The 144,179-nt window shown below is 38.0% G+C and overlaps 5 protein-coding genes across 12 annotated transcripts; 2 read left to right on the top strand and 3 right to left on the bottom strand.

The window, feature by feature from the left end:
- Positions 1-4,624: 4,624 nt before the first annotated feature.
- Positions 4,625-31,487, bottom strand: LOC134813570 (tax1-binding protein 1 homolog A-like). Its single transcript, XM_063821405.1, has 4 exons — positions 31,478-31,487; positions 6,110-6,258; positions 5,269-5,379; positions 4,625-5,130 (listed from the first exon to the last, which is right to left on the bottom strand). The coding sequence occupies exons 2-4, from the start codon at positions 6,221-6,223 to the stop codon at positions 4,975-4,977; spliced, it is 381 nt and encodes a 126-aa protein (XP_063677475.1). The 5' UTR covers positions 6,224-6,258; positions 31,478-31,487; the 3' UTR covers positions 4,625-4,974.
- LOC134813569 (uncharacterized) lies at positions 9,155-18,634 on the bottom strand. Its single transcript, XM_063821404.1, has 15 exons — positions 18,465-18,634; positions 18,173-18,338; positions 17,920-18,007; positions 17,570-17,681; positions 17,131-17,251; positions 16,503-16,642; positions 14,654-14,802; positions 14,358-14,445; positions 12,786-12,876; positions 11,882-12,038; positions 11,616-11,670; positions 11,359-11,496; positions 10,399-10,592; positions 10,134-10,206; positions 9,155-9,942 (listed from the first exon to the last, which is right to left on the bottom strand). Exons 1-15 carry the CDS (start codon positions 18,570-18,572, stop codon positions 9,748-9,750), a joined length of 1,875 nt encoding a protein of 624 aa, XP_063677474.1. The 5' UTR covers positions 18,573-18,634; the 3' UTR covers positions 9,155-9,747.
- A 1,855-nt stretch (positions 31,488-33,342) lies between the features above and the next one.
- LOC134813037 (mitogen-activated protein kinase kinase kinase 15-like) lies at positions 33,343-117,847 on the top strand. 8 transcript variants are annotated; one of them, XM_063820705.1, is made up of 32 exons: positions 33,349-33,514; positions 33,844-33,985; positions 34,138-34,214; positions 34,337-34,485; positions 34,733-34,817; positions 35,436-35,534; positions 35,766-35,863; positions 36,020-36,153; positions 37,912-37,992; positions 39,137-39,208; positions 54,143-54,302; positions 59,267-59,423; positions 64,238-64,381; positions 64,532-64,768; positions 64,914-65,050; positions 65,217-65,347; positions 65,525-65,651; positions 65,854-65,969; positions 66,331-66,458; positions 67,717-67,814; positions 68,159-68,233; positions 69,018-69,088; positions 69,586-69,627; positions 71,484-71,520; positions 71,686-71,763; positions 102,765-102,876; positions 103,387-103,488; positions 103,597-103,710; positions 106,230-106,344; positions 115,868-116,000; positions 116,159-116,449; positions 116,609-117,847. In XM_063820705.1, the coding sequence occupies exons 1-32, from the start codon at positions 33,398-33,400 to the stop codon at positions 116,691-116,693; spliced, it is 3,744 nt and encodes a 1,247-aa protein (XP_063676775.1). In that variant the 5' UTR covers positions 33,349-33,397; the 3' UTR covers positions 116,694-117,847. The 8 variants fall into 8 exon arrangements, with proteins under 8 accessions (XP_063676777.1, XP_063676775.1, XP_063676776.1 ...); XM_063820706.1 differs by having other exon boundaries at positions 106,230-106,335; XM_063820708.1 differs by having other exon boundaries at positions 69,063-69,088.
- LOC134813039 (tripartite motif-containing protein 2-like) lies at positions 73,534-101,056 on the bottom strand. Its single transcript, XM_063820714.1, has 18 exons — positions 100,940-101,056; positions 100,475-100,579; positions 99,805-100,028; positions 99,433-99,562; positions 99,193-99,261; positions 98,026-98,196; positions 95,094-95,195; positions 94,236-94,632; positions 93,907-94,128; positions 93,640-93,784; positions 92,767-92,875; positions 90,386-90,485; positions 77,351-77,446; positions 77,106-77,180; positions 76,480-76,646; positions 75,893-76,033; positions 74,768-74,905; positions 73,534-73,607 (listed from the first exon to the last, which is right to left on the bottom strand). The coding sequence occupies exons 1-18, from the start codon at positions 101,018-101,020 to the stop codon at positions 73,584-73,586; spliced, it is 2,496 nt and encodes an 831-aa protein (XP_063676784.1). The 5' UTR covers positions 101,021-101,056; the 3' UTR covers positions 73,534-73,583.
- A 20,847-nt stretch (positions 117,848-138,694) lies between the features above and the next one.
- Positions 138,695-142,879, top strand: LOC134813125 (putative transporter svop-1). The gene is made up of 12 exons (XM_063820812.1): positions 138,695-138,721; positions 139,172-139,282; positions 139,518-139,684; positions 139,858-139,959; positions 140,063-140,216; positions 140,449-140,564; positions 141,087-141,183; positions 141,347-141,498; positions 141,666-141,759; positions 141,976-142,096; positions 142,320-142,489; positions 142,751-142,879. The coding sequence occupies exons 1-12, from the start codon at positions 138,695-138,697 to the stop codon at positions 142,877-142,879; spliced, it is 1,440 nt and encodes a 479-aa protein (XP_063676882.1).
- The last annotated feature ends 1,300 nt before the right edge of the window (positions 142,880-144,179 follow it).

Consider the following 144,179-nt stretch of genomic DNA (forward strand, 5'->3'; position numbering starts at 1 on the left):
GTACCTATAAAAGATACAGCCATTTCCGACCACAGGTCTTGCAAATAATTGTTTACACTTTAGTTTACATTGTATAAAAAATTATTTGACGTCATAAACACCCCTTGATGCCGTCATCAAGTTAACCGTTTTTAAAACTTGATTTTTGACAAAGTAATAACTTTTAAAATTAATTTTAAACCATTAAGATGTAATTTTATTCAAAATCTGAGGAAATTTTCACCTTAGATAATTGTTCAAGCATTCTGAAAATCTACCGGAAAGTTTTTCTAGCTTGCTCCTTCATAAAGATATTCGTTATTGAAGTTTGTGCTTTTTTGAAGAATTATTTTATAAAAACGTCAATTTTGCGATTTAGTATTCTCTGGTGTTGGGCCATGCCTTGGGTTGTGGAGCTTATTTCTGCTTCTTATAGGTATAAATTGTGCATTAGGCTAGTTTTAAAGTTGAAAATCGAAAAGTTGCACACGTGGGGACACGCCCAAATTGAAAGAAAATTGCTAAAATCACTGAAAATTGCTGTTTTCGTCATTTTCTGTCAACTTTAGAGTGCCGTTGTGATTACAGTTCTTCTTGAAATACTTTGAAACTTTGCATGCTTATCAAGCTATATATAAAACAATTACATGCAAAAATTTACGGCGATTCAATATTGGATGCGCACGCAACGTCCGCTCAAAGTTTGCACGTGCGAAAGGTGAGAATTTTGCTCATTCGTGATTTCCAACAAATTCTGCTTTGCCACGACAGTTTAATGTCATTATATATGAATTTAATGCCAACTTGAATAAGTATTAAGTGGCATATTCAGTCAGTGATCGACCGATATGCTTCCCTAAACACAAGGATATGTTTTTAAAGGAAAAATTTCGAAATTGTTGAAACTTCCTCCTTATTAATGAAGATATCAGTTTATATTTCGACTTTATAAAGTACCCTGACATTATAATCAAAAAGAGATGATATTTTACCAAAACCCATAATCATGGGTAGAGTGGACCGCTGCCAGTGTCTCTCTTTCCCAAACAAAAGGAAATGATATTAATTTGATTGACCGTTCTCAAATGCAAAATGATACCGAGAATGAAATCGGTCGCTCGCTTTTCCCATTCATTTACAATTGTAATAGATTAAGAAGAACTACCCAAAGGCAGCTGTACTCGGCAATGAAGATTCAATAAACTCCAGCTTGTTCAATAAGTAATAACTACCACCCTTGTCCCTTACCCCGAAATACTAGGTATCGACCCGAACGCAACCCAAAGAGATTTTTACAGCATCTGATTGATGTAATCAATCGAAACTTATTTATACAATTCGTAAGCCGTGAATGAATGGGAAAAGCGAGCGACCGATTTCATTCTCGGTATCATTTTGCATTTGAGAACGGTCAATCAAATTAATATCATTTCCTTTTGTTTGGGAAAGAGAGACACTGGCAGCGGTCCACTCTACCCATGATTATGGGTTTTGGTAAAATTGTTTTATCAGCAATCATGTATTTTTTTTGGCCATTGCATGGTTCATATACATGGAGCAATACTGTTTAATATTTTACCAAAACCCAAAAATAGGCATAGTTAATGTGTAATGGTTACTCAAATTATAAGATACAAATACAATGTAATATCAACTAAATATGCTAGGTAAAAGGTAAGGTTAACTTTAATTGTAAGATACAAGGTAATATTAACTAAATATGTTAGAGGTAAAAGGTAAGATTAACTTTAATTGTAAGATACAATACAAGGTAATATGAGCTACATGAGTACATACATGCTAAGGTAAGGTTAACTTTAAATTTGAGGCAGAATGTAACGAGAAGTGTACAACGGAAGGCTAGGGGACCATTTTTATAACATGAGGGTCAACCTATCCGTAAGTAGCCCTAACACAATCCTAAAATACCGTTAGTTCATCCTAAAACAGCTATGAAGACTTGAAATACCGATATAGAAATCCTGATACAATCCTTGGTAGTCCTTTTCGATATTCGCTGAAATCCGTATTCGTTAATTTTATGCAAATATTTGGATAAATTTCTTTCGTCTTCTGAACTTGAGATCTTTCCTTCTTAAGCCCGATTATTAGCTGAGAACTAGTGGCGTCGTTGTTTACAGTTACTGAGATTCGGCCGCAGAGCTAAACCATGGTGCCACCCGATAAGCCGCTCAGGCGCTTAGCTTATAATAACATCCATGACATTCTTAACGGGTGATACTGATTGTAAAATATTTGTTCCATGTCAAATATCCAAGACCGTTGAAGAGTCCAACTCGGCGCGCGTCCTGCCCCTGGCCGGTAGGTTATAAACCTACAAATAACATTCAAGTGCATTTTAAAGCAATTTGCCCTTGAGTATGATAATTATAACCAGTTTTATTGTGTTTGCCGTCCTCAAAAACATATAGTTCGGTTACATGATTTTCGCTTCGCGTCGATATTCATTATGATTAACAAAAAATCCTTCTATTTTCAAATCTCTGGCCCAGCTGCCTGCTGGGTTTCAATTGTATCACGTCATGATCCCCACAGTCGTTTCACCCCTGTAGAGTTTCTACGATACAGGGGGAGCTGCGCACTCGTGCGCAGCGGGTCATACAACGTATGCATATGACAACTACATGCAAGGTTTCAAAAGGTTATACTTATATTTATAGTTATACCTGATCAATATGCATAGCAGCAATAGAATTAGATGCGCAGCTCCTATAATTTTATCCAATTATACACGATACACTATATAATATTATTCCATATAAGGCCTGATCGAGTAGCTCAAGTTCGGAAAGCTAGAAAGCATGCTTTGGTACGTGACGTCACAGCCACGTGATCTCAGGTTCATAATCACGTCACTTTTATAGGCACCTAATCAATTGGGTTCTGGCTTACCTGGGGACCCCAGGCAGCCAGGCTATTATGTTCATAAACATTATATAAAGATTTGGCGGAATAATGACAGGCTGAGCGCGGCCCAGTAACCTGTCACCAAATATTTTAAAGTGACGTACGAGTACTCGACACCTGCGTTGACCCAATCAATGTCTGAAAGGCATTGAAGGCTTTCGTTAATGGCCCGTGATTAGGAGGTGCACCATAAAAATAAACTTGCTCGGATTTTTAAAATTTTTGTACCATTGTTTTCTAGAGACGGTGAGAATTTTCACAATACCAAATTTGTTATACCTTTTTGGAAAGATCAGTGAGTTTCGCCTAGGTGCCATATTTGATAGTGCGCGGCTTTTGGAGCAAATTTAGCTGTAAAAGTCGCGTAATTTGACCAAATTGACCAAATTCGTTGATTTTTGTCGTATTATTTGGATATATCTTCAGTTCCTTGAATGAGATCATTCTGAAAATTGGCAACGACCTTCCAATAGGGTTTTTACAACTGTCCTAAAAATTTGGTGGATATCGGAGTTGATATAGTGATCAAAATGAGGCAAAATACGCTGCTTTTAGCTGTAACATAATGTCTGATGGTTGGGTATGCTTTAAACTTTTCGGACACTTTCCTTGTAAGTACTCTATAAGTAAGCTCACCAATTTTTGTTGCAATCGGAGGTCGGGAAGGATACTTAATATCTATTTGTTTGAAGAAAATTGTGCTGGCCGAAATTAGCGCTAAAAAACCATCCTACAGTCGGCACGCGCGGCTCACCGTCGATGGCGCACTAACTACCGTGATACAAATGTTGTCATACGTTGTACTTGTATGACCCGCCGCGCACGAGTGCGCGGCTCCCCTGTATCGTATAAACTCTACAGGTTGAGGTACACCACTGGCACTATATATAGTGAAACGACCGCGCGTGGAGGTCACGACGTGAAGAACTCTTGTGGCCGGTAGTCGGTTACTGGGCCGCGCTCAGCCTGTCATTCCGCCGAATCTCTATTCGTTTATGAACATGATAGCCTGAGGTCCTCGGGTGCCGCGCTTACTTCTCGCTTTTGGTGTTATAATAAATCATATAATTTAATTTCCGAGGAATGTATCTTGGGACGATTATATTTTCCTGGAACTCATGTTAATCACTCAAATGCACCATAAGTCCACAATACAAGTACAACACGGCAACAAAAGTCAAAAATCCACTCCGGTCATATCGGGACATTTACAAAAAACAGCGGCCGGCCAGTGGCTGTGGAGTGGCCACAATAGGCATCATAGCTGGTCTCAAACTCAGAGCAGTTTATACGTTGGCACGTGACCTGCATTTGCCAAGATGATTCGATCTTGTGACTACTTCGTGACTCTTTAAGAACACTATGTTTATATTATTAAGCTATATTGTAAACTTATGTTAGCGTTGTGTGAGCAGCAAATTAAGCGGAACACGATATTAGGACTTTCAGATTAGTTTTGTAATCGCCCCAACTATGTTTTTGTTTGTTCTGAAAATCAGTGCGATTACTCGATTATTTTATTATACAATTGCGCTCCTTGTATTGTCCAGTCACAAGTTTTATTTAGTGCGCCCAGAGGAAGAAAAACCTAAAAAATCCGGTGCGATTATCAATTATGAAAAATATAAGTGGTAGTCAAATAGGCCAAAAAATGGAGTCACACTTATAATTCAATAGTATCACTTCATGTATTTGTAAAAAGGTTAAACTTAAGCTGTCGTTGTAAAATATATTATAAAATTGCGACAAATTAATGAATTATAATGAATAATAAGTATAAACGTATTATTTCAACATATCACACTAAATGACATCGTAAAATCCAGATGTGATTTTCTGCATATGGCCAGTCTTTTCAAACCACCTGCATCGAAGTTGAGGTGAATTTGTAAAACATTACAAGCTAAGTTTCATTAAGACTAAGAGATAATAGCCGTGTTCAAAAATGGTGCGTAACAGTATCTGAATCTCACGTTGAGTCTGTATGACATAATCCAGCACGTGCAAAGACAAAGAGTGTCGATGTTTTCATTTTGGTTATATTGGTTACTCCTTAATTGAGTTTGATTACTCCGCCGACATTTCCATACATTCTTCAATAAACGATTTCAGTTTGGCTTCCAACTCCGTATGTTTCTCTTCCTTGTGAATCTTTTCTTGTTCTAGGTTGTGTAACTCGTTCTTGTTGGAGTCTATTACTCGGATATTATTCTCCATCTCCAGCTGCAGAAAAAGGGTGTCAACTTCAGCTATTTGTGGACAGCGAAATTACGCAAAATTGACTCTAAGTAAACGAGGAAATCCAAACGATAGTAGGACTCAAACTGAAACTCAAACAGAAGTAATATTAATATTACAAACCTCTAGTTCGGCGATCCTTTTGAGTTCCTCCACGTTCTCAGCAGTGATAGCCTCCACTTCTTCCTCTTTCTCTTCACATGTTGTCAGCAAAGTTGTCTTTTCGTTCTCCACCTGGTGACAAGTATACATATTACTGTAGTCAAAATAGGTGGAATCACTATAACAGTCAAGGTAACTTAACTTAACTTATTAACTGTGGGGATTCCCAGGAGACGTATTTTGACAGGGCAATTAGTTTTTGATTGAAAACTACTGCAACCTAATTGGTTCATTGCTCTAACGGTTACGGTCGTACTTATAGTTATAATGTTATATAATAATACTATCATCAATAATCAGATCGCATCCGAGTGGCCCCCAGTAGCGAACGCTACATTCACCAGACAGATTCGGTCAAACTTCAACATTTGTTTTAATATTTATACTGGCGCGGTTAATAATGATTTAACATTTAATCATTTAGTGAGTGGATACATCAACGTGCGAACAGCCGAGGGCAGCCTTACAGAAAAATTGACTAATATGGTCATAAATTATAAAACATCGTTTTGGATGAGCATATTCAAAGGTTTCATTTTTTGGTCACACGAATAATGAATATGTAGCAACAACCTGTCATGACGTCACTAAAAGTAAGGATTTTCAAGAATCACTGGTTATCATTACATACTTATAAGCTATAAATATTATATTTATAATTATAGCCAGGAGAAATAACGTAATATTATAAATGTGGACATACTAGCGTCGAACCACCCACCAGTCTCAGATTTCATGATTTAACACTTCAACGTAATAAAATGTTTTAAACATGATTTAAACACCCATTTTCACACAGTACCTCTTCCAGTTTGAGCTTCATGGCCTCGATATCTTGCTCCAGCTCCGATATCCTGCTATCAGCCTTCTGTTTCTCCTCCATAAGCTTTTTCGTCATATTCTTTACTCTCTCCATATTTGGGTTTTACTGTTGCTATCAGACGGGCTCCTTTTCATGTGAGAATTATTATTTGAGGGATATTTTAAAAGGTGGACCTCCAGGAAGATAATCACTAGTGATCTTATTTTCCTAAAACTTAGTGGATCTCACCGGTTCTGGGTTTTAAGTTGACAAAGAGCAATGATCTCAGTATAATTAATCTCTCTCGCAGAATGTAAACTTTAACCGTGAGTGTGATTTTTCCACATTGCGGTAAGTGTAACAGATCTTTGTAATAAAAATAAGCCGTTCTCGGATTAAATGACTGGATATTTTGGGCTAATTTTCTAACAAGCATCGTCAAAAACTGCATATTCACTAACACTAGATACATTCAAAATCACCGCACAAAACACAAGCTATAAAAACCGGAAGGAAGAGAAAAGAGGTCAACAAGATAACACGGTAACTGACTCAGTAACCGTGTTACTCGTTACAATATTACAATATTACAAGTGACAAGTGACATCAGTGCAGTCAGTGCAGCATGTTAAATAACAGATGAGAACTCTAGAGATAAAGCTGTCAGAATGCAGGGAGAAGACATGCAGGATATTAAACAGTAGCAAACGGCACACTTCAATGGTAAAGGTGTCAGAATGCAGGGAGAAGACATGCAGGATATTAAACAGTAGCAAACGGCACACTTCAATGGTAAAGGTATTACAAGCTTATCTAACGTAAATGCAAAACTTTAAGTTAAACTCAACAAGCCTAACATTCCATTCAATCCTTATGCAATGTCGAGCGAGCTGAGTCACCAACGTAGGAGGCCTCCTAAAGTCCTAAAATAACGATAAATTGTAACTGATAATTTCCCACCAAGTATGGGCATGAGAGAATTATTGAGATGCTATAAATAGGACGGATTACACAACAAGTTCATGGGAAGATAACTTAAAGCACGCCACTTAACTCTAAAATATCCTGAGAATTTCGGATTTTATAACACAAATTTCGATTAACACAACCGAGAGGACTGGTAAAGTGAGCGTTTATGTAAAAAGGGAGGGCCGCAAGGACCGAAGCCGTGCGAAAGAGCCGATAATTATCAGTAATAGAGTTACTCTTACAAGCTTACAGCCCAGTGACACTCAGTGTACATAGCTGCAGGAGCTCAGAATCACCGGCTGTAACCAGTATCTCCCGCCCACTGCTGGTTCATTACCGGCTGTAACCAGTATCTCCCACCCACTGCTGGTTCATTACCGGCTGTAACCAGTATCTCCCACCCACTGCTGGTTCATTACCGGCTGTAACCAGTATCTCCCACCCACTGCTGGTTCATTACCGGCTGTAACCAGTATCTCCCACCCACTGCTGGTTCATTACCGGCTGTAACCAGTATCTCCCACCCACTGCTGGTTCATTACCGGCTGTAACCAGTATCTCCCACCCACTGCTGGTTCATTACCGGCTGTAACCAGTATCTCCCACCCACTGCTGGTTCATTACCGGCTGTAACCAGTATCTCCCACCCACTGCTGGTTCATTACCGGCTGTAACCAGTATCTCCCACCCACTGCTGGTTCATTACCGGCTGTAACCAGTATCTCCCACCCACTGCCGGTTCATGACCCTCGTTAGAACTATAATATTCGACAGTATGAAACTTTCACCGACTGATTACTAATGTTATTTGCTGTTACTATAAACAAAATTGCACGAATAAGTTTAGCGACCACTGCAGGAAACTTAATAAGCGGGAAAATGAGCACAGAACGATATCACAGAAAACTTGAAAGTGTAGAAAGTAACGTAAAAAAGCTACGTAAAGGGTAGGGCAATGAGGAATAAGTGAGTTGAGACGCCGAGAGAGCGGTATTACAGTGTGGTATTACTCCCCGTATTACGTCAAATTATAAGATTTAGGAATATCTAAGGATTGATGCAATGTGTAGCGAAATTAAACATTGGAATGATGTCCACTGTCCAGGTCTTCGTTAAAACTGCGGCAAGGACAGATTGCCAGGTTTTAATTAAGCGGATAGACGTAGGAGATAATTAAAATGGTAAGCTGCCAGTGGCCGGACGGGTAGGGGAATACCTGTGTGAACATTATGAGATAATTAAATAGTTTATTACATCCGATTTTCTTTGCAAGAATGCTCTGTCAAGAGGTCACGCTTTAGTTCACAACATTCCAACATTTCTTGGATTCTGGGGGGGGGGCCAACCATATTAAAGTATATTAAAATGTAGGATTTTTCCCGATTTTGACCCGGGGATATACTTTAATATACTTTAATATACTTTAATATACTTTAATATATCCCTATCTCCTTGGAGGCCTACATCAAAAATTGTTGCCCAAAATAAGCTTGAAATGCAATCCTTAATCGATTCCAAAAAGTTCTTGAAAAATTATTGAAAACTGATGGAGTTATTTCAATTTTAATGAAGTTATTTTGGCTAGTATTCTGAACCGAGATATTATGTGCAATTTTCCCAATTTTGTTCATGGAGGTCTTTTTACTTAGTATCCACTATATCCAACAAACACTGAGTTATATCTTTCACATAGAGTTAGTCTCATTAAAAAATATTGAAATTTTATCGAATTTGGGCAAAAGCGAATTTGGACAAAAGCGTATGCCCAAATATGGGCATATTTTTTAAAGCTCATAGCTCAGCCAATTTTTGACCAATCTGGATGGAAATTCATGTACTAGTCCTAAAACAGGCTTATCTTGCGAATCTGAGTGAAAAATATAGTTCATCATGTAAATCTTAACGAAGAATATAAATCTTCTAATTGTAGGTATATTAAAGTATATTAAAATGTAGGATTTTTTCCGATTTTGACCCGGGGATATACTTTAATATACTTTAATATGGTTGGCCCCCCCCCCGATTCTTTATTCCGTGAGACACGGGTTTGTTACAGTTACGCAGTGAATATATTGATTAAGGGCTTGTAACAAAATTTATTGAAATAAATACACTTATATCTTGGCAGATCCTCTCAATATTGTCTGTTAAATCTAAAAATAAAGGATAAACTTCAAAATTATCTGAAAACCTACTTTATCCTTTGTGCACTGTGAACAGTGAACTGAACTATCGCCTCTACAAACAGGCTTAAAAACGACAAAAATCAGAAAAATATACACTGTAAATCAAAAAATGATGTAAATCAATGATGTAACTTAAATCGGTAAATTAATTGGTTCAGCTCGCCAACCGCGAACAATGATCTGAAAATAAAAGAGAACGTGCAGACCTCATTAAAGTTTAAACTTGTGTAAACATTGTGACTTCTAAGTTCTAACATCAACTAAGAAATAGCTTTGTTACACGAAAACTAGTTGGAATGTTCGGTGTAACTATGTAACAATTCTAACTATTTTTATGCAAGATGTGTAATAGCTGAATAAACACAATAGCCCTTTTTAAATCATCCTAAACTAACTGCACGTGAATAGTCTAATCTACGGCGCAACCAGCAGTGGAAACTCTATTTACATTACAATGTCCCATAATCGAACTTTGAGCTCTTTTTAAGTCCTTCTCATTTCACCCGAAAGTGAAAGAGAAACATTGCTGATCTGAACGCCAGGGATCTGACTGGAAAGTGCTCGAGTCCGGTCCAACAGGCCCCGGACTCTGTTGGTGTACTTGGACATCATTTCCCCAGTGACGAGCAGCAGAGCAACGTAATACAGGACGTCTGGTAACCAGCCCCACGGTAAGAACTGGGAAATAGGAGATGTTTATAATTCACTCTGGTTTTGAAACTTATCTGCACCTATTTTATATTTACTAAAGAGAACTGAAGATTGTTATAAAAACTGTAATTTGATAAATCGAACTTGAAGTGGCAAAGACCGGAGATAACATAGATAAGACAAAGGAGAAATGGGTGAAAGTAAAGGTATGCACTAACCGATATAGCTCTTGCGAATAAAAGCCTCATCAACGAAACACCGCTCTCGCGTTTCATCGCTGACATAACATACCTGAAATAACTTTATACAGACGTGGAGACAATTTCATGGGAATAAAATATAAACATTCGTTTAATATAGACGTGAAACCTTACTCGATATAGTATTGAATTTCAGTGCCGCTAGAGCGACCTGGTCTATTTGTATTTGTATAATTATCAGGAATACTTATAATTACAAAAGTGACAACTGAATGTGACTCACTGTTCACGGTCATGTTGCAGATGGAAGATTTGTCTGACGAAGAAAAACAGCTCCCAACACTCTATCCCGGAAATGACGATACTGATTATCGCAAGCACGTATTGCTGCTCGTGAACAAAAAGGGGTATGAGCCATATGTGCGGCACAACTGCGCCCCATATCATCACTTTAAGCTGTAGTCCGAACCCTAATGTCTGAAAATAGCGAGATTTAATTTAAAGCAGCCCGGTGTTAACGAGGTAAAGTAAATATGAAGTACGAATAGAACAATAAGTATTCAATTAACAGCTAGTAATCTGTAATATTCGCTAATTATATGCGTTTGCTAAGACACTGAAAGCGTTTCTGAGAATTTGTAAGTATAATCAAATGTTGGTATTTGGCGAGTCATTGACATTTCACCATCGACTTTAGCGCTGCAAATTTATCGAGGGATCGGATCTCAATAGACACTTTATTCATGATATCGGTAAGCAGAGTTTCAAGTTAGCATCCAAGGACAATAGACACAACGGCACAAGATAACCCGAGACCTTGTGAAAAACGCATGTGATCCAACATTCGGACAGCAGTCACCGATTAGGTGTTAGGACTCTTGTCCGACAGCGCTGATGTCGGATAACCTCATTTCGGATTTGAATGTGGGACAATTTTGAAAAGTATTATCAGTGGGTCGTAGGATATTTATATGTAATATCGATCGAATAAATCACATGCTACTTGAAATTCAAACGCGCGCTGTATAATCTAACGAGGCGCGCGCGCGACACAACATGATCGCGCGCGCGACATGCGCGCAAATTTTGCGCTATCGGTACAGTGAATATAATTGTCGCGCGTTCCAGATGATCTTTTTCCAAACTCTCTATTTTTAGACCCATTATGTGTTACGGCTCATTATAAAATTGGCCAACGATAACTTTAACGGAATAATATTAGCTACTACGGACGGAGTTTTACCTGATTAAACATCACTGATACTATTTTGAGAGAAGGGAAGAAAAGACTGCTGTACCAAAACAGAACGACATATGCCCCGAGAAATCGTGGACACTGTATCGCTCCGACCAACAGAAATATAAGCGTTCTTCGTGAGTTCTGAAATGGTCAGGCATCTTTAAAAGTGATGAGAACACCAATGTTTACTTTATAACTGTTTAGCTCAACAATAAACAATTTAAGTGATCACTTATAGAAGTGTTAATAAAAGCACTTACCAAGCTAATGAAAGCCGTTACATTGTCAGGGCTGTCTTCTTGGTCGCCGGTTGGTCTAGGTAAAATGTAAACAGATAGCGAGATGAAACCTGGTTTGAAATTGGAAACTATGTACAACAAATGTAACCAGCTAGCATACCACGGGACACAATTTCACAAACCCTGATCGACCGGGATAATTTCCTTTCCCCGATAAATTGGGGTTTGACTGCACGTATCAACAGATTTTAAAACGGAAAAATCTATTTTTAGGAGAATATACTAACTGGTTGACGGAGTCAGAGGAAGCGACATCAATGACAGGCATGAAGGGAGATATTACCTTGCTTCCCACCCACAAGATAAAGATAAGACACATTCCTCGTTTTAAGAACTCATACTCTAAGTTTGTGTGATTGTATGCCCGTCCGGACGCATCTCCCCCTGCAAGTTTAATAATTGTTATGTAATAAGAACTCTTATTGGATAGTTTATAAAAAGTTTTGGTATTCTGTAAAAGGCAGATAAAGAGTAAAGACGTATGTATAATGTTACTACCCAGTACCCGTTTATTTAGACCTCATTTAGAGGTTGGATTAGACCAGATTCCCATCTTACTTAGCAAAGTAGTTATTAGTGGACATGTAAAGTAAGTGAGTAATAACGTGGTCTCGTACAGTAATTGCGGCCAATCTAGGAGACCAGTACAGACTCACTAACAATTGTAAAGCTAAGCCAGTATCTAACCACATACTAACTATCAAATACTCTATATATAATATATATCATTCATTAATCTATCAAATACTCTGTATTTTTAAACATCATCCATTAGAAGCTATGAATATGCTTGGTTCTATACCCCCTTCCACTATTATGCAGCATGTAGCAATGCAACTGGATAGTAATTACTACATAAGTTGCTCGGTTTCCGACTCAGCTAATCCATTATCTTAGAAACCCACATTATTACAGCTAATCCATCATATTAGAAACGCCCATTTCTCCACAGAATAGCTGGCTAGAATCTAGCTAGCTTCAAGATTTACACGACTCTTAAGTCTCAATTTAATCTAATCCAGCTTTAAATCATCTCCCAGAACTAATTAACCCACCACGATTAGCTCATTACATAAATAAGATAACAAATATTAGCATACAGATTATTACACAGTGAGCCTATCAAGTTACCTTGCGTGCTGGAGGGAGAGGCGTTGTGAGGATTTGAGAAGAAGTTATCAAAAGCTTCTCTGTTTCCACTGGTCGTCCTCTCAATCACTTCCTGGAGAGATAACAGGTCAGAGAGATGAGAGGTTACATTATACTGCACGTGCGGTATGTACGCAGTACGCAGTGTACGCGGTGTATGCTGCTTACTAGTGATGTGGAGTAATACAGCTCTAATTAAGCTAGTGAGTTGGGTATTTAAGACTGTAGACGCAAACCATCAGAACTCTCATTACAGAGTGTGGTTTAAGAGGCGACTATTAGACGACTATTAGGCGACTATTAGGCGACTATTACGGGGGGGGGGGGGGGGGGGGGGGGGATCATACACTCAGTATCGTACGTGACGTTGGGGGGTGGGTCATATTTTCTTCCAAAACACAGTTAGTACATGCTGCTTATTAATATGGGAGTTTCAGGGATCGCTTTGAAATTGATCACGGAAATAGTGAATCAAACTTCTAAGACTAGCCAGTAGCCAACTTCAGATATAAAAACAATAGACTGGTCTAAACTTGATCCTGAGTATTTTCCTCGTGTGCGTGACTAAACAACATGATGCTGAACTTTTACTGCATTGAAATAGAACTGCACGTAAAATTGGAAGCGACCGTCTTTAACTCAACCATCAAGATACATAAATCGAAATATTAGAGGTCTAAATTACAAAAAAATTGTTTGAATCCACCGAATTATGTGCCGAATATTGTGCAGGGCACTATCATGTGCAGGATATGCTAACCCCGCCCTAACCCTGGTAAGTAAGCTAACCCCGCCCTAACCTTGCTAAGTAATGCTAACCTCGCCCCTGGTAAGTAAGCTAACCTCGCCCCTGGTAAGTAAGCTAACCCCGCCCTAACCCTGCTAAGTAAGCTAACCCTGCCCTAACCCTGCTAAGTAAGCTAACCCCGCCCTAACCCTGCTAAGTAAGCTAACCCCGCCCTAACCCTGCTAAGTAAGCTAACCTCGCCCTTACCCTGCTAAGTAATGCTAACCCCGCCCTAACCCTGCTAAGTAAGCTAACCCCGCCCTAACCCTGGTAAGTAATGCTAACCCCGCCCCTGCTAAGTAAGCTAACCCGCCCTAACCCTGCTGAGTAAGCTAACCCCGCCCTAACCCTGCTAAGTAAGCTAACCCCGCCCTAACCCTGCTAAGTAAGCTAACCCCGCCCTAGCCCCTAACCTGCTAGTAAGCTAACCCCGCCCTAACCCTGCTAAGTAAGCTAACCTCGCCCTAACCCTGCTAAGTAAGCTAACCCCGCCCTAACCCTGCTAAGTAAGCTAACCTCGCCCCTGCTAACCCTGCTAAGTAATGCTAACCCCGCCCTAACCCTGCTAAGTAAGCTAACCCCGCCCTAACCCTGCTAAGTAAGCTAACCCCGCCCTAGCCCCTAACCCTGCTAAGTAAGCTAACCCCGCCCTAACCCTGCTAAGTAAGCTAACCCCGCCCTAACCCTGCTAAGTAAGCTAACCCCGCCCTAACCCTGCTAAGTAAGCTAACCCCGCCCTAACGGCTAACCCTGCTTAGTAAGCTAACCTCGTTGTCGTACAGGACAGGTATCAGGTTCTGTAGAGCGATGTTCACTGCAGGTACAGTATTTATACTGTGTCTACAGGCTGGACACCTGAATAGAGAGAGATAATGTACTACAATGTACATTGTAAATGTACTGGAGATTTATTGTATCAGATACATTGTAGATACACCCTAGCAACTTCCAATTTGGGTGTCCCTGAGATGCTAAAGTTTGTCAAAGCTTTGATCGCAGCTTTCGGATAAAAATATTATATTTTTGGCTCAAAATTTAAAAAAAGAGGTATAAAGTATCTCACGAGAATCTGGATCTGTCAGCAGCCCAGAGATTAGAGAGGCAATCTCTACAGAAACTGTGCCCACAGGTTAGGGTGGTGGGCTCGTGTAACAACTCCAGACATATCGTACATTCTAGATCCTTCCTGTAGCTCGATTCCTGGTCACTGTCCTGGGGTGATAAGGGTCAGGGTCAGTTGGGTAATCCACATAATACTGAATAAAGCACAACATACCGAATAGTGCACATAATACTGAATAAAGCACAACATACTGAATAGTGCATATAATACTGAATAAAGCACAACATACTGAATAGTGCACATAAAACTGAATAGTGCACAACATACTGAATAGTGCACATAAAACTGAATAGTGCACATAAAACTGAATAGTGCACAACATACTGAATAGTGCACATAAAACTGAATAGTGCACATAAAACTGAATAGTGCACAACATACTGAATAGTGCACATAAAACTGAATAGTGCACAACATACTGAATAGTGCACATAAAACTGAATAGTGCACAACATACTGAATAGTGCACAACATACTGAATAGTGCACAACATACTGAATAGTGGCTCATGTAACAGCACTGTGGTGATGCGTCAGTAACTACTTACCCAGTTACCCTGCACACTGCACTTTATACACAGTGTTGTCATGGTAACAGGATATGGAAGCACGGTAATGCCTACAATTAGATTGGAAAGTAAACATGAGTTATGAGCATTATGTTATGAATGTTAATTAATATGTTAATATGTCCCACTACCCTGGCTACTCCTCTAGTATGTTTATAATACTGCACTGTCTCCTATGAAGCTGGCAAATAGCCAAACTATACCACTGTCAGTACAATAACACTGTGTACACATTAAACTATTACACAAGGATTGGGAGAGGTAATATTTACCAATGTATTGACTATAAACAGTCAACACATCTTTAGCATTACATGACACTTTTCCCTTCTGCTTTATTATAACAAACACAATATATTTCTCAATAAAATAGCCTCTCCGTTAATACAAAACCTTCCACAACTACTATGATTCCTTGTACTAAAATGGCTACCGTTACACCTGTGCTCTTCTTGCGCTGTCTTTTTACACTTTTACAGTAATCATTTGCTGGTATTATAGTATGAAAATCAAGAGGTCAAAACAAAATCTGGGAAATTTCAAACAGCAATGAAAGACCGATGCTTCACACTACCTTTAAGATAAACAAAATAACAAAAGCTTCTGGAATTTGCTTAATACTCTGAGGTGATTGGTTAAAGGTTCTCACGTAATAGCTTTGAAATTACAGCTGATCCGGGATCCCTCTATAGGTAAACAATTAGATTGCATAACTATTGCCTATTAGCGATATCACCATAAACCACATTTGCTGTCATTCTTTAATAACCAAACCCAATTATCAGATAACCTTTCTAAAAGCTAAATTTTATTAGCTTTTCTTGCAAAATATACTAATGCAATGCCAGATCTGCACACGGCAACATTATTTGAACACTTTTTATTGAAGTGAGAATAATACAGCATTATGTGTCTTGTAAACATACAGTATACAACTATAAACTGTACTACCAAACTCCCACCTTATGTCCTAATCTACTGGATGATGTCCACGACCACGTGTATAATGTATACATAATGTATACATACTGTGTACGAGTCTAATGTATATCATTTAACGGACTCATTAAGCTATAAACTGGAGTTATGATCATAATGTCTGATTAACTCTGTTGCAATTAAAATACCAGATGTGCACACTTTTAAGTTAAACGACCAACATGAGTATATCAATTAAAACGAGCCAATATATAACATGACAATCAAGATATAAAATCTCACCTCCTCGATAACACTTGAGTGTCTAGATTTAGGAAGAGGAGGAGCGGAGGGGAGCGCACGGCCATCAGAGTCCACCTCCATATCTTGTTTACTGGCTGTGCTGTTTAGTGACCAACTAGAGACGGCTCTGCAGTTCAAACCTTGACATTAGGGTTACTGGTGTTACAAACGTGTTGCAAAGGTGTTGCAAAGGTGTTATCAAAGTGTTACAAAATTGTTGCAAAGGTGTTACAAAGGTGTCACAAAAGTGTTGCCAAATAGTGGGACGTGTCACACAATAAAAAGAGAATGTAACAGTACACACTACACAATTGACAGGCTCACAACAAGGGAGCTGTTTCCAAATCTGTCGATTAGTAGCAGATGTTGTGTGACAGATGGGCAGGTATCGTGTGTGAGATGGGGGCCGGGGCCAGGGTCGGGGCCAGGGGGGGAGGTCGGGGGCCGGGAGGGGGTACAAATGGCTGTGTTGCAATATTTCACAGCTTGTACATTTCACGACACAACTACTGTAACTTTCTATTGTGTGCTGAGTAATTAATTATCTCTACAAAATGCTGTGCTCTAATTCCGGATAATATCTCTCTAATTTCTGAGGAATATTTTGAATTATATTATGATCCTGTACCTGATTCGTCTCCAAGCGCTATGTTCAGAAGCTTCCTGTTATATATTTTAGAGGTCCAGGTCAGTAATTCGTCCTCTGATGTGGCCTTCAGGTACCATGTTGTGTTGGTGTCAGATGATATCTGGTGAGATATCTGTTAACGGTAGCAAGTGAAACTAACGGTATTTCTGTAAGGGTACCCGGTACAGCCCCCAAAATACAGTAGATCTCCAATTTAAGAGACTTTTGAGAGACCTTCCCTTGGTTTTGAACAGATAGCACGGGTTCTCAACGTCTCATTTCATGTTTCTTAAAAGCCTAAGGCCTGTGCCACTATACTTATATATGACGAGTCGAAGAAACGCAAAATTTAAGTGCGTTTATTAATTAATAATACATAAAATATGAGATAAAGAATATTTAAAAATGAATATTTCTTAACGATATTTTTAGAACGTACCACATCAAAACCAAACTTAGTGCCACTGCGAGTAACAGAAACCTTCCTGTTCATAAGATAAATAGTACCTCGTCTCATACCAACACTTTCCTCATTCAGATAATAGCACAACCTGTAAGAACAGAGAGGATGAGGGGTCATGACTCATGATGCAGCTTATATTAATAGCACAACAGAGAGTTTTACTAAATAAGGTATTATCAAACATAGAAAAAATGTAATCAATCTAGACTTGGAGGGATTCTCCAAACATAATATAAATGATCATACATATTACATAAGGTTTTATTAGCAGGAGCTTTAAAAAACCATGTGTATACAGTATATATCATCTTCAGCTAGGGACTGACCTGTCTTTGTACAAGATAACATATCTTTGTTGCCATCCCTTGATCACATTTGTCCACTTTTTCAAGGAACCAGAGTACAGTATATTAGCTGAAATGGTTATACAATATAAACTAAATATATTTCGATCGGGTAAAATAAATAAGTCTCAAGAATAAAGACAATTTCAAGAATTAAGATGTCTATGGCTTATTTAAAAAGCATATGATTAGAACGAACATTTTAAATATCCAATGATTTGCTTGAAAAACCTACCAATTTGTTGATTGATAGCATTAATCCACTCAGTCTTTTCTTCTAAAGATGGAGCTTTTAAGTACATAGTGATACTAGATGCTCTGTTGACAATGTTGAATGAATTGCCACCATCATTGTGAACTACAATGTTTTTCAGATGACAGTATCCTTCACTTCTTGATGCCTGAACATATTCGCGATCAAGATCACATTGCCATGTGAGCTTAAAATAACTCATAATTAGTAACACAACGATAACTCATTTAGGTAAAATAAAACATGACGTATCAACTAAAATAATGCTACTAACAGAGCTGTATGTTAAAGCTTCGGAAGTCAAGACAAAGTTCTTTGAGGACCATCTCATCCATGATTTGTATTTGAGGAGTGATCCAGTGTAAACAATGTTGTCTGCCATGAGCGTGAAGCCAAACTGTGGTACATCTCCTTCGCTCAACAACTCACTTCATCAGCTGGGCTATTTTAAAAAGTTATGTTAAGAAAGTTTATTACGTAAGGTTTTGTTCTTGAAGAAAACCAAACCAAGAGACCTTCACCCTGCTTTGATCTTATCACCTATCGCCAAAAAGTGTGAATTTAGCAACTTTTTGAAATGGTTAACCTTACAAGGCCAGGCCTTCACCTGACAAACACTCCCCGACAATTTGTGATCAGTGTTTATCAGATCTCTATAAACATGATCACCTAGAAGGCCTGCATATTCCTTGCTCCGTTAGTTGCCTATCTGTTTACAACCCAATTAGCAGTTAAGGACAGAAAGTCATACACCAAATGAGCATTATATTTTCATTGTTACATATTTGTTGACTCTGTAAAATGTGCTAAAATTGAATTTCTTGTTTCATTGAAATTTCTTGTTTCATAGAAATTTTCCAACCATAATCATCGTATTTGTCAGACCGAACCCAAGGGTAAATACAAAATAAGGAAAAAGGTCAATTTATAATATAATATAAAGTTTGTCATAGTTTAAATTAAAGAATAAGCTGCATTAGAAATTAAAAATTGCATGTCCAACGTCTGCATTGGACTCTTTTGATGTGTTTCACATAAAACGTTTATTTTTAAATGTGCTTATGTGCTGAAATTTTTGTTTAACTGAAATTTTTGTTTAAAGGACCAGTTAACTGTAAAAAAAGTTATCCTCATATTTTGACAGATTGTGACAAATAGCAAACTAAGCAACGAGTCGAAATTCCTAAATCTCTAACTGCTCTCTAACGCGTGTAAATAGCGTTTGTATTATTTTGGCGATGACGTCATAAAGTCCCTTGCGCGCGCAGAAGAGCTCGTGAGACTGTATTTTACAGGTAGAAAATGGACATAATACAATGTTTTTCCCCGAATAACTCGAAAAGTAAGTAATTTAGGGTACATGTCGCTTCATAAGTTGTATATAAACATGGCCATTCTGCACAATTTGCACACATTCAAAAACCTTTACCTTCATAGCCCAATTTACCAGATACCCATAGTTTTGCATGATTTCTGGAACCGAAAATCAGTTTTTCGCCAATAACTGAAAAAGTAAGCACTTTAAGGCATATGTTTGTTCGTAAGTCATATATCAATATGCTAATTGCGGTTCTTTTGCACCCTGTCTAAAGACTCTATCACGATCCTATCGAAAATGGGCTCAGCACCACGCCCAAAATGGTTTTTGGCGAATTTCTCGAAAAGTAAGGATTTTAGGCCATGTGTTGCTCAATAACTCCTATATAAACATACATATGCGGCTTCGTTTAAGCCTATTTTGAAGTCTCTACGATTGTCAGAAGCAAGGGGTCGGTTACGTTATTGGGTCAATATGGTCGTGGCCCTCCTGGGTTTTCTCCACGGTCAAAAAAATGTCTCCAAACGAAAATCGTTTATTCATACCTTCAGGAAGGTCTGTGCAAAGTTTCGTGAGTATTTGAACATTTGCAAGTTCATTTCCATAAATGTCCATAAATGACTGGACTACACAACTTTAGAGTTAACTTTAGAGAAACTCATAAGTCATTTATCTCAAATCAAGCTGTTAGTGTCCATGATCAACCTGTGGCGACAATGTTTTACGTGAAATGTAAAAATCAGGAGTAATATAAAAAGTGTATTTTTAGATTAAAGTGCTAGCTCATAGTTTTAGAATTGTATAGATTAACGTTGGTCGTTTAGCCATCTAACAATCGATCATGCCGTAATATATGGCCAGAGAATAATAGAGTCTTGGAAATTCTATATTTGTTCAGTGGGTCGATTGACTGAACACGTTTGCACTTGGTATTTAAACTTACCAGTAGTTTATTTATGTTATGTACCGATGATAATGCAATTAGGATAACAACTAGGTAAGCCGTAAGTCTAATTCAAAACACACCGCACACCGTACACTCCAATCAGTATTACTATTTGGTAGACCCGAGACCGGGTATTTTGGCGGGAATTCTGTTCCCGCTGCACTGTTCTGATAGAAGCTACTTCTACTAATGGTCCCAGAGGAACGGCCGTAAAGTAGCCAGACTTCTTGTCTCCTGTACTGGCTGACACATGCGGATTAAAGATATAAATTTCGCTATGCTATAAATATAATTGCTCTCGGAATTGAACAAACTCCTACTTATCTAGATCCTTTCTAAATTCGTTAGAGTTTCATGGACTGGGGAAAAATAATCGGTACAGTCTCCCTAGCTGCTTGTGTAATTAAGCAATGAAAACAATCCAAAATTATCACATATGACATAAGTTGTAATAGCAGAAACTTTCTAACCGTACATTCACCCGCCACTGTTCAAGAACCTATATCACTGTTTAAAATCATGACGTGAGCACTGTACATCCAATCAGCTATTCCTTTAGTTAGAATGATAGCCAAAACTATATAAGGATTTTGGAGAACTAGGGTAATAGTCATAATTCTAAAATTTGAGTGAGTTACACGTGTTTTATTGACGATGATAAACATTTGTAATGTAAATTACGCTATGCAAGCGCGCACTGAGGGACTTTATGACGTCACGAGGCCACAGCTTATTATTGCAATAACACGCGTTACACGTACGCTAGAGAGTTGGTTCTTTCGGCGATACGATTCTTTACCAGTTTGTCACAGCTGATTTAAATCTTAGCCAAATTGGAGACTACAAATTTTTCAGTTAACTGGTCCTTTAACTGACTTCTCAGTTCAAGAAAAAAACAACAATTTCAAGAAAACAACAATTTTATTTAGTATCAATTAAAGCAGACAAAAATATATTTCATATATATATAACTAGCACGAACTTTAGATCAGATATCTTAGGGGACTTGGAGTAGCAAGAGATTGACTAGATTGTATATAACTTTTACAAGGATACGTCGAGAAGAATCCAGGGTGATACAGGATCGGAGAGTGCAGACCAAAAGTTTACGCACCCACCTTTGCCTCCTGAGTTCTTGGTTGGATAGAAATTTATGCAAACTTGGTTGTTTATACTCCAAGTCCCTTTCTTAAAAGAAGTAGTATTAACTATGTCTAGAGTTAGCTTCGTTCAATAATAACAATATCAATATAATCAAGATTATCAATACCAGATAAGCCTACCGAATAAATTATTAAATATCAATTAATTCATTCCTATAAAAAATTTTATAAATTTAGATATTTAACTTATCTAAAAACATTACAACAAATGCTTAAAAAGCGCCCAAAATCGATTTGAAAGATTTTCTGTCTATAGTACAATCATGATAGTAATAGTAAGTGTGTGCCGCTGCAATTAGATTTGATTACTGCAATTTAAAATTGTTTGGAGTCCAAGTATCTTTTAAGTCCGCTGCCTGTGCTTGTATTAATAGTGCTTTGGTTCTCAGTTTTATCAAGCTAATGGACGTTTCTAAGCAATTGCTTGAAGTTAAAATTTTTTTATGAACAGCGTTCCAAAGCTTGGCTGCATTAAACAAAAAGGTATTTGATTTATTTAGGAGAATAACCATTAGACTCGTTGCACGGTTTGAAATGTTGATAGCCTCATAAAGGGAGTATGGGCAGTGGTACTTGATAATCTTAGAGAATTCTAAAATACAGTGATATTTGTACAAGTTTTGAGCCGTAAGAATTTTTAATCTATTAAAAATGGGTTTTGTATGCTCCTTTTCAAAGTGTTTATGGTCTAGTTTTTGCATACCGTATGGTCTAGTACGTGCACATGTTCATTGTTTATCTAAATATGAGTCAAGGTCGCCAAAAAGGATCCTTATACAGTGCTTCTGTGTGATGAAAAGACTATCATTGGACCGTTCTTTGAGGACAACACCCCAAACACTTATACCATAACTGAGATGTGATTCAAAAAGAGCATTATATATTTTCAAATATAGTTCAGAAGGTATCGAGTGCCGAATTCTGCAGATTGCACCAGTCATAGATCGCAGTTTGTTAAAAACAAAAATTCAATTTTATGCTATTTATTACAGAGTAAACAAGTTTACAATAAATCAATTTGATATTTAAAGGAATCCTAATTCAATGTGTAGTATGGTTGTCACTCTTTAAGGAAAACAACAATTTCAGGAAAACAACAATTTTATTTAGTATCAGTTACAGCAAACAAAAAATATATTTTATATAATATAATATAACTAGGACGAACTTTAGTTTAGAAATCTTGGGGGACTTGGAGTAGCAAGAGATTGACTAGAAGGTATATACCTTTTACCAAAAACGTCGAAAAGAATCCTGGGTGATACAGGATCGGAGAGTACAGACCATAAAGTTTACGCACCCACCTTTGCCTCCAGAATTCTTGGTTGGTTGAAAATGTATGCTAACTTGGTCGTTTATACTCCAAGTCCCTTTGTTAAAAGAAGTAATATTATGTACGTCTGGAGTTAACTTCATTCAATAATAACAATATCAATATAGTCAATATCAATATCAGACTAAACTATCAAATAAATTGTCAAATATTATTTGTTAATTCGATCTGAATAAAAATTTAGTTAAGTTAAGATATTAAATAATTAAAAACATTACAACAAGTGGTTAAAAACGCCCAAAATTGATCTGAGAGCTTTTCAGTCTATAATACAATCATGATAGTAATATTAAGTGTGTTAAGTGTGTGCTGCTGCGATAAGAATAGATTACTGCAATTTAAAATTGTTTGGATTCCAAGTATCTTTTAAATCAGCAGCCTGTACTTGTAATAATAGTGCCTTGGTTCTCAATTTTATCAAGTTAATGGAAGTTTCTAGGCAATTGCTTGAGGTTAGAATTTTTTTATGAACAGTGTTCCAAAGCTTGGCTGCAGTGAACAAAAAAGTATTTGATTTATTAAGAAGAATAACCGTTAAACTCGTTGTACGGTTTGAAATGTTGATGGCCTCATAAAGGGAGTATGGGCAGTGGTACTTGATAATCTTAGAGAATTCTGAAATGCAATGGTACTTGAACAAGTTTTGAACTGTAAGAATTTTAAGTCTATTAAAAATGGGTTTTGTATGCTCCTTTTCAAAATGTTTATGGCCTAATCTTTGCATACCATATGGTCTAGTTCTTGCACATGTTGATTGTTTATCTAGATATGAGTCGAGATCACCAAAAAGGATCCTTATACAGTGCTTCTGAGTGATAAAAAGACTGTCATTGGACCGTTCCTTGATGACAACACCCCAAACACTTATACCATAACTGAGATGTGATTCAAAAAGAGCATTATATATTTTCAAGTATAGTTCAGCAGGTATAAAGTGCCGGATTCTACAGATTGCACCAGTCATGGTCCGCAGCTTTTTACGGATGTAGTGCATGTGGGCAGACCAGTTTAGCTTACTATCTATAACAACACCTAAGAATTTGGTATCCTTGACTTTAGTGATAACCTTACCATCGATGAATATTGATCTAGATTCATCTAGCAGGTTAGCAAATGGTCTAGTCCGCGCACAGGTGTCATCATATTCAGAGGCAGGTTTAAAATGTATGTAGCAGCATTTGGACATGTTGATATGAAGTAGATTACATTTCATGTAAATCGAGACATGTTTAAGGGGGGGGGGCCAATGGATATTTTTTTGTGAAACTTGATTTCGAGATAGTAGTTGACCAACAAACTAAGACCAGTGACCGAACTTTTGAGGGGGTCCCGGACCCCAACCGCCAAACGGTGCGCGCAGGGCAGCCACGCCCATATTTGGTCCAAATTAGGCCCAATTTAGCTAAATACCCTGAACATGCCCAAAACCAAGGTTTATGGTGCTCTACTTGTAGCTAGTGGTCTCCTGAACTCGTATATGAAATTTCATCAAGATTGGACGAAAAATGACTGAGTTATGAGCCAAAAACCATATGCCCATATTTGGGCATACGCACCAAATTTGGTAGATTTCGGCCCATAAATTGGTCAAATATCAATATTTTTGAATGAAACTTACTTTATATGAAAGGTAAGCCTAAACTACATATTATCTGTAAGTTATAGCTTTATATCTGTTTAAATGTGGATACTAAGGCGAAAAAGCCACAAAAAATGAACTAAATTGCCCATATCTCGGTTCGCGATATTTGCGGAATTGATCTCATTAAAATTGTAACAACTCAATCAGTTTTCAAAATTTTTGCATGAAATTTTCGGAATCGACTCGAAATTGCATTTCCACCTTATTTTAAATACGGATTTTTGATTTAGGCCTCCAAAAAAATTTGGCGGCCAAATTCCAAAATTATCTCACAAAAATTCAGAATTTGGCCGCCAAATTTTTTTGGAGGCCTAAATCAAAAATCCGTATTTAAAATAAGGTGGAAATGCGATTTCGAGTCGATTCCGAAAATTTCATGCACAAATTTTGAAAACTGATTGAGTTGTTACAATTTTAATGAGATCAATTCCGCAAATATCGCGAACCGAGATATGGGCAATTTAGTTCATTTTTTGTGGCTTTTTCGCCTTAGTATCCACATTTAAACAGATATAAAGCTATAACTTACAGATAATATGTAGTTTAGGCTTACCTTTCATATAAAGTAATTTTCATTCAAAAATATTGATATTTGACCAATTTATGGGCCGAAATCTACCAAATTTGGTGCGTATGCCCAAATATGGGCATATGGTTTTTGGCTCATAACTCAGTCATTTTTTGTCCAATCTTGATGAAATTTCATATACGAGTTCAGGAGACCACTAGCTACAAGTAGAGCACCATAAACCTTGGTTTTGGGCATGTTCAGGGTATTTGGCTAAATTGGGCCTAATTTGGACCAATTATGGGCGTGGCTGCCATGCGCGCTCCGTTTGGCGGTTGGGGTCCGGGACCCCCTCAAAAGTTCGGTCACTGGTCTTAGTTTGTTGGTCAATTGCTATCTCGAAATCAAGTTTCACAAAAAAATACCCATTGGCCCCCCCCCTTAAGTACTAAGTTGGCTTTTTTATATGTTGCTTCTCTAGATGGTCCTGATATGAAGATATTAGTGTCATCAGCATAAAGTACAAATTTCACCTCACTGTCTGAAAAACAGTTTACTATATCGTTCATATACAGTAGGAAGAGTAGTGGCCCAAGAATTGACCCTTGTGGTACTCCAAATTTCACGTCCATTGTTACTGATGGTACATCGTTATACATAACATACTGCTTTCTGTTAGTCAAATAGCTTTTAAGTAAGGTAAGTGCTGAACCCCTAATACCGTAGGAATTTAACTTGCTTAGAAGAATATTGTGATCAAGGGTGTCAAAGGCTTTGCTCAAGTCAATGAATATGCCCAATACATGTTTATTGCTAGCCAGAGACTTTGTAACGGAGTCTATAGATTTGTGTAGAGCATGAGTGGTAGAATGGCCTTTTCTAAATCCAAACTGTGAGTCTGTTAGTACACCTTTAGATGTGAAGAAATTATAAAGGCGTTTGTAAATGATCTTCTCAAAGATTTTTCCAAATAAAGGTAATATTGATACAGGCCGATAATTTTCAATGCATTCCTTATTGTCTTTCTTGTAAATAGGAATAACTTTACCAGTTTTAAATATACTTGGGAATGTACCACTTTGTATACATGTGTTGTAAAGCCTGGCCAAGGTACCAGCAATGAGCTTTGTCGATTTTTTTACAACGATTATAGGTATGTCACTCGCCTTGCCATTTTGAAAATCTCTGATGACCTCGACAATCTCGTCTTCATTAGTTTCTTCTAGGTATATGGAGTCAGATACTGAATTAGACATGAACTGAGCAAATGATTCTACTGGTTCCAGAGAAATACTATTGTTTGACAATACATTTTTATTGAGATTACTTGCAAGAGATGTAAAATATTCACAAAATTTGTTAGCAATTATTCGTCTGCAAGTAACTCTCTGGCCATCTATGACGAAATCGTCCTTACATCTAGACAAATTTTTACCACGGAGTTCATTTATAACTTCCCAAGTCTTTTTCGAATTCATGCTGTACTTCTCGAATTTTTGAGTATAGCACATAGCCTTTGCCATATTTATTGACCTTTTGAGAAACTTGTCGAATTCCTTGTAGTAGATGTGCTTGTTTGGGTCCCCGTCAGGTAGTTTTAATGTACAAGTCTTCTTCCATTCGAAATACAACCTAGCTTTCTTATCGATGGAATTAATTAGGCCCTGGGTAATCCAAGGGTTGGTTATGCTGTTACGTTTAGTGGTTCTAGGAGTTAGAAGTTTGCAAGACAAATCTATCTTTTCTTGAAATAACTGCATGAAAGAATCAAATGTGTTACAGCTGTGGTGGAACCTATCTACATCGTTTTCTATTTCAAGACAGAGCTTTTCTAAGTTAGCATTACTATAGTCGTAGTGTATAGTAATTTTGTCTGATGAATCAGGTGTTGGCACAGAGTCAGGGGAAAGTTCAATAAGAGTGAATATAGGGTGATGGTGGGAGATCTTGTCAGATATCACACCAGAAATAAGGGTTTGATCTACTACATTGGTATGGATATTGTCAATACAGGTCCTGGAACAGCCAGGCATTTGGTGAGTTGGTACTGATATGGTTGGTATGAAGCCGTTGTTGAATATTATTTCTTGGAATTTGTCCTCTGATGGAGATGGGTCCTTCAACATGTTTATATTGAAATCACCAAGAATATATACTTTTTTGCCATTCAGTTTTGAGAGAATACATTCATATGCTTCGTTGAACAGTTCAAGTGATGCGTTTGGGGGACGGTATATAACCCCTACAACAGTTGGGTCTTGCAAGCTAGTGATGGATACGAACAGTGATTCTATGTGTTCATTACAGAGAGATAAGCCAGGGATTTTGTTAAAGTTAAAGGAGTTGTGCAGGTAAAGACACACTCCTGATCCTTTGCCCTTGAACTGGTTTTTCTTTTGACAAAAATAACGTGATTGGTAACAGGAGGAGTATCCGTTAAGCTGATACAGAGTTCCATTTTCGGGATTAGTATTTGTTTCTGCAAGACCGATAACAGAGAATTTGTGGTCGATACAAGACAGCTCAACTGCAAAGTTGTCAAAGTTTGATGCATTTCCATCAATATTTAGGAATAATTTGGACAAATATTTAGCTGAATTTTTAGGTAGGACGGTAGCATTCAACTCAGTTATGGAGAATGTTTTGCAATTTTCAAGAATCTTTGAGCTATTGTAGATAGATTCAATATAATTAACTGGCTCATCATCAATGAGGCCATTGTTTGCAAAGTGTGGAGCTTGGTAGAAAGGGTTGTACCGTACAATATCATTGGCATCAGTGCATATTTTGCAGTATGTTGCATCTCGAAATTTGGTTATGTTATCATCAGTTTTACATTTTTTGTGCATTATTTTGTCACACATCTGACAAATCAAAAATGGATGTCCAGCACGCACAGGTCTATCGCAACAGCAGCAGATTTCGCATATCAGTTTGACTACCATGACTGGATTACAGATCTACGAGAACGTGGGGAAAATCTATTTTGGGCCTTGGTAACATCACTGAACAACCTCCCATCAACGGGGCTACCTAGAATCTTATGGGCAATTGCCCGGGAGAGTTTGAAGATACCGCTTGACCCCAGGTGGATTGGGTCATCCGGCTTCTTGTACCTACAAAACTGTTTGTTCAGTAGACCCTCCTCATCGACAAAACTATCAAAATCTAAATTTCCTATTCTAGCGTTGGTATTACAGTACCCAAACAATATACTATTAAACTCCATGGCTCTCTCATTTAGCCAGGAGGACCTAGTTGGTAGGATTGGTGAAACTATAACTTTAGAGTAAGGACAAATTTCACAAATATTCGTGAGCTTCTTCGTCAGCTCATTAGCCCAGTGTTTAACATCACCCCCTCCCCTCTTAATATTATTTACACCACAGTGTACTACAACATTCTTATATCCTACACAAAGGGCAGGGTCTAACTGATCTATTGTGAAGCATTCAAGTCTTTTTCCAGGCAGTTTGTGACCGAATGTCCCTTTTCCAGCACCAAATCGGAGGAACCGGGTATTTGAGTCACCAATAATCAATGTTGCATTGCTACTGCTGCTCACGTAGCGGAACGTTATACTGAATCTCACGTCCCTCCTTTCACTGCTCTTATCTATTCTGTGGTCCCAGAGGAACTGAGACTGCTTGCTCATGATATATAGACTGCGTCCCTCTATTGTCTCAATGACTTCCCCACTTTCTGATCCTTTCATTGAGAACTTAACTGAACACTGGCTTCCTAACGATACAGTGAAAATCGAACTATCATGCACAAGCGAGTTCTCGTTATCCGAGTGTTTAGGGAGAAAACTGCTCTCATCATTGTACCGGTTGATCAGGCATTGATTAATAACTGTTTCAGGGCAAAGCTTCTTTATCCTTGAGGCAAGTTCAGCAAGAACTTCAGGCAGGTCTTCTGATATGGGCTTAGCAGCTTTTGCCCCGGGGTAATCATATCGTTCACCAAAGCTTATAACTCCATGCCCGTTTTCTGTGTTCTTGACAAAATCATCGTTCTGTTGAGCAAGGAAATCTAATAGCTGAGAGTTCAAGGTTGTATCAATGAATTCTGGTAAATAAGACATGATGTGCTTAGACTTAGGGTCGTCTGCACTTGAAGGCTTCTGTGCATCTAGCAGGAGCTGTTCATGGTCTGTTTCACAGGCTGCTGGTGGCCCTATGATAAAAGGAGGCATGGGCAGGTCAGGAGTGGATACGTTTGAGGATCTGCTGTTTTTGAAACAGTTAATATCAACTTTGAGCTCAGCAAGCTTGGTGTTTATGGAGTCAAGAGTCCTAAGGTGGCTATCATTGTCTTTCAAGTTTTTAATGGATGTTTGAATATCTTCTAAGGACTTGTGTATAGAGCTTTCGTTAAAAGTAGTATGACCCATTGGAATGCTGGAGGGGGCTGACAAATAAGAAGGGGACTTAACCTCGTGGTCACATCTCTTGCCACTTATTACAGCACAGACATTTTCTGCAAGGCCAAGCAGGGATAGTAGACCCTCTGCTAAGGTGAGTTTTTTAAGAGATGGGCAGCTCTTAACCATAGATGGCGTTATGATTGCAAATTTGTTCACATCAAGTTTTAGAATGTTACAGATGTTGAGCTTAATGATATCTACCTCTGAGCGCAGGCTCTGCGAGTGAGTCAACAGGAAGTTGTCAAGGGGGGTAGACCCTGAGAAGAAACTAAGGAGGCTGCTACAATCTTTATTTTCCTCTGATTCGTGGTATTCTGAAAGAATTATATTTTCAACATCCTTCAGTACTTCGTCAATTTCCACCATAACGGTAGGAGTCGTGGGTGCAGGTGTAGTCTGATCCGGAACCGTAGTAGTTGAAGTCTGGTCCGGAACCATATAGGTTGACGGGGCAAAGGAGTGTGTGTGCTGTTCGCTATTGCTCACACCAAACGGCAACCTAGTAAATGTTTTGTATGGACACCGGTCTCCATCACGATACAAAATTAGGATTGTAGAATTTATTGTATACCTTTTAGTGCAGTGGAGGTAGCAGTGTGGTGCATTAATAGAATGACAGCCTACTAATTTAGAGTTGTTTTTAAGTGAGCATAATGGGTATTTTTTTGGACCTAAAGGTTTAAGTATGGCAACTTTAAAATTGGTTCTTTTAATCGTTTATTAAATATCAGTTTAAAAATATATAAATCTGGAATCTGTTCACACTGTGAACCAGTCCTATAAAAATTTCAAAAATCCTCTTAAATTAAATATTAAAAACGTCTCAATAATGGAAATAGTCATACAATTAATAAATCTACCAAATTCTTAATATATACCTAAGAGAAAAAATACCTACCTAAGTCAATGTCTACCTGTAATACACTAAATATTAGGTTAAATACATAGGTGGTGGAGTCAGCACACATTTACCAAAATCAAAAATTTGTTTTATTTTTTATAGGAGGAACCTGTTAGATGGGCCGACAACACTGGATTAAATTTGATTTTGATGAAGGGGATTGTTTTCAAATGATAGCTGCACTTCTAGTTAGTTTCGTGAGCTACACATATTTTGATGTTTGCATTTTTCAATATTTCTACTAGACAGTGCAAACATATTAATTTGTAATTTAGTATAACAAGTTTTAAAGTTTGACATGCGTTAGAATTTATATTTTGATTGCTTTTTCAAATTTGCTTGTGTCATGGATTCAATTGAGCAAAACGTTAATTTTTTGATCCAGCTCGTAGTTTTAACTTCGATCTTTAAAAAGTAAAAGTGTTGTTGCAAGAACAAAAATCAAATTATCAGACTTTACTGTTATGTTTACTGGGTTTATCGGCACAAGGCAAATTATGTTAGAAGGGTTAAAAACCCAGCATGATCATGAAATAAATTATAGTATATTGCAGTAATTTTGTGTTGCTAAGTTAATTACAACATTGGATCGAGCCGTGCAACTAGCTAGTTGAAGGTAAAGATTCAACAAAATCATGTGTAGTGTAGTCATGCACTACTGAGCCGCGCATTTAATAATGCTTAACTTGGTGCAACCGTTAAATCAGCAAAACATGCATTATTGGCATGGACCACGCCGAGTTCCGAAGAATTGACATTTGCATTGTCAAATCAAATCGAATCGAGTCAAATTATAATGACACAAACATCATCACACATCATCAAAAATATATTTAATAAAGCTAAAGTTTAACAGTTATCTTAAATCTATTGGCCTAAACAACCAAATTAAAATGAATCTAATTTACATACTTACCACTGCTATATAAGTTACTGGGCCGCGCTCAGCCTGTCATTCCGCCGAATCTCTATTCGGCGTTAATTATAAACATGATAGCCTGAGGTCCCCAGGTAACTATATAAGTTGATAAAGCGTTTTTTAATCAACAAATTATTTTAAAAAATAAAAAATAAAATGCGCGTGCACCTGCAGCTTAACCAAACGCCGCGCAATTAATTTTTAATTGTGCTTATATTTGATTCACATTAAAAAATTAAACTTTTGTACCAAATCTATCAGCTGTACCAAATCTATCAGCTGTCGTGCGGCGCACCATTTGCGCTCACCATTTGCAGCAGTTAGCAGCAGTTAGCAGCAGTTAGCAGTAGTTTCGTTGCACTTTAGTCTCCTGTGGGCTGCGCTGCGCATCAAATAATTCTTCTCACAATCACAGTAGATCGTCGAAATGCACCACTGGGCCTACCTCGCCGAGCTGCGAAGGATTGACATCGTGAATCATAGATTTGGACTTAAGATACAACCTAAAAATGAATATTTAAGTATTGATACTATGATATGTTATTATTATCAAACATCTTCCAGGATTTCCATTTGTAACTAAATAATTAATATTGGCTATAATAGAACGAGCTCACTTTTTGTATATTAAACTTAACTCCCAATATCACAGGATTGAAACTCTGTCCATAGCATTATCCTAATAGCATTAATACAAATGTTTGCAGTAGGTTTACGTATTTATTAGAATCTTTCTGCATTCATAAAGAGTGGCTTGGTGCAATACAATAGTCACTTTTAGAGCTTGTGAACATCAAGAAGTCACATATGTCAAGTCCACTCAGTCCAGCCTTTCACTTTAACCGAGGAATTTTCAGCCACTGCCCAAATATTGAACATACTCTGTGTCATGCTTGCTTTTTAATTTTTGTTTTAATGTTATTTAATGTAAGTATAAAATCTAGGCCATATTATTTCATATTCCAAATTAACATCACTAACTTTACTCTGCTTTTATTTATTTGTTATTTATTTACTTTGTTTATTATTGTTTATTTACTTTGTTAAACATTTCTGTGACATAATCAATGTTGAGGTATACCTGTGACATTTATTATAAATCGTTACATCTCATGGCATTACTATTCATGTTCATGAAATTCCAAATTTCACCATTTAAAAGTCGACTATCAAATTAATTTTACAATTCACACTATCCCTTATCACTATCAAATAAGAGTTTATTGTGTTAAATAATGAGCGAGAACTCAATAAAGACTGTTATGAGCCACTATATTTTTGATTTTAATTATTTTAAATATGACTAATTTGAAAATTACTTATATTTAGAAAACCTGATTCTAATCCCTTATGGGTGTCCCTCGGGTCTTCCAATCAATCAAATTAACCCTTGCCTTGTCCATTGTTGTAGAAACTATAAAAATTAGCGGAGACAATTTGATTTGAATCAAAACTCAAGAGATTTTCTTTCTGAACTTGTGGCGGGACAGATTATAGTTTTTGTATTGACGCAGGTTTTATTTGAGAAGATATGCTAATGATAACTTTCCTAAATTTTATTGGCTTTTAAAATGTATGGTCAAACAAAATGGCCGATAGTTGGACAAATTTTACAAATCTTAGTTGTGTTACAAGTAGTTTCAGCTACAGTTACATTACCCTGTGTTGTGTAGGTATGTCCTGGTTTAGACTTGTTTATTGAACTTTAATCTTAAAGTTTGTCCTAAATAAATAAATAAATATTGAGTTTTGTTACAATTGTCACTTGTACAAGTACAGAGACAAAGTATACGGAACTGAAACTTTGATCCAGTTTTGTCAATTAGTTAGTGACACAATCATTACCCCAAAAACAGCATGTGTTGAAATTGGTATTGGTGATGATTGCAATTGATATTTGAAATTGGTATTGCTAAAGAAATGTTAATTATACCTCTCTGTTTATATTCAATTTGTTTCCTTTCTCTGTTGGAAATTTAAATTGATCTTTTACATCTCAGCTATGACATGATACTTGTTCTCAATCTTTGAGGCTGCAAACTGAAGTTATGGACTCTACTCACCATGAGCCTAAGCAAAAGACATTGGTTGGGGTGTTTCACGATCTTCCCGAGACTTTAAAAGCTTGGGAAGTAGTCAAGAAGATTGCTACTGGCACTGGGGAGGTAAGAGCTGTCTTAAGCTTTCTTTAATGTATAAATATTAATTTCCATTACATATCTAGTTTTATAATTATCCATAGAGATCTTCTAATCATTGTTGAAGTGTAGTATATAGTTCTATCCACGATAAAAAGATGTTTATATTTAGTATGAAAGGGTACAAGGGCTAACTGAGATTTAATAATCAGGTATAGAGTGCTGTTTTTATGCTTCAATGGCTTGAATATATCATTTTAGGATATTGCAGGTTTTCATGAATACTACATGATACTATGATTAATTCATTTATTTATTCATGATATTGTCTCAATAATGCAGATTTGTTCTTTCAGAAATACTCTTACGATTGTGAGTTGATCCTGTTTGAGGAGTTACTAGAGATCAACAAAGGGTCCAGGTTTTGTAATGCTGATGTGGCTGTCGTCGATTTCTCAGTCAGAGAACAGTGTGCAGATCTGAGCTACAACCTTGGAGGTAAAAATTATTTTGGTATTTAAGATTCCCAGTTGAACTTTGAAGATGCCTTGTAAATTTCTTGTGTTCAAAAATTATATTGTATCCAAAAAATGTGTCATTGTGGGTCGACAATTTTAATTTCACTATTATTTATGCAATGATTGTTTCAGTGAGGATGTTTTGGGAGATGACTAATAGTATTGTGGTTATGTGGGACAGAGATCCAAATCAGACTCTCATCGTCAAGGTATTTTAATAAACAATCATTTCGACTCACGAATAATGAATGAATCATCTCACTTCAATTTCTTACCATTTCTGGACGTTAAATTTGTAACAACATTCACTAACCGAATTGTTCGATTTCAGACCCAGGTTACCCCTAACAAGTACAAGTTCATTCCCTACACAATCAACGAACAAGGTCAGATCTTGCTATCCGATGACTACGGGCAAAACCAGGTCCTCTTTAAGAAGAGGTTCAAAGAAACAATCAAGAACTTACAGCCTGTTAAAAGGTGAGGAATTTAGTTTTAAATCAGAAGCAACATGTTAACTGCACATTTTATTTTGAATACCGCTATCTATTTTGTTTTTCTATTCAAGTAAACAATGGTACTGTATAGTTATTCGGAGCATTTTCTAATGTAAAAGTGATGAAGCATCACACGCTTTAACTTACGAAGTGTTGACTTTTGTTGCGTTAGTATAAGTATGTTTAGTAGATAATATTTGCCCGTAAAATTATTCATGTCTATTTTTCAGGAAACATTTGAAAATGTTCTTCCATCGAGATTTACGAAGAGCTAGGGAATCCAAAAACAATTTAAATCTTACCAACTACAAGCGGGTAAATAAATACTATTTATATTATATCCTAAGATGGCGTTTCTCTTGTCTCATATAACAGCTACTTTCAGTGAAGTTGGTGTAAGATATATCATAAATTCTTCAGAAGATTCGTTTATTTCATTCCCGACCCTTTCTAAGTCAGCTGGCAACCTGCCAACAAGAATCATCTCAGTATCTGATATCACAGCAATCTGCTTCCTTTTAAACTAAAAGATGGAGCCTGAATCGACCGAATAGTCAAACTTGGCATGCTGAAATCCCATTCATAAATGCAGATAAAAGTTCAGCATAACTACACTTATTCAATATTCATGTAATCACACTAATCACATGTATACAATTAGTTTTTAACTATGTGCACGACAAGCTTGTTTGACACATTAACACGTTGCTTCTTGAGATCTGCTAAATAACTTCACTCTTAGCTCCACATGATCAGTGGCAGGTGGCCGGGGGCAGTACTGTAGTGTCAGTACAGTATTGGCAGGTGGCCGGGGGCAGTACTGTAGTGTCACCCTCTACTGTCACCTCTTATCGGCTCCCCCCAATTAAACAATTACCTAATTATTTGATTAGTTTAATGTAACACTGCTGATAACCACTATGTTATCTCTAGGAGCTGAGGAAGTTTGAGAGAATGATAAAGGAGCAGCCCGAAGAGCTGTACTGTACTGATACTATCCATGATCTGCTGATATCTTACCGTGATATTAAGGTAAAACCTGCACAGCAGCAGATCTCTAGCTTCTACATTTAATGATTGTGACATCTCCCACCTGTTTAATGGCGCCAGCTTATTAACCAGAGCGCAGAGCTGGTACCAAATTTCCAGTTGAGTCTGGGGTAGGGAAGGCCCCAGACGATTACCGGTTTTACTCATATATCTTGGTACTTTTACTCAGATATCTGGTACTGGGCCGTTATTCTAATTATTCTAATTATTCAGGATTACAAGAGTATGATCAGTTTTGTAGACAGTCTCCCGGACAACAGTGCTAAATCTCACCAACACATACAGTATCTGTACGCTTTCGCGCTCGAGAGGTTACCATCCACTTAAATATTCTTATGATTGAACAATATTATTTAATGGCCAGATATCGTATCATCATAACAAAGCATCCATTCTAGATTGATTAATAGGTTGTCCGGCACAATATCCGTCTTACAACCGCTAATTCCCCCCTCCCCCGTCATCAGACACTCACCAGACGATCATTCCGAGAGAGACCGAGCACTGGAGATACTCCTCAAACTTATGAAAAATAAAGATAACTTGACAGACATACCATCTTTGTGCGGCAGAATCTACAAGAGCAAATACGAGGCCTCAGGTAATGTTTCTTGTGACGTAGTTCTTGTGACGTAGTTCTTTTGACGTAGTTGTGACGTAGTTCTTAATGGCTTTCTTTGTATTTAGGTGGTGGTAAGGTGCTATATAATATCTTAGAATAGGGTGGGCCTTTTGTCGTGCCGGTGATAAGAGTCGTCCTAGCGTGCCATATCGTACAGTGCACTACTGCACTAGTACTGCACTAATGCACTGCAGCTGGAGGCACTGATATCAATTTGGACTTGGTAGCAAAGTTTTTGGCTTAATTGGCATTAATAATTGGCACGTATATAATTTAATCAATAAAGGTATGTGTATTATCTAGATCTGGTATATTATACTTCAGTTTATTTCAATTAATTGAATTGAAGAATTAAATTAAATTCTGCACTGTTAACCAGACATACACAGTATATATTGCACAGTACACATGGTATTTATTAAGGCATGTTTTATATATTCATTATACTGGCTGTGTTGATGGCGACATTCCATAGTGCCTGTATTTACAATAGGTTGGCATGGTAACAAAAGGTTGGCATGGTAACTGTGCTGATATACAACAAGGCCAGACAACATGCCAGCGCAACAATATCAATAATACATGTACCAATAATACATTCCAGACCCCTGCTGAGGAACTTTAAGTGTGCTTCCTTTGTTACTCACTACGAACCTGCCCCACAAATATTGGAATCGATATAATTGTTCAAGTTTTTCTCTGCACGTGTCTGGTGGTGTATTGATCACGTGTTATTACTACGGTGAGAAGTGGGTGGGAAGCTGTATATTTTATTATAATTGTTTGTTCGCAGTGACTGGAATGTATTATAACGTGATATACTATAACGATAGTGCGATATAAAATGTCTGGCCTTGTAAAGAGCTAGAGATCTTAGTCTGGTAATATTTATCAGTTAACCTCACATTAGTCCAGACTTCCAGACAATCAAGTGTAGAGTTCCACCCTTTTTATCTGTCGGAGACTTTTACCCTTTTCTCTATATTATATTGTTTAAGAGTGTAGTATCTTCACGTGGGTATACTTATGAAAACCTTGCTTTAACCAGATTTCAGAGTAGAAATAACTGGAACAGTTATATACATGTTCCGGAGAACTGTCAAACTTGGCAGACTATCTGATAAGAGTAATACAATATACTTATTAAAATGTACAGATAACACACAGCGTGTCCAGATATTCTGCATATAATATACGTGTTCTGTACTACTGATAGATGTATTGGAGTAGTCGTGCTATTCTAACAAATTCGAGAACAGTCTAGGGGTGATATTAGTTATTACACAAAATTTTATTTATGTTTTAAGGTAAGTTGCATAAAATGTTGATAAACGCTCCGTGCCTCTGCATAATATGTAAGAGAAACGTTTAAGTACGATGTGTTTTACTGGCTACTTGTAATATTAACAACACACTGCAACTGGGAATGCTTTTATTATATAAGTTCGTCAACAATCACTCTAGCTTTAAATATCAACTTTACAATGGAACTTTTACACGATGTGAGATTCATTAATTAAACAACTTACTCACTTGTTCACACCGCAATCACAAAATATGTGCTTCTTTATTTCTAGCAGTATGTTTCTGCATAATCTAATCAATGTTTCGAATATTCAAATTTAATATAAAATATGTAGGTACCTATGTTTATTTTTTTCAAACTATTGGGTGTAAACTGAAATAACTTTCTATCATGTTGATTCAATTATTATAATTATCTATTGAAATGTTCAGGAAGGACCAACACGGAGTACCTTGATCTAGCTATTGAGTGGTACGAGAAAGGGTTTAAAGCACAGAAAAACTTACTCGCAGGTATTATATTTAACTAGCAGGAACCCGTCTAACCCTAAAGTGGTGTCAAGACTCGAGAGACTAAAATAATTATTACCTATTTAATTCGCGTTTTTGACACCACTTGAGAGTCCAAATTTTGGGCACTAAAATTATTATTCCTTGGCCAATTTTTTATTTTTTCATGCTGATTTGAAGGCCATTAAAGCATTTGACCCAGTCAAAAAAGTTTCAGTTGTATATGTTTTACAGTTTTTGCGGAAAGTCGCGTTAAAGTTGATGCCGTGGTGTCAGTAAAATGGCACGGATATATACACATATATATATCGTCTCGCTTTATATATAGTAAGATATCCATGCAACTTTAATTTACTTGGTTATCTAATTTAGTTTGTTTAATTCTCGAGTGAACTTTGTATTTTCTCACGCTAAAATCAAAGCAAATATGCTCCGTTTACCGTCCACAGAGAATACCCGTTATTTCGCTTGCATTAACTAGGAGGTATTTTACGACTTGCCGGCTTGGTGTAAGTTCCCTGCTCGAAAATATCCGGTTGGATACGGTTGAATGGTTAAGTAACAATTTATCAAAATATAACGGTTATAAAGCTTGAAAGCTTGAAACATTCCACCGGACGTGGAAACATTTCCGCATTATTATACTGTCCTCTAGATAATATTATACTGTCCTCTAGATAATATTATACTGTCCTCTAGATAATATTATACTGTCCTCTAGATAATATTATACTGTCCTCTAGATAATATTATACTGTCCTCTAGATAATATTATACTGTCCTCTATAATGTACTGTCTCTGGTTTAGAGACTCGAGAGTCATTCTTCCTGCATCTAATGGTATTTAGAGCAGTTAAGCTGTGTTGCTGGTAAATACCCACTGGGTACTAATGGCTTGACTGAGCATTCATTGTGGTATGCACAATATGTAATGACTCTGAGTATTATTGATTAGATATGGGGGTTGATCCAGGTTCCTGGATCTTGAGTTGGGAGATCTCCGACTGTAGAGTAGTTCTGCAGAGCGCATACCTCGCATACCTCGCTGTGATTCCCACAGTTAATTATTAATGATTAATTATTGTAAGATATTTTGTCTGCTCCTTCGATATAAGTAATTTAACTTGAATATTAACTACTTCCCCAGGAATCAATCTGGCGTGTTTGATCGTGTTAAAGGGAGAGGAGCCCTCAACTAACTACCAACTTCACTCTCTCTGTAAGTTAAATCACTTATTAGTATGATTTACTGTGAGTTAAATTACTTTTTATTATTTACCTTATTTAGTTGTCGGTGTTACTGAGGATGAGTATTGGTGTGATACCCTGGCTTTGTCAAGGATTAGGTAATGTGTCATGTGAGTGATACTTGACAGACAAGAACAAGATTGATTGTAAAAACTTCAATAATAACAAAATAGCTGTCTGGTTATTGGTAAAGGTTAATAATACTCATATTATCAAATCATTTCTTCACTGAGTCTATTAAAAAACAATCAGAAATTTGAATGAATGAAATATCATGTGAGTGATACTTGACAGACAAGAACAAGATTGATAGTAAAAACTTCAATAATAAAATTGCTGTCTGGTTATTGGTAATGGTTAATAATATGGATATCTAAACTGCACTAGTGGATGATGTAATTGCAAATCCCAGCACAGTATTCCAGAGGTTTTGCAAATACCACCAAAATCCAATCCTAAAAAAAGTATAATTATGATTAAAAGGCCCATCCCTACTTTTATATTTCACCACCATGGTGAATTACAAATATCTCTATTGTCAATAATATGGATATTTAAACTCCACTAGTTGAAATGATGTCATAGACAATGCCAGCACAGTGTTCCAGATTTTTTGTATCCATCATTATAAGATCCAATCCTGAAAACAGTATTTACCGTTTCACCAGCAGGAGCAAGGTGTGGTAAGATTAAAGTAGCACACTTGATCAACAGGGAGTCAATTATAATCACCAATCCTGAAAACAGTATTTACCGTTTCACCATCAGGAGCAAGGTGTGGTAAGATTAAAGTAGCACACTTGATCAACAGGGAGTCAATTATAATCACCAATCCTGAAAGCAGTATTTACCGTTTCACCATCAGGAGCAAGGTGTGGTAAGATTAAAGTAGCACACTTGATGAACAGGGAGGCTGTCTCCCCCGAGGAGAGCTAGTGGACCAGGTACTCAGGATCCACTTAGTAGACCTTATATTAGCACTACGGATGCGTTTCTTCTCTTTACCATGACATTTGAACTACTCCACCCATCGCACATTGCAGTCATATCTCCATTCATGGTCAACAATCATACGATTTTAAGTGGCTCAAGATTTCGATTATGTCGTTGAGTTCACTTGTGAATTGTGCTGCTAACCCTCAATATGTCAAAAAGCTGTCGTTATTGCAAAATTCTGTGCACCTTCGAGCGTTCCATTTCTTGCCATATATGGGCATGGCCACAACAATTATTGTTTCTTTACCAACACAATCTACCCATTCCTCTTCAGAAAGAATGCAATGTCTCATTTTATCCAAGTTGATGAATCAGCTTGTAAAATAGTAGGTCACATGACCAAAACAACTACAAGACAGTAACAGAACCACCAGGTATATTATAGTGGGGGGGGGGGGGGGGGGGGGGGGGGGGGGGGGTGACATGTCTCCAATGTCTCCCGCACCTTATCTTTTCGAAAAAGACAAAGACATTGGAGACATTGGAGACATTGGAGACATTGGAGACACAGCTTTTGGAGACATTGGAGACATTTGGGACATTTGGGACATTGGGGACATTAGAGACACAGCTTTTGGAGACATTGGAGACACAGCTTTTGGAGACATTGGAGACATTGGGGACATTTGGGACATTGGGGACATTAGAGACACAGCTTTTGGAGACATTGGAGACACAGCCTCCTCCTCCTCCTCCTCCTCCTCCTCCTCCTCTTCCTCCTCAGTCCTCCTCAGTCGTTCTCCTCCTCCTCCTGAGTCCTCCTCCTCCTGAGTCCTCCTCCTCCTGAGTCCTCCTCCTCCTGAGTCCTCCTACTCCTCTTCATCCTCCTCCTCTTCCTCCTCAATCATCAGTCCTCCTCTTCAGTCCTCCTCCTCATCTTTCTCGTCAGTCTTCCTCCTCCTCCTCAGTCCTCCCCAAGTCCCCCTCCTCCTCAGTCCTCCCCCAGTCCCCCCTCCTATTCAGTCCTCATCCTCCTCCTCCTCAGTTCTCCTCAGTCCTCCTCCTTCTCAGTCCTCCTCCTGAGTCCTCTTCCTGAGTCCTCCTCCTGAGTCCTCCCCCTCTTCCTCCTGAGTCCTCCTCCTGGTTCATCCTCCTCCTAGTTCCTCCACCTTCTCCTTCTCCTCCTCAGTCATTCTCCTCCTCCTCCTCCTCAGTCATCCTCTTCAGTACTCCTCAGTCCTCCTCCTTCTCAGTCCTCCTCAGTCCTCTTCCTGAGTTCTCCTCCTCCTCAGTCCTCCTTCTGGGTCCTTCTCCTCCTAGGTCCTCCCCCTCCTCCTCCTATTCACTCCTCAGTTTTCCTGAGTCCTTCTCCTGAGTCCTCCTCCTGAGTCCTCCTCCTGGGTCCTCCTCCTAGGTCCTCCTCCTTCTCCTCCTCAGTCCTTCTCCTCCTCCTCCTCAGTCCTCCTCCTCCTCCCTCTCAGTCATCCTCCTCAGCCATCCTCCTCAGTCCTCCTCCTCCTCAGTCCTCATCCTCATCGTCCTCTTCAGTCCTCCTCCTCCTGGGTCCTCTTCCTCCTCTTCATCCTCCTCTTCCTCCTCAGTCCTCAGTCCTCAGTCCTCCTCCTCATCCTTCTCGTCAGTCCTCCTCCTCCTCAGTCCTCCCCAGTCCCCCTCCTCCTCCTATTCAGTCCTCCTCCTCCTCCTCAGTTCTCCTCAGTCCTCCTCCTTCTCATTCCTCCTAAGTCCTCCTCCTGAGTCCTCCCCCTCTTCCTCCTGAGTCCTCCTCCTGGTTCATCCTCCTCCTAGTTCCTCCACCTTCTCCTTCTCCTCCTCAGTCCTTCTCCTCCTCTCCTCCTCAGTCATCCTCTTCAGTACTCCTCAGTCCTCCTCCTTCTCAGTCCTCCTCCTTCTCAGTCCTCCTCAGTCCTCTTCCTGAGTTCTCCTCCTCCTCCTCCTCCTCAGTCCTCCTTCTCGGTCCTCCTCCTCCTAGGTCCTCCCCCTCCTCCTCCTATTCACTCTTCAGTTTTCCTGAGTCCTTCTCCTGAGTCCTCCTCCTGAGTCCTCCTCCTGGGTCCTTCTCCTCCTAGGTCCTCCTCCTTCTCCTCCTCAGTCCTTCTCCTCCTCCTCCTCAGTCCTCCTCCTCCTCCCTTTCAGTCATCCTCCTCAGCCATCCTCCTCAGTCCTCCTCCTCCTCCTCAGTCCTCATCCTCATCGTCCTCTTCAGTCCTCCTCTTCCTGGGTCCTCTTCCTCCTCTTCATCCTCCTCCTCTTCCTCCTCAGTCCTCAGTCCTCAGTCCTCCTCCTCATCCTTCACAGTCCTCCTCCTCCTCCCTCTCAGTCATCCTCCTCAGCCATCCTCCTCAGTCCTCCTCCTCCTCAGTCCTCATCCTCATCGTCCTCTTCAGTCCTCCTCCTCCTGGGTCCTCTTCCTCCTCTTCATCCTCCTCTTCCTCCTCAGTCCTCAGTCCTCAGTCCTCCTCCTCATCCTTCTCGTCAGTCCTCCTCCTCCTCAGTCCTCCCCAGTCCCCCTCCTCCTCCTATTCAGTCCTCCTCCTCCTCCTCAGTTCTCCTCAGTCCTCCTCCTTCTCATTCCTCCTAAGTCCTCCTCCTGAGTCCTCCCCCTCTTCCTCCTGAGTCCTCCTCCTGGTTCATCCTCCTCCTAGTTCCTCCACCTTCTCCTTCTCCTCCTCAGTCCTTCTCCTCCTCTCCTCCTCAGTCATCCTCTTCAGTACTCCTCAGTCCTCCTCCTTCTCAGTCCTCCTCCTTCTCAGTCCTCCTCAGTCCTCTTCCTGAGTTCTCCTCCTCCTCCTCCTCCTCAGTCCTCCTTCTCGGTCCTCCTCCTCCTAGGTCCTCCCCCTCCTCCTCCTATTCACTCTTCAGTTTTCCTGAGTCCTTCTCCTGAGTCCTCCTCCTGAGTCCTCCTCCTGGGTCCTTCTCCTCCTAGGTCCTCCTCCTTCTCCTCCTCAGTCCTTCTCCTCCTCCTCCTCAGTCCTCCTCCTCCTCCCTTTCAGTCATCCTCCTCAGCCATCCTCCTCAGTCCTCCTCCTCCTCCTCAGTCCTCATCCTCATCGTCCTCTTCAGTCCTCCTCTTCCTGGGTCCTCTTCCTCCTCTTCATCCTCCTCCTCTTCCTCCTCAGTCCTCAGTCCTCAGTCCTCCTCCTCATCCTTCTCGTCAGTCCTCCTCCTCCTCAGTCCTCCCCAGTCCCCCTCCTCCTATTCAGTCCTCCTCCTCCGCCTCAGTTTTCCTCAGTCCTCCTCCTTCTCATTCCTCCTAAGTCCTCCTCCTGAGTCCTCCTCCTCTTCCTCCTGAGTCCCCCTCCTGGTTCATCCTCCTCCTAGTTCCTCCACCTTCTCCTTCTCCTCCTCAGTCCTTCTCCTCCTCCTCCTCCTCAGTCATCCTCTTCAGTACTCCTGAGTCCTCCTCCTTCTCAGTCCTTTTCCTGAGTTCTCCTCCTCCTCCTCCTGAGTCCTCTTTCTGGGTCCTCCTCCTAGGTCCTCCTCCTTCTCCTCCTCAGTCCTACTCCTCCTCCTCAGTCCTTTTCCTCTTCCTCCTCCTCCTCCTCCCTCTCAGTCATCCTCCTCAGCCATCCTCCTCAGCCATCCTCCTCAGTACTCCTCAGTCCTCCTCCTTCTCAGTCCTCCTCAGTCCTCTTCCTGAGTCCTCATCCTCCTCCTTCTCTTCCTGAGTCCTCCTCCTGGGTCATCCTCCTCCTAGATCCTCCTCCTTCTCCAATCATACATCTACGTCTCCAGTGTCTCCAATGTCTCCAATGTCTCCAAAAGCTTTGTCTCCAATGTCTCCAATGTCCACAATGTCTCCAATGTCTCCAATGTCTCCAAAAGCTGTGTCTCCAATGTCTCCAATGTCTCCAGGACATGTCTCTGCACCCTATCTTTTCAAAAAAGACAAAAGACATTGGAGACATTGGAGACATGTCACCCCCCCCATTATATAGTTCAGGTGTAATATTATGGCAAAACGCCCAGCCATCCACTGAATGGTTCGACCAATTTCTACACTTCGCCCCAGCAGCTAACGGATTTACTTGAACACAGCGCGGCAATTCTATCGTGTTGGCGTGACGTGTAGACTTTTGTTTGTGGTTACTTAGCTTATATATTTTATTTGAAATACAGGAGAAACGACTCGCAACAAGTTTTGAAGTTATTTAACGTGGTCGCCAGGCTGATTGCATAAAATGATACTTCGATAGGTTATCAAACGGCCGGTGCTGGGGTCGACTAAATTTTGTTATTTATATACCAATACCCAGGAATGTGTTAAAGTTTCATATAGCGCCGTAAAAGCAAGATAGAAACTCCCGGTCCTGGTCCTAATAGAAACTGCCTCCCTGATGGATCACTAAACTGGTGTTGACTCTATATTTCTGCATTGCTGAGATTTGACTTGGACTGCTCAAGTGTCGGGTCTAATATTAAAGTCACTATTGTGACAATACATTAGAACTTTAATATAAAGGCCGAGCACCATTACCTCTGTCCGTGTAATTGAATCGAGCGCCGCAATGTCTGTGTGTGCATAATTCAAGAGGTACTATACCGTGATTTGTCACTATTTGAGAGCTGTCCAATAGCCTTGAGGCACCTTTGAGCCACTGCCAACACACATTCGAACTTTAATTGAGACAAATTATGTAGTGTCGAATATATGAATGCGATTATTGAAAATAAATACATAGTGCGAGATTAGTCATTGCGAGGTTAGTCAGTGCGGTGTATAAGATACCACGTCCTCTCAATTCCTCTCACTGTATTGATGAATCAGCCCTCTAGATCGCTGAATCAAAACAAAAAGGGGAAATTTCCTATTTCTCCGCAAGTTCATATTAGAGTATATAACCGGTGTACATTAGATGTATTGTAAAGATTGGTCAAACACGTGCAGTAGAATAGCGCCTCTTTGCTTCAGTGATCACTTTGAAAGTAAACGTTTTAAATAGCAAGTGAGGATGAATGAAACGACTTCGTGGACCATTTAAATTCCATACCTTTTAAATATCAAAGCTTTCGTAAATCATTCTAATGTATTTAAGTGATTTCACGGATTCAGTGGTTTGAATGTTAAATGGGCACCAGATCAAATTACAATGTACATGTTGGACTGAAGAAATTTTGTATTTAATTCCAGAAAATAAAGAGTTTCACCGCGAATTAATTGAATCTGCAGAATTTGTAAGGTTTCCCAGTTATCTTCCCTTGTGCCCTCTGCGCAACAATTAAGTCCGCATCTTCAATTGTAACACTCCGAGGAGAATGTGTGAATGGTTTAGTTACATTTAAGTTCCAAGTACCGAGAGAACTGCAGGTCACGGTATGATATGATCTCTAATCTCTATAATAATAGAAATTAGAGATCAAATGTGGTCATGTGACTGCGGCCTTTGTTGCTGGTGCCTGGTTTGAGTGGTCAAATAACTTCAAATAACTTAAATAACTTACAACTGACTTTGTAGTCACAGTGTACACTGGTGGAGTTAGTAAATTATTGAGTTCTGCAATTACTCGGGATAAAACTGAGACAACTGTTAATAAATTGAATAGTGTCACGAATAGTGTCACGTGACATTGTCCTGTCACGTGATATTACTTTTTAAGCAATCAAAACTCTCAAACCTTGTCAAATTCTGTAATTTTTGGAATTTGCACCTGCCAAAATCAGCACTAGTTAAATTTTTAACATACTTAGAACCTCAGGTGTAGTTGTTGATATAGATTTTATAATGTGTGCCAAAATTTTTTGCAATAAATGGAACTTGTTAATTGATCTAAAGGCAAGGTAATTATAAATTGTACAGTACTTAACAACAGCGCTAATTATAATTCCTGGCATGGAGAGGACAACTCGTGTGAAATGTCGAAAAAAGAGTTGAATCGAAATATTATTAATTTATATAAACAGTGTATGTTCAATAAAGTATGTGTTCAATATAAAGTAAGTGCAAATGTTCATGTATGTGATACTATATTCCTCACAGAAGCCGCACTCTGTTATAAATCTGCTACTTTAATGTCACCAGCACATAATATCCTATCTTTATGTTAAATATGTTGAGCGTGTTTACAGCGTTACAGGAACATCTCAACAATTCACTCTAGCACTCACCTTGACGCACTGAGTGGGGAGGCAGTGTTGTGTTATACCACTTTACCACTTAGATACCCTGGTTAAACAACGTCCCCGAACAGCTGCATTACAGCAGCTCAGACTTATTGACTTTACTTAATAATGAAACATTTGCCGGGGAGAGCCCCCTATTGGTGGAGCAATAGTTTCACTGTAATATTGGCAGCAACTTTATCTTAAATTAAACGAGTTCATTAGTTATCAACGCAGGGAGGACACCAACTTTCTCTCAGTGAAATCTAATAATTATATATTATCATATTATAGGCTAGAGCAAACCCGTATATCAATAATAAACCGCACCCTCGTCCGTCACGTGACGCATAACTTGAAACCAAACTGTCAGAGGTGCGGTCACGTGATATTAGAGGTACTGGCGCGTTGTTGTGGGTACAGACCTTGACTGGGAGACCTTACTTGATCAAATTTGCACGACTTCTCCTCCCTGTCATGTCGACAAGTGATAAGAAATTCAGGTTCAAGTGTACATAATTTGTCAAAATCTCAATTTTAACGCCGCTAAAAATATGCCCTGAATATAGAATATTCTGAAGGAGAGGGTATGTTTCCGCGCTAGTAGTATCGGGGCATTATAAAGCTATATAATAATGCAGTGTTGTTAGTGTTGAAGTGTTAAGTACGCACTGGGTTTGAAGTTACTGGGTTAATTGCCTGGCAACCAGGGTACAGGAAGTTAGAAAATATGTTGATATGAATGTTTTAAATTAACTTTAATGTTAAGCTTGGAATTTGTTATTTTTTTCTGGGAATTTTATGATTTTAACCTGTGGTGATTTTACTGTTTCACAGGCTTAAAATAGTTTAGAGAATTTGAAACTTTTAAAGATCATAATATATATAACATAATATTGTAAGTTTTAGTCCGGGGAAAGAATGTAAAGAAGTCGCGAGAAGTATCGAAAATGAGATGTTTTCCCCGAGCCTTGATGTATGCTCAAACTTCAGTCATTCCCCTGCGTTCATGACTTTGACAGGTGCATTAAACAGATGACTTTGCCACAAAAGTGTTACAAAATTGTAACACATACAAAATCATCTTGTGAATTTGTGAGCTATCTTTAGATCATTGAAAGATGCTAATTTTTATGGGTTCCCTTCTAGAACAAATCTATTTCGTTACTCTTCAATAACAGGACGTGACGTTCAGAAAATATCGGCAAAGCGACATATAATATAATATACATTATTCAACATAATATATTGTACATGTTAACATATAATAATATGTTAGTGGACATTAGTGCCAATAATTGCTCCTCGGTACTTGGTCCTCACTAGTACAGAAGTAAAACGTATGCGGAGGTAATCTTATACCTCTCAGTGAATAGCACTGCCGGGTTTATCTGACACTTTTCGTACTATGATGGACTACCCTACATTAGGCACTGTATATCTTATGTATATGAATCGTAGGGACTGTTTAATGTTTGATTCCTGGTAGAATTCTCCAAAGGGGCTCATGAAAAACTTAAGAGCATGGTCATATTTCCTTAAAAGGTCAAATTATGAGATTTTGAATGATTCTGAAATAAGTGATTGTTATTTCCGATCAGGAGATAACTTGTATTTTACGAGTTTACCACTACATGATTGAAACTGATTAGCATAATATGACTAGTTGTGATTCACCAGATTTAGGTTTTCTGCGACTTCAATCCCGAAATGTTTCACAGTGCTGGATTTTTGTTTCATTTACGTGATCTGAAGGGTGGCTACTACTGGGTAGCACGGCACTATTTATTAATTTATTATAACTTTTCCGCTTTTACAGAGTTTTTCAACTCGTTGCACAGTTTTATGATTTCAAATTTGTCGAACGACTCGGTAGAATTTTTGGCGCTTAATTTTTGTATGTGTGTTTAAACCTTGTCTGGGACGGAGTTTTATTGAACAATTATTTTAAATCCTGACGATATTTCTCTAGTCTTCAAGTATTATATACGATCCTAATTCATGCCTCACAAACATGATAAGCGACTATAATATGATTTGTTCAGGTTAGTGTAGCACGGAACTGGAAGCAGTTTACTATATAATATTAGTATATGAACTTGCACAGATATAATATAACCACAAACTTTGCTGTCAAATTCCTAGACAAGTCGTCATGTTCCTCAATTCCCCGTGTCTGACTTCCTCAATTCACCGGACCAAACTTTTAATCAACCACCCATAAATTTGTCCAAGAGCTCGCTCTTACTTCAGTAATCTCTCAAATTAATCTTCTAGATCATGCGATAAACTCAAGCGAGTTCTTGTGAACCCCTGCGCTTAGAATCGACAGCAACAACTGTTAGCATGTCCAATGGACGTTTGCAAATGGCAGTGATTATCGTTTATTTGGAGATAGAAGACAGATCATCCACCGGGTTGTGCTCTAATTGGAAGATGTGTGATTTGAATATTATTTGGAATGTTATTCTAAGTGGAGGACGATTGATATGCATATTGCTTGCAATTAGGAGTCTATGCTAATGATATTCAAAGAAATTGATAAACTATTTGCGATTATTTTGTGAACACCGGAGAGCTATAATAAATTGAAAGAAGACAGAATTTGATTTAATGCTGCCCACACTCACAGAGGTCCAGTTAAACTGGATTAAATTCATCAAATCAAGAATCTAATGAGGTCGTGAGTTTAATAATCACCAAAAGAGGAGATATAGCTGACAGGTTGATAGAGTTGCAATAGTATCATGGCATTACGTGGTTTAGTTGGGGTCTTTGAGTCACGTGTGGCCTGTTTGAATTAGCTGGAGGTGAGGTGTATCCATATTTCATACTTGTCAGGCTTGGTAGAGTCAACGCACGTGCATAATTCTCAGCGCACGTGCAAATCCGTAATGAATCATTTAGCACACGTGTTATATTGAAATATTGATCGTTCAGAGGTTAACTTTCGCCAGTAAGTGCTTTAAATGCTGTCAGGTGTTGTAGGTGAAAACGAGTTGCATTACAATTTAACCGAATATTCTGGAAAATATGCATTAAGGTTTGAGTTGCAGAGTTTTGAAACTGTGATCAATCTTTGAATACAGACCATTATAACGTCTTCATATTAAGGTATAGATGATAGATAATATCGCGTTACACGTGCCTGTCTATTTTTAAGGGGCGAAACATCTGTCAAAATATTTGAAGTCTCTACGATGACTGATTGGGTTCTATGATGCAAGAATAAATAATGATTTTATCGTTTTGAAAGCAGACAAATTGATTTGTTACTGTCATAAAAACCATTTAATTTGTACCGCTGTTTGGTGGATTTTTCAACTGTCAAAAAATAAGCGTATTTTATGGAATATGGTTTCATTTAACACCTCCACTTTTACTTAAATTAATCGCGCAATATTCCTTAATGCTGCATAGTGGTTATTCCATTCCCTTGAGAACATTTAAAATTTCTGTCATTGGATGGATACTACTCGGGCCACTGTGAGATTTATTAAAAATATGTATAAATAAATATGTAACATATTATTCAAATAAATAACATAATTATTAATTACTCATCATAGAACCTTTATATAAGTCTTGAACGGCAATTTGAGCATTTCATACGGTAGAATTACCCACTGTTACACATGCACATTGTTGCATAATTGTTTTGACTTTCGACTAAGCTACGCACTTGATGACACAGGACGTCTAAATGAACTTTAAAAAGCCAAGGAACAGATCAGTTATATTGACGATATATAGACCGGCATGGAACTATGCAGACAATTAATTATGTAGAGGATTAATTATGCAGAGAATTAATTATGCAGAGAATTATGCAGAGAATGCACTTCAAAACCCGATACAGGACCATGCCTCTCAGATCCCTTCTAACTGTAAACATAGTGCGCTGAGTATTACCCGATCACACACATATTCCCCTAGATTTCACCATATTTGGTCACATCCTATTTCTCAAGAAATTGAGGGACTTGCTCGACAGTCGACTCTAAGATAGATATAATACTTGATACATATTAGATAATATATACTGAATATATATTATAATATATATGTGTCAACGAACTGGGAACTGGGATTACATCACAGCTCATACATTCAATCAAGTTGAGATATATGATAGTTCAGTGAATCAGTATATCTCCAGTATGACTATGAGTATGACAGATAACAGAACTAAATCGGCTCATTCCACAGCTATTAATATTCCTTGTTGTCATCTTTTCGCAAATTACAAAACAAGGGATGGATACTACTCGGGCCACTGTGAGATTTAAATTCGTTAGTCAGAATGAGACAAATATGTAATGTGACAAATATGTTATGTTATTACTTCAACCAATTTGATGTGGACTAGACTATAATTGTTATTTTTTGGAATTTCATTTCATATCATATTTTGTATGTTAAAATGTTAAATATTTTTAGAGAAACTGGAAAATTTGCTCCAGATAAAACAACCTGTTACTCTGTTACGGAATGCAGATGATTTAATAGTACTAGTAGCCTACTAGTATTAGTAGTGCAGAGAAATATCGAATAGTTCCATTTTACTCTACCTATTGTTTAGAGCCGTATTATCTTCCATTCATGATTTATTCATAATGAATATTTGCATTATTTTATATTTATGATTTATTTATAATAAATATTTGTATTATCTTATAATGCCTTATACCTAAAATATGGATTTATAAATAGATATGTTAGCAAATAAACTTATTATATAAATTACAATATAACCATGTTTATAATATCATTACAATATTATAATCCTGCCACATATAACGGATTACTAAAGTTCTTTAACAGAGATGTAACCGAGTCGTCGTCAGTGGACATAATTTAACATTTTACTGGTTGTAATCAGCGCAGTTTGCAACTATTACTCTTCTAAAAGCGTTCTGCAGCATACTATAAATAGAAAATCTACCACAAATTAGCTTATAACTTATAAGTAAGCTAAGGTTGGAGTAAGGTTGGATCTGCTAAATTCGGAGATGAATAGAGCACGATTTCCTCAATTTTAAAACTTTTGAATGAGATCAGTTTAAAACATTTGTAGCTCAGCGTTGAATACTGTAATTTTCACATCGGATTTAATGCCTGAAGGAGAATTAGTTGTGTTGAAAACTTTCCTTATTTTCGGACGTGATCTGAGCCCGAATATAGCATACCTTTCCGCTTGAACACCACGCTTCAATAGAACTAAAACACTTCTAAAACTTTAACATTCTTCATCAGGAATTTAGATTGAGTTGTTTTAGGTTACATAATAACTTAACTCATTAGTAAGCAAAGTAACAACACACTTACCGTAATTTCTTTATTCTCTAACTCTCGTCACAAACAAACATTCTAAATGACATCTTCCATCATCCCGACACGAAACTTCCTTGTCACTCGTTTACAAAACAATTTACTTTTCTTACTTTACCAACACATCTCCGAGATAGTCAGAAACATTGACAGGCTGAGTCATTCTAATTACATGAAGTATCAGGTCCGGCCTGGTATTACCTCTACCATTACACATTACCTCTGCATTCTGTAGAAATTAGAGTGTTACTAATGCAGGAGTAGTAATGCAGGGCTTCTCCATTTCAGCTCTTAGTGCACTTCATTACTTAAGTTGCTATTTTTGTACTGTGATGTTATTGCTAATCTGTCATGGACACACCAACTTCTGGCAGAACAATAACAAGAGCGCAGCTCGGTATGATCGCCAACCTACGCAGATCAGGATTGGGCGACATCTGTCCGACTCAGAAAATAGGTTATTATTATAATATGTAAGTTTGAGCGAGTTTCTATGTGCCAAATTTTAGATATCACCTTAAACTCAAGAAAATAGTGCTGTCAGACAGATGTCGTGTTACCGCAGATCAGTTACTTCCTTTTACACACCCTATCACGTGACACCGCGGGATAGCTCTTACCATCCAATTAATCAGGGGTCATTGCCAGCACTATCTTATTAATTTTATTCGTCTCAACATCAAAATTGCTTTCTATGGACATTTGAGTATGAAAGCAAGTTAATGTGTTAAATGTAAGATCAAGAACGAGGAATTATTGTCGAATTTTGCAATCTCTGGCACTGTCAACTGTAAAGTAATGTTCAGAGTAAAATCAGTGTCTGAAAGTTAGTGTCTCTTAAAATGGATTAGTTCAAATATAGTAAATACGGAGAGTAGTAGATGTGTTAAGAGCTAAACTGGAGGCTCTTACTCAATATCTTTGTTAAGAAGTTAAGAGCTTAACTGGAGGCTCTTACTCAATATCTTTGTTAAGAGCTTAACTGGAGGCTCTTACTCAATATCTTTGTTAAGAGCTAGACTGGAGGCTCTTACTCAATATCTTTGTTAAGAGCTTAACTGGAGGCTCTTACTCAATATCTTTGTTGAGAGCTTAACTGGAGGCTCTTACTCAATATATTTGTTAAGAGCTAGACTGGAGGCTCTTACTCAATATCTTTGTTAAGAGCTAAACTGGAGGCTCTTACTCAATATCTTTAGAGCTTAACTGGAGGCTCTTACTCAATATATTTGTTAAGAGCTAAACTGGAGGCTCTTACTCAATATCTTTGTTGAGAGCTTAACTGGAGGCTCTTACTCAATATCTTTAGAGCTAAACTGGAGGCTCTTACTCAATATCTTTAGAGCTAAACTGGAGGCTCTTACTCAATATCTTTAGAGCTAAACTGGAGGCTCTTACTCAATATCTTTAGAGCTAAACTGGAGGCTCTTACTCAATATCTTTGCTGATTAACAGCGCACTTAACAGGGAATTTGATAAAACATTTTAAGCTTAATGCTAAGTGAATATCATATGTAATACCGTAAATTGACAAATTTTCACATTCTTTGTTCCACGGAATGCATTATTGTGGCTTTGTCACTTTGTGGCGGGTCTACAACAACCAGATGCGAAAATTGGTCTTACGACGAATTTTAAAACATTAAATGGTTACAGTGGGGAGGTGATGTAAAGTTGTTAAAAAACAAATGCCGTTGATAGGTCTATTTGCTATTGTCACGTTCACGGGGAAACCCTGATTTAGTCGAACTGAAGCAGCATTCGTTTGTTGTGGTCCTAAGACACGGAATAAGTTACCGTGTTCAGTAAAATTTTTTATCGAATGGCGAATCTTTTAAATCAGCTTTTAAAACGTTCTACTGTTTCAAAGCTTCTGAAATTATCGAATGGCCAACATGGTGAGATACTAACTTATGTATTTTTGTGACCGCTGGCTACTGAGTATTTCTGAAGAAAATGACTCAAAAGTCACGTAATGTTAAAATTGGAGATATTTCTTTTGTGGAATATTTTTAAACGTTATATTTAGTAATTGAGTTATTAAGGCACGTTATCATTGTCCTAGACTTTATTCATCTTTCTATTTGTTCCGGCAAATATTTACGTCACCGAACATATTGAAATCCACAATTCGACAGGGCAATAAATTCGATGATTCATATATTATATTTAAACTTTAAAAATGTAAAAGCTGCTATTGACTTAGCCTTGGCCTTTGTGGCTTGACAAATGAGCTCCATTCGTCCGTCTGACCCTAATCGTTGACGTGTTCGTCGTAAAATCCAAGATCTTAGGAGTTAGGACTATGCAGGCTCAGAAAGTTAACTGCGACCAGGTTGAAATTCAGCTCAATAATCAATTGCTGTCAATCGGTCACATAACAAAACCAGTTATTTAAAGTTTTTATTTAAATTTGTCAATCTAATCAAACCTCAGGCATCCCAGTCTATAATCATCATAAAAAGTCGCTCAGATCCAAAAGTTCAATAAACTAAAAACCTGACCTAATTTCCCCGTCAGGTATTGATATTGGAGAATTACTCGGAAAGAAAGGACAACTGGAAGAGATAACTGACTACTGGGATCTAGCTACCTCTTTCGAGCTCAATGTCATCCAGAGAATGTACAAGCACAGTAACAGAGCAGCCCTCTGTATGTTCAACCTGAAACCTGAACAATGGTTAGTTTACTGTTTGTGAGACTTTATCACACTTTATCTTACCCTCACATATTTCGTTAACACTCTTTTGGTTCAAACAGCCCTACATCAAACCGGCGCCCTTCTGACTCCCAATGTGTGCCTTGCTGGAAATATTTCTGCCTTTCGCATGCGTGTTACTGTTTTTTGGGATTCGCTTAGCTGCCCCTTGACAATATTGCAGAAAATTTTAGTAATTCTCGAGAGAGATAATACATGTCTCTAGAATATTCTCGAGAGAGATAATTTCTCTAGAATATTCTCAAAGGTAAACCATGTTTAGGCGTAGGAGAGTAGGCGTAGGTGTGCTAATACCATTTATTTTATCAGTCATCTGCATCATGTGCTTATTCAGAGGGTTTATCCTTGTCAGGTCACGTCTAGAACTACTACTGAGTAGTAGCCCCCGAGCTTTGATGAGATTCTGTAGAATAATATACTTGTAGAATATTATACTTGTACAGTCTACAGAATCAAACCCAGATCTGAGGGGCCCTTCTGTCGTGCAGCCTGGACACTGAATAATCTCATTATTAAGCTATTAGATCTTGTTATTTAATCATTACGGTATTAGCAGTAGTATAGTAGTAGTAAATACATTAAACTCTGAGTAAGAAAAATTAGCGTTTCAACTTTCAACGTGAAGTTTCTCAAGTAACCCGTAAGTAAACATCACATTAATTATTCTATCCTCACTCTGATTTCTCCGGGATCCTAATTTACCAAACAGTATCAGTGGATGATCACACTTACACAATAACTGTTATCTGTCGCTTTTTTCAGCCACTGATTTAATTTCCTCTTGTCAGTGTTTTAAAGTGAAACACGGATTTCACACTGCACACGAAACAGAGCTCATCATCACTTCCTCTTAATTCCTCTTAATTAGCCAGATCACGGAGATCACGTATATCCTCCGAGCTGATTTCACCAGAATCGTCATCAGAAACCGTTTACATGGGTTCACTTTAGACTTCACATAACGATCAAACTAGTGACTTCATTGAAACTCAATCCTTCACGCCCTAATGCTCTCTCTCTCTCTCTCTCTCTCTCTCTCTCTCTCTCTGCAGTCTGTACACTGTAACTGTATTTGTCAGTCTGGTGATGGTGACTTCACCCCTGCTGGCAGGGTTACAGTGTTATTATATTGTACGGCTTGGGATGACGTCACACTGCACCTGGTGTGACGTCACCGTGACGAAATACCTGGCAACCACGACAATAACAACTCCTCCTCCTGCTGTTGTGGTGTATCTTTGTATGGGTTCTCACTGTTGACTGTGAGTAGTACTACCAAATATACACATCATGATACTAATATAGATATACTGATCTGCTGATATTCATGTATTAGACACGCTGAAGATACTGATATAGACACACACACACACACACACCTTGGTGTATACCAGGCCTTAATAGGAAATCTGTGGTATCCTTCATGTACTTATACCCGTACGTACTACGTAGAGTTACATATTTATCACTAAAGATAAGGAACGCATATTATTCATGAATCAAATAGGAATATGCGGCTGTACAAGAATGTTAAGGTTATGGTTTTAATTAGGTCAATTTTTGGTGTCATCACATCGTTATCGACGCTCAGTAACACTGAGTAATAAAGTACTGTTTCCATTATATAGGGTGCATATAACAAGAGACACATACATAGCACTTAGTTACAGTAAATAAATAAGCACGGTAGTTACTACCGTCTGACGCCGCATCGGGTCGTATTATCTTATTTCAGAAACCTCTTCATGTCATCAAGAAGATATTATTTGCAGTATTTGTGTCGGAGTGCGTTCTTCGCCGAGGAAAAGTTGTAAGCCCGGTAAAATATGCTCAGTACTGCGAATATTTGGTTAATATAAGAGGTGTGGCTTACATAAAACAGTAAACACCGTGTCTTAGGTCAAGTACCGTTAATACATATAAAATTCGCGAGGTATTTGCGCAATTCAATTACACTTGGCTTACATCCAAAAAAATTCTAGCCCGCCCACAGATTTCGTTAATCTCCAAACATCTGCGAATAGAAAAGAACTGTACATGGAAATGTTTATTACCAGAAGTTCGACAGAATGGTTTCCCAGAACAAAGAAAGGCCATGTTGTTCAATCACAAAGTTAACTCCTCTCACCCTCATCAAACATATACTACTTCAAAGACTTAACTCTCAAGACTTACATTTATCCTCCCCTGATCACAGCTCAGACCATATTATGATATAGCCGCTCTCCATGTAGCATGATATAGCAGCTAGCTATATATAATATACAGCAGCTAGACTCGTTTCTTTACATAAAGGTACTACCCGACAAACTGTTACACCTGAACGGCTTACTTCTAATTTGAAAGAGGAATTAGTGTGTAAGGGAACAGGTGTGTGGAGAGATCACCGAGACATGTGACATTGCCTCCCTCCATTTAGTGTCATTGGAACCACATTCTAAGCAGCTAGTAGTGGTCTAGACTCTAGATTAAGTTAGATGAAAAACCGGATACCTGGTTACTTGGTCACCTGGTTACCTGGTTACCTGGTTACCTGGTTACCTGGTTACCTGGTTACCTGGTTACCTGGTTACCTGGTTACCTGGTTACCTGGTTACCTGGTTACCTGGTTACCTGGTTACCACGTTCTAAGAAGCTAGTAGTGGTCTAGACTCTGGATTAAGTTAGATGCAAAACCGGATAACCGTAAAAACAGCACCTTTTTGTTCTGGGAATTATGTTGTCTCATTCTTCAAAAGTTAGAGTTAAAAGTGTTAATGTGGATAAAAACCATGTAAAGTATGTGAGATAATATTCTGACCATTCTCGTGAGTTGAATTATTAGAGAGAAGCACCGTATGGGTTTTCAGAAAGAGCCTAGCTTGTTTTTTTACAGATTTTTGCGTGGAAAATCTTGTGGAAGTCAAGTGAATTGAACATACAGCCTGTATCATAAGTGTACACTGTAAATATCTTTGTTCCATGAATTATGCTGTCTAATTCCTCATATAAAAAGTGTGAGGGAAGCGGTAATGTCACTGTTTTGCAGCTGGCCATTATGCTTATAAAAAACATGTACAGTATGTGACATTTAGAACTTTACTCCGTAGAGTGAAAAGGGAATTAATAACTTCAGGATTGAAACAAAGTCTCATATTTCTCATTTATCGCGGATTCTTATTATGTTTCCAGATGTTTTAAAAGTTTATAACTAAGTTTAGCTCGACAGGCCGTATAAATGGTACTGTGTCAGCTGTACTGTAGTAGATAGTAGTGAAGTAAACAACTTCTCACATTGCTCAGACCGGTTACAACACATTGTCTGTTTGTGTGAGACGGTGTCTCTTTAAGTGCGACCAGGTTGAGAGCTATGTTGTTAATATTAGCATTTCTAGTTCCACAACACACAGTTCTGGACCTATTTAGAGCCATATTTGGTTAATTCCAACCATAACTCCTGTGTGGTATATATCATTCAGCATCTGTCTCCACATGTCCCTTCACGACATATGGTCTCGCAGATCACGGACAAACTTCCAGACGAAGTCTAAGGGCCACATTTACAAATATTTAGGTCATATACCTTATACAGCTGCTATAAAAATAACAGCTTTTAACGATGAGTTTGAAAAGAAATGTCTGTAAGTTAATGAGAGTCTAGAGAAATAAGCTGCTGTTGAAACCCAGACATTGACTCACGCTCCCTTGAAGCACAGTTACAGATCAGGTAATAGACTATTATTACTAATATTTACATGGGGTACTATTGTCTAATAGGCTGTCTCAGTGTCTCTTTGTGGTCTTATAAGAAAGGCTGTTTCTAGTTACAAATTGTCAGAATCGAAAGCGCTCGGAGTTCAGTATTATATCAAGTGTTTATCCATGTAAGGTTATAGTTTCATGGACCCACTTTCATACATGGTCTATCGAAACCATTTCTCGGAAATAATTTTGACTTTTGAGAAAATCAGCACATTTTGTATTCAAGCATCATGAGTACATTTAGGAATGAGAATCAAACTCTGAGAAGAAATAATGAAGATTAATGAGATGGGTAAACAGTGATTAATTAACAAGCCTAACGGTAACATGAGATCATGATTGTTTATATCCCTGTTGAGCTGATAAGCCTAACTAGTGAGTAGTGTAATACTATGTAATAACCATCAAATTAATCAGACCTAGTGGAGTGACTTCACGACTTTAGTTAAGTGTTCAGCAGACAAGCATCCTGAGGTCATATGGTCATTCTCCGTGAAACTGTAAACAGCATAGCGCTTATCCGATAAGAATTCATGGTTAATTAAGGTATAGGTCACGTATTATTGGTAAAGTTTATGTCAAATTAAGGTCAGTCAACCATGAACCCAGCTTCTCTGAGTGAAAATTATGTTTATAAGCGTGAGAGTGAGAGTATAAATGTTTCACCAGGCGCCACACGGAGCAGTGAAGAGAATAATGTTGTGTTTCTTTCATCGAATATATTCTGAAAGAATCAAAGCCTGATCACATTATAGGATCGGGTTTCGCTTGATTTGAGATTATTTAACCAAGATGTGAATGTAACATATTATAACTAGCGAGCATACATATTACATACCTTATAAGAGAGATTCACCATATCTTTATCGAATTAGCTGGAGCCAGTCTTGCATAGTTTACATGTGCATGCCTACATAATATTAGCATAATATTATGTGGATTCTCATCAGGAACTTTGAGACACGTTTTATGGAAGTCTGACGCGGAAATTGGGGTAATTTGTAGGTGAAGTGTTGTTTGAGACTACCCAATCAGGATTACTGGCTGTAGTAAACAAAAGTAGAGAGACCGACTCAAAAAAGGCATTGTTATTTCTAGACACAAGGCTGTGAATGAACACCCACTAACCCCGTTACATTAACATTGCTAAGCTCTCACATTTTTAACATATTTTCCCTTTTCAGGATGCTGGAAAGTACGATGGCCAACATCAGACTTATCGAGTCACACCGGCCCAAAACTGAAACAGTCCAGAGCAATGATCAGAACATCTACCACTTTTGGACGGACTTCTTTACAGACGCTAGCAGGATCGAAACAACTGAGGATTTCCATTTCCGGGTAAGTAGTGTTTTTGGTTCTTGATAACACGATCCGTGGAACACGGCGCTTTTCCGCTTTTTTCTGGGAAGAACCGGGCATTAGCTGGTCCTTTAGTAGTTTACAGGAAGTTATTTTAGAAATAGTCCTCAACAGTTAGGAGACCGTTGGCTTTGGTTGATTTTTTGGCAGTCTAACATAAATGGATTTCCGGTCCTGAATAATAACTGTTTTTTTAAGACGACGGTTTTTTTTTTTCCGAATGGTGTTTACACATTCTATAAATTCTGCGGTCACATATCATCTGACGTACAATTGACGTACAACTGTACAAGTAATATGTTAAGCTATTTAGATCGAACGAACAGAAGAAAATATCTAGCAACAGTTCGACTAAGACCGGCGCGGAAATTTCTATGAAATTATAGGACCAGTCGCTATCCACACAGATAATTTAGAAAGTCGGTATTTATTCCTTTCGAGTGTCGCAATTGAGACACTTTGACACATTCGGGACATTTGCATCTTTTACAAAATTATCTATGTCTCATTAAACAGTGATTTTAAAGCCGATTTGTTGGCTCATTGGATGTGAGTTGTGACCAATGTGCTGCACAATCTCAAACCTATCGCCTGATCTCATTCACATCTCATAGTAAAAACAACTTTTTTATGATGTGAATATGACAATGTACTACTCGGGCGGACATTAAGGAACATTTCCTACCCACTGTACATTCCTAGCTGGCATTTTTTCTGTGTAAAAGCAGAAAAATGGTGGACTCTTTATACAAAAGGAGCTCGAACCAATAAGAACCCGAGAAACTATTAAGTACTTTAAAGTGTAGATGCCCTTTGTCCATCCCTGGACAAGATGGCAGACACCCCACCAACTGCCATCTCGTCTAGATAGTCTGTAATATAAGTTCTCAGTCGCTCAGTCTGCTACAAGCATGACTCACCTGGCACTTAGCCAGAACCTCATCAAAGTAAAGTAAGTAACTGTGAACTGCGACTCTATTCTCGGATCTGTCAGCTGATTGGTTTAGAGTGATCACGTGTCCATAAAGTGCTGAACCTGGACCCTCATTCACTGGTGTCTGAAACAGCTAATGTTCTGTATGAAGGTCACGTATATCAAGAAACTAGTAGTTTAATTAAACTTTATTGAAACCAATAAATTTTAACTCAATCTAATCGAACATGATCTGCAAGTTACTGTTTTTGCAACTTATATCCAGTCTCTGGTCACGTATATCTCCACGTATATCTCCACGTATATCTCCATACTACATACCAGTAGTTCAATTAAACTTTATTGAAACTGATCAATTATTTTATTTTCAATAAATTGAACATGGTGTTCGCTTTAACTGTTCTTGTAAGTTTTTGTCAAGCAAGGCACGCTCGTGGTTCTTCAAAATGCTTATCGTATTCATTTAAAGTTAAAATATTAGATTTAAATGTTAGTAAAGAAATAATGCTAGTAAAACGTTAATAACACTAAATAAAAGGAAACTTACGTAAAGTACCAAGCGTACCTTGCAACTCGCTAATAACCCTAATCATCATATCTTATAAAACACCACATTTTTGTTAATATCACAGATTCCATTTTAAGGGCACAGTTCAAGAACAGCTGAGATCTAATTTAATGTTAATTGATCACTTCTCATGTTTACCATTCCATTATTCCAATGTTATCAGTCGTACATATTTTAACTTTGTCTCGTTTACATCTGTTCAGTAGTGACTTTGTCAGAAGAGGCGTGCCACCAACCATAGGTACCATTTTAACAGTTCAGCCCTGAACAACATGTTATAATATTCAAAATATAACACATATTCGTGACACATATTTGTACCGAACTACATGCTGGTACACACATCACTACAACAAGCTAACACGATGTGCTAACAAGCTGCCTATACAAACTAGTACCTCTCTGTTACTCTGTAGTAGTGGGGAACAGGGAAATACACTGTACAACACACATTGTTGTATTTTAATTAAAAGTGTAAGCATTAAGAAAAGCTCGCTCTCAACAATTGTGGCAGTTTGTTTCCACATCATGTGTGCGCCGTTAAGATATATATCACGTGAGACCTGGCCTGTAACAATTTTAATGAGATACGACTTAATGTGCACGTGCAACAAAAATACGTCCCCGCACCACGCACACGTGTCCCCAATATCATTAACTGTAAATAACAGTCAGCACTGGATACACAAAGAGATATGCATTATGCCTGGTACAAAGGTGAAACTCATTAAATGAGGGCCCTCACACTAGATATAAACCATTGTCATGGTCATTAGACACATTCCACCATACTGCTTCATATTTATGAGATACTCCTTTATAATATATATGCTTTTATAATGATATGCGGTCGTTAGATCATGTGTGAAGCTCTCTTCAAGTCTGACTGATCGTATGTTAACTCATACAGGTCTTTGACTTACTGCCAACTAATGGTATGTTAATAAGTTGGTTTGTTCGTTACTTTGTGGGATTCTCTTTTGTGGGATAATAATGAAATATGGTGGTTAAATATGAGATCATAACCTCGTATTAGTTATTTGACTACTAGTATGATGTGCCACATGGTGAACTTCTTGTTCTTTCTACTTCGTCCGTTAGACGAGCTTCTTGTTTGTGTTATTTGGTCTCTTTACGTTTTGTGCTAATTACTGTGAATGTGTGAATTGTCATGTTATGAGGTATAAGAAGTAGCAGATTACTCACTATCACATTATTACTGTTCCTGTTCACTATTATTAGAACTGTTCGATAACTCGATCACTATGTTTTGTTAGGGAGCCAGCTAAATGTGTAATTACATTAATCACTTAATAATTACATTAAATTGTTACTCAACACTTCTTATAGATGATAGTCCCTTAGTAACCAGCCTTTGTTGAGACAAACATAATTACAATCACATATTAGAGCACAGAGTTCATAACAATTAACTACACTTCAACTCATGTACTAATGATTAGTTTTTATAAGTCGGTTGTTTGTTTGTTAAGTTATTACTGAAATCTAAATAGAGTTGTATTATGTTAGTAGTTAAAAGGTATGACTAGTAACCTGTGATCAAAGTCTCCCGAAAGCACGAGTAAGTTTGATCTGAACACATTCTCGAATAATCTCCGTTTTTAATAATAACATTCCAGACCATATCCCTCCTAAACTAGTCTCAACACAGTCATTAGCACTACATTATTATTACAATATGAGGAATAATTGTCTGAAACATTGTCCATATTTCAGACAAAATGAGGGCTGTAAATTTTGTCAGAGTAACATAAATATTACAGATTCTTAGTATCTATCACTTGAGGTTAAACATGCAGTTTAGCACGCGCAGTTTATGCTACCCAATGAACTGCCTTCATATTATAAACCCTCACTGCGCATTCTAAGATTTTATCTGATCGATATCTTTTTCGCCGTACCATTTACCTCTATCTTTAAGTCTTCTTTGTCAAACTTTTTGACCAATCACTTCAGCGAACATTATCTCTCCCAGTTATAAGGGAGACATCAAAGGCTTTAAGTGAATGCAAAATACTATGGCTACAACTTTAAATGCTTAAGTATTATATCCATTCTTTGGCTGGAGGAATGACCTTATATCCATTATCTTTGTGCAGACAATCATGAATAAATTTATTTGTACAAATTCTAGAATGAGTGCACTAAAACAAAATACATTTAAAAATAGAAACTTATGGTTCAAATACAGCTTCCTCTCTCTCCACCTCAAATTTCATTTAAAATGAATACTGGAGTGAATATTAGTTATGCCGAAATAACACACACTGATTTTTTTCATCAGTGATCTGTGATGACCCATGCACGTTTGACAGAAAATTAACTTTACTGCCATACAAGTTTCCATATCGATCGTGATGAATTACAAAAATGCGTGAACTTCATCTTCTATGCCCAATACGACATGACCAGTATAATCGACTGTTGCAGTTCAAGTTTAATGTAATTACTTCTGCTGGAAATCAAATGAATGACATCACCTAGGGGCTAGGGTCCTAGGCCTTAGACAGGAAGTCCCACTACTCTTTAAGAAAACTTCTGGCTCACAAAGTTGCGGCAGCGCAGCAATCAGCATTCTCTTTTCCACAGAATGTTAATAAGTTCCAAGAATTTGTGTTCTCTAAAAGTTGAAAGAGTTTTGTGATAGAAGAAGTAGGTTATCCCCATCTGGCTGTATTCAGGACGGAGTAAAAGTTAGTCATTTGAATGGAATTTAAAAAAATATTGTCGAGCTTCTCTTACCGACTATCTGTCACCTTCTGACTGAAAATTCATAACATACTTGACCCTTTTATTATTCATAAGTTAAAATTCGCATTAGTGTTGCGAAGTCTTCTCAGACTCCAGCGGGATGTAAACGAATCACCCTTTGATATATGCTCAATGAACTGGTAACCTGTATATCTGTTCGCACTAAGCTATCACCCAACATAGACTTCAAAGGGTCCGTCCCGGCAGTCTTAACCTCTGAACCACCAGGAAATTCACGGTTTCTATTGCTAGTTTTCCGGGCTGACCTTTAGTACAAAATGCGTTTCAGCACTGTTTTCAGCCGCGCAAGTGTGCGCGCGTTTGTTTTGCACGCTTTATGAATGCCGCGCACTTCAAATCTCTGCTCACTCGCTTTGGCGATTACCGGAAATTGCCAACAGGTACAATAAACATCACAATAACCCGCTAAACCTATACTAGCTATTGTGTCGGCTTCTTTTATTCACAACCCGGGAAGCTAGGCAGGAAACTCTCGCAAATTACCGCCAAATTTTACAGGTTCTAATTTTAGAAGACCACTTGCCGGGGATACGAAAAGAGAAGTATGTTCCTAGCATGATTATAGTTCATACTGACGGTGACGAGGACGGTGTTACTACTATTGATATTACTCATATTGCACTTCCGCACGCCAAGATGGAGGTATGAATATTTTTTGTCGATTTTAATGCAAACTTAGTTCTTGTCTTATTGTAACGTGAATAATATTTATGGCGATTAATTTATCTCTGAAATAAATAAATCAGTAAAATCGTTTCAAATTTCGTTTTCTTACAATATTTGTTGTCTCAGCGCCAGAACACTGAAGAGCTTGAAGAAAGGGTGCAACTGAAATGGAGCTACCCACTGGAGCGTATAGTTAACAAGAGCACGGCTAACAAAGACGATCGCAGGGTTGTTATCTACGTGAATCCCGACGATTTTGATCTTCATTTCCCGTCAGCTGCTCTCCGCAATCGTTTCCTTGATATTATCTCTCCCTACGTGATGCAGGCTGAGCAAGATGATGACAAAAAGGACACAATTGAGGTACTTTTATTGAAACCCTTACTTGGTTGGCATTGTATTTTACTGATGAGTGATGCATTAAGTCACTCTCTTATGCAGCACGATTTTATCGTACTCGGTAAAGAACTCAAATTATTTGTGATTCTAACCGACGATCTGCTAACAGTTGGAGTACGAAAGAGATGCTCGAGGAGAGAAACAAATTCTAGGTCGCGGCACATACGGTGTGGTCTACTCTGCTATTGATAAGCTGACGAAGAGGAAAATTGCTGTCAAAGAAATTACCATTCAAGACGGAGATGAGTAAGTAGCCACTCATTCTTTACTTAGGGAACAGTTTTTTTTGAGGAATTGATCAGATTAACTATGAGTTTCCTTCTTTAAAAAAACAAAACTCATAATATTGATACTTGATAATGTCTCGCGTCAAAGTTTCAATAAATTTGACTTACCTACAACGTTTCCTCAGCTCACAGATCCAGTATTTAGTAGAAGAGATAGCACTCCACCAGCGGCTAAAAAACAAGAACATTGTCAGTTATTTGGGTTGTGAAAGAGAGGGTGTAACTGTCAGGATCTTCATGGAGCAAGTTCCCGGAGGTAAGTCTCAACGGATAACTTTATTTTCCAGGGATTAGTGATAGGATTTTTATTGATTGATGTAATTTATCAAGGGGTTCCAGATGAATTCGGGATTCCGAATAATGCACGATAAACTTCCACCCTCTAACTTATATACTACAGGTTCACTTCCACCCTCTAACTCATATATTACAGGTTCACTCAGCAAGCTGATCAAGAACATCTGGGGTCCACTGAAGGGCCAAGAACCGGCCATGAGCCATTACACTCGCCAGATAATCGAAGGCCTTATCTACCTTCACAAACAAAACATTGTCCACAGGTAAAACACGTGGTAAAACACGTGGTAAAACACGTGCCATATAGCAGAGTTTTAGGTTCGTACCTGGTCTGTAGTTCTAGGAATCCTTACATATTCCTAATATTATGATTTGTTTATTGGTGAACCGGGGGAGGTTATAAATGTTTATATTATCACCTACTTTACATGATATTTAGCTGACTCGCTAAGTAACATCAAACAGGGATATCAAGCCTGACAACATCCTCATTGACATGTACCGAGGAACACTTAAAATCTCGGATTTCGGAACGTCAAAACGAATCCAGGGATTGTGTCAAAAGATGGTTAATCTTAAAGGTACGTTTCAGTTTCTAATATGAATTAATATGTACATAATACATACCCATTACCCCCCTCTCTCCGTCCCCATCCGCAAATGGAGTCGATTTACGCAGACAAACAGTTTGTTGCCGTCTAGAAGTCCACTGCTAAATCTTTAACTCGTTCCTTTTCTGTCAACTGGCAATTTAGAGAGTTTAGGGTTTCAAAACAATTATGTAACACTGTTCAAAGCACTGCTCAGAGGAGAGGATTTTACAACTTCTTGAAACACTCTCTCTCTCCCTCGCTCTTTTGGAAGTGTTCCAAATGTTCATACCTAAAGTATGAGATCAGAAGAAAATTCTGTAACTTTGTTGTAAAACTGTAACTGTTACAGGAACGCCGCAGTTCATGGCTCCCGAGGTGATCAGAGCCGGAGCCAGGGGTTACGGTCCTCCCGCTGACATCTGGTCTCTAGGTTGTACGTTGCTCGAGATGGCAACCGGCCAGACGCCCTTTCATGAGGTACTTAGACATAAAAAACTAATTCTAAACATAGTGGTAGAGTGGTAACTCTAAAGATAGTGGTAGAGTGGTAACTCGAAACATAGTGGTAGAGTGGTAACTCTAAACATAGTGGTAGAGTGGTAACTCTAAACATAGTGGTAGAGTAGTAACTCTAAACATAGTGGTAGAGTAGTAACTCTAAACATAGTGGTAGAGTGGTAACTCTAAACATAGTGGTATCAGTAGTAACTCTAAACATAGTGGTAGAGTGGTAACTCTAAACATAGTGGTAGAGTGGTAACTCTAAACATAGTGGTAGAGTAGTAACTCTAAACATAGTGGTAGAGTAGTAACTCTAAACATAGTGGTAGAGTGGTAACTCTAAACATAGTGGTATCAGTAGTAACTCTAAACATAGTGGTAGAGTGGTAACTCTAAACATGGTGGTAGAGTGGTAACTCTAAACATAGTGGTAGAGTGGTAACTCTAAATATAGTGGTAGAGTGGTAACTCTAAACATGGTGGTAGAGTGGTAACTCTAAACATGGTGGTAGAGTGGTAACTCTAAACATGGTGGTAGAGTGGTAACTCTAAACATGGTGGTAGAGTGGTAACTCTAAACATGGTGGTAGAGTGGTAACTCTAAACATAGTGGTAGAGTGGTAACTCTAAACATAGTGGTAGAGTGGTAACTCTAAACATAGTGGTAGAGTGGTAACTCTAAACATGGTGGTAGAGATAGTGGTAGAGTGGTAACTCTAAATATAGTGGTAGAGTGGTAACTCTAAACATAGTGGTAGAGTGGTAACTCTAAACATAGTGGTAGAGTGGTAACTCTAAACATAGTGGTAGAGTGGTAACTCTAAACATAGTGGTAGAGTGGTAACTCTAAACATAGTGGTAGAGTGGTAACTCTAAACATAGTGGTAGAGTGGTAACTCTAAATATAGTGGTAGAGTGGTAACTCTAAACAATTCTAGCATTCGGTTTGATTTTAAACTCCAAGTGACCAATATTAAAGTAAGGTTTATATTATGGGGAACTGAAAGGTTGATAAATAGCAATTGCAGATAAGGGGAAATAAAACTTATACAATTGATTTAATTAATTAGTTAATTAAATTGATTATCTACCTTCTTAACTGGCTGATCGTGGAAATAACAAATGGAATGTTGCTTTACCGGTCCACTATTGTTTAGGCTAACGACTAAATCTTGTTAACGAACCATTTGACGGGCTTGTCGTGTGACTCTATCTAACCGTCCCCAATTTGCAGCTGAGATCTGAGTACCAGGTGTACTATAAGATTGGTAAATGTATTAGTCCTGCTCTACCGGACGATGTTTCCGAGGAACTCATCGACTTTCTCAAGAGGTTTGTTGTTTCTCTGTGTAATACATGACCCGCTTGGATTGTATGACGACTTTGTTCGCTTTGTCCTCCAGTTCCTTTATTTGTAATGGGAAGTGATGGAGTTCAGATGATGCTGCAATATATCGCTAACTATCCCCTTTTAAGGGGGCCGGGGGGGGGGAGTCTTCATCAAAATTATCTCGAAATCGAAACTAGTCGATTTCGAGAGAATTTTGATGAAGACCCCCCCCCCCCCCGGCCCCCTTAAAGCATTAAGATGTGAGACCATTTTCAATCCATCAAATTCTGTACATTAGAGAAGCTATTTCACGTATCAGGGCCATTACGTTAGATTCTATTTACAGTTGCTTCATTCCTGACGAGGAGAAGAGACCCACGGCTCAGCAGCTTTTGGAGAGCGCCTTCATTGAAAAACACAGGTACCTGCTTTAATTTCCCGTTTTACTTTCCAACTCATTTTAATAGGTATAATTTATAAATGACTGTCCAATAAAATTGCCAAGAATTTACCCCAAGACAGTCAATTTTGGGGATAAACGCCAAGCGGTTTCTCACGCATTATGATGGACTATACAAAAGCACCAAGAGTTCATAAAATTTTGGATAGCATTTCTTGGGAGTAATAGCTAGAGGACAATACTTGTTCGCACGTTCATTTATCTAAAACTGTTCGTCGTTCGCTCATTATTCCTTTTGCTGTGCCTATATTCTTGCGAATATAAGTATTTAACCGATATAACGAGATAAAGTATTGTCTACTTTTATCGTTCTCCGCTATAGAAACTATCGTTTAGTAACTTTATTATCTACAACTAAAGCTCGCATGACCATTATCAATCTGTACAATGTTCGACCGTTTGCCAAAAAGATTAAGGTAATATTTTGTAGTTTTTAATCAAAATAGATCAAGTAACTAGTCCATTCGCTGAGTCTTCACGACTCAACAGCTTGGTCACTTGTTTGTCTCTTTCGAACAAGTTACTTGCGCTTTGAGCATAATTTCTGAGTACATCATCTTACTAACTGTAAGATAATTGTTGATAGTTTCTTGACATTATCATAAACAGTTTAGTAATTAACCGAGTCCTGACCGTTAGCTTTTGTGGCCTGTAACTTGAAAAATAACAAGATATCGCCTATAGTTATTATATATTATTGTTATGAAGTTTGAAAATTTATTAAAAATGTGCGCTATTATTTCAGATACGGCAAAGCACCATTGACACCTAATTCACCCAATCGTTCCAGGAAACACTACTTACGTAGTGCATCAGGTACGTGTTGCTATGGTTACCACTTAGTGTGAAAAGAGTGAGTATCGTGCAGCCGGATCACTCGTGTGTAAACTCACTTCATCTCACATACACACGCGCACAAGCACACGCTCATAAGCACGTGCATCTCACATACACACGCGCAGCAGCACGTGCTAGTATACTTTTGCAAGTGCTCGGCTCAGCAACTTTTATAGTCTGGTAGCACTTTTCTCTCCAGTTCTCATCCTTCACTCAAACATTAAGCACTGTGTTTTCGCCAGTCGTTAAGCGAGCAATGTTCTGTGGGGCACGTTCACTCGGTTGAAAAACCTGCATGAACAGTTTCTGTGCTCTTGTATTGCAGTCGAGTGCTTCAACTCTAAAGCTGCGCTCGCTCAAGTCGAGTGCAAGGCTAGCCTCGACCACTAGTACCGCTGCCATGCTCCTCACTTCACTTCTTGTTTCATGCAAAAAATTTAAACCATCTTGTTGTATTTTTAAACGTAACCCTGTAGGGCCCCTGTCGACGGTGGCATCCAATCCTGGCCAAGCTATAGGTGAACAAACACTCCGATTATTGCATCCCACTATCTGCCTTATGTGCTGTATTGTCTACTAGGTGGGGGGAGCCGACAATAGACATTACTTTTAGAACAATCCACTTTTAATCTGATCAATTAATGTCTAATGAGCTACTAGAATGCTCATTATTTACTTCAAAGTATCGAAATGTGTCGTCTCCCCCCAGATTTTGCAAATTCCTCTCTCCTGTTAGAGAATGTGTATCTTACTACTTTTAAGGAGGGCTAATGATTTTACCATTAGTGCATCACGTGCATTACGTGCATTGCATGTTACTGTCGTTTCACTTGATAGTGCTCTGCATGTTCCGCATGAACGATTAGCTGTTCACTACAAGATTCAACAAGGTGGGTGAAGAAGAACACGCTGACAGTCACAGTGTCACACGCTGACAGTCAGTGTCACACGCTGACAGTCACAGTGTCACACGCTGACAGTCACAGTGTCACACGCTGACAGTCACAGTGTCACACGCTGACAGTCACAGTGTCACACGCTGACAGTCACAGTGTCACACGCTGACAGTCACAGTGTCACACGCTGACAGTCACAGTGTCACACGCTGACAGTCACAGTGTCACACGCTGACAGTCACAGTGTCACACGCTAGTCACAGTGTCACACGCTGACAGTCACAGTGTCACACGCTGACAGTCACAGTGTCACACGCTGACAGTCACAGTGTCACACGCTGACAGTCACAGTGTCACACGCTGACAGTCACAGTGTCACACGCTGACAGTCACAGTGTCACACGCTGACAGTCACAGTGTCACACGCTGACAGTCACAGTGTCACACGCTAAAGTTTTAAAACAATGCGAACGTTTGTTGGAGGTTCATACTTTACAACATACTCACAGTATGTAGTAAACATTGTTCATTACAATTTACAGTTCACTACTCCAACTAACAGTTCATTACTCCGTCCTAATTCTGTGCGAGGTTTAACTCGGTTAGAGATGAGTATGCGTGCAGATTTAGCGCGTCATATTTACCTTGTCACATTAATATCACATACCATTAAGAAACACCAGGTATAAAAGCATGTAAGAGAAATATTGGACGACACAGTACTAACATATTATAATATATAATTGTCAATAAGCTACACCAAGTTCACACAACCTATAACAAGTTCACTCTCACAAGTATTCACGTTTCAATATATTTGTCGTGATTCCTTAGAGCGTGCGTACTGCGTGTTGTTGTGACAGGTCTTTGTTGTTGTGTTGCATTATTAGACGCTGTATTATACTTGTATAACTCCCCTTTTTACCTGGCTGTATTAGTAATATAACGCTCTGATGGTCGGACGGTATTAAATCAGATCCGGGCCCTAGTACACAGCTGGGTTGCATGATCTCTCGGTAAGCCAGGGTGATCAGAGTTTTCTGTTCACAATGTTGTAAATGATTACTGGTTACTTGGTATAATGTTTGTGAGATGACTCGTGAGTGTTTGATCAGTGAATTCTTGTACTGATTTATTCGTGGGTTCATTTTATCAATTAGGGACTGTGTTTTCATGTTTTTTATATTGGAAAGATTGATACTTTACATTCTATGGTATTTCTCGGCACGAATTTTTAATCTCATGAAAGTTCCGTTTAAAAATGTATTTCCAAGTGATCTCAGATCTTGGAATGCTTTTGACTTCGAATTTAAACAGAACGCAGACTATCTAAGTATCAATCTTGTTGGGTCGCTAAAACCGCATGTGTGAAGTTAAGAGCATGATCCTACGTTAACCTCTCTAACTTATCCTAGGTTAAAACCCGTCAATCAGACTAAATGTAGCTTATCTTATCCTGACTTTTATCAATATTTCAGTGCCACATCAATCCTATGGTACCCATTCAAGCACAAGGTATGTATCGTTATAGTTGGTGCTTCTTTTGTGTAAAAACTTTCTCATGACGTTTAGTTGGGTTTACGCTATAGTTTTATCAACTTGACGCTATGATAACAAATCTTTTGCCTCATTAATAATATTTAAGTTCTAGCATTTTACTATTTTCTGTTTTTGTTTCAGTCCTGATTACATCAACAAGAGCATGTCGATGGAGACAAAGAAGCAGCCAAGAGGATCCGCTTCAGACATGTCCCCCAAGTACGTGCTACTGTTTGTCATTAAAGCTACCAAATATTTACATATTCGTGTATATGTAGATCGGAATGTTGAAAAGCAGCATCTATAAACCTGTTAGTGTCTCTAAAAGTGTGTCTTATTTCAACTGTTTAGTGTTTATGTGTGTGCGTGTCTTAGTGAGTTCTGTATCCGATGCGGTTGTGAGTGGTTGGACTAACCACTGTGGTGAGAGGAAGTAGGAACCTCACGCGATATGAGATATTATTCTTACCCTTTATTCACGGCATCCATCGCGATGTGAGGTTACTTGATACGATGTAAAGTATGCTCAATAAAAGTTGGATCTCGCTGTTTTATTCTCCAAGTCTCCGACCTCTTTTGTTGGCCGAGGGAGTATATTATTGTGCCGTAAAAAAATAAAATATTTGTTTTATTATTATATCATTTGTGGCTCGAGCGACTCTGCTGGATTTCTTTCACTAACTGTTTTTTAAATATTGTGCGCTAGATTTTGAAAGTGAACGTTGTGTGGTGCATCTTTATTTTCAAGAAGGTATAAATACAACCACTTTTTACTTTGAATCATTTCTCGTACGTGTTTCTCAAGTTCAACATTAAATCTCTCCATCTAGTCTGCTAAATTTCAGAAGAGTACTGAAATTAATAACTGGCACAATGTACATGATTTCAGAAGAGTACTGAAATTAATAACTGGCATAATCTATATGATTTTAGAAGAGTACTGAAATTAATAACTGGTATAATATACATGATTTTAGAAGAGTACTGAAATTAATAACTGGCACAATGTACACGATTTATTTTTATACCCAAATTAAAAATCCCGTTTGTTCGGTGTGAAATACAACTTCTACGGCACCAATTTCCCCAGAAACATCACCGTTAATTAACATCCCTGGTGTGAAAAGTGGGGACACGGTAACGAAACTTATGTGCGCATTTGCATTAATAATATTATATAACATATTATTAATATGCTATATAATTCCTGTTGAGTTGTAGCGTGGTTTGAGCTGCTGACCTATGGATGAAGTTTATACTCTCGTCATGGAAACCATAACTGCTCTTCTGTACTCATACCCCAACCGGTAGGGTATAAGATTGTAAACTCCTAATTTTAACACTTTAAAACTGTTGAAGGGTCACAGCGCCTGAGTGGAATGCTCTGTATGTGTTCATTAATGAAAAATAAAATCCGGATTAACTTAGAAATTCGTTAAGTGTCGTTATTTTGTGTTTGTGGGCTTACCTCTGTCTTTGCTTTTTACTTTGAAGTGTTTGGAACGTTTTACTTGATTGTAGCAGACTCGTACGACGGACTTGGATATATTTTCTGTAGAATCTCGGTATGAATTAAACGCTAATTGTCAGAGCATTTTGAGCACGCGAAAAACAATTATGGAGTAAATATACTATGCTTTTTTTGTTTCACGAATAAATTGAAGATTACATGACATTGCATGATATTTGATAAATATAAAATGACAATTGTATAGAGTCCCTTCTATAAAACTTTCAAACGTGTCTAAATGCCAGCTCAAAACACTGCCCGTTCAAAAAATCAATCTTCGATTAAAAATAACCCATTTAAATGTACGCCATAAAAGAGTCGATGATCAAAGATTTGATCCTTATTTTCCTTCAAGCCTGCACGTGCATGTCCTTGGGTCGCACGTGTGCGCGTTTCCAGCTTGTCCTGTATAGCAGGTCTAACTCCAGTCTCCCGGCGAGCTTTAGTTAAATGCCCAGACTGCTGCATCATACCACGTGACTGCTGCATCATACCACGTGACTCTGCATCATACCACGTGACTATCGGCTCAGGACGTCTGTGAGTTGAACACCTGTGGAAATACACTGTTAGTGGTGCTGGTATTCGATACTATTTAAGTATAAATACCACTGATCAGTGGATCTGTATCTACTACTCTACTAGAGACTAGAGTTGAAAAAGTCCAATGCTCTGTATTTTATTGTTTGCTGTTAAGTTTATGTTGAAGGGGTGCGGCTGCCAGTACCATATATTTGAGCATAGCAGGGGGGGGGGGGGGGGGGGGGGGGGGGGGGGGGCCAAGTGGATATTTGTAGATATTTGGATAATGTCATCCACTTTTTTCGTGAATTATCCATTACAATAATCTACAAATATCTACATTTATCTACAAAAAATGTATATCTCAAATATGTGCCCAGAAATTCTACTGAATTTTTGGAGATAAATGTATAAATTTGTAGAATTTGTAGAATTTTCGTGAATTATCCATTGACAATAATCTACAAATATCTACATTTATCTACAAAAAATGTAATCTCAAATATGTGCCCAGAAATTCTACTGAATTTTTGGAGATAAATGTATAAATTTGTAGAATGTCATCCACTTTTTTCGTGGATTATCCACTCTACATTAATCTACAAATATCTACAAATATCCACTTGGCCCCCCCCCCCCCCCCCCCCCCCCCCCCCATAGCAATTTGGCTCAAAATAGTTCTGCTATTTTCCAATTTGAAAAATCTCCGGAGATTACAGTAGCTACAACTAAAGCACTCACAAGCTATTATGGTCCGTTATGAACTGGCAACTACATTAACTTTAATGAATATAAATATTCGCATTATGAATATAAACATTGCTATCGCGATCCGTCCTCACTTTAAAAGGAATAATCGATGTTGGGGAGACATTCTTCACCAAAGTCGCAATAGTTGCAAAGTTTTCAAGACCATGCAATTGCATTTTGCACCTCCTAGTTCACTTTTACCCTTCGTGAATTGGTATCAAATGTTGTGATCTCTCCTTACAATCATAATTGCGATAGTTACTTCAAAGAGATTGGCTGGTTGTAGCCATAGTTACCTGAATACGATGATTGTTGCCATAGTTACCTGAATACGATGATTGTTGCCATAGTTACCTGAATACGATGATTGTTGCCATAGTTACCTGAATACGATGATTGTTGCCATAGTTACCTGAATACGATGATTGTTGCCATAGTTACCTGAATACGATGATTGTTGGTGTCTGAAACGTACAGCACACCATTTCTCTCACAAACCCCGTACGGGAAGTGTAAGAGTCCTTTCTTTCTCCCGAACCCTCCGAAGCACGCCACCAAGCTGTTGTTTTTATCCACAATCTGAATAAATGTAATTCAAACACAAGGAAATATTTTGTTATCTACTCTTTTGCTTACACGTGACGTATTGCTATTAGCAGACTTGTTTCATTTTTAAAACCAGGCTACTCAAGAGCCGCTTAAGAGCTGTTTACGAGCCGTTTAGGAGTCAATGGCCATGGTCTAAATTCGGGATCTAGATAATAGTGTTCAAATAACATGGTCTAAATTCGGGATCTAGATAATACTATAATAGTGTTCAAATAACATGGTCTAAATTCGGGATCTAGATAATACTATAATAGTGTTCAAATAACATGGTCTAAATTCGGGATCTAGATAATACTATAACAGTATTCAATTTCGAATAATAGTGTTCAAATAACACGATTGGAACGTTTATTGCCATTAAATTGTCTGTTGAAATGATCTGCCTCTCGTCGTGTCTGGGACTGACACCCGGCTTATTCGACTGTCACTTGAACTTCGTACAGTTTAATCCAATCTAATCTAATCTATATTTAATCTAACTTTGCACTAGCTGTGTTTAACTTTAATGTTCATTTTCATCTACTCCCCCTATAAACCTTGCCTTCTGAAGCTCCCATATATTGTGAGATGTAAGGAAGCGCTTAGTATAGTGATCACCCCACGTGATCAGACCACGTGATCAGACCACGTGATCAGACCGCGTGATCAGACCACGTGATCAACCCACGTGATCAGTAGACTACGAACACTAAGTCGCAAACCCTTCATGAGTCACTTGAGCGGTACATTTTGCACCGTAAAGGCCCTTACATCATGGCTACGGAAACAACGTCTGTGCTTCTACCAGAGGCCGTAGATATTCTTATCTACAGCGCACACTATATCACCATGATAACTTGTCAAACTTCACGGTAAGAGCTCACTGTACACTTGATATCTATAAACGGTGCCATCATTGCCACACTCAGCCACTTCTCAATAACCCCCCTGTTAGCGTGTCTCTGTGTTTTGTGTTACCTGGATACGGTGGTTCCGCGTGTCAGTTATTATAACGTTTCCCAAACTGTCAATGGTGAGATCTGTGGGGCCGAGGAATTCTCCTGGCCTGTTGCCAACTACCCCGATAGAGCGGGAATACCTGTGTTCACTTGTCAGCACCTGGGGGAGAGAGTTTAGTGGGGCTATCTTGGTGGTCATTGTACTGGAACAAGACGTGTATCGTTACAGATCATTTTGCCGTTTTTAAACTTTTATCGCTGTTTTTAACGAGTACCTTGTAATTTGATTTATAACTTCGAGACATATAAATGGGTACAGCAGTAACAAATCAATATAACAAATGTTTTAGTTGGCGCTTTTTCCTTGATAGCATTTGCCAAGTATCTTATCGTTTTTTCCTTTCGTGATTATAGCATTTTATAAGCATTGATTCTATCACGTGCATTTAGATAGAAGGTAATTTAAAGCACTATCATTCACATTGGTACTGGTTCACGTTACCTATAAATAGTGAGAGATATTCACTCTAAAAACAGTATATTTATAAGATAAGAAACAGCCGTCTTCTAGCTTGTATCAAATAATACAACTGTGAACTGTCTGACCTGCACGAAGTGGTTGCAGAAGAAGTTGTTGGCGTCCGTAAAGAATATTTGCCCGTCAGTGTCGCTGGTTACCCCCGTTGGTAGCTGTAGATCGCATGAATGGGGTGACTTGTTGTGTATCTTGTCGACTAGCTCTCCTGTTCTCATGTCAAACACGCTAATGATTCCTGCAGGGGATTGCTGTATTATATAATATGGTAATTGGTAAGGATGCATTGTGTACACGTTGCATTATTGGTGCATATCATGTGCATATCAAACCGCAATCCAGTCTTCTGTCTCGCCTCATATTTATTAAAATTTCGAATTCTAAAGAATAATGCGGTCATTCTGTTAATGATCCTATAGATGCTTATAACAGTTAAATGTTAACCCTGCGATTTTAAGATTTCCTATTAAGGCCCGGAGTTGCCCGGAGGAAGTAATATACTCGTTAATCAATGATATTGTAAAGGACTGTTTATCCTAAAAACTATTCTTCCATTAGATGCATCTGCGTATATCTGCGTCATGCTGTCATTATAACAGTATAAGCAGTGGATTTGAATAGTCTGAAACTGTCAAAAATGCACCCATAAATACTAAATACTCGCCTATAAACTATAAACCTCGCATATATTACATACCCATCCCACTGTTTGCGATGTAGATAAAGTCTCCAGATACTGCTATGCCGCGTGGAGAATGGAGCTTGTTTTCCCCTAAGAAAGAGAGTTTAGTATTTGTTTCATTTTTATGTTCTCTAAAGCAGTTTCGACTTTCATTTCACTTTAATGGCCATTATTCTTGTGTTATAGTATCAATAGTTTCAAAGGTACTATGACGTCATGTTGGTAAAGTTAATGAATTGCTGTACCAGTTAGGGACATACCGATAAAACGGATGAAGTTCCCGTCTCGGTCGAACACTTGAACTCTGTCATTTCCCGTATCACTAACATAGTGTGTTCCCTCGTGTGTTGTTACACCTGTGTAGGAGACTCTTTGTTAGTACGGGTATTAATTAGTAGGATTGATAATAATTAGGATTAATTAACTGTACCATTTTGATCGTTACTTGAGTTTACATCCGTGGAGGAAAGTTTTATTTTGTAGGATCTTGTTCCATTGTTTTTAAAAGATGAGCTCGGAATTTTAACGATTGCTTTTAAAGCTTGGTTATTGGTTAGCCATGAATAGGTGAGCAAGAAATTAAACAAAAAAGTTGGATTATATGATTTTTTAAAACATTAAATTTCCGAAACAAAATCAGATCAGCAATAACAAGCAAACAATTCTTTACAATTAATGTAATAAATAATTAAGCTGCAACTAGGACAGTAAGACTTACAGTTAACAGTTAACACACGTAACATTATACAAATATAGGTAGACGAAGCTCAGTCAAACTACTCGTCAAACATTTTTTAAACCGAATGATAAAATAATGAATCCTTGTTAAATAAAATATTGCTTTAGAGTCCATCTCTCTTACACTAACAGTGTAAGACCACTTAAATCTGGTCTCGTTCAAGAGTCCATCTTTCACCGAACTGCTCGTCTACATTGTGCGCCATCTTGAAATGGTACTTCTTCCTCTTCTTTACCAATGCCAATCGGGTGGTGTGATCAGCCTGCTTCACCAGCTTGCATCCTGTCGGAGTTACTGCGTTCTTAGGATCTTGTGAGAACTCAAAGTATCCGGAATCTTGTTCGAAGTTCGCGTTGAAAGGTTTTCCGAGTGAACTTGTGATCTGCTGGGCATTCCATCGGAACTCTGCCTCGTTTGTCTTACTGGCTTCAATGAAGGTGAATGCGTTAGTTTTCTTATTTTTAAGTAATGGTTTTCCCAATTCCGAAGACACTAGGGACCATTTTCCTGAAATACCTATGCTAAATCTCTGAGATTGTGAGTCAAGGTTCGTAGGGTTTCCTCCAACACCGTCTTCAAGTAAGTCAAGGGACTCCCCACTGCCTGCATTCTTTAGATTGCAGTCGTTAAGCGCCCACGTGTTACTTTGATCTATGATCCTGGAATCCTTGATGTCTCCCTCTATCTTTACAAGTCTATTGTCGACCACATGGTATTCAGGCCTCCGGTATGAGATGATGCGTCCGTAGCTTGTAAAGAACGGAGCAGCTTTCTTCTTCGAGTTCATTCCTAGTTTTGGATGCTTCTTTCCCACAATGGTCAGGTAGGAGTTACTTTCTTCGTTTTTAAGGTAGATGACCATCTGCTTCTTACGGTAGTATGTCACAATGTTCTTTGAGCCTTTCTTATTCTTTTTTCCATTTTTAGAAACTGATGAAACCAACTTGATTTCTCCATCAGTCGCTTTATAGACACCCTTGCAGTGCTCACCCATGAAAGCACACCTATTTTTAGCCAGCCCGATGTTGCTCAAGTCTTTCTCTGTGAAACTGAGGCTAGCATCGATCACCAAGTAGAGCAGTCCAGATTCCTCCCCGTCTACTTCAGAATAGTAAGCATTTGCTCGGTCATAATCATAAAATATGACAGTGAAGTATGCCTTACTGAGGATTGCTTTGCCACAGATGTCATCCGCCTCAGTCTCCCAGGTGCCGTTCTTAAAGTTTCCCCATCCCTTTCCGTAACTTTCCTGTATGATGAAACTTTCCTTGTTGTACCCGATAATAGAATTAGCGTGAGAACCCCCATTCTTGCACTTTGCTCCCAGCTTCTTGGCACCAGATCTTGTGTAGGTGGTGACGGCTGGGCCGGTCTGGAGGGCATGCTTCAGTTCCTTCTCTGTGTGGGCTGGAACTGTCGGTCCAATGAAGACGAACTGATCGTCTAATACGTTGCTGTATTTATTTCCCATCTTATGGCCACAGTCACATCCAGATTTTCCCTCACCCCATGCTCTGCACGCATTTTTTGTGTAAGGCAACTCATCTCTTGGAACGATCCAGTTGGAATTCCTCGCTAGAGCTGCCATTCTGTAGGGCTGAGTTCCAACGCAGACTCTTCCATCACAATTCATGAAGTTCTGTATGGAGTAAGGCACCCAGTTTTCCGAAACCAGCGCAATCCTAGCCTCCAGAGCCTGTGTCCCAGAAACTTGTCCACATGATCCACATGTAGCACCTTGGTATATTGCACTGCTGACTACTCCGCGGTTACTGTTGTCGAAGTAGTCAGGAATGGAAGCCTGGTCATTCCACCACCAGTCGTCCACAACATCAGCCTTTTCTCTATCCTCCTCTGTGTCGGACATCTCCTCCTCTTGAGCCTGGGCTAGGAGAGGCAATAGGGCCAGTAGAAGAAAGAGCTTCATCTCGATGATGTTCACCCCTGTTTCTTTGAGCAAACTTGGCTTTGGAAGAAAGGTGTTTATTTGACCTTTAAAATTCAAAGAATTCAAAATTAGGATCGTAAATGTACAGTGGTCGTTCAAAACTACGCAGTTAAAAATTGAAAGATAAATCTTGGCTGTTTGACTCAGACTAAACCGTTTGACGTGTCATTTACATCGAGAATAAACGCTTTACAAATGAGATCGGAAAGAACATAAGATGAAAGTTCTCATGCAGGAAGCCGAACATGTTGAAGTGATGAAAGACCTGGCCATCTCAAGCTTTTAAATGCCGAAATCAATTATTCGACCATTCAGACGATCCACTAAAGCCCTGGAATGGCGTACGGAGGTAGGAGTCTCGTTAAAGGATGTCTTCAACTTCACCAAGTGGTCAAATGGGCATTGTGATGGTCTTATGTTTACAATCTATCGTTTGTATCGACGATATTGGTCAATGGTTATCATGACCCTCCCAGTAAGTTGTCTATTCCGAAGAAACAAGTATTAGTCGAATATTATTTGGCCTTTGTTTACTGTATTTAGATATAAATACAAACCTGGTATTTCAGCAGTTATAAACTTATACGACGGAAGTGAGGAAGACTCGTCCGTGGACTTATTCATTATTGGCCGTGGCCGGATGTGAAATTAGTCATACGAGGCTACTTAAAGGCCACGGATCATAAGTCGGGTCGAATATTTAGGATTAGTTATATATTTATAGTTAGTATTTAGAATGATGGCGATGCCGCAGTTACCGGCCAGTATCAGGGTTTTATGTGCTCGGAGATTGGTTCAATTAGTAGATCTGCTAGTATGGACCATGATCGTGCAGTCTAGTTTTGATGACATTTTCGAACCAAACAACCTTCTAAAAGAACTATTTAAACAAACCAACGTCTGGTTATTCAGCTCGGGAAATACTCGGCAGATTTGTGAGCGATTTGCAGACTTTATAGGACTGGAGCTGGTCACGTGATTTCCTAGGCCATGCCAAGGATCGGCTTTATGTTGACAAATTATGTCTTTATTGGCATATTTACTGTATGTTAATAAATATTAGACAACAATATTTGTCGTACTTCTGTATGATTCATTAGCTTCAATACTGAAAGGCCCATACAAGTTGGAAGAACATTAGCACAAAATTTACTAATAATGAATTTAAATTAGTGTACTGGAACAGATTGTAATATTTTGACTGTTAATCGCATAAATTTGAGGCCTTGCCAAAGAAGAGTAAGATTTCACAGAAAGCGATCAGATAAAATGAGAGCATCTCTTGTTTATCTTAATGAGGTCAATTTTACGATTTTAATAATTATTGTCTTTCGTCCTTTGTGGGCCAATATTCCATTACGCGGTTTTGTACGAAAATGTACCTCTTAGAGTTAGTCCTCGTATTTTATTTGAGGTCTCAGGCCATGGCCTCATGTCATTTTTCTGGCCTCACAAATTGAGGGTCCGCCGGTTTAGTTGGTCCATAGTTTACAGGGGGTAACATTGGTTCCTTTGACAGAGCTGCTCATACTTCATACTGAATATTTATCCACCAATATGGGAGCAAACATCACAAATAGGATACCAGATTTATAGAAGGTCACTGTAAACTGTAAAGTGTAAACTCCCTGAAAACGTCGAATATTCAATAACTCAGTTCTAAATCGGTTCTTGCACGAGAAAATACTGTTTTTTAATTTTCTCTACTGGCATCAGCTGATTTTAATTTCCCTGAAAGTACCGCGGTATCCTCTCAAAGCGAGATCCTACTTTAGTATCTAGGTTGACACTTTAAAGTGGGAGTTATTTTTGGGCAACTTGCTAGATCTTTGTGTAAACTTGGTTGATAGCTTTCGTGTAGCTTTAGTATGATGTTTCCGATTTTACGATTTGGAAAATATTAAACGACCGACTTTATGCAAGACGTCGATTGATCAAAATAAAAACATATATTCAATTATGAGCCTGACTTTTTTACATTTTACAATCCATCTCATAAATTACAAAAAAATACAAAAACTAAGCTAAACTTCCCGTCAAATAAAATTATTTCTTTACAGCATGCCAAAGAAAAAAAATCGAATTATCTAGATAACGTCTTAATTGATGGCATCTAAATGTGTTATCCACTGAAATATTCGCTGCCCAATGACAGAAATAACTGAGTATATTTGTTAAATCTGGCCCCGCTGGAGGGTCCACCTCTCACTGGCATCATCCACCACTCCGTGAGCCATTCTTACACTGTTCTTCCTCATCAATACCAATCTGTTCGCTTTATCTGCCTCCTTTACCAGCTTGCATCCAGTCGGTACCACTGCGTTGTCAGGGTCTCCTGAGAACTCGAAGTATCCGGGATCTTTCTCGAAGTTCCGGTCGAAAGGTTTCCCGAGTGAACTTACGATCTGCTGAGCGTTCCAACGGAACTTGGCTTCATTCAGCTTGCCTCCTGGTTGGGAAAATGTTTGAAGCCTGGTCTTCTTGTCATGTAGTAAAGGTCTACCCAGTTTGGAAGATACAAGAGACCATTTCTGTGAAATACCCACACCAAATCTCTGACTGTCGGAGTTCATGTTAGTTGGATTGCCTGTAATACCATATTCAATCGTTCTGCTCTTTTTCTTGGTGATTGTTATCTCTTTTAAGTCAAGAGACTTCCCAGTGGCTCGATTCTGTAGATTGCAGTCGTCAAGCGCCCACGTGTTACTTTGATCTATGATCCTGGAATCCTTGATGTCTCCCTCTATCTTAACAAGTCTATTGTCGACCAGATGGTATTGTGGGTACTGGTATGATATGAGACGTCCATAACTTGTGAAGAACGGAGCAGCTTTCTTAACGTTGGATGACATCACTAGCTTGGGATAACTTTGCTTCATCTTGTTGGTATGTTTCAGTTGTAGGTATGTTTCAGTTGCATCGTTTTGAAGGTAAATCACCATCTGCTTCTTACGGTAGTATGTCACCAAATTTGGGATGTTCTTCTTCTTCTTCTTCTTTTTTCCCTTTTTGGAAATAGAAGAAATCAATTTGAATCCCTCTTCGAGCGTTTTATAGACGCCCTTGCAGTACACACCTAGGAAAGCACATCTATTTTTAGCCGTTCCGATGTTATTCAAATCTTTTTCAGTGAAATGTAGACCAGGCTCGTATTCTAAGAAGCTGAGCTCAGATTCCACCATCTCATCCTCATGATAGTAAGCATTCGCTCTGTCGTAGTCATAAAATATAACTGTGAAATATGCTTTATTGAGGATTGCTTCACCACATGTGCCCTCTATGTTGGTTTCCCAGGTGCCGTTTCCAAATTTTCCCCACCCTTTACCGTAACTTTCCTGTATGAGGAGAGTGTCTTGGGTGTACCCGATGACAGAGTTTGCATGACTGCACCCATTTTTGCACTGTACCCCTAGTTTCTTAGCTCCAGATCTTGTGTAACAAGTAGTAGCGGGACCGGTTTGCAAGGCTAACTTCAGCTTCTCCTTTGTTTGGGCTGGAACTGTTGGTCCAATGAACACGAACTGATCGTCTAGTACGTTGGTGTAATTTCCCATCTTATGACCACAAAGGCATTTTGTTTTTCCCTCACCCCATTTTTTGCACTCACTCTTTGTCCAAGGCAATTCATCTTTTGGAACGATCCAGTTGGAATTCCTCACTTGAGTCGCCATTCTGTAGGGTTGAGTTCCAATGCAGATTCTTCCATCACAATTCATGAAGTTCTGTATGGAGTAAGACACCCAGTTCTCCGAGACCAGAGCAATCCTCGCCTCCAGAGCCTGAACTCCAGAAACCTGCCCACACGCACCACAGGTCACACCTTGATGTATAGCCTGACTAACCACCCCACGCTTGTGGTTATCCAGGTATGTAGGAATGGGGCCCTCATTGGTCAGGCCCTGATGAGTCAGCCACCAATCGTCCACAAACTCAGCCTCTTCCTTATCCTCTTCGGTCTCTGTTATCTCCTTTCTTATCCACATTATCAGCGCGCCCAGTTCACTGTTGCCTTTCTTTGCCATTTTTAGATCGTCAAGCTCCTGTGCAAAACTTAGTATCGGCACTAATGCCAATATAGAAAGGAGTGTCATTGGTATCCTCTGATCGTGTACTTCTTCGTCTGCTGATTAAACTTTGCTTTATTTGGGAGATTTGGTATTAGTTCACGTTACAAAATCAATTCCGAGACATATGACAAATATCGAACACAGAAAATGAAAAAACCATGTTATGGCAAATGGCAATTATGCAATCACAGTGCTGGCAAGCACGACCGGTGCATTTATTGTGGGTATACTATGTACCCCCTTTACTATTATACCCCCTTTACTATTATACCCCCTTTACTATTATACCCCCTTTGGTACACGTTACAAGCCTCTTTCGTGCACGCGAAGCGTGCACTCCGGCCGGAGGCGGCGGCCGAAGGCCGCCGCCTCCGGAGTTTTTCAGGCATTAAGACTCATCGGAAGTCGTTCAGCAGATTTATTTTTAGTTCAAAACATTCTAATTTGATGTCAAAGATGACAGGAATAAAAAATAGTTATGTTGAGATTTTTAAGAAATTTGCATAAAATACTCGCCAGCACTGTTATACGAAATTCGGTAAAAAACCCAAAATCGCCATATTCAGGTGCCTTAAAAACAATGTTAAAATCGAGTTAGAGATCTGAAATTTTTCAGGGCGTCTAGACGTTGACCAAATCGACTGCAAAAAAAGTTTCAGGTTTCAGGAACATCGGGAAGTGGGTTTTCTAGAACCCCTGTTTTACGACAGATTGTCGTGATACAGATATACATACATATATATTCAGGGATAGACGCTTTGCCAGTGAATTATAGGCTACATTCAGGTGTCTTTAGATTCGTACCTATAAAAGATACAGTCATTTCCGACCACAGGTCTTAAAGATAATCGTCTACACAGTAGTTTACGTTATATTAAAAAATTATTTGACGTCATTATCACCCTTTGATGACGTCATCAATTTGAGCATTTTTAAAACCTTATTTTTCACAAAGTAATAACTTTTAAAATTGATTTTACACCATTAAGATGTAATTTTATTCAAAATTTGAGGGAATTTTAATCTTAGATAATTGTTCAAGCATTCTGAAAATCTACCGGAAAGTTTTTCTAGCTTGCTCCTTCATAAAGATATTCGTCATTGAAGTTTGTGCTTTTTTGAAGAATTATTTTATAAAAACGTCAATTTTGCGATTTAGTATTCTCTGGTGTTGGGCCATGCCTTGGGTTGTGGAGCTCAGTTCTGCTTCCTATAGGTATAAATTGTGCATTAGGCTAGTTTTAAAGTTGAAAATCGAAAAGTTGCACACGTGGGGACACGCCCAAATTGATAGAAAATTGCTAAAATCACTGAAAATTGCTGTTTTCGTCATTTTCTGTCAACTTTAGAGTGCCGTTGTGATTACAGTTCTTCTTGAAATACTTTGAAACTTTGCATGCTTATCAAACTATATATAAAACAATTACATGCAAAAATTTACGGCGATTCAATATTGGATGCGCACGCAACGTCCGCTCAAAGTTTGCACGTGCGAAAGGTGAGAATTTTGCTCATTCGTGATTTCCAACAAATTCTGCTTTGCCACGACAGTTTAATGTCATTATATATGAATTTAATGCCAACTTGAATGAGTATTAAGTGGCATATTCAGTCAGTGATCGACCGATATGCTTCCCTAAACACAAGGAAATGTTTTTAAAGGAAAAATTCGAAATCGTTGAAACTTCCTCCTTATTAATGAAGATATCAGTTTATTAATAAACTGTGATTGGCTGGTCGACCTCGTTGATATCAGTCTAAGATCCTCTATTGGATGCTTCGAAGACAAGTGGTACGTCCAAAAGAACGGAGTGCCTACAGGTGGAAGTCTGTGTGTGCAGTTGGCCAACATAACTGTATTTTATGTAATGAACAAATGCGTTTACAGTAAAACCGACATGATGAAGAGAGTCAGGACTGTAAGACGGTACATTGACGATGGTGCAGGTTTCTTCTACAGCACTGAAAGGAAATTTGACCAGTGGATTTCCGATGTAAACAAATCCTTGAAAGAATATGGGCTACTCATTGACGAATCCCAATGGAAGGAAGTTGGCACGCCTGTGGCTTTTCTAGATATCGAGTTTTGTTTCGACCCTGAGGGAAACTTACAAACTGACCTCCATATCAAGGAAACAGATTCAAGGAGCTATCTACATTTTAGCAGTGCACATCCAAACCACATTTATAGTGGAATAGTTTACAGCCAGTGTATCAGACTCAGGAGAATAATCAACTCACAAGAACGACTGGAAACCAGATTGAGTGAATTAAGCCAAGCATTCAAGGCAGCTGCTTATCCCTCAAAAATGGTGAACAACATTAGCAAAAAAGTTCTCAACTCAGAAAGAAACCTTGAACGAAGACCTCCCAAGGACAACACACTGAAGCCAGAGATCCTACCAATAAGGGTTGTCTCAACCTACGGAAGTGACTCTGACATTGTCACCACAGTGAAAAAGTATGAGGAGAACTTAAAGAAGACCAGAAGTTTTTGTAACCTGAGTGACTCAAAACAACAGAGTAACACCCTTGAAGAAAAGAAGAATGGCAAAAAGTTCTTCCAATTTGTCAAGAAAACAGGAAGCAACCTCAAAAGCCGGTTGGTTAAGGTGAAAGAAATAGCTCTGGGGAATAAGCATGGTCAAACAAGGCCGTGTAGAAAGAAGAACTGTGCAACGTGTGAGTCTATTGATAGTGCTACACAAATCAGCATCAATGGGAAACGGGTAAAACCAGCACCAGGTACATGCATCACTTACAACATCATATATTTGATCAGATGTAAACTGTGTGAGAAACCATACGTAGGCAAATCCACCAGAATGCTACGGGTAAGGTTTGGCGAACACAGAAGAGCATTCTACAAGATCATCAGTGGGCAAAAGGTTGACACGGATGATGACTCTAACTGCGTAGGACTCCACCTCCATATAGAGCATGGACTGACTCAGAAGGAAAATTTTAACAATAGTGTTTCAGTGTGTATCCTAGAAAATTCAAGTCCTAGTAGTTTAGATGTTAAGGAGCACCGATATATACATGCCTTAAATTCCCTCCGCCCCTCAGGAATGAATAGTACAAACCCTTTTAAGATTCCTTTATTGCATAATTGATTTTTGTTTTGCCTGAGGGGCTTTCCATAAATTATTTTTTTAAATAATTGGTCCTTTTATTGATGTTTCATATTTCACGGCAGTTTCCTTTTCAGAGTTTGAGTTTATATTTAGAAACTAACCATACTATCTTTTAGATTTATGTCACTTATGATGGCTCCGGCTGAAAGTACTATGACTCATTTTATCTAGAAGATTGTAGTTTCATTGCTTCTGAAGTAGCTATCAGTTCGCCGGTCAATGTTGGGTATAATACTCTTGTTATCAGTTTATATTTCGACTTTATAAAGTACCCTGACATTATAATCAAAAAGAGATGATATTTTACCAAAACCCATAATCATGGGTAGAGTGGACCGCTGCCAGTGTCTCTCTTTCCCAAACAAAAGGAAATGATATTAATTTGATTGACCGTTCTCAAATGCAAAATGATACCGAGAATGAAATCGGTCGCTCGCTTTTCCCATTCATTTACAATCGTAATAGATTAAGAAGAACTGCCCAAAGGCAGCTGTACTCGGCAATAAAGATTCAATAAACTTCAGCTTATTCAATAAGTTATAACTACCACCCTTGTCCCTTACCCCGAAATACTAGGTATCGACCCGAACGCAACCCAAAGAGATTTTTACAGCATCTGATTGATGTAATCAATCGAAACTAATTTATACAATTCGTAAGCCGTGAATGAATGGGAAAAGCGAGCGACCGATTTCATTCTCGGTATCATTTTGCATTTGAGAACGGTCAATCATGTTATGGCAAATGGCAATTATGCAATACCAAATTGATAAAAATTTAAGAAAAAGGAGTACCTGTTCGACTAAAAACAGCAACAACAAAACAAGTTAACGTTGGGGGTAAATGGTAAACCGGCAAGGTTTCAGTAAAATTCTATGACATCAGACAGAGATTGAATTTATATTTCCAGAAGTAATTACAGTATGTGATAAATAAATCAAACATTTTACACTTCATACTGACGTAAACTCAATTTGAAGACATAAGCAAAAAATTGAACTGCTTTTTAAAAATGTCCCCTGGCGAAGGCTAACTAAAAAGAGGCGTCACTTGGAATTAAAAGCATTTAAAACGAAGCAAAAGGATTTACTATTCGCCGGAATGTTACGGATCCATTTTTATCGATTAAAATTCAGCAAAAATTTGAAAAATCTAGTTTAAAAGAGCATAGCTTTCTTTAAAAACAATTTAAGAATTTATGATATTTATGTTGACATTTTACGAGTTAGTATATAATATAGAAATACGATCAAATCTTGAAAGCAGCTGAGTTCAGACTCAGATTGGATTAAAATACGATCAGCCGTTCAGAACGAAGAGTATTGGCGTTCAGCTTCATTAATCTCATTCAACTCGACTTGTTTTTCATAGACCAAAATTGTATGCAACTTAGTCAGGTACAACGCAATATAATATATTTAAACTAATTACAACACTACAAATCTATTACATTTATTGAGTATTATGTATCGTGATGGAAATATTTTAAGCGGGTAAAAGCCAGTTCAAACCCAGGCTACATAACATGAAGACTTTGTTTTAACTTGTATGAAAAGCATTAATGTTAATATGTACAGCCTAGATTCTACTTTGAAGTAAGGTGACACGACAGTAAATATCTAACTAGTGCGATAAGTGTGAAGATAATTTAAAAAACTGAGCCCCAAAAGGTATGATTACCAGGATTCAGAGGATAAATGAGGTTAAATTTATGCTTCTTTACTAGTTCACTGACTAGAGTGGATTATTTTGTTCTCTGTATGGATTATCTAGTGTACTTTCACTGTAGTTGCAATGTTACTGATCCAAAGGGTCAAAGGCAGCGAAACTTTAGTAAACATCGTATAGAAAATAAGAAATGTGATATTTTATAATCGATAACTTAATGAATATCAGTGATATGTTTGATTAATTATAATCAAGATCTCCACTATGAGGTATCACTGACCTTTCCATCTAGGTACCCTGATGTTATTTTTTGTGTGATTTATTCATTGTGATGGAATTACTTTACAAACAGAAGGTCATGTCAGCCAATCATGTACAGTATAAATTCTCTACAGATGGCACGTGATCGGACTTCCATAATTTACACTTAATTTCCTTAAATGTAGTGGAACAGTGTAATGTCCTCTTCAGTGACTTTGATTGGATAATTATTAATTAGCGTTTTTGTTATTCTTCTAACGGGAAAACCTTTCAAAACATGTGTATATAATTTTATATCATTTAAAATGTTCTAGCTTTCGAACTAAAACAAACCAATTGTTCTCGACTGTCAAGCTTTTTATCGGCAAAATAACTGTACAAATTATCAGCAAATTGTATGCAAGCAAGTTTGTCGGCATAACAAACTAGCGTATATCACTAGCCACAAAGCAAACAAAAGCCAAAGCATGAACAACATTAGTACACATTTTATCAACAACGATGATAGATCAACGTTATGGCATAGTTTATATTACTTAGGGCGCAGATCTCACGAATTTGAGCCACAAGGAGGGTTAAATGTCAGTGACCGCCACCCGACTAACTACCCGTCCCCTTGTTTATCTTAATTAAATCAATCATCGCCTTTTAGTGATTATTATCTTTTGTCCTTTGTTGAGCTGAATTTAAATATGGCCGTGTTTCTGTGGCTGGGTTTTGTATAAGAATTAGGGCCATGTCCTTGGGCCATGGCTCCATTTCATTCCTTACAGCGCGTACATCAATACGCCTCCTGTAACTCAGCAAGTCGTTCAATTATCATAGACCATCGGTGATTTTTAATACGAGAAATATTAATCTCAAGAGTTTCATTACAAGGAGCTAGATGTAGGAACTCGAAAACTAGTCCCGGTACTTAAAATACTACTTACTTAGCGTGAGAAAAAAATTGGTTAATAAAGAAAATGTAAGAGCCACCTGACCAGATTTAATACTTATATTTCTCACGTTGATTTACAGTGGACCAAATAAATATAATCGAGTTTGGTGATTCGTACGTGGTATAGGGTTACCGGTACTGAACAATCTGTCTGATTCTGAAGAACATGAGATAAAACAGGAAGAAACCCTATAAGGTGACACGACTAAGTTCCATCCCGGCAATTTCAAACCAAACAAATTGTGTCTAACTCAGTCTTACTCTTAGAAATAAAATCCATCTGGAATGGTGCCAATGGTGGTTATAATGTGTAGATATATAATGTGTTATACATGGTGTTCTCTGTTCATCATACATTAGTACGGTACAGAGAGAGAGAGAGACATTAGTACGGTTTTTCGATTCATCCGTAGATTAAATCACGAAGGAGTAATCAGCTATATTTGACGCTCATTTTCTCTGTAAATCTATCAAAATTATGTTACAAACAACCAGTCCAGATATAATTAAAAATTTCTCAAGATGTATAACTGACCTGAAGGACCGTTGAACTGTCCCTGATTGTTTCCTTCCTCTCCAAAGCACATGACACAGCTCCCACTACTTCTGTCCAACACTTGAATCCTACTGTTGCCCTGAAACGGTCCTATGTTTTCAGTTTGGGTAGTTAATGGTCGGTGAATGTTTGGAAGGGTTATAATAATGTAAGATTTTGTCAATTTTCTAGTGTAGAAACAGAGTAATTTGACATGGAAATTATGAGAGATGGTGGTGTTTTTATCTCTAAGTTAAAAGTTTCGAAAATGACACATTGCTCGGATAACTTATAATTCCGGATGGTTCATATTTTATACTGCATCTAATTAACAGTTAAGTTTTTAAAAGTTTCGTGAACTTCCACTTGTTAAAAGAGCCATGCTACATTATATCCTCCAAACCTTTCTACCGTATCACAACTGTATCAGACCGTTGCTAATTGCTGACATCTCAACAAACATGTTTCAAGATATTATATGAAAATGTACAAGTTTCTAAATATATACTCTTCTTCTTCTTGGTGAGATACAATGAACATCGGCCTTTCAACTTGTTACAATTTAACAACATGTGTCCGCTGGATATATTCCTTTTCTTGTGCGCTCTGAGTCATTCTTTTTGTCGGCGTATTATTTTGAGGATTCTGGCTGGTCAGCGAGATATTTTGCAGTAACATTACAAAGCTTTGTGAACCTTGTGATTTCTGCTTGTATAAGGGTGATAAGTGTTATATTTGAAGAAAGTGACGTCTTTACTCGGTTGACAGGATGACAGGCCCGTAAATAGCAACTAACACAGTAAATAGCTCGAAACATTCTCAGTCACGTACGTCACTTTGAGAGCTTTAACACGTTATGATAACGTATAATACGCTATTTTCGTCACTCTATATATCTGTAACAACTGTCTTGACATCCGACAGGTGAATTACGTCAACTAAACTATGTCACTGTTCATTTCTTGTCACTAAATTTGTTGTTGACATACACATTCCTTTTTAAACCCCTTGTCAGCATGCCTCTCCAGTCATTATTCATAACTCCGAACATCAGGGCCGCGTTTTCAGTGCGCTTATCTCCCTCCGCGCTCTTTGGTCAATATTTAACGTTTTAAATTTTAAAACTTCTGTATGTTGCCCCTCGTACGCGTGTATAATATATACACCTGTTAATTGGAAGTTAATTAGAAGTTAATTAGATGTCAGAGTTTTGAATAATTGGTGGTAATTCCTTGTAATTCGTAGTTCCCCTATTGTGGTTCACCCGTCAACTAATATCTTGAACAATGTTGTCTCGTTATAACAGGCTAGGACTTCTCCTCCTTCGTGTTGACACGTTTCATGAACCAAACCTCACTTGCCAAATATTTATTGTCCGAAATATGTTGATTTTTGCCGAAAGTTTAACAAGTATATGATAAAGACGCACATAACATGCGACAAGCTCCTGCCAGAATAGTCAGTTGGTAAACAGTAAATACCGCCAGCTTCTTAACTTCTGCTGACATATCAGTATTTTAATGCGCTTTCTGCTGATTGCTTGGTATACCTCCTATTTTCTTGGCCTTTTTTTCGTGTTTTACTGTCGGAACATATACGACAGGGCTTCACCCTGGTCTGTCTTTGCCTTGTTGAAAGTTTGTAATTTTAAAACTCCGCTGTCATATTAACGAGAACGTTACTTACTTTCGGTGTTTTGTCAGGAATTGATTGCCAATTGTATGAGTTTTGAGAAAGGAATAGTTTTTGTATGAGAAGAAGAAGAAGACCGTCGAGTGTAAAAAGATTAGGATTCAACCCGTAAGTCAACATGTCAACATATTTAAGTCAACATTTCAACGTATTTAAGTCAACAATTTCAAGACGTTTTGAAATGTTAGTCACCCCAAAATTTTCAAAATGCTCGAGTTTGGTTATGATAGTGAACATTTTATGAAAGTTCGTTTCAACAAAAAATTTTCAAATTCTCTAAATAATCTCTGTTGGATTGTAAATTCCTCCAGCCAATAAATCTGCTCATTCCAAGAGACGCCGTGTCTGACAACTCTTACATATCATCACTAGACTGTCGTTGCCTGGCACCTATTTTTAGTTCCAATGTCCTAGACAGACCTCCCGATCTCGAATCTTGAGACGAATCCTTACAATTGATAGTCTGGTGTCTAATGTCTAGAACGAACTACGAGTTTTTTGTCTGTGTTATAGTCTATACGTAAGATTGTCACTGATCCTTATCGCTCATTACCCTCTCATCATTTCAAAACAACATGTTTCTTGCTCTCTATGGTGGCAGGTGGGGCAATATATTCAAACATTCAACTGAGGATAACTGAAATCTTTAAAAATTCATGAAAACACACCGATTAATTTGTCTATAATACCTGATCAGATACAAGTAGATTGTCCTGCTGTGTTATAGCCACTCCGTAAGGGTAGTACAACTGTCCTTCCTCGTGTCCCTTGCCTCCCAACTCTACTATCGGCGTACGACTGAAGTTCAAGAGTTTAAATTCCCAATTAGTCAGACTGAGCAGGTTGAGCTGTAGTAATACACAGTTCTGAGGCGTTAAAACATTTTCATTACTATCTTCAGTAACATCCTGAATCATAAACTCGGTTAATATCAGTTCCTACAAACTACGACTAAGTTACTACGAAGTCTACGACTGAAGTTATATCATTCAGGGAAGGCTTACTCGGCATTCCATTTTTCAAACCAAAAACTTTAATTTTGAAATTTTAAAAATGCTTTCTCTCATCCTTGATCCCCTACATCATGGTAATACTTCACTAAATTTTCAATAAACTAAATCTATTGTACCTGATATCCCGGTATCTGGAGATAGTATCCTTTTCAATAAACTAAATCTATAGTACCTGATATCTATAGTACCTGATATCCCGGTATCTGGAGATAGTATCTAACTAAATCTATAGTACCTGATATCTATAGTACCTGATATCCCGGTATCTGGAGATAGTATCTAACTAAATCTATAGTACCTGATATCTATAGTACCTGATATCCCGGTATCTGGAGATAGTATCTAACTAAATCTATAGTACCTGATATCCCGGTATCTGGAGATAGTATCTAACTAAATCTATAGTACCTGATATCCCGGTATCTGGAGATAGTATCAAACTAAATCTATAGTACCTGATATCCCGGTATCTGGAGATAGTATCTAACTAAATCTATAGTACCTGATATCCCGGTATCTGGAGATAGTATCTAACTAAATCTATAGTACCTGATATCCCGGTATCTGGAGATAGTATCCTTGTCCGGTGCTGTGAACTTCACCTCGAAACACGGGTTAGACTCTCTGGCACGTGTTGCACTGCGTTCTGCCCTCCGGGACGTCAGCGATGTTGTTGTGTTTGTTCTTGGAATATCTGAAAAACACGCATGAGTTACAACTCTGATTATTAGATAAAACAGAATTAATAAGTAATTTGTCTATGGCCTACCTAATTTATACACTATCTAAAGATCAGTTCTAAACTTCTGGTCATACCTTCAGTAACAGTGTCTTTAGCTTCTTCTTCAACCTCTTCTTCCGTCGGTCTCTCCTTATACTGTTCCTCATTGATAGCAGCACCTTTCCCAACATTCACCACATCTTTCTTCTCCTTGCCAGCATCTTTGTTATTTTGCGCAACATTTTCCTTTTGTTTCTCTTTTTTAGTCGGTTGTCCTTCTCTGCTGACATTTCTACTGGCACTTGGCACTTCTGCATCTGAGATATAGTTACGTTATGAGCAACAGGTTATCTTAGAGTTGGAATCACCTGTCAAGAAATCAACTAAAGCTACTAAATAAAAAGTAAACGCTACAAAACCTTACCCTGTACGACAACTTGTTCTGGGGCAACGGCTTTATTCTCAGCCACCGTCTTTTCCTCGCGATATTCCTCGTTATTTTCTGATCTGATCACTTCCTTATAATTTTCTATTTCTTTCTTTGCTATTTCTTCCCTTGCTTTTTCTTCCCTTGCTTTTTCTTCCCTCTCTATTTCTTCCCTGGCTATTTCTTCCCTTGCCACTTCTTCCCTTGCCAATTCGTCTCTAGCCAATTCCTCTCTCGCCATTTCTTCCTCATCATATAAGATTTCTTCCTCGTCTTCACCATCTTCAGATCCCTCATCAAAATGAAATTCTATTTCGCCAACGCTTGTGATAGATTCCAAAGCGTGTGCCAACATCTTTGGTTTGAACTCGTAGTCGACTTTGGCATCATCGTCCTTAAAAATAATCAGAATTTGATAATTAAACAAATGGCAGGTAATAATTTTCTGAAAAACGTATGACCAGGACCAGTTATTAAAGCCTAATTTCAATCTTTTTGGGAGGTAAACCCATCAGCTTGGCAATACCAACTGTGTTAAGTAACAGCGTAACGATGAGTAAGTTATAAACTCATTAATAATACCTTAGTTACTATAACGTAAGTAAGTTACAAACTCATTAATAATACCTTAGTTACTATAACGTAAGTAAGTTACAAATTCATTAATAATACCTTAGTTACTATAACGTAAGTAAGTTACAAACTCATAATTAATAATACCTTAGTTACTATAACGTAAGTAAGTTAAAAATTCATTAATAATACCTTAGTTACTATAACATAAGTAAGTTACAAATTCATTAATAATACATTAGTTACTATAACGTAAGTAAGTTACAAATTCATTAATAATACCTTAGTTACTATAACGTAAGACTTGTTGCAGAGTCTGTAAAGAGCATCGCACAGTTCCTCCTCTTTGTAGATTAAGTTTGTATCCGTATCTCCTTCCATTACCTGGTACATGTAGTAATGTAACATATTGTAATATTATGTGTATTGTGTATGTATGTATACACATAATATGTTATATTATAAAATAATGTGTATTGCGTATGTATGTATACACATAATATGTTATATTATAAAATAATGTGTATTGCGTATGTATGTATACACATAATATGTTATATTATAAAATTATGTGTATTGTGTATGTATGTATACACATAATATGTTATATTATAAAATAATGTGTATTGTGTATGTATGTATACACATAATATGTTATATTATAAAATAATGTGTATTGCGTATGTATGTATACACATAATATGTTATATTATAAAATAATGTGTATTGCGTATGTATGTATACACATAATATGTTATATTATAAAATTATGTGTATTGCGTATGTATGTATACACATAATATGTTATATTATAAAATTATGTGTATTGCGTATGTATGTATACACATAATATGTTATATTATAAAATAATGTGTATTGCGTATGTATGTATACACATAATATGTTATATTATAAAATAATGTGTATTGTGTATGTATGTATACACATAATATGTTATATTATAAAATAATGTGTATTGTGTATGTATGTATACACATAATATGTTATATTATAAAATAATGTGTATTGCGTATGTATGTATACACATAATATGTTATATTATAAAATAATGTGTATTGCGTATGTATGTATACACATAATATGTTATATTATAAAATTATGTGTATTGTGTATGTATGTATACACATAATATGTTATATTATAAAATAATGTGTATTGCGTATGTATGTATACACATAATATGTTATATTATAAAATAATGTGTATTGCGTATGTATGTATACACATAATATGTTATATTATAAAATTATGTGTATTGCGTATGTATGTATACACATAATATGTTATATTATAAAATAATGTGTATTGTGTATGTATGTATACACATAATATGTTATATTATAAAATAATGTGTATTGTGTATGTATGTATACACATAATATGTTATATTATAAAATTATGTGTATTGTGTATGTATGTATACACATAATATGTTATATTATAAAATAATGTGTATTGCGTATGTATGTATACACATAATATGTTATATTATAAAATTATGTGTATTGTGTATGTATGTATACACATAATATGTTATATTATAAAATAATGTGTATTGCGTATGTATGTATACACATAATATGTTATATTATAAAATAATGTGTATTGCGTATGTATGTATACACATAATATGTTATATTATAAAATTATGTGTATTGTGTATGTATGTATACACATAATATGTTATATTATAAAATAATGTGTATTGCGTATGTATGTATACACATAATATGTTATATTATAAAATAATGTGTATTGCGTATGTATGTATACACATAATATGTTATATTATAAAATTATGTGTATTGCGTATGTATGTATACACATAATATGTTATATTATAAAATTATGTGTATTGTGTATGTATGTATACACATAATATGTTATATTATAAAATAATGTGTATTGTGTATGTATGTATACACATAATATGTTATATTATAAAATAATGTGTATTGTGTATGTATGTATACACATAATATGTTATATTATAAAATAATGTGTATTGCGTATGTATGTATACACATAATATGTTATATTATAAAATTATGTGTATTGTGTATGTATGTATACACATAATATGTTATATTATAAAATAATGTGTATTGCGTATGTATGTATACACATAATATGTTATATTATAAAATTATGTGTATTGTGTATGTATGTATACACATAATATGTTATATTATAAAATAATGTGTATTGTGTATGTATGTATACACATAATATGTTATATTATAAAATAATGTGTATTGTGTATGTATGTATACACATAATATGTTATATTATAAAATAATGTGTATTGCGTATGTATGTATACACATAATATGTTATATTGTAATATTATGTGTATTGTGTATGTATGTATACACATAATATGTTATATTATAATATAATGTGTATTGTGTATGTATGTATACACATAATATGTTATATTATAATATTATGTGTATTGTGTATGTATGTATACACATAATATGTTATATTATAATATTATGTGTATTGTGTATGTATGTATACACATAATATGTTATATTGTAATATTATGTGTATTGTGTATGTATGTATACACATAATATGTTATATTGTAATATTATGTGTATTGTGTATGTATGTATACACATAATATGTTATCTAAAATCAGGTACACTTTGGACTTAAATTACTAATAATCTTTGAAGACAAAATATAAGTTTAAATTCTGTATTTAATACAGAATGTTAAGGATTGTTGCCAAGGATGTCTCTGGCATGGCTGTCACGGCTGATGGCCATTACAGATCGCTAATATACGTGAAATATCCTGCCATGACGCGGAACATCCAAGATTTAATATAAGATAAAATTATTAAAGTGCATTATCATTCGTTACTATGGTCATGAACTTCACATGTAAGATCACATGATCTCTGTTGACGTTACATGTCATTAAGAGTTAAGTGATCACAGACCGCCAAATCTGAGGCCAGTTGCTTCTCTCTACCCGTTCTTCCTTTCAAAAGTAAATACTCTGTCGTTATGCAGTTTTGTAACTACAAAGTTTACCCTACCTTGCTTGACAGAGTTATGCAGAAGTCAGCACGCCCCATGTGTCCTATATTATGCACAGTACTGGTAGCTCGCAACCCTTCAATCACTAATCGTATTAGTTAACCACCCCACTGTACAATACTGTCTTAAAGTTAATCTACCTCAGTGACTGTTTGTGAGAGCTCTAGACTCTTCTTAATGGTGGCACACAGCTCGTTCCGCTTCATCTTTAGGACACTGACCCGATCATATCTCAGATCGTTTAGTTCCTCCAATAGATCCTTCTTGCGGTGTTTCAGTGCTCGTATCATATCGTCAAACGACCGGTCCAGCTAAACAGGGGAAATGTGATTTATATATATATCATGTGTATCTCACTATTTATAAAGCGAGACGATATATATTGTATTATATATGGCAGAGTCAGGCAGAATGAGGTATTATCCAGTGTTGAGCGTCTGATAGACGGGCTGCTGGTAACATTAACGTGTGGGTTCCCCGAATCTATGAAGGTTTTCCATGAATATTGTTTGTCATGACTTTCAGTTCAGCGACCTTAGCAATGCCCACGTTATGATTTGCAACATTGTGAGGTCGCGTCTGGCCACTAGACGGTCGGATATAGATTAAAATAATGATAGAATTACCATTTCAATTTAATATTTGAATATTTACCAAATTAAATAGACAAGAACTAAAATTGAACCCTTTGAGACTGAGTGACCAAATGGAATTCACATTATGCCTGCCTCGCAGTCGCATAATTATCAAATAATTACAAACTATAGGGAGATTGCGCAAGATAAATTCCATAATGTACAGGTTCCTTTGTAAGTACAGGTTCCTTTGTAAGGTTCCTTTGTAAGTACAGGTTCCTTTGTAAGTACAGGTTCCTTTGTAAGTGCGTGTTTATACTATAATAAAAGAACGGGGGAACATTTTAGTTTAAGACATGCCACAAATTTTCCTATTAAGAGCTTAAATTTCATTTTTTTGAATTTCTTTCGCCAGTATTCCATTTCTATACACTCATCAAAACGCTTAAAAAACAATTAAAATGTCCATATTGGTCGAGCGCGCTTCACGAGTCACATGTTGAGGCTTTTAACAGGTAATTTTATCAGTTATTTCAAAATTACGTAACTTACCTAATTCTCCATTGGATTATAAATGGCTTGCATTTGCTATTTACTTCGCTAAACTTTATTTGCGCTAAACCATCCGCTACTACGGAAATAAAGTTAAAAATCGTTTTTTGTTTGAGATTTACTAGATATCATGGAAAAACTATAAAACTATAATATTAAGTAGGTAATACTTAGTCTTACCCCCTCTATAGCAGCATCGTGGATAACTTCAGTCTCTTCGATTGACTGTCGTATCTCTTCAATCGCTTCCTAAACATATTATGATTATTGTGTACGCCGAATGATATTTATCATTTTGAAGTGCCAGTCACCTACTCATAATATTAACCTCCTGTTTATGCACATATATGGTCTTTAAATACCAAATTTATACCATAATGTTCAGTGCTGCTGTCAACTTGACGGAGTAAGTAATCCCACCTGTAGTGGGGTGTGGCGGTCCCTGGCGGCGTTTGCTAAGCTCGTCATGTTCTGGACCGCCGACATGGCGGCGTCTTTAACGGTGCCGACGGCGTGGTCCACGTGGTCACACGAACATTCCATACAGTATCTGTGTAGTTCGGAGTTTACTGTAACAATTAAGAGTCTACTGTATCAATTTAAGAGTCTATACTTGTGACAGTTAGGGAGTCAACTGTAGTAGTTCGTATAAATTGAGTAGGTTGCTGTATAGTAGTAGTTTTAAATCATGGTATTTCTGGAGTACTGCTATAATTTATAAACTATAATCCGGATTATAAACTGACACCTGATTACACTTGTGACAAAACATGTCACGGATTATAAACTGACACCTGATTACAGTTGTGACAATACATGTCACGGATCTTGTTGTGACCGTAGCACATCTCGTAGTTCTTAGCTTTCTCCCGGTCCGTATTATTGTCCGCATTTTCTTCCGCACCGTTGCCCTCAGCTTGAGCATCTGGACATATCTCCAAGACGGCCGATAGGAATCTGTCCGCCAGAAAGTCCATGGGGAAATTCGAAACATTTCCACCCGGAACGTTAACCTCCTGTGAATTACAATAAATTACATTTCATATAATATAACGTTAACTTAACCTCCTGTGAATTACAATAAATTACATTTCATATAATATGTTGCTTCATACGTTAACCTCCTGTGAATTACAATAAATTACATTTCATATAATATGTTACTTCATAAATTTAAGGCAATTCCCAGATGGATAACTCGCTACAATGTTTATATTTTAAAAAGCGTTTAAAATTGAAACAGTTTAGCTGGTAGGTGTTGCCGACCTGTACCACGGTACATAAAGACCGGGTTAAAAGACCCACGTTACTTATTACTTAAAGAGTCAGACCCTCCCTCTAACGCTACCATCCCTATAACTCCGCAATGTTTAAATCTCTCCCGTTTGGTGCAGATGTCTCTCTTTGATGAATTTACTCGGCGAAGAATGTTCTAATTTTAGCAACTTAACCTGGTACTTACCTCTTTGCAAGTGGGACAGGTTAGGGTGTGGACGAACAGCTCGTCTCCGCACATTCCTTTGAGGCATTCTTGACAGAACGAGTGGAGACAGGGCAGCGCACGTGGCTGAAATGGTTTCTCTTTCAACAATTTTTTTCTCTTTCAACAATTTGTTTCTCTTTCAACATTGTCGCACGGCAACACCACGCTGTCACGGGTGGGACTATCAACGTTAATATGACACAGTTCTTATGATATAAGAGCCGGGTCATTTTAAGATGTTATATTATATATATGCAATTTTAAAATACCACAAATACCCAAAAGTTTACTGGCTATTGTCGATTTTTCACTTCCCTCTAAAGAGGTACCGACAAATACTGTATAAATGTCATAATAGCCGTGGGTTTACTACGTGTGATCTGTCAAATTCGATGTAATAAATATTCAGTTTATCAATCAATTGATGGGCTGGTTAATAATAACCTCGCGAAGTTGAGATTTGCAGATGTTACAAGTGAACTGGTTTAGTAGCTGAGTTTCCAGACCCATGCTGGAGCCGGCCATGTTTACCGTTTATACGCACTATTTGCTATTGTTACTGAGGTTACCATGTAGATCGAGATCTAGTTATTGAGGTCACGAAGTTGAGCTTCGGTACGTTGCTAAAGAATAATCAACCCGATCATCTACATTAATCAGGTTTAACAAATCACAAAGTTTAAACGCAAAATTGGTTAAAATTCACCGAGGATATTAAACGAATACACTGTAAAAATGTTGCGAACAAATGTCTGGAAAGCTTCACGCGACACAAGATGGTGTGACACACGAAACACAATGTAATACATGACAAGATAGCAAGTATTATACACGCGACCAGAAGCTGATTATGCATGTGTTGAGCATGCAGGCATTTCAAGCTTATCATAATACAATCGCGTCAGCATTTTTAATAATTATAGATTGAGATGATAATGGGGAAACTCTACCAGATCAATGTTTAGCACCATGTTGGTCAGGTCTTTAAGAGTGTGTGGTTCGCATGGATAACAAGATATAAGAGAATGGTATCTTTAAATTGGCGTGCATGGAGCAGTTGTACTATTTCTGACTGATTATTTGTGATTGTTTTATCAGCTGCTGCACAGCTTCCACATCAATTTATTATAGAAGTTAATATTAAATATCATTAAAACGTGGCGCCTGAATAAAACTTCGTGGCCGTCCCTTGAAATGACAAATTGTTATCATGTCACAGTTATACACGTGATCTTCATTACTGCTAAGGTCTTGGACTCCATCGTTAACTGTAACAGTTGCCATCGAGATAATTTGCGTTTACGACTATTACAATGCTTCGTAACCCACACTACACAATACATTTCCTTTGGAACATATTTAAAGCTTTTGCTTCGTCCGAGTTCAACCGGTGAGTTAGAATCGGAAAATCGCTAAATTGTTGGGAAAATCGCTAAATTGCCCTTATATAGCGAAACTTTTAGTCAGTTCGTTGTCATAAGTAAATACTTTGCTTTTCAAGGGTTCATGTCGATGCTGTGCACTTGGTTTTGAATGCAATACAGGATTTTATATAGACCCAAGTCTAATAAAAAAGATACTGGTGGTTTTAAGATTCCCACCATCCAGCTTCAATGGAACAGGTAACCACAAAACCGCTGAAACTTTACCACGTTTTTTGAGAGTCCAATTAGCAAGTGCTGCGATGCGAGAGTGTGGCCCAATTAGCGTCAGTGTGGTTAATTGATTCAATTAGCAAGTGCTGCGAACTGAGCGTGTGTATCAACTAGCTGTGAGAATATGTTCCAACGAGAGTGTGGTCTTGTGCGTCAGCAACTGCTTGAAGATCAATTTACCAAAGTGAAAGAGAGCTAACAGCTGTTCTAATTGTTGTCCCCAGAGTCTACAAATATCTGTTGTCTTACTCGTCTGTTTGTCGTTCCTAATGTACTATCTGTATGTAATTCAACTAGTAGCGTTATACTACCCCGCTACTAGTACTAGTGTTTGATGTTAAGTGCGGGATGAATCCAAAATTAGCTTCAAAGTGAGATACGTTTCAGTTCCTGAATAATATAACATATAAATGTGACTTGTGATACTTATCTGTATTCTGTAGTGATACTTCATGTCATGTTATCAGTTATAACTGTTCATTGCGCAAACTACTTCTTGGTACGCTATTCCTTTAGTGACTTTACCCAGTAACCTAGTTACTTTGCTTGGTAACCTAGTTACCTTGCTTGGTAACCTAGTAACAAGACTCCCCACTTACCAGCATTATTTTCAGTCCTGGTATCATAGTATCACCTGCTGACGGCTCAGGCTCTCTTGATCCCTTATTACGTCACACCAAGGGTAAGGAGAAGCTCCTCAACATCTTTAACAACAACAAAATCCTGGTTAGTTTTCAGTTTTTTCTTCAGTTTTTAAGTTTCTTCTGTTTCTCTTTGTGGTTCTCAACCGCCAACAGTTAAATGTTATTGAAATGTTGCTGATATTTATACGCCACTTATATCAGTGAAATTTTGTTTGACGTTGACATGTTTGATATAATTTTGATTCAAGGATTATGCGTGAGAAAATTCATAAGAATTCTTGAGCAAATATTCAATGAGTACTGCGATCGGTGGTTCTTGTTTTATTTTTCTTGTACTCTTGGCAAATTCTCAATTTGCTGTGATTCTTCAACAATTTAATTGTTTAGTTTCACTTCCTGTCATAGTTATAAGTGTTAGAAGTCACTTACCTAAAAGGCCTTTCAGAAAATTAAATACCCTTAATACAATTTGACCAGTTGATGAGTAAGTCGTCTGCTTTCACAGTGCAGCAACCATAGTTGGAGCTTCACCCCGTAAATCACACCAGACAGTAACTCGGAAATCATTAACTTTTAAAATATTTTTCTTCAGATATGTCAGACGTGGATGAAGCATCTCCAAGAAACATCCCGTTCAAGCGTATGGTCAGTCACTGAGGACCTACTTTCCAAACTGCTGGAGTATATAACTCAGGTTGGTTTCTATAATTTAACTGCTTAGATGGTTCTGTTGGATAATTTCTAAAATCAATTCGTTAATTCTGTTAGAATTACAGATCATAGATTAATTATTACATTTCAGTTCGTAGCATCAGAAGGAGACATCCAGACCAAACATACGATCTCAACTATTGCCACCACTACCAAGAATAGTTTGGAACAAGTTCAGGTCGCAGTGGAAGCCTTCCCCGATGCGGTAAGTTAAAACTCTCTCTCCTCCTTAACTTCCTCCCAACCCCCCCCCCCCCCCCCCCCCCCCCCCATGCTCATGGTTATCGTTCACTGTAACCGCACCCTAAAACACGGCTCCAGAAACTGATTAATCAGTGAACTGCAGAGGTTACAAAAACTAGGGATAGGTGGCATTGTGAGGACATTTCAAATCTGGATCATATTTCTATTGTGTTATATCCTGGCCAATGTTTTGTGAAAGCCGAGGAGCTTTGTAAGCCGGGTAGAGTTTTTTCATTCGTTTTTAACTGATTTATGAGTATTGAGCAGTGATGGTCAAACGAAGATCGACTTCAGAATTAAGGAAGGTAAATGTTCACCGGTTCACGGAACTTTCTTGTTTTTGAATTTAGGAAAATCAGGTTGAACTTAAATTAATTTAACTTTTATTATTAAATTATACTGTGACCAAAGCAAATAATGACATAAGAAATAACTTATTTCCGTCAGTTGATTTCCTTTCAAATTTGACTCGTAAAGTTAAAAATGGTAGAATATCAAATATGAAATCTCCGGCCTCTGTAACAAATCTTTAAAACCTGGGAAGCTAAAATTAAAAAACCTTCACTATGTGATATAATGTGCATTCCAAATCTTTCTAGTCATGTGAATTCTTATCAAATGTTTGCTGATTTTTTCGCAATTTTTACATTTCTGATCACATTTTTCATTCCAGACCTTAAACATTGCTACCACAATTTTACAATTTACAGCCGCTCGATGAGATCAGCCTGGCCTCCGCCTAATTAAGATTGTCTCACCTGAAATTACTTTGCTAGAATTCTCATTTACAGCGGCGCTAAAATCCGAGTACACGATCAAACCACTAATCAGTCCGGTATTTTAATGTATGTATTCTCGGTAGAAGAGGCCTGGGTCTAATTGTGTTACTGTTTGTTAAAAATTAGTGAGATATTCCAATGTGAACATACCGGAACATCATCTGAAATGTGATATTTTAATTTGATAAGGGTATCTGCTGAGATATCCCTTAAATGAGACAAAAATTTGGCTTCTTCCCAATTTTTCTTAATTTACACCGACTTTGGCACTTTCTCCTGTGTATGTGTATTGTGTGTATTTGTTGTTACTTTCTTATTTACTTATTTGCTGTTTTAGCTGCGCTGCAGCAGGGCCATCAACTGAAATGACCACCCTTATGCTTTGCTTCGGACAACCATGGCTAAATAGTTACGGCATGTAACCGGAACTTACAGGAAACCAAAGGATCAAGTCTAAGGCCAGCGACAGTTAAGGTGTACCACACTTTCTTCGCCCGGAGCTTCGCTGTATTGACTCTTGCATGTTGTGCAAGTTTTTCTTCGCTGATAACAGTCGTGGTAGTTGGAGTGTATTAGCTTACCAAACATTTTAGCGACAAGAGAAACGCCATTTTCGGAGAGTTAGGACTCCTCAAGGCATTAAATTAATTCCTTCTGTAACGTCCTCAATAAATATAATAGATTTGTAGTGATGTAATTAGTTTAAAACTAATGATATAAAATATTACAACACGCTTCTTAGTACCCACTTTTCTACAGAAATTGGAAGTCGTTACACACGACAACGAATCACTAAAAGACTTCTGTCTCATGAAATTCCGGTGCTGCTAAAAAATCTCGTGGATTCTAGAACTCCTAGAAGGATGTTAAAAGTTTACCGAATATTTGTTATCACACACAAGTAGTGTTACAGAGCTGATGATTTCAAGTTTTAAATACTTGTCGGCCCTAAAATAAGATTACCACATTCCTTGATGTATAGATACTGAGCATGATTTCATGGAAAATTCTCTTTTTCGTATGTCCCAAAAAGGTACATCAGACCTCCTTACTGTATGATTTCATTGGTAACTCCTTGAAAAATCAAATTTTGTGGAATGATTCAAGCATTAACATCATAGCTGTGTCCGTCCACAACTGTTACTAAATACCAACCAATCGTCCCTTTTTTTCTTTCCAAACTTCGACAGTCAGCAAGGCTTTTCTTCAGACAAAGAGAAGGGTAAGCGTCAAACTTTAAGGTTAAAAGTTAGCCGATTGTTAGCTATAATGGGAACAAGCAATAAATCCTTATTTAGAACCAGAAACTGTTATTGCTTTTGTCCTGCGTTTATCCTATTCCTTCTACATTGAAATTTCAATTGCGGTCCTTGAATAGAACTTCTTTGTCACCAAATACTCGGGATATGAAACTTGAAGTCGTGGTTATTATCAACAAATCTGCAAGTTCACACAGTTCACATACATAACAGAAGTTTACACAGATCGTAGACTGACGTCGTTTGTTTCACCCACCATGTTGTTCAGTACTCTATCTAGTGACTAGTCTAGAATCATTTCGTTTAAAGATGGGTTTTATATAATATGCGCCAGGTATTCCCCTCCCCTCCCCTTCTATCCCCGCCCCCTCTCCTCTTCCCCTCTCCTCTTCCCCCTTTCTCCACCCCCCGATTAGTGGCTCAACACCGCCACTTCCTGATAGGTACAAGGGATAATAAAAGACCACAGCGATGAGCCTCACTGGATGTTGGTGATACAGCCCATGGTGAAGAAAGCAGTGTGGTCCGTTCGGGAGGCCCTTCAGCCTGGTGAGCAAAGTGAGATCTTTATCTTTTTTCTAAAAAAAACATTCCTCTCCAGCACTTTTATATTTGTGTATTGATTTTTAGTGGGGTTCGTTGTTAGTCTGAGAACTGATCGGATAATTTATCACGGTTAAGAAAGATTGACTGTACTTAATGACACTGTTAGCTTAAGTGCAAGAAATTTTCCCCACATTTTAAGGAAAATTAAATCTATTTCAAGATTTTGAAGTCACCAACAATTGCAGTTGCGGTATAATAATTCATTATACATATATTGTACATTTAAACAAATATTTAATAATTAATATCACTTGATAAGCTAATTATTTAATATTTTGACAAAGTCGTATGCGTGTGAGCAACGCATAACATGCTAAGGTAGACTCTAGAACTTTTCACATTTCCATCTGTCTAGACGACTTTTTCTTTCATGAATCCTCTCAAAAACCTATGATTTTAGACTTCAAAAGTTCAACCTTTTCAACTTATCAGCTCCGGCTTGTCAAGAAATTGTATACTCAGCTGACGTATTTTGTCTAAATTTGAGAATTATGATTTTGGCAACCGGCCTAAATTAACAGAAAATGTTTGGCACCTTCAGAAGATTCGTATTTAAAATCATGATAAAAATGAACCTGATCAGTTCTCGGACAGAGTTTGTGCTCTTGCAAGCTGTAATTTTACTTATTTTGTATTATATATATCCGAAAATAGGGCCACGTTTAATAATTACACCCAATTAATACAATTAACTTGGCAGTCGATTCTTATTTCTCTCAATTTGTAACGCGTTTTTGAACAATTTGGATTTCTACATGGACTCAGAAACAAGTTTACAGCAAACAAATCGAATGTTTGCCACCTGATATGATATGACCGAGCAATTGCACAGAACTTGCATAATGTAAATCATAAAGTCTTAAAGTAAGCTGGATCACTTCTACTTAGTTACCCGGTGTGAAGGAGCCCAATGTTTCACTGTATCCCAAATATCTTAATACATGTTGTGTAAACCAACCGTTGTAATTATCTTCTGTGTGGATAATGAATTACCCGCAGAATCTCTCTGCTGCCCCATGCAATGACTTAAGCTAAAACTTACAAAGATAAGAAACGGGCGTTTTTTCCGAAATATTTGAACACGTTTTTATATTGATAAGAAAAAATGTGTCCCGATCACATCAACTGCTAAGCGTGCTTTGTTTGCAGTTTGGGTGGAAACTGCTGGATTAAGAGTGTTGTGTTACCCGAATTTATCAATTTAGGGTGGCTTCCATAACATTAACAATTCTGACTGGGCGGGAAAAGTTTAAAAGTTTAAACTTTTTTAAATTTGCATCACCCTGAGTTAACATGTCATTTTTGTGGCATTAATCTGACCATTAGCATATCACAAAATACACATAATTGATAATAAAATATACAAAGTATCATTAATGCTGCAGATCTATAATTATTAACCTGGAGCGTGTTTTTAAGTAACCCTCGCCACAATACCATTTATCTGTAAATTTAAGTATCAAATTTCACCCAAAATCACATGCAGTGGGTGTTTTTTCACCTTATCTGAGTTTAAACATTGATTCGTTCGAATTTGTATTTTGTTTCTTTCGTCGGCCTGCTACGCTTGAGTTAACGTGTCTGGCGTCATGAGTATACACCTCTTGCAACTCTAAATTCATGCTCATGTTCAGTGATCGCTTACTGACTTTTCGCCAGTAAAATCAACACTCCACTGTATTTGAATTCTTAGCTAGTAATTAACTCGAGATTTGCGCTTAGTTAGATATTTTTACTTTATTCATTGCTAGGTGTATTCATTTTTATCGTTTACATCGGGAATGTCAGCTGTGTTTTTTGTTGACTGGATGAACCACATTGTCCACTGAAAACTTTATACTTCGGCACACGATTGGGTGGTTGTAACACCGTCGTTATAAGACATTTCTAAACACAGCACCAGTTACACTGTTACACTGTTACTCTGTTACACTGGTACACTGTTACACTGTTACACTGTTACACTTTTACTCTGTTACGCTGTTACACTGGTACACTGTTACACTGTTACACTTTTACTCTGTTACACTGTTACACTTTTACACTGTTACACTGTTACACTTTTACACTGTTACACTTTTACACTGCTACACTGTTACACTTTTACACTTTTACACTGTTACACTGTTACACTGTTACTCTGTTACACTGGTACACTGTTACACTGTTACACTGTTACTCTGTTACACTGGTACACTGTTACACTGTTACACTCTTACACTTTTACTCTGTTACGCTGTTACACTGTTACACTGTTACACTGTTACACTATTACACTTTTACTCTGTTACACTGTTACACTGTTACACTTTTACACTGCTACACTGTTACACTTTTACTCTGTTACACTGTTACACTGTTACACTGTTAAGCTGTTATACTGTTACTCTGTTACACTGTTACACTGTTACACTGTTACTCTGTTACACTGTTAAACTGTTACACTTTTACTCTGTTACACTGTTACACTGTTACACTGTTACACTGTTACACTTTTACACTGCTACACTGCTACACTGCTACACTGCTACACTTTTACTCTGTTACGCTGTTACACTGGTACACTGTTACACTGTTACACTGTTACACTTTTACTCTGTTACACTGTTACACTGTTACTCTGTTACTCTGTTACTCTATTACTCTGTTACTGTGTTACTATGTTACACTGTTACACTGTTACACTGTTACATTGTTACACTTTTACTCTGTTACACTGTTACACTGTTACACTGTTACTCTGTTATACTGTTATAATCCTTATATGTGATTAGAGACTGCTCAGCGTCATTGGGGTAATCCTTCAATTGACTAATATTTAGTAACTTTTTCTGATGCAGACAGTTGCGTTGGTGAAAATCAGAAATCTTTCAGTCTCGACATTTAAGCGCTCACTATCTGACAAGTTGCTTGTCGTATTGACAATAGGAATGGGAGTATCATATTATATGAGGATAATTATCATAACCGCGTATCTTTTTTGAGCTTGTCAATGATTTTCACGAAATCATGATGGAAAGAAAAATGCAACTATCATCAGAAATTTTCGTAAGGAAAAAGTCAGGGTCAAAGGGGGTTTAATTTTAAAACTTTGGAAATGAAACCTCTCGGAGTCTTATAGGCGAAGTTGTAAGAACATGTCAACTAATTCACGAGAATCCAGAGAATTAGAAATACTAATTCACGAGTGACGGGAGTCCAGAGTTCATTACAAATCCAAGACGTCAATCCTACGCGTTACTGTCACTAATCCAATGCCGACCAATTTTTAAGTTACCTCTAGTTTAGCTTCGTTTCAGTTTTTGTGAACTCTGGCTATGTAAATTTGTCAGGATGTCAAAACATTGCTCCTTCATAAACATTGCGTCACTGTAGGTTTGTTTGAATATTGACAGTGTTAACCTCTTTGTCAGCGAAACCTCGCTGAGCCAATCAAACTAGCTTTCTTTAAAAACCCACACATGTTGATTGATGTCATTTGTCAAAAAATAAGCGGTTCAATCATAATTTTAATTTCCATAGAATATAATCATACAATATCGGTGGAAAGAGAATTGTTCAAGGCGTCCACGTTTTTAAAGGCACCCATGACCCACGTTCGCGTTATAACATCGTCATTAAATACGGTCTCTTAGAACTCTTTATTTTAATGACATCCAACTCACAATAATTGTGCTGTTTACTTGTAAGGCAACCGATTAGATTTGCTGAAACTGAAGCAAGGTCATTGTTTTTTTTTTTGTTTTTTTTTTTAATTTTTTATGTTGGGGCACCCACTTTACCTCCCTATTGGGAGGCTACGTCCGTCATTAGTGACTAACGTCTATTGGGGTTCCTCTGGTTGTAGGTGTCAGTAGGTTTGGGTCATTGTTTTTGTGACTTCCCACTCACTTAACTGTCCTCATTGATAGTTTCACCCTGCAGACAAGCAACTTTACTGCAAGTGAGCTACCCACGCAAGAGACTTCCATTACACCACTGTTGTCAGTTATTAATTTATTTCACAATGAGGTTAACTGGGGTATTTGCCCGGGATTTGCCGAACTAATTCTGATAGCTGTATCACTGTCAGTCTAACATAGGTCTTCCCACATTCTCGACTTTTAAGATTACGAATAATCATGAAGTTCATGTTAACTGTTCCCTCGACAACTAATGTTGAAAAGTAAAATTAGTTTTTGCTTTTTAAATTCTTGAGGGCTAAGATAGTTTGAGATTATACGGTTATTGTAATATAAGCTCCAGGGTTAAGGAATTGATTAAGATCAGGTTGAGATGCAAATTCATTAGGTAATGTTTTAAGAACTTTTAAACTACTGGTTCCGTTAAATGTGGTTGTAATGGTTCCTACTTCCTACTTCCATTAGGTAATGTTTTAAGAAGTAAACCACCCATACTGGTTCCGTTAAATGTTGTAATGGTTCCTACTTCCTAATCCTATATCTCTATATTATGTCAGGGTATATTCTCCAGACAATCTAATATTTAATTATGCAGCTATAACTACCACTGATATTGCAATAGCGTGATGTGGTAACATAGAAGCAGTGAGGGATGAACAGTCGAACACGTAGTGTTACCTAACCTCCAGTAAGATATTGACTCAGTTCACATATTATATCGCTCAGAACGAGTTCCACCAACTTCCAGTTCCCGAGAACATTCGCTAAGAATGGGCGTGTAGTTATATCATGATAGTCACTAACTCTTATTCTAGAATTCTGAATTTATCTTTAATTTCAAAGTACGCCGCTCTTAAAATCACACTCAGGGCCCCTACTCAAACTAAAGTTACCACTACTCCACAGTGACACGTGACCTTGAGTTCTGTGTCACGTGATCACATGGTGGTCAGCTGCTCTTCCGATCTCTTCCAGTTTTATTCCTCGTAACTCTGCTTACATATTCGCTGTGTGGCCTCCTTACACGGGTGTTCCTTTTATTTAGGGGATGGAACTTTTACTTCTGGAGTTTTGGTTAAATTCTGCATGATAATTTCGTAAATAACTTAATTAAATAACGTAGTTGTTGCAGATTACATCTGGACTGTAAGTATATAAGTTTCAAGTTGCATTTTTGAACCAATCTTTCATGAAATTTCTCACAATAATTTGCCACAACTCTGGCTTACATTTTTACATGGATACTATAATTGTATCATTTTGGCATTTTGAATCGTTAGTGTTCGGCCTAATTTTTCCCATCCCTCGTTCTTTTTTGATGCTTCGCCCGAATCAAACTTATGAAATACAATCACAATTTAAATGTTCTGCTGCAATGGGCATTAAAACTTTATTTTGCACAAAACTCTGTTTCTAGTGCGCGGTGCTGGTACCTGTTTCTAGTGCACGGTACCTATTTCTATAGAGCACGCCTGCACGGTGCTGGTACCTGTTTCTAGTGCACGCCTGCACGGTGCTGGTTGCGGTACCCGTTTATAGCAACAATATAACGGCACACACCATTTATCGAATAATATTCAATACAAGCCGCTGTGTAACCCGGAAGACTAGGCAAGCAGTGTGTGTTGCTACACTCAACTCTCACTGCTGCGCTTCTAGTTTTTCTGCATATCCCGCCTCTTTTTTCTCTCGAATTAACAAGTTTCTCGACCTTTTTGTCTCGTTGGGACGGTGGGTAAATGTAAGATTTCCGTGTGTATTGAGAGAGTGTTCAGAGAAGGTACACTGTTACTGCTTGGTCGTGGCTTTTACCGCGTACCCGACCATTTCCTGGTGGCTACAAGAGCACAGCCAATTACTAGGTCTGTTTGTCGCTTTATCTTGTGGCGTGAGCTTACACATTACTCTGTTGTGCTACTATGGTTGTTGTTTCCACTTGCCTGGTATGTAACCTGGTATGTAGCCTGGTATGTAGCCTGGTATGTAACCTGGTATGTAGCCTGGTATGTAACCTGGTGTGTAACCTGGTATGTAGCCTGGTATGTAACCTGGTATGTAACCTGGTATGTAGCCTGGTATGTAACCTGGTATGTAACCTGGTATGTAGCCTGGTATGTAGCCTGGTATGTAACCTGGTATGTAACCTGGTATATAGTCTGGTATGTAACCTGGTATGTAACCTGGTATGTAGTTATATCGCCCGACCACTTTTACTTGATAGCTTGTTTGAACTCTGTCTTATTTGTACATTTAGAGTTCCTGACATCTGGCTGTATTCCATTAAACCGAAATTCCTAGCTGTTGTTGAACCAATCGAACTAATTGAGACCTAATTTTACTCTTTGATGAACCATTGCAGTTAGAATCTACTCACTATTCTACTGTCACCAGTTCTTTCCCATTATTTTCTTGCTACCGTATATACTGTACTTTACCAAATGTAAGTAAAGCTGACCGAAATAACTTTGCGAAGGATAAACCAGATGTAGCCTGGAGCCCCCATCATCTCTTATCATGGCAGTAGCATCACGAGAAAGTGTGATCCAACACGGGGTGGTGAGGAGATGTGCTCTTCTCTCACCCTCAGAGAGCATGATGCCTTGTAAAGTGTCCACAAGTTCCCCTGACACTGAGGAAGATATCGGGTACAAGATGAGAATAGTTTCCATCAACCAACTTGGTTAGTTTATAACCTTTATTTCTAGTTTTCGCCTTGTTTAGTGAACATCGTTGTAAGTTTGTTTTAATTTAACTAATGTAAGTCACAGAGTTTAATCATTTTTTGTAAAATCCACGGATTTAAACACATTCTACGTTATTTGTCTTGTTTTGTTGCTTTCGCGTGATGAACTTACTTTACTTATATTAATTTATTTTTATTCTCGCTTGAATTGTCGATCGAGCTTTGATCATTTGTATCAAAGGTCGAACAAATATATTTTTAAATTTCGGTTTAAGGTATGTTAATCCCACTTATATCGACCTTTCGTCATTTCCGAAATTAATCATGTCAAAACATAATATTCAACATTCTTTTAAATGTTGAACATTTTATGAGTATTGCTGAAAGCACAGTGTAAGGCCTACACTTTATGTCATTTAATTTTCGTATCATTTTCATTTTCATTTCAAATATCGAAACAAAGCCAGGTTCACTATGTATTTCTCATTTTTGTAATATAGTTGTGTATGAACTATGAAAGTTACTGGATGGGTCAAAAGGTTGTATGCAAACGTTTAAAGTTGGTAATCTGTCTGACGCTTCGGCCTGAGTTCCTTTCATCACTTATACTATAAGTAGAACAAATCAACTGAAACATCACTGGAACATTACTGAAACCACCCCAGACACCTTCTCGTCGTGCCTTGCTGCATTATATATTCTGTTTTCGTTCATGTTCTGTTCTGTTTACCGAAGAGTGCGTCATTATCTTCATAAGATAATAAATGTGTAAATCATGAAACCCATTTCTTACCTAAAATATGATCATAAAATCTTAACTCTGCATTCATAGTCATCACGAATGATAATAGTAATAATGCATTTTACTCTGCTTCAGAAACCATTAAGAATGTCCCATGAACTTTTGATTTACCAAACAATCCAATTTTAATAAAAGCTTTTAATACTACAAAATCAAATTCAAACTGTTTTTCATTGTTAACAGTATTCCTATCAAAATTTGAGTAACTGTAATAAGCACTAATTAAAAATTAGGGGCAACAAATTTGCAATTACAGCACACGTACAGTGTACACCTAACAAACACACACTAACATTATAATAACACAAATCAGATACAACTCACCACTAATCACCTTTATCTAATATCACATTTTGTGTTGTATTTTCGTCCTATGATGTTGAACCAACCTCTGTGTTGAACCAATCTCTGTGTTGAACCAATCTCTGTGCTGACTGTTGAACTAAACTGTGTGTTGACTGTTGAACTAATCTGTGTGTTGACTGTTGAACTAATCTGTGTGTTGACTGTTGAACTAATCTCTGTGTTGAGTAGCTGTTGAATTCTCCTTCTATATGTATGGGTACTCTAGTTGAAGACGATATGGGTTGGTTAATTATGTAGCATAATTATTATGATTTTATCTACAATTTTTATTTTATTTGTTGACGTTATTTTAATGCTATTCAGTATTTTTCAAAGAAAATATTTGATTTGTGTTGACTTTCAATCTGTAATTGGGTAGACCACTGAATACTATAATATTAGCCAACTATTTAACCGAGGCATAAGTCAGTGTGTTGGTTACTTGTTAAACTCGACAGAAAACTTGTTTCGAACATTTAAAAGCAGGTGTTTTTAAAAATTTAGCAGTCTCCTGAAATATCTGATTGATATGCTCCGCCATAACTCCGATTGTGAAACAATGACGACTGAGTTATTTTAGGGATGTGGTAGTCATGACAACGTAGTTATTTGGGGAGTAACCTGCTTACAAACAAATCGACACTTCTCATTAACAATCTGTTTAAGTCAAGTGAAGCACAAATTATACAATATTTATCCACTTGAAGGATATTTAATTGAACGTGGTAATGAAATTGCACTCTTACGGGACAATTTGACGTTCTTAGTATGGTATGTTTCCCTGCAAAGAGAACATTTGAGATCAAATCATTCGTTACGATGAACAAGGGTATCACGTCTTCAATGTTCATCTTCATTAAGTTTGTGAAACTGACCTATTGTTTGATTTGAAAGTCCCAAATTGAGACCTTTGATTCGTTCTTCAGTCAGTTTCATCACAGCTTTATAGTCTTCTAATCACTGAACAAGCGGAAACGATAAAGGTGATTCAAAATATTAAATTGTAATTTTCATATTTTGAATTTTCGCATTTTACTGGCTACTGAAGAGGGTGTCAAGACTAAACTTGCTGAAAGTTGTACAATTTTCCTTCTTCGTTGTCTAAACAATGCATTATGAAGAGGTCAAATAATACCCTTTTAAGCTAAGAGGTACAGGTACTACTTGTACTACAGGTTTATCATAATCAATAAAGTATCGCGCCCAATATATCACCTTTCACTTTAACTCGACTTTTCCACAGTTTGCTCATGCTGTCAAGCGATAAAAACACGGTGTTGAGTCGGCCAATTTTTTGTGACAGTTTATCTTTATGTTGCAAATTAGATTTTATGGTCACAGATACGGAGCATCAGCACTGAACTTGTCCGCGCTCAGAACTGATTTGATCAAGTTTTATTTCATGAGCCACACTTTTTTTGATGTATCTTTTTCGAGGCTTATCTTAGCTGTATCTTAAGCAGGTTTTAAGCTTGGTAATTTGGATTTGTCAAAAGTTCAGGTACTCGCTAACCGCTCAATTTAAATTTCACTTTAAAATATAGGATAAATCCTTGTCAAATTTAATTTCAAAGTGTTCAGTTGAGAGTAATCTAGCTTTACACGAAATTAGTCTAATAATCGACTGCCAAGTTGGTGTTCGGGATATCATAACATAAAAATTTGTTTTTTCTTCAAAATATTCCCTAGCAAGTTCTACTTCTAACAATTACACCAACTAGCAACTAACTGTTTCTTCCTCAGAGCTGTCCCGGTTAACGTCCATGGACACAGAGACTCCGAGTGACTCAGCGTTGAGACAAAGTCCCAGCTGTGCTAGTGAGGAAAACCAACTCAACTTTAGGAGACTCACCGAGATCCAGGACGACTTCTTCAGGTACTTAACGAGCTTTGAATTTCTTTGATATTACGACTTTGCTACAAGTTGATAAAATTTAGATTAATGAAACTGTCGGACATGAAGAATCTGTCAAATATAACATTTCCAATTAATTTGCAACTTCCTAAACAAGTTCTAACCTCTGCACTCCGCAGGCGTTTAGGAGAGCAGCAGGAGGAACTGTTCCGGAAGTTTTTCAGATCGCAGACGGAGATGTACAACGTACTTAGCACAGAGCTCAGAAACGGCAACGGTAAACGCCCCTTCCCCTCCGGTAGCTCCACCGAGGATGATATCGACAAATACCACGACCAGGACCTGGTGGCCTGGCTGAGGTTTAACCAGTTCCCCGACGAAACAATAAGGAAGATCATTCGTGAGGAGTTTACCTTGACTGATTTTAACAAGAGTGTGACAAAAGATGATCTCCGAGATATTGGACTTAAGTAAGTGGTGCATTTGTTGGTCATTAAAAACTATACTACTACTACTTACTAATTTAAACAAACGATATTTTCCATGCTTTATTTCTATCCGGATATTACACTTTATTTAGCGAGATGTTATTTATTAGTCCCTTGATAATAACGTGAGTTTACTTTCAGGATTGGTCCCAGATGCCGTCTGTGGGAGTGCATCACGAAGCTTCAACAGTCTGGTCATCACATGCAGAATGGTATCCACAGGTGAAAAGAACCGTGAGCCAAGGCCGAGTTACAGCAACACTCCTTGATCCCATTCAATTCGTCAATTTATTGTGGCCTTCGAAGCGGATGCGCCAATTCCCGCGTTGGAATTCAGATAGTTTTCGCGTTGGAAAATGAAGAATGCGAGAAAAACTAGACTGCTACGAGGGATGAACCTCTTTTCTAAATTGATTTTTCCCGATTTTCGTTTTTATTTTTGTACTTACATAGAACTAAACTAGAAAGTCGGCTATCCCGATTCTGATTCGATATACGCCCGTATTCGCAATGAACTAATTTCGTTAAAGCCATTGATAAGCTTAGTTGGAGATTAGCAACGATTATTGTTCCCTGGTAATCCATATCGCTAAAAACTCATTACTTCTCCTATGAAGACTGATATTTACGTATTAGCGGCCGTTTAGTTGTACGGCCGTCATTTGATACGCAACAGAACTTATGTATAAAATATAAACTTTTGTGTTTCTGAACTTTTGGCAAAACGTTGAAATTATTATTTTGTGATGTTTAAACCGGTTTTAAAGTGTTGTTACGTTTACAGATTTGATTTATTGATAGCTATAAATACACCACGTTGCTCAACTAGTCCTCTTTGTAAAGTAGCTTTTGGTTGAACATTTCGATGGGAGCAAAATGATTTCGACGAAGTTGTCCTCGCTGCTTTATGAGGAGGGTCCCTCTGTATTTGGCGATATCTTTTACTTTTAAGTTTAACAGTAATCGTTTGAGTTTACGAGCTTTCCCAAAAGATATTCGGAAAACCTTTATGAATTTGAATATCAGAAAAGTTCGTTTTTCAGAAACATTGAAGAACGGTTCTATTACTATCCTATCCGTAAACCAACATATTATATAGATTCCCGCATCATACTTGTCTGAGTTAAATTTTAGATTTGATGTTTATGTCGATGATTGTGATAATTTTACTTGATATGTGTTGATACATAAAAGCCTGTAAGACGTTTGTAACTCGAGTAAGTTTTTTTGAAAACGTACTCTAGAGAAATTTTAGAAACTTCTACTTTCAAAATTTTCGTAAATTAATATTTTAATTCAAGCTTGTGTAGTAATTTTATTTTATTAAATTTCCAAATTTGGTGTTTTAGCTGATACTCTAACAATTACCCTTCACAGAAATTCAATGGTTTTATTTCTTTGGAAATGGGGCTATTCCAAGTCCATAATTCAGTATTAATGTTTTTGAAATTTGATACGTGTTTTACAAATAAAAGTAAGACACACGTATTACTGATAAGTCTAACTCAAAGGAGAGATGTAAAACTGTGAACTTAGAATCTAACAATAAATATCGAGCGTGCTAAATCACTCTACAGTCGATTTTCGAAATTGTTCTAAAAGGGCCTTCGACAGTTGAAACCAACTTCAATCGATGTATTTACGGACGCTGATTCCGAATCACCCTCCAATAATGACATAGGGTTAAAATGCTCCCCTGACTAGATATTGGCGAAAAACTGTCTCGATCACGTGATATGAGTCAATCGTATAATGAAGTTTTAGTTAGTCTAATTTCTCGTTAGGGTTGGGAATTCAGCATATCACATATGCTTTTGTTTTGCTCTAACCAGAGCCCTCTCAAGCGCGTCACGCAGTAGTCAGTACGCGTATACACATGGCTATGTGAAGCTTTTGTTAGCAGTTAGGGTTAGGGTTGGGATCAGATAAGAGGGTTAGGGTTTCGAATAGTCGTTCAGGGCCAGCTAGAGAACGGGTTGTAAAAGTCACGTGACAGTCGAGTGTAGAGTGATTAATCATCATCCTAATTTCACAACGGTCTTTCCTCCCAACAAAGTAGTTCAGCAGTAGGAACATGACAGTGATTTCATTATAATTATATTAATTATAAACTATGTAATTGTAAGCTCAATAATATTCATGTCATATATGCTCTACTGAAAGAGAAATTTGGTCTCCTTTAAAATTAGTCGCCGAAAAATTTAGTCTCATGAAATTTGGTTTACAACAATTTTAGTCAAAAGTTTGACTAAATTTATGATAGACTAAATTTTTCGTTCTTGATGGGGCATACACCAAAACAGCATGGTTAGTGCCGTCCAACCCAAATGACCTCATAGGCTTAGTTAGTAGTATACAATGTTATTGGGTTACTGGCGTTCACTGAGATTCCTGACAATTCAAGATGTGTATTGTGCAGTGTAAATCTTTATAATTACCCTCAAAGAAGGTTTTTATTTAGATTACTATGGCTTGTTAAGGCTGGTAATGAGCATTCTTCTTCTTCTTTACTTTTAGCTTAGGCGACATTCCGTCGATATGAACATAATTGAGGCAATAAGTAGACATGATTCAATATCATAACTTAAAAATATAATATTCTAACGCATTGTGACTTTACAATTTAGTTTTACATGTACATTGAGTCATAAATTAGAATTACTAGCAAAACTGCGTATTTTTGATCTAGAAACACAATTTCACATTCATATTACAGAAACGTCAACTGAGGTGATGAAGATGACTTGGATGTCAATTTGTGGATTGCACTCTTACTGTACGGCATAATTTCACTTATTGGCATAGTGCGTACTGGAAAAATAGCCACTGAGAGGGTCGGAGTAAGCTCAACAGAGTACAATTCATCATTGAAAGCTGGGCGAAACACTCTGCTCCGGGATTACCCGACCCAAACAATGGTGAATGGAGTAAGACTAAGCCCAATAGTCTACAACAATCCATCATTGATAGCTGGGTGTAAAGCAATATGCCCCCTTCATCATAATATCATACTTATACATAACACTTGGTATCAACATAATGGATTCGTTGGACTTGGGCATCATCGGAATCAGGCATTTAAGCTCAGGCAGTCAGGTCATATATATGATATAATAATCCACAATATGACAATAAGTATATCTTCCATCGCATTTTGCAAGTCCCATTGTATCTCAGTTTAGCTAGTGATTGTCGAAGATCAGAGGCAACATATAAGTACAGTAGGTATGAAATCGCACTATTGACCTAATACTTCACTTTTTTGCACCATCAGCTGTTATTCGTTCTATCAGTATCAGATTTGTGTACTTGGTATCATTGTGTACAACGATATCGACATGTCCGTGACTCAGTGGCGTAACATTGCCTGTTGGCGCCCCTCGCCGAAAATGCGCCCCCAGCCCCTCCCTAAAATTGAACAAATTAGGTGATCCCGGTATAAAATCTATAAAAAAGTGTGTTTCTAGTAGTCAGTGTAATAAGCGCCAAGCGCGAGCACAGAACTTTTTTTCTCCGCGCCGATTTCGATAAATTTGGTACCAAAATTTGTCTAAAAATGTGAATAAAATAAATCCACCGTGTAGCAATTTTCGGAAAAAAATGCTACACGGCGCTTGTTTGACATACGTTGCATGCCACTTTTCGCGCGCGAAGCGCCGCCGAAACATGTATCAAGCGCTTGTTCGCCGCGCGTGCTTTTTTCGCGCAAATTTTTAGTTTTTGGCCTATAACTTTCACATTTTCAGTTATTATCACATAATTATTATGGTATCGTAATCAGCTCATCGAGACGAAACTTTTAGTACTAATATTTTAAGATTTAAAGGAAAATTATTTTCAAATTTTTCAATCTGAACACAGGGGTCCCCCTTGTGTGAAATTTTGAACAAATTTTTGAAAAATTTGGTGCTTCAAATATTATAATTTTAGTACCAAAAGTTGCGTCTGACTAAGCTCATTACGATACTGTAATAATTATTTCAAAATATTCAAAATTTTAGGAGTTATAGGCATTTTAAGCAATAAATTACCCATTTTTCGTCCTTTGTACATTCTTGTAATGCACAGGAGGCCCACATATAGCTCGACGTTATTTTGCTACACGGTGAATTTGCATTATTCACACTTAGAGGCAACTTTTGGTACCAAATTTATCAAAATCAGAGACAAAAAATTCTGTGCCAACTCATGGCGCTTATTACATAGACTATAAAGCAAAATGCGCGGATTTGCTAATGCCCCAGTTAAGTTTTTCAAAATTGTCCCACATTCAAACGACGATTTTGCGCCCCCCTAATATAAGATGCCCCCCCCCCTGTTCATTTGATACGCCACTGTCGTGACTATGGTTATGGGTTAGAATCAAGCGTTTTTCACGACGTAACACTAACATCAGAAACATTGGAAAGTTGAATTACTTTTTTTTTGCATTGACTTTTAATATTACTAGCATGAACCCGTCCAACCCTAAAGTGGAATACAAGGAATACAAGGAATAAAAATTTCAAATCTTAAGTTACAACAGCAACTGTCAAGATAATAAATATAATAGTGTTATAACTCGCTCCTCTCGTAGGGTGAGAATCCCTGCCACGTTTTTGGTCAGCTTCGCCGGGGCTCATGTCTTTCCTCGAGGGAGCATTAGTGTCTACAGAAAAACTGACAAATCCTAGCGAAGTCCAATCCGAACCACATCTTCCATCAGAGGTGGTGCTGGGTCAGCTGGTTACTGAACGGATTGGCCTGGAGAAAAGCATAGTCCTGTTATTCTAAAGTTAACCATAGAGGGGGTCAGGCGCTGTTCGCTCACGGCTGGTTCTTGGAGCCAACACCCTCGGCCCCACAGAAGTGGGAGCACTGTCGGTGGTGGCACACCCAGATAACGGACAGTGTCTCTCCTTCTTTCTTCTCGGACTTGCATTGTTGCTGGTGAGTCAGCTGGCAACAGTGTACCATACTTTCATATTCATGTTCTCTTCCCCACTTCTCCTACACCTCACTTTTTTACTCACTCATTCACTCACATGCCGCCTTAGGGCCGCTACCAGTTAGAGGGGATCTAACAATCAGACAAACTGCCAGCCTTAGGGCCGCTACCAGTTAGAGGGGATCTAACAATCAGACAAACTGCCAGCCTTAGGGCCGCTACCAGTTAGAGGGGATCTAACAATCAGACAAACTGCCAGCTATTGGAGATATAGCACTTAGATTATTACCAGCAAACGTAAAATTAGCAATAATTACGTGAACAAAGAAATTGCCAAATTGCGGCAAAAAAGGGTCTACTCAAAATTCAAATATCGCATGTAAATTCGTGAATCAGCACTTTAGTATAGCGCGGAAATTGAACCGCGCAAAGACAAAGATATAACACACAAACAACGCAACAAAGATATGGGTGAATTCCAACGGAGGCTCAGGCATGCCTGGTAGGTTCCTGTCAGCCCACTAGAATGACAGGGGGCAGCCTGTTCTATCGAGTACCCGGGAGAACATCCAGGCATGGGTGGTGTTCTCCCGTGAACGAGCATTATGACAGTTTCCCTTACGGGAAACGTCGCTCACCAGGCTTTATCCTCTGGAGGGGCGGGATCACTAGCCCATGCCAAGTGACCCAAACCTACTGACACCTACAACCGGAGGAACCCCAATAGACGTTAGTCACTAACTGACGGACGTAGCCTCCCAATAGGGAGGTAAAGTGGGTGCCCCAACATAAACAAGAATTTCGCCGCGGTAACACCACGCACGATCAAATTTCCCTACTGCCTACAATGTAATTGTTCTACTTTATTGTATCCCAGAGTGGTGTTTGGCACACGCGATAATCGTTTATATTATATTAGGCGTGCAGAACTTGTAAAATTCTGCGCGCATCTGAAGTGTCATGTCGCCGTCAATCTGTATGTGGTTTGGTTGTGAACCATTTCATTTTTGCGCGGTTTTGTTTCGTGTTAACGATGAGTATCATGTCACTTCATATTATTGCATCGTATGCCAACTTTATTGACTGTAATCAACTATTCTGTCTCATCTTAGTTATTATTTGTATATAACATAAACTAATGCTTTTGATGCTTACATCTACAGCACTATCGCCTTTGGTTTTATATAGGATTCTTTAAAAGCATACCGCAATCTTGATCTTAGTTGCTCCTTGTAACATCTTTTGTCAACTATGTTTTCGCTTTTTACCATTAAGTGTTGATCAACTGTTAAGTAATCAGCAACGAGTTTATCAGCTGATATCATAATTTAATTTGTTTCGACTTGCTGAATTTTATCACTCGGTAATTTATTAAGCTTGTGTCACCAAAATAACACTTACATTGATGATTGATCCGCTCTGATGACTAATATGCTATATTAATGAATAAGAGTGAATTGTAACCCGATGGAAACCTGTGTAAACTGTAACAGTTGTCAAGCACCAAAAACTGGTTGCTATGCCTGTAATTAATTAACACATAACAGGCGTCGCGCGCGCAAAATAGACTCCTTTTATACACATAATTATAGGGGAGTGGTCTATATTGCGAAGGAGCAGACTTTTGTCGTCAACGTAGGACCGTCGGTCCACCTCATATATCCAAACCCGATTACTTATTCCCTACGATCTTTTTGCCTTCGGCAAGAGTAGGGAAAAAAATTTTTAAAAAAACTCGCTCCTCTCCATAATGATAATAAATATAATAATATTCACAAATATAAATAGAATTTTACTATTTTAAATCTTTTATTTTTTAGACTTTGTTGTATCGCCATTTGCATTGACGGATGTTACTCGTCTAAATTTCTTCGAAGTAGCGCGCGCCGCTTTCTTCTCGAAATGTTGGCCCGATGGCAAGTGCTACGAAGTAGCGCGCGCCGGGCCAGATCATTAACAATGGTCAACATTTGCATAGGGTACCCTTGCTCGATGAGTGTAGTTTTGTAGGCAACGGCGCTCAAAGAGTAGTGTTGAGAAATGTTGTAGATGTACGTTTATGACGCGGATCGTTGGTTACGTGTTACGGCAAGAATCGACGTTTATAGACTCCAAGAACTTTTTACGGTTGTTGAAACAGTTGGTGATGTACCTGGCGACAATTCTCGAAAGATGTATCCGGCACTCGTAAGTCAGTGATGTAAAGAAATCATTATGATTGGAGATGAGCTTGACTAGGTTTGTATCAGGAGATATGCTGTGAATTGTTGAGTTTGAGGTACTGTCACTCAACTTCGATGCCACCATGTTAATTTAATCTTATTGATTATGTTCCTTCTAGCGACAGAGTTAATATCACAATGGTTTAAGAGATGTTCTTCGTTTTCGACAATATGGGCACTAAAGTCAAAGATAATGTACTTAAACGCACTTTTAACGCACGAAATAATTCAAACGCACTTTACGTACTTTTCCCGAAAAATTTACGCACGAACCAACTATGGCACCATGTGCATATTCGATCTTCACGAGGAGTCTTGTTATATCTACGGCTACCTAAGGGGTCGTTCTCATATTACGTAATCAGCCGAGGGGGTTAGGGGGGTTTCCGAATGCTTACGGTTGATTACGAGGGGGGGGGGGTTTCGGTCGTTGATAACGTAATCAAAATTTTCTTTTTTACCCTCTAGAATGATAACAATTTGATACTTTAATTCAAATTCCACTCAATTTCACTCTGATAGTGATAAAATTTAGAAATTGATCGAATATACGGCTATAATAGTAAGTAGTTTAGAAGGTGCTTGGCCGGATATCATAACAATGATTTCGGCTCATCATGATAGCATGATCAGGGTAGCATGAAACGTAGAGAAAAGTGTTTTCTGGGAAAAAAATCAAGGGGGGGAGGTCAGGCCATGATTACGTAATATTGCTTTCAGGAGGGGGGGTTGGGTCTTGATTACGGTTGATTACATTTACGGAAGGGGGAGGGGGTAAAAATGGCTAAAATATTGATTGGAGGACTTCGCCGCTTCGACGCGCCGCGCGAACTAGCATTCTTGCTTCGCAAGAGCAACGATCTCGATGGGTTGACATCGTCAATCAAAAATATTGATTACGTAATATGTGAACGACCCCTAATTCGACCTCCAGTCGGTGTGCACTTATGCGGAGTTTGGTGGTATTTACTCTGTCGTTATACCTAATCACGTGATCTAGGTAGGATGATGATTAATCACTCTACACTCGACTGTCACGTGACTTTTTCAACCCGTTCTCTAGCTGGTTCTGAACGACTTTTCGAAACCCTAACCCTCTAATCTGATCCCAATCCTAACCCTAACCCAATCCTTAACAAAAACATATGCTGAAACCCTAACCCTAACGAGAAATTAGACTAACTTCCTTATACGGTCATATCACGTGATCGAGACAGTTTTTCGCCAATATCTCGTCAGGGGAGCATTTTAACCCTATGTCATGAGGGGTGATTCGGAATCAGCGTACGAAAATACATCGATTGAAGTTGGTTACAACCGTCGGGGGGCCCTTTTAGAACAATCTCGAAGATCGACTGTAGAGTGATTTAGCACGCTCGATCTAGGTAACACTCTTTCCCAAAGCTTGATTTTAGATTGCGGTAGAAATCTAGTTTCTGAGAAGAGTTATTAGTTAATGTACAAGTTCCAAGACTCTTTGAAATACGTTTTGATCGATTCGAATATGACATGAGTGGTGAATCTTTTGCTACCCATTGGTCTTGTGGATAGTGAAGGAAGACGACTTTTGATACCGTTTTGTATAAGGAAGTTTTCTTTGGGTGGTCAATCGTAAAAAGTGGCGCTAAGCCTCTGTACCAGTCTAAGTTCAGATTCTTTTATTCTTGGTAGGCCAGTGAAACTAATGAGCCGTCACTAAGATTATGCAGACGTCGAGTAATACTCAGAGTATATTTAAGGGCCAGGGTGAGATAGATACATTCGTAAATCAAAGGATAAGTATAACGCCCTGAGTCACACCAGACGCCCGCATTAGTGGCTTTCCGATTAACTTCTAAAGTGTTGTCAAGATTCAAGACTCAAGATTCAAGACTCAAAGTAAAATAATGATTAATATTACCTATTTAATTCGCGTTTTTGACACCACTTGGGGGTCCAAATTTTGGGCACTAAAATTTTTATACCATGGCCAATTTTTAATTTTTTCATGGTGATTTGTAAAGCATTAAAGCATTTGACCCAGTAAAAAAAGTTTCAGTTGTATATCTTTTACGGTTTTTTTTTCAGAAAGTCGCGTTAAAGTTGATGCCGTGGTGTCAGTACAATGGTACGGACAAACAAATATCGTCTCGCTTTATATATAGTAAGATGTGGGGCATAGACTTAGAGTCACTGAGGGACAGGTATCGTTGGGCCCGAAGTTCTAAGACCCAAAGTTGCAGGTGCCAGAGGTGGTGGGGCTGACAATAATTGGGGCACGAGGTTGGTGGACCGTGGACATGCAAATTAGGTAAAAAGCAAAAGGTTGCAAAGTAACCATGATAACGAGGGTTGTTACACGCACGTGCACAGATTTGCGAGGGACATTTTGATCGGTTTTGTGGTAATTACGTTGTGTTCAGTGTGAGCTACATTTTAATCGGCTGTATCTTCGGTTGTGACGGATATTTTTTGATCCGAGAAAAACTGACTATCAAAGAATACTATTGACCAAAACCCATAATCATGGGTAGAGTAGACCGCTGCCAGTGTCTCTCTTTCTCAAACAAAAGGAAATGATATTAATTTGATTGACCGTCTGCAAATGCAAAATGATACCGATAACGAAATCGGTCGCTCGCTTTTCCCATTCATTTACAATTGTAATAGATTAAGAAGAACTACCCGAAGGCAGCTGTACTAGGCAATAAAGATTCAATAAACTTCAGCTAATTCACTAACTACCACCCTTACCCCGAAATACTAGGTATCGACCCGAACGCAACCCAAAGAGATTTTTACAGCATGTGATTGATGTAATTAATCGAAACTTTTTAAAAAAATTCGTAAGCCGTGAATGAATGGGAAAAGCGAGCGACCGATTTCATTCTCGATATCATTTTGCATTTGCAGACGGTCAATCAAATTGATATCATTTCCTTTTGTTTGGGAAAGAGAGACACTGACAGCGTAGGGCCTGTCGTGATATCATGGATCGCTTAGGTTCCACCAGGATCTGGTAGTCCTCATAATTCTGCGGCCTCTATGTATCGTCATCTCGCACAACTCCTTAAAGTTAAGGATCTTGTGAGTTTGGCATGTGAAAATTTGCAGCCTTCCAGACATTGATTGGGTCAACGAGGTGTCGTACGTCACCTCAAGATCGGGTGACAGGGGGCCGGCTGACCAGGCCAGAACCCAATTGATTGGGTCTGAGGTCACGTGATTATGAGCCTGAGGTCACTTGACTATCACCATGCAGAGCTTGTTCTCTGAGCTCAAGTTACTTGATCAGGCCTTATATGGAATAATATAGTGTATCGCGTGTAATTGGATCCAATTATAGGAGCTGCGCAATTATCGCAGCATATTCATTTCACCTTCTGAAACCCAGCATGCAGCTGGGTCAGAGATTTTAAAATAGAAGGATTATTTGTTAATGAAAATCGAGGTGAAAATCATGAATGTCATGTATGTTACTATAAGCTAAGCGCCTGAGCGGCTTATCGGGTGGCACTGGTCTCTCTGCCGAATCTCAGTAATTGTAAACAACGACGCCTCAGCCAATGAGCGGGCTTACGAAGGAAATATCTCGAGTTGAGAAGACGAACAATTTTTTTCCAAATATTTGCTAAAGATTAACGAATACGGATATCAACCAATATCGAAAAGGACTACCAAGCTTGAGCGAGCATGCTGTCTCTTTTACACAAAAACTCAGTTGCAGTCTTGAACGGTGCGAGAGTCTTGGTAATGTCTTTAGCTAAGTCAGTCTCTCCTGCATCCAGTTTTAGGTTACCTAGCTCCAAGTCATCTAAAATTCCGTGCACTACATCAGTTATCCGGTCATATCTCTCCAACATAATGCACAGCCAGCTCCAACGGGTTTTGTAGTTTCGTTGCAGTCTGAGTTCCTTTCCGTGCTTCAACAAACAACACTAACTACGTCTGACCATACAACCTATAAGTTACCTACTACATTCGATTTAATGCAACATTTCAATTTTCACTGCCACAAATTCATACACACATACCATCATACTGAATATTATGCTAGCATTAGCACTGGGTTTTAACTGAGAAATAGATTCGAAAAATATGTTAAATGTTGGCCATTTTACCGTAATAAAAATTTGTTAATTATCGCGATAAGTGTCGAAAATTTTCGCGATAATCAATAATGATTTTTGGGAAATTATCGCCGATGATATCGGTTGGCAACCTTAATATTGATAGCTTTGAGCAACTAAAGTTCGTGGCTTTCAAGTGTCACCATACTTTAACTACACTAGTGAATTTTATAAATTCATAACGTAAAACCTACAAGACGACATGAAAATAGGGTTAAGTTTGACATAATTTCCCGAGCTTACCAAGTTCTACCATGTGTCAGGAGCCGTTGGGACGTTTAATGTAAATAGTCCACCCCGGGTTTGACCAGGTGAAATCTGAATCCACCGCGGTAGTATCGGTTGTTATCTATTATACGTTTAATAATCACTGTTCTAACAGTGACCTGTTACTCTGGTCGGCACCTCTGCTGCATCTGCATGATATCTGCAAATGAGAAACTGAGAGGATGCACGTGAAGTCGTGAACGCTAACAGGGTGCATGTCAGCACATGACCCATGAAGCAAAGTCTTAGTTGCCTGCTTAAAGTTCTTCCTCATTTATCGTTTTAGTTGAAAATTCCATTTTTAATCAATCTTCAGTCAGAACTTTAAACCAGGTGAAGCGATCCATAATTGGCATCCGTACGGCAAATATAAAGTGGTGTAAAGCGTTTATACACACGTTCTGTTACACACAGTTTTAGCTTCTTTGTTAACAATAGCCTCGTGATCCTAAGGAGAAGCCCAGTTGACGCGTCGGCGTAGCAGGGTATTTTGGTTCAAGACTTTAAATTAGAATCGCAAAATTACTTTCGGTTTCATTTTTAAAAGCATCCACTTTGACAAAGCATAACTCGCCATCAACCCCCCCTCCCCCTCTCTTTGCAGCTTCTCGGCTATCTCATAAATTTATGACGCGTCGGCGTAGCAGGGTATTTTGGTTCAAGACTTTAAATTAGAATCGCAAAATTAGCCGTATTATTCCTCCAAACTTACGACTGAGATTAGCCCTTAAAATACAGCTTACACTTTTTACCTTATGATTGGGTCGTTATTCTAAAAAAAATTGTCAAGAAGTGTGGCTCACCGGTCACTTAACGTCACTTATAGCGACCAAGGTCTGCGACTGGCTGCAACAGGTGCATATGATCTGTGACACGAGATATCCTTGTGTTTGGCTTGTACTAACTCTAATTGGGTATTTCGTCACAAGTCATGCGACTCGATATATACATAAACCAATACAACGAGCAGTTTAAAGACTTTCGGTTTCATTTTTAAAAGCATCCACTTTGACAAAGCATAACTCGCCATCAACCCCCCCCCTCCCCCTCTCTTTGCAGCTTCTCGGCTATCTCATAAACCCAGGAAACCTTACTGGCTAGCGATATTACTACAGGGTGATCGCCTTTTCAAAGCTTGTTGAGCTCCGCGCGCGCTCGTAAGTTCATTGCATTTGCACGCTTCAAACATTCCAAAGATGCAATTGTACTGCGTACCACGTGATACGATTCAGCCAATCAGAGAACAACAATCTGCAAAGTTATAGCTGCGCAGTTTTATAAGGCCTAAAATATGACTTTTCGCGATAATTAAAAATCTACGTTGTTTTTAAGTTTCCCCCTGGGGGGAAACGTTATTTTTACAAGGCGAACATTTTGTTGAAAACCATACGTTTCTATCTCTTTTACTTCCAAAGTTAGGCCCCTACCAGTAAGGTTTCCTGGGATATTTCCACTTTTGTTAAAGGTTCGCTGAGACCTATCGACGGGGCATGTTTTTCATTTTCTTATTGTCCTGGTTTGTTGACCAGCCTCATAGAGCTAGCTCTGTGAGGCTGGTCAACATACCAACAATTTATTGCATATTTTTTACACGCTAACCTAACCATCTGATGGGCATATTGATTATCATGACATAAATGTTATTTATAATGAATCTGGTTACTACATTAAAACCCCAATTTAACGTGGAATTTGGACGTGTCACAGTTCAAATTTAAGTGAGCCACCCTGTCAGGCTGTCAATAGCTGTCTAGGAGCTAGTCGGCTCGTAAATGTAAAAACCGCCGGATATGACCGGTGCCGGGGTTTCTCATAATGATCATAGTTCCATACCTCTGTACCTATTCCCACGATGGAAATCCTATTTTGATTCACGGCCGTGATGAATGGATTTCCAGTAGATTTCATTCGAAGTCGAATCACTTTGGGCTTATCTTGATAGCTTTGAGCTATAATTGTAAACCAATTCTCACTAACTATCGGACGATTTACGTACTAAAGTTCGATAACGAAAGTTCGTGGTTTTCGAATGTCACTATACTACTATACTAATGAACGTTACAAATTCGAGATCCTGGTGGAACTTACTGCAGGTGGACATGACAAGGATTAAGTTTGACCCATTTCCCCGAGCTAACTGTCAATAAACTTAATAATAACTTTTGCTTGAGCGAGCATGCTGTCTCTTTTATACAAAAACTCAGTTACAGTCTTGAACGGTGCGAGAGTCTTGGTAATGTCTTTAGCTAAGTCAGTCTCTCCTAGTGCATCCAGTTTTAGATTGCCTAGCTCCAAGGCAGGCAATCATGCACTGCATCAGTTATCTGGTCATATCTCTCCAACATACTGCAAAGCGAGCTCCAACGGGTTTTGTAGTAGTTTTTGGGGGCAAGTTAATCAGGTAGACTGATTGGGTTTTTAATTATTTTCCCAAGCTACCCTGTCTAGGAAAAGTCCAAATCGGGTTCAGTTGTCCGGTAGCTGATTCGACACCCACCGCACTTATTTGTTGTCTCTGGGATTGATGCAGAAAGAGCAGCATCACTAAACAGTAAGCATACATTATTAACGTCATCACTGATGATGGTACTGGAAGTTTACTTTTTAATTTGGTAATTTCTAACACGATTACTAGTCAAATTATGAAAATTGACATGGGCGTTATTAGCATGATCATTATGTGCATTTGTACTTTTGGAATTTGTACATACCTTCTATGTTAATTTGTCCATGAGTATGAAACTTGATCTTTGAAAAAAGTACCGTACGTTTTTATTCAAATTTGTTAATGCTATTCATATATCAGTGCATATACAATATATGCACATATATATTATATAACTTAAGTTTTGTGAGACTAAATTACTTAAATATATCCCAACTAAAGATCGTCAAGTCTCAACTCATAATGATTTAAATTATCATTATTCGTTATCTTGTTTTTTGGTGATCCTTGAATGAATTCCGTCAGTCTCCTTCAGACGTAACCCTCTTTCATATTTGTTCTATTCGTTCATATTTGATCTATAGTATCCGGCCATCTACAACATTGTTATCTGCTAATTATAAACCCCAACGTCAACGAGCAATAAGTTATCAGCGGTATATTATCACATGGCTCAGCAGGCTGATTGTCATTGAGGTCGCGCCCGGTACCGGCCACACAACGTAACAAATATTGAGATGATTGAAATGGAGCTAGAGTTTAATACCCAAACGTTGTATTCCATTGTTGATCCAACATTGTTCCCGCCCAATTTTCAACATGGTTCAGTCTCATCAGTTATTGTTTGGGTTCATGTTGTTGTTGTAACATCTTAGTATTGTTAGCTTTTGGAAAGCACGTTTCTGATTAATGACGCGGTGGGCATAACACGTGCAGTCCCTCAGCGACAATGTCCTGATCACGATTTTACGGCTGGTTGTTCCACCTTGTTTTTAAAATGATACTATTAGATCTCATACTCTGTAGCCTCTGGAGTTAATAATGATATACTCTGGAGTCTGGAGTGTTGCGAATATTTAGGTTGTTTTTACCATTAACACAACAATATAAATGTAGAAGTAGATGGAATGAACATAACGAAATGATATAACACTTGCATTAGTGTCCACAGTCTTCCGAGGTAACATTGTTCAATTCTATTTAAAATAATTTGTTTCAAATTCGTATTTTTTTGTATCGCATTCAAGAAGTGTTAAACAAGTTACGGTCCTTTTTTGAAGCAACTGAGCGAGTTTGGTAAGGCTGGTAAGTGGTTGTAAAAATAATAATAATATGTGACCAAACGGACCAAATATACATTTTATGCGTCAGTTTACAGTTTGAAATTTGGACAAAAGGCACGGTTCAAGCACGTACTTTAATTGTACATTGTAATAAATTGACGTTGAAATCTGTCTTACAATCGTTAGCCTTCTCGAAACCTTCATTTGTGTCGTCCTGTCTGCATTTCAAATAAGTAAAGATATCATGAATCTAGTTATTGCATGCACTTCAGAGTACCAGAGTGAGACAAGTATCTATTTTAACTTTATCTGAGCTGACTTCCCTGTTCACTGCTCAATTGGAAAACATAAGCAATGTTCTTTATAGCGTCCCGGTCGTATAATTGCTGCATATGAACATTTAAGCAAGACCATGTAATTTTAGCCAGGAATTTCTGTAGGAGGCCGTTGTTCGCCGCCATCACATTACATGTTATATCAATTCTGTGTGTTGAGCTCGAAATAAATGCGATATAAATGGTGCTTTCTGTCCAGGTTTATCAAACAGACTCAATAGTATAGGAAAGACGAATATTCTCAAAGAGCCCTGAGGCGAATGCTGTTCATCGGTCATAATTATCACGGACATTGCTTTCACGCTGAAGACCTCAGCGTGAATAATTAAGTCCGTGAAAATAATGTCTGTGGCATTAATCCCTAATTCATAATTGAGACATGTGGTTGTCCTGAAGCTAGTAAAGCTAGTAAAATCTGTTTTGGTTCAGCGCAGCCCAAACTAGCACCTGATTTTGGTACACACTAGCGATACCAAATACAAAAATCTGGTAGAACGAATCACGGCCGATGGTACGATAAAATGCGGTGTAAGGTTAGGCTACCGTCAATAGCGCGATAATTCCGCACCCACCGCATCATGAGAAGTGTTATAAATTAGAGAAGAGAACCGATCAAATTATCGATTCATGTACATATAATCATGTACTCTATAATTATAATTCGACACGCACTATAGTTCGACAACTTAAGTTCGCCAGATATCACCCCTGTCGAACTTTAGTACGTGTCGAACTACAGTTAACCTAATACGTGTCGAACTACAGTTAACCTAATACGTGTCGAACTACAGTTAACCTAATACGTGTCGAACTACAGTTAACCTAATACGTGTCGAACTCCAGTTAACCTAATACGTGTCGAACTACAGTTAACCTAGTACGGAATTAAACGGAATTAAATTAAACGGAATTAAACGGAATTAAACGGAATTAAACGTAAAGTTGTCGGATATGGCACTAACACCATCGTCTCGACTATACATGAATGAATAACATATCTAGAGTAAGTAAAATTCGAGATTCAAGAATCATGAAAATTTAAAACAAAATCACTTAAAATTTAACTCCCGTACAAACAACCGAAATAGAAAAAATTGCTGAAATAATAATTTAACATAAGAGGAAGTAGTAAAAGGCAACTTCAATGGTCACTAAACTGCGATATTAGTATTCGAGTCCACAAAAGACACATTCATACTCAAACAGTCCTCCCACTCACAGTCACAACGTACTGGAAACAGTAATCACTAGTGTTCCATGCTCGTACAACAGATCGTGAAATCTGCATAATGATGGTTGATCTGTATTATGTCTGTTGAGTTGGTAGTCCTGATGGGGTGACAGGCAGTATTGGCGTCTTTTTCGGGTTCCTGATGCGGTGACAGTTGCAAAGGAATTTGCCCAGTTCTTGTACATGGGCAGAATTCATGATAGCTCCGTATTCCTTGAGCAGCAAAAGACTCTTAAGGTTTTCCGACAGTGAGAGTCTCGCTGAGTGGTACATTGGACATTCAGTGAGGCAGTGTTCTTCATTTTCAATGATTGTTCCTTCGAAAAAGGGGAGATATTCTAAGCCTTGAACGTTATCCTTGTTGCAGCAGAATCTGCAGGCTCTCGTCCACGTTCCAGTTTCTTTTATGTATCTCCCTCTCTCAATAAGAAGGTCATGGCTACTGGAGCGGATTTTTGCTATGTGCATGCGACATTGACTATTCTTTAGATTGAGATACTGCTCCTCTCCGAATACCTGTTTGATAGTGCAGTAAAATTGCATTTTCTTTTGGGATGCTAAATCTGTTCTCCAATCTTTTACAAAGTGATCAACCAAATTTCCATGTGCAGTTGAGGTCGTTCCTTCTGCTCTGTGTTGGTCGCATCGAGCGAATTTGGCCGCTGTGGATTCAGACTGAGCGATCGAGTTCCATGTCGTGTCGAACTCCAGTTAACCTAATACGTGTCGAACTCCAGTTAACCTAGTACGTGTCGAACTCCAGTTAACCTAATACGTGTCGAACTCCAGTTAACCTAGTACGTGTCGAACTACAGTTAACCTAGTACGTGTCGAACTCCAGTTAACCTAATACGTGTCGAACTCCAGTTAACCTAATACGTGTCGAACTCCAGTTAACCTAGTACGTGTCGAACTCCAGTTAACCTAATACGTGTCGAACTACAGTTAACCTAGTACGTGTCGAACTCCAGTTAACCTAATACGTGTCGAACTCCAGTTAACCTAATACGTGTCGAACTCCAGTTAACCTAGTACGTGTCGAACTCCAGTTAACCTAATACGTGTCGAACTCCAGTTAACCTAGTACGTGTCGAACTCCAGTTAACCTAGTACGTGTCGAACTCCAGTTAACCTAATACGTGTCGAACTCCAGTTAACCTAATACGTGTCGAACTCCAGTTAACCTAATACGTGTCGAACTCCAGTTAACCTAATACGTGTCGAACTCCAGTTAACCTAATACGTGTCGAACTCCAGTTAACCTAATACGTGTCGAACTCCAGTTAACCTAATACGTGTCGAACTCCAGTTAACCTAGTACGTGTCGAACTCCAGTTAACCTAATACGTGTCGAACTCCAGTTAACCTAGTACGTGTTGAACTCCAGTTAACCTAATACGTGTCGAACTCCAGTTAACCTAATACGTGTCGAACTCCAGTTAACCTAGTACGTGTCGAACTCCAGTTAACCTAATACGTGTCGAACTCCAGTTAACCTAGTACGTGTCGAACTCCAGTTAACCTAATACGTGTCGAACTCCAGTTAACCTAGTACGTGTTGAACTCCAGTTAACCTAATACGTGTCGAACTCCAGTTAACCTAATACGTGTCGAACTCCAGTTAACCTAGTACGTGTCGAACTTTAGTTAACCTAATACGTGTCGAACTCCAGTTAACCTAGTACGTGTTGAACTCCAGTTAACCTAATACGTGTCGAACTACAGTTAACCTAATACGTGTCGAACTCCAGTTAACCTAGTACGTGTTGAACTCCAGTTAACCTAATACGTGTCGAACTACAGTTAACCTAATACGTGTCGAACTACAGTTAACCTAATACGTGTCGAACTCCAGTTAACCTAGTACGTGTCGAACTCCAGTTAACCTAGTACGTGTCGAACTCCAGTTAACCTAATACGTGTCGAACTCCAGTTAACCTAATACGTGTCGAACTCCAGTTAACCTAATACGTGTCGAACTCCAGTTAACCTAATACGTGTCGAACTCCAGTTAACCTAATACGTGTCGAACTCCAGTTAACCTAATACGTGTCGAACTCCAGTTAACCTAATACGTGTCGAACTCCAGTTAACCTAGTACGTGTCGAACTCCAGTTAACCTAATACGTGTCGAACTCCAGTTAACCTAATACGTGTCGAACTCCAGTTAACCTAGTACGTGTCGAACTCCAGTTAACCTAATACGTGTCGAACTCCAGTTAACCTAGTACGTGTTGAACTCCAGTTAACCTAATACGTGTCGAACTCCAGTTAACCTAATACGTGTCGAACTCCAGTTAACCTAGTACGTGTCGAACTCCAGTTAACCTAATACGTGTCGAACTCCAGTTAACCTAGTACGTGTTGAACTCCAGTTAACCTAATACGTGTCGAACTACAGTTAACCTAATACGTGTCGAACTACAGTTAACCTAATACGTGTCGAACTCCAGTTAACCTAGTACGTGTCGAACTACAGTTAACCTAATACGTGTCGAACTACAGTTAACCTAATACGTGTCGAACTACAGTTAACCTAGTACGTGTCGAACTACAGTACGTGTCGAACTTGAGTTCGTGTACACGTCATAGTATACAGGTTGGGCCAAAAGTCAGTGGGCATACGTTGGCCTTAATAGCTCCGCCGTGCTTTATATTTGAGAGCTGTTGCTTTGCAGATGGCATACTGTACTTACTGGTTCGATAATATTTTAGTCAGATTGTGGTCTGGGAGGCTATAGTTATACCCAATTTACAACTGAAAAGTCGTTTTAATCTTTAAGATGCAGCATATTTCTAGCTCTCACTGCATGTACCCAGGTCAATATAGAACTAGAAGCACTCCAAAAATTCAATTATGATAGCGTCAGAGAGAATCTGCAACTTTCACTGACCAAATACAGTATTATTCTACTGTTCTTTCGACCGACTTTTTAATCAACATACTTAAATGTGTTGATTAAACCGATCTTTCGACCGATGAAGACACATATGCGTGAAATTGAAAATTCGTCTTAAAATATTATAGCGTTAATATATATGCTCTCATGCCATTTTTAGCCTTAAATATGTCTCAGCAGTCAGCATCACAATATTAATGTGTAGTAAATTGATTAAAGATTTTGCTCGATATATTATATTATATAATATATCAAGCAATGTCTATACGAAAACTTTGATTGGTCTACATTTGACATATTTTTAAAATATCGAATTGAGTCATGAGCATAGATTCTCACTCGTATTTTGTACCCCTCTCCTTCTTGAAGAGGGGTAAGTAACGCTAAAGTTGAGAAAAATTATGAAAATAGCAATTTTCAGTGATTTTAGTGATTTTCTGTGGATTTGGGCGTAGTCCCACGTGTACAAGTTTTAAAGTTTAGTCAACAAATTTCATTCCCGCTTCTGGAACTTTCCGACAAACTTCACTAATGACCAGGGTCTGCGATATCCTGACTGGTCAAATAGCATCAGTTAACTCTTGGAATACTCAGCCAAGGTTCACGACAAAATTACAGATATTTAGCTTTTCAGACTAGTTATTAGTATTTAAGATAAGTTAAATAATTTTAAATACTAGTAACTAGCCTGAGAATATGTTTTATGTTTTCTTATGGCCTGGGCGAGAATTAAAATGAGTATTTTCTATCTTTTCCTTTATGCTTTTAATCATGAAATTCTAGTTAAATTATCTAGTGTGTTATATCCTGCCTGATTAAACAAAATTTGCCCCACATTTTTGCACAAAAAGGCCGCACTCAAGCCGCTAAATTCGCTTAACTCGCCAAATTTGTCAGGAAGCAATTTGAGACATGAGTGCGGGATCGAACTATTTGTAAAATTTTGCCGCACTTATATGTCGCCTATAAGAAGCAACATGTAGGTGCGGTAATTTTTGTATGTTGCCACTTTTTCGGCAACATATAACTATTACAAATATTTTTTGATATTGCTTTTATCATGTTTTTTTACTGTAATATTATAGTATTTTGTACATTGATTAAGTATATTTTGACATTCCCATATTTTTTAAGAACCAGATACAGTTTAAAGGATCTACTGCTAAGATAAGAGATAATTTATAAGATCATTGTAAATGCGGGAAATGGATTCTAATTGTAACGAGTCGGAACCCTTTGCCAAAAATGATGAACTGGAGAATAAACAGTATACAAAAAGGGGGGAAACAGATCCTACAATCCAGGTACACTAGTTGTCAGTTTTATTCTTAATCTATAGATTGATTATTATTGTTATTGTCAAAAATTCAGATCTTATATGGATATCCATAGATCTGAATTTTGGACAATTCTCAAGCTAAGTCTAGTTTAGGAACCGACCAGATATCCGGCGGAATCCGGTTCCGGTTTCCTTTAGTTCTGATTTCCACCCGGTTCCGGTCTGGCAAACAGGAAAATAGATTGATAATCTCTAGACCCGTCGGTTCCCAAGGACAAAAGAAAATCGCGATTATTTAGGCCAAAAATCGCAGCACCGCGACATGCCAAACTAGGTGAAATCGCGGCGAAAAGCTCGTTAGTCTAGTTTAAAGATTAGCTATAAATACTGAGCAGTGCTGGCTTTTAGATCAGACCTTCCAGACGATCTCGAAAGTTCCTCCCAGCTCGCCAGACCTCGCCAGAACGGAACTCGATGTTCACATTCTAAAGATTATTTTCTGTTGGGACCAAGGGCTCATCGTGCAAGTATAAAGCAGACAGTTCTGAGTATGTTCGTAGAAATATTTCCTTTACCCTCGGCCTCATGAGCTGTTCTCAGTATTGAGTTCGCTAACGTTTGTTATAAAGTTGTAATATGGATTGACTAGTATTATAATAACCCGTGCCTTCGGCCGAGACCACACAGACATTCTGGGATTATTAGTATAGATTGTCTTAACAATCTCATGATTCAATGTCACTTAACAAATTAACTCCTAAAACTAACCTATTATGCCTAACATTACATATTTTATTTCCTCATCTTTACCCTTGTTCATCTTCTCGCACAATTCCTTAAGTGGGGTACGTCATCGTCATGTGAATATGTTTGCAGTTTTCCATACATTGATTGGGGTGTCTACTGTCATACTCATAGTGGTCAAGTTTGTGTGGTGGTTAAGTTTTATATGTCTAGTGGCCAACTTTATGTCTAGTGGTCAAGTTTTAGGGACGTTTTTGGCTAACAATGTTACGTCAGCAGACGAGTGGGTTAAGAAATGCTTGTGAAAGTGGATTCCTGGAAACTAATTGTTTTCCACAGTTTATGCTACCCTGATCATTATGAGCCCAACATATTTTTTTTTCGGTTTAATTTACTGAAGTTCGTACCAATTAGTATTAGTAGTACCTACCTCTTGATATACGATTTTTGACTCGAGGCTTACCCCTTGTAATGCAATCTCGGAATGCAGGCGGGAGCTCTGTCATCAGAGGTACGTATCAAAAATTTCTCGGACCGAAACTTTTTTAAGTCGAAATTTTTTCAAAGATTTTCTGGAAACTACATTTGTTCATGTTTCATGCTACCCTGATCATTATGAACTTCTGAAGTCCGTACATACATTCGGAAGGCTGTGGATGTGATTGGTTCCATACACTTATAAAGAACGTGATATTTGGCCTGAAGATTTAAGGGAGAATGCGCAAATTTGGTCCTCAGATGTAAAGGAAAATGCGCAATTTGTCGCAGAGAACTGAAATAATCGCGATTCGTCGCGAGGATCTGAAAAAATCGCGATTTGTCGCGGCAAACGTCAAAAAGCGCGATTTGTCGCGGAGAATGGGGAAAATCGCGATTCCGCACTTGCCGCGATTTCCTTTTGTCCTTGTCGGTTCCTGGTCTTAAAAGTATGGCTGTACTTTTAAACAATCTTATTATCCAGAAGGAAGAAATGTTGCCTAACTATGAGATGTTAGAGGATATTGGCTTTGGATGGTACCAGATCAGGCATATCCTGATAGTTGGTTTGATAATATCTTGTGATGCTGCGCAGGTACTTTTTCTATTTCTATTTCTCATTCATGCTCTCAGCTCTAGTTTCTGGAAAATTTAATTTTACCCCTAATTATTTAACTCAAAGTTTCTTACTATTCATTATCCAAGCATATGAAAATTGATATTTCGCGGTTCTAATTGCATGAACTTAATGTGCGAAATTGGAGTTTGGCACGAATCCAGGTTCCTCTATAAATCATACGAACCTGAATTCATGATTTCCCTATTCTCAGGTATTTATCCTATCAATAATACACCCCTCCTTGGTGTGCAGATGGCAGTTATATCCGATGGAGGTGGCTATGATGAGTGTGGTCTTCATGCTGTTCTACATGATCGGCTCCTCTTCAGGTGGTTTTCTGTCTGATATAATTGGAAGAAGGAAAACCCTTATCTTTAGGTGATTACCCAATACCCATATATTCAATCACGTGCTTTCTTCTTTCTTGATAGTCGACAAATAAATTGGGAGAAATATCAAGTTGACATGATAGTCATGATAGTTAATTCTAAAACATGATTTGTAAGATTTAATCATCATGCTTCATATTTGCTTGAGGATAACTCCTTCAGTGGTATATTTTTGGTGGTATTTGAACTGATAGTCCCTGCCGCTAATGGATACGTTGCATTTCTCTTGACTTATGGAATCACTGGAATGTTCATCGGTTGCAGGTAAGTTTCTTTATATCTTCGCAATCATTACTGAGTTCTGTTCTGGGTTGCAGGGTGGAGGGTAACTCTGAGAACGTAACAAAAGTAACATCCATCTTACAAGGTACTCGATTGGGGTGACCTATCTTGCAGAGATATCGCCCATCAAGAAACGGACTGCATCAGTGTTCTCTGTTAAGCTGTTCTGGGCTTTGGGTGGAATGTTCGAGACTATAGTTAGCATGATTGTGTTAGAGCAACATGGGTATAAGTACATGGTATGTTACAAACCAAACCATTCATTATTTGAATATGTCTCCTGTTTGGGTACACGTACTCAAGTTCGACACGCACTCTAGTTCGACACGTGCTGTAGTTCGACAAACCCTTGTGTCAAAATCGCTTAATGAATAAATAAATATTGCTGTTTCTTGACACCACTTTAGGGTTACACGGGTTCCTGCTAGTACCCATAATAAGAACTTTCTAGTAAGTCAATCCGTACTTCAGAGTTTCATCACGACAGTAGTAACAATAGCTTCTCTGATTCTGACAGTCCTGCTGGATGAGTCTCCGAGATGGTTATTAGCCAATGGACACTTCTCTCGCGCTTTACAGATCATACAGTGAGTGGGCTCAATTCCGGCTCTTACTAATTCGCTCGCCCAAAAATTATCACGTGACTTTGGTTTTTGTGGTTTTTCAGCCGAACAAAACGGTTTTACATAAACCTTAATCCCAACCCTAACCCTAACCATAACCTCGAAGTTATCCATAACCCTAACTACAACTCTAACCCTAACCCGAACCCTAAACAATCAAATTCGTTTTGTACTAGCCTGTCACGTGACCAAAACAGTTTTTGCCCATAACTCCCTAGGGAAGCATTTTACCCTACGTCATGTAGGGTGGTATGGAATCAGCGTCCAAAAATACACCGAATTAGATTACTTTCATACCCTTGCAGGGCCTTTTCACAGGAATTTTCTTAAAATTTGGGCGAGCGATTTAGTGGGAGCGCTCAATTCTAAATCACCGCCAATCAATTCTTATTTTAGCCGGTTTATTGCTGATCTTTAGCTTTGATAACAAAAATGAACAAATGTAAGAATTTCACACTGAACTTGTTACCCATTTACATACTTCAGAAAAGCCGCTGTTCAAAACAAAAGTAAAAAGAAGTTGCCTTCGACAGTAACAACTATGGAGGATCAGATGACGGTTACACCTGTTTCCATCTCTAAGGTTCATCCGTCCGTCTGTCTTTCCGTCCGTCTGTCCGTTCGTCTGTCTGTTGTTCTGTTTTCGTCGGGCTGTTATTTTGTCCCTATGTTACTTTGACCGTTTCCTGTTTCGGTCTTGTTAGGTTTTTTTTACCTGTTTCTTTGTCTCAAATTATTGTCTACAGGAGAGACCAGGAGTAATGAGTGTTCTCTTCCATCCGGACTACAGAAGAATGACTCTAGCTATGGCGTTCATCATGTTTGCTTGTACAGCACTTTACTTCAGTCTCCTATATCTCAACACCAACCTCCATATTATCAACTACTGTGGTGTTGGGTAATTTATTTAACCTTATCGCTTTTTTATGCCATAATCATCATTTTTATTGAGCATGTTGATCAGGAATTATATGTAGCATTTTACTTGTTTCTCAACGAAGATATTTCAAATTTTAGTTTTTTTGATCCATCTATATGGTCACTTTAATACAAACCCTCCCGCAGGGGTAATAATTCACACTCACTGCACATGGCTAAACTGTGTGAAGTTTTGGACACTCGTGATTATTTGGACCTTCTTGTCACATGTATTGTTGAGGTAATTCTTCATTTTCTGACGAAACATATAACCGGATAACCAATCAAATTCCAGGATCACTGTCACGTGTCAAAACAAACTTGCAACTCAGTTCCCACCATAAGATCGTAATCTATTATAAAATATAATCGTCTAATAAATATAAATAATATTTTAATTAATATTTTTATTAATATTTTAATTAATATTTTGTAAAAATTACAATTTTCTCTTCAGATACCGGTTCTGGTGCTGGCTATCGTATTTTGCGATTATCGTGGTAGACTTGTAGCTTTCAAAGTGTTTGGAGGATTTGGCAGTGTCTCCCTGTTACTTCTTATGTTCTGTATCTCTCCCGGTAAAGTTCATTTTGTTGCTAAAATATCCACAATTATATTCGTCGCGTTTTTTAATGGACCGCATTTCTTTAGTCTTTAACTCTTTACGATCCTTTAATCTTGCATGGTATCGTCGAGGTGCGGCGCGGGTACGGTTCGGTGCCTTATAATTATTGTTAATCTTATAGCGAGAAATACTAAATACCTATATGCCTTGTGACCATAATCATTCCTTGATCGCAGTCAACACCGAGATCCAGCTGTTTGTGTCACGTGGTATCGTAGACGGGTTGCTGTTGGCTGTCTGGGTTTACGTCCCGGAGATATATCCCACTAGAGTCAGGAATGTAGCTGTGGGGTTGATTAACACAGCCGGCAAGTTGGGCGCTGTTTTTGGGATCTTGTCCGTTCAGGTATTGGTAATGTCGTGTTATCGGATCGGGAAACTTTTTTTAATAGTTTATCAGTTGATAACTTTTACAATGGATCCTCATTCTTCATAAATGCAAATGTGCTTTTTATCTTTATGGCTAATTTTTGATGGTTTAAAAGTGTCAAGTAAACTGTTAACTTTAAACTTCGTATGCAGCTAGAAGAAACACATTTTGTTTCAGGTTATATAATTAGTTTTTGCTAATTACTGCTAATTAACTGCTAATTGACTGTCATTTCAGATGTTCTCTACGACACATCCGCATCTGATCATTACAATCGGTTTCGTGATATCCCTGCTGGCTTTTGCTACGATGTTTACCCTTCGAAAAGAGACAAAGGATCAGCCACTTAACGAAACAGCCCATTAGCTGGCACTACATGCAACATGGAAGGCGCAGTATTTTATACCTGACCTGGGGACCCGGCCCAGACTTACTCATTAGTACTGACAGGCTAGCTGCTGAGTGTCGTTCACTGACCGAACAACAAATAGAATATATTTATGTAAATATTCAAAATTACGTTTTTTGTATGTTTAAAATGGATGACACGAATGATTACGTAACTTATTGTCATACGTTGTATGACCCGCCGCGCACGAGTGCGCGGCTCCCCCTGTATCGTCATAGTGAAACGACCGTGGGGCCGTGGGGGTCGCAACGTGATACAAATAACTTATTTGTTATTAGTGACACACTTTTGTCTTTTGATGATATTGCTCATCGATAAATGCATATGTTTACATTATTAATTTGAGTGATGAATGATGATGATATTTAAATGTTAAAATAATAATTTCAAATTTGTTGAAAATTTCACGCATTCGTATTGATTTAATATTTATTTGATTAAATTTAATTCGAAAATCGTTCATTATTTTTTATAGTTCTAGTTTTACATTCATATTGATTCACGATGTCAATCCTTCGCAGCTCGGTGAGGCACAGTGGTGCATTTTGCCGATCTACCGAGAAGCATTATTTGATGCGCGCGCGACCCAGTAGTGCATCGCGCTACAACGTGCGACGCTGTTCACAAGAGGACTATAGTGCAAGGAAACTGCTGCTCACTGCTGCTCACTGCTGCTATGGGCGCGCGCGCGACAGCAGCATTGAGCAGCAGTTAGTAGCAGTGAGCAGCAGTGAGCAACAGTGAGCAGCAGTGAGCAGCAGTTTCTTTGCACTATAGTCCTCCTGTGTGTTGTATCACGTCGTGACCCACACGGTCGTTTCACTATGGTAGAGTTTCTACGAAACAGGGGAGCCGCGCACTCGTGCGCGGCTTGGGTCATACAACGTATGACAACGACGCTGGACGTGCGTTGCACTAAATACTGGCATACTGGCCCGCGGCGCGCATCAAATAATATCTCTTGCAATTACATTGTTGGATCGGCGAAATGCACCACTGAACCACGCTGAGCTGCAAAGGATTGACATCGTGAATAAATACAATTTATTTAACTTCACAAAACCTATTTTTGTGTCCCTACAGAAAATTTTGATAAATAAAACCTATGACAACATTTGACCATTTCAATTTCCTTAAACTACTGGCAGTATTATTTTCACTGATGCTGATTATGTCTTCCAAAATAAAAAGTGTTTAGCATTAAAGCTAAGCATGAACTATACACAGGAAGAGCTAAGTGCAAAGAAACTGTCACTA

The sequence above is a fragment of the Bolinopsis microptera genome, chromosome 3 (assembly GCF_026151205.1).
Source record: "Bolinopsis microptera isolate Bmic1 chromosome 3, MBARI_Bmic_1.0, whole genome shotgun sequence".
NCBI lineage: Eukaryota > Metazoa > Ctenophora > Tentaculata > Lobata > Bolinopsidae > Bolinopsis > Bolinopsis microptera.

What these genes read in the sequence shown, in the direction of transcription:
- LOC134813569 (XM_063821404.1), bottom strand. Translation starts at nt 18,572, where the DNA reads ATGGCAGACAACATTGTTTACACTGGATCACTCCTCAAATACAAATCA. An exon ending in CTCTCCCTCCAGCACGCAAG is followed by an intron (nt 12,039 to 12,785) that starts GTAACTTGATAG and finishes TTAAACTTGCAG; the next exon opens with GGGGAGATGCGTCCGGACGG. An exon ending in TATTCGCAAGAGCTATATCG is followed by an intron (nt 9,943 to 10,133) that starts GTTAGTGCATAC and finishes CCTATTTCCCAG; the next exon opens with TTCTTACCGTGGGGCTGGTT.
- LOC134813125 (XM_063820812.1), top strand. Translation starts at nt 138,695, where the DNA reads ATGCAGGCGGGAGCTCTGTCATCAGAG. An exon ending in TATCTTGTGATGCTGCGCAG is followed by an intron (nt 139,283 to 139,517) that starts GTACTTTTTCTA and finishes CCCTATTCTCAG; the next exon opens with GTATTTATCCTATCAATAAT. An exon ending in ATCAACTACTGTGGTGTTGG is followed by an intron (nt 141,499 to 141,665) that starts GTAATTTATTTA and finishes ACCCTCCCGCAG; the next exon opens with GGGTAATAATTCACACTCAC.
- LOC134813037 (XM_063820705.1), top strand. Translation starts at nt 33,398, where the DNA reads ATGGACTCTACTCACCATGAGCCTAAGCAAAAGACATTGGTTGGGGTG. An exon ending in ATCAGACTCTCATCGTCAAG is followed by an intron (nt 34,215 to 34,336) that starts GTATTTTAATAA and finishes GTTCGATTTCAG; the next exon opens with ACCCAGGTTACCCCTAACAA. An exon ending in CTCATCGACTTTCTCAAGAG is followed by an intron (nt 67,815 to 68,158) that starts GTTTGTTGTTTC and finishes TTCTATTTACAG; the next exon opens with TTGCTTCATTCCTGACGAGG.
- LOC134813039 (XM_063820714.1), bottom strand. Translation starts at nt 101,020, where the DNA reads ATGGCCGGCTCCAGCATGGGTCTGGAAACTCAGCTACTAAACCAGTTC. An exon ending in GAACTTCATCCGTTTTATCG is followed by an intron (nt 77,181 to 77,350) that starts GTATGTCCCTAA and finishes TCTCTTTCTTAG; the next exon opens with GGGAAAACAAGCTCCATTCT. An exon ending in CCAACAATCATCGTATTCAG is followed by an intron (nt 73,608 to 74,767) that starts GTAACTATGGCA and finishes GTATTTCCACAG; the next exon opens with GTGTTCAACTCACAGACGTC.
- LOC134813570 (XM_063821405.1), bottom strand. Translation starts at nt 6,223, where the DNA reads ATGGAGAGAGTAAAGAATATGACGAAAAAGCTTATGGAGGAGAAACAG. An exon ending in TGAAGCTCAAACTGGAAGAG is followed by an intron (nt 5,380 to 6,109) that starts GTACTGTGTGAA and finishes ACTTGTCACCAG; the next exon opens with GTGGAGAACGAAAAGACAAC. An exon ending in AAAGGATCGCCGAACTAGAG is followed by an intron (nt 5,131 to 5,268) that starts GTTTGTAATATT and finishes CTTTTTCTGCAG; the next exon opens with CTGGAGATGGAGAATAATAT.